This window comes from Macaca mulatta, chromosome 5 (assembly GCF_049350105.2).
Source record: "Macaca mulatta isolate MMU2019108-1 chromosome 5, T2T-MMU8v2.0, whole genome shotgun sequence".
Classification (NCBI taxonomy): domain Eukaryota; kingdom Metazoa; phylum Chordata; class Mammalia; order Primates; family Cercopithecidae; genus Macaca; species Macaca mulatta.
The window spans coordinates 64,961,823-65,106,001 of record NC_133410.1 but is presented as its reverse complement, the minus strand read 5'-3'; the positions used below and the strand labels follow the sequence as shown (position 1 = coordinate 65,106,001).

The 144,179-nt window shown below is 37.6% G+C and overlaps 1 protein-coding gene and 1 pseudogene across 3 annotated transcripts; both read left to right on the top strand.

Annotated features, from left to right (window-relative positions):
- The first annotated feature begins 38,576 nt into the window (after nucleotides 1–38,576).
- On the top strand, nucleotides 38,577–38,971 carry LOC710583 (small ribosomal subunit protein eS28 pseudogene; annotated as a pseudogene). The gene has a single exon (XR_001444826.3). The product of XR_001444826.3 is annotated as a small ribosomal subunit protein eS28 pseudogene (transcript).
- A 1,657-nt stretch (nucleotides 38,972–40,628) lies between these two features.
- Nucleotides 40,629–93,651, top strand: TMPRSS11E (transmembrane serine protease 11E). Of its 2 annotated transcripts, none has more exons than XM_028848167.2 (10): nucleotides 40,629–40,722; nucleotides 54,711–54,835; nucleotides 59,787–59,908; nucleotides 62,009–62,076; nucleotides 63,756–63,919; nucleotides 67,014–67,052; nucleotides 68,502–68,679; nucleotides 69,613–69,872; nucleotides 71,070–71,212; nucleotides 89,742–90,714. In XM_028848167.2, the coding sequence occupies exons 1-10, from the start codon at nucleotides 40,715–40,717 to the stop codon at nucleotides 89,901–89,903; spliced, it is 1,269 nt and encodes a 422-aa protein (XP_028704000.2). In that variant the 5' UTR covers nucleotides 40,629–40,714; the 3' UTR covers nucleotides 89,904–90,714. The 2 variants fall into 2 exon arrangements, with proteins under 2 accessions (XP_028704000.2, XP_077859643.1); XM_078003517.1 differs by lacking the exon at nucleotides 40,629–40,722 and adding an exon at nucleotides 52,364–52,488 and having other exon boundaries at nucleotides 89,742–93,651.
- The last annotated feature ends 50,528 nt before the right edge of the window (nucleotides 93,652–144,179 follow it).

The following is a 144,179-nucleotide window of genomic DNA, read 5'->3' as shown; positions in this document are numbered from 1 at the left end:
TTTGGTGTCAGCTTGAGCTATCTTTATGGCTCAGGCTAATAAGATAATTTGCTGAGGTCTGGAAGCACCCTCACCAGAGAATCCCTGATCTTCAAAAATTTGGTTGAGATCTATCGTTTATTTTGGTACATAACTCCTTTTTTTTTTTTTTTTAAATTTTACTTGCTTCCAATACAAGGAAGGCAAGTTTTCCCTGCTTCCATAATGATGGAAGGCAGGTAACTCCTTTATGGAGTTCGAGCTCACTTCCATCAGGGAAGATGAGTTGTTTTTTTTTTTTTTTTTGAGACAGAGTCTCACTCTTTCACCCAGGCTGGAGTGCAGTGGCATGATCTCAGCTCACTGCAATCTCTGCCTCCTGGGTTCAAGTGATTCTCTTACTTCAGCCTCCTGAGTAGCTGGGATTACAGGCTTTCATCACCATGCCCAGCTAATTTTTGTATTTTTAGTAGAGACAGGGTTTCAACATGTTGATTAGGCTGGTCTTGAACTCCTAACCTCGAGTGATCTGCCTGCCCTGCCCTCTCAAAATGCTGGGATTACAGGTGTGAGCCACTGCACCCAGCCAGATGAGTTCCCCCGTGCTGCCCCCTACTTCCAGGATGGTAGAGAGCAGCCTTCAGCCTGAAACCCATTCCTAGGCAAGTAAATGAAGTGGGGTTTGTCTTGGTTAAAGTTAAGATTTTGAACTGGCTGGTCTTAATTTCTCCTCATCATTAGAGTGCTTGGTAATTATATAAGCTGAGGAATTATCTGTTTTGCTTAACTTTTGTTTTGTTGCTTTTTGCTTCTGTTTTTGTTGTTGTTTCAGTCCTTTTCCCATTGGGTTTGATAAACTCTATCCAACTAGATCAAATCCAAGGGATGTTCCAAATTATGGAACAAGGCCTCTGACATGGCTAAATTCCCAGAAAAACAACAACAACCACAACAAAACAAAAACAGCAAAAACGGTGGTGTGGTAGCAGAGAAATACACCAACAAAAAGAAAAAAAGAAGAAAGCCTTTGATTTTGACTACTAATAGGCTTTATTTACAGAGCAAGGTGGCCATTTTGCTAATCAGGCCAAACTGAAAGAGCAATGGCTGTACTTTTTGTTAGGCAGGAATCTAGACCCAACATGGTGGCGTTACCCAGCATAGCAGGCCTTTTATTAAAGACTTCCTTCACCCTTGTACACACCCACAGACTCACATGCGTCAGAGTTCCGGCTGGGCAACCACACTCCCCCATGACCTACAGCTCACCTGCATTCCACAAGTTCGTAAACAGCAGTTTCAGTTGACAGTTTCCAAAGACCCCTTCCTCATGACCCTTACTCAACTCCTGCCCTAGTAGTTTCAAGACCCCCCAGGCCCTGTTTGCACAACCAGCTTCCCTACCTCTTGGGCTATAAAAAGCCCCTACCCTCTTCCCTCAGCGCGACTTCCTCGGCCCGCACCCTTGGACCGAGGAACCTCGCCCGCGAGTCCTAATAAAGGCTATTCTCACTGCCATTTGCCTTGTGTCTTTGTTCCCGGTTCGGCTCCAGCCTCAGTTTACCTTTACATTTGGTGCCCTGGCGGCTGCCACAGAACTTACCCAAGAGGCCCTCAAACTTACCCTAGGGCATCCTCTCACAGTCTACTTTTCTCACTGACTGTCAGATCTCATCACACACAAGGGTCTCAGCCATCTCACCCCGTCCCAGCTTCAATAGTTCCACCTGCTATTCATTGAAAACCCTCACATCACTCTCACCACCTCACCCCCTCTGAATCCTGCTACCCTCTTGCCCACTCCAGGATATGATTCTGCCCCTGCACATTCCTGCCCGGAAGTTCTCGTCACCTTGCCACCCGCCCGCCTCGGTCTTTCTGAACAGCTATTAGAACACCCAGACCGTATCCTGTTCGTAGATGGGAGCTCTGTCTTAACCCCCAATGGCCACAGACAAGCAGCATACGCTGTCATAACAGCAACCCAAACGGTTGAAACCAGGCCCTTGCCTTTAGGCACCGCCTCTCAGAAGGCTGAACTCACTGCCCTTACTCGTGCCTTACTTCTCTCCGAGGGGCAGAGGGTTAATATCTATACAGACTCTAAATATGCTTACCTTATTGCACATACTCACTCTATTCTCTGGCAAGAGTGTGGGTTTCTTACCACCAAAGGGATGCCAGTAGTCAATGGATCACATATAAAGAGGTTCCTTGATGCTCTCCAGGCCCCCAAAGAGGTAGCCATCATCCACTGCAAAAGCCACCAGCATTCTAAGGACCCTGTGTCACAAGGTAACAGCCTCCACCGCACAGGCCACTGCCCTCACTTCCCCCCATCCCCGAGCACCTTTACTCTTTCTTTCCCCCGCATATTCCCCCGACTACTCTTCTCAAGAACTTCAAACCCTGATGGCCCACCCCAGTGTTACCTGGAACAAAGATGGGTGGGTGTTCATTGACAGCCAAATAGCACTCCCTCAGACTCAGGCAGTACATATACTGACCGACATACACCGCTCTCTCCACATAGGACCCAAGGCTATGTATAACTTCCTAGAACCCATCTTTCACCTTCCCTCACTGCAGGCCCAAATTAAGAAAGTGCACCAACAATGTGCCACCTGTTCAGCCACTAACCCCCAAGGTAGGCTCAGACACCCAGGGCCTACTCATCAGCTAAGAGGCCACCAGCCAGGAGAAGATTGGCAACTTGATTTTACTCACATGCCCCAACATAAAAAATTTTGCTACCTGCTGACCTTAGTTGACACCTTCTCAGGATGGATTGAGGCTTTCCCCACCACTCAAGAGACTGCAGAAGTCGCGGTAACTATTCTCCTAGAGCACGTCGTCCCCAGGTTCGGTCTCCCCCAAACCATCCAATCAGACAATGGTCCGGCTTTCATTTCCAAACTCACCCAGCAGGTGGCAGCTGCACTCCAGATTACCTGGAAGCTCCACATTCTCTACCATCCACAGTCATCTGGTAAGTTAGAACTTGCAAACGGCCTCCTTAAACTGCATCTAACCAAGCTCACTCTAGAAACCCGCCTCTCATGGATAACTCTCCTTCCCTTGGCTCTTACTCGTCTCAGGGCAGCTCCTTGGGCCCCCACAGGGCTCAGCCCTTTTGAGCTACTGTACAGATGCCCGTTCCTTTTCCAGGAGCTGCCAGCCCTCTCCCCTCCCTTAGGCTCCTACCTCCCTTACTTAACCCTCCTACGTGAGCTTCTAAGAAAACACGCAGACTGGTGTCTCCCCACACCCGCTTCCCCAAACCCTAAAAATCCCACCGTTGTAACACCAGGAGACCTGGTACTGGTCAAGCAGCTGCAGCCCCGAGCCTTATCTCCCTGGTGGGAAGGACCATATACTGTAATCCTTACCATGCCCACTGCTGCCAAGCTCCTTGGCCTTCCCTCCTGGTATCATCTGTCCCAGCTGAAAAAAGCACCCACCCAGCATGATTCCAGGTGGACGGCTCAGGCTGTTGCCCCTACTAAACTACGATTTATGCATGCCGGTAATGACCCTCTGCCTAACCTTCTTTAGCTATCCAGTACTCCTGAGTCTAGGTAAGACTCCTACCCAAACTCCCCCCATCAACCCATTCCGCTGGAGATTCTATCTGTCAGAGACCTGGACCCAAAACAATCACATAAGTTCCCACATCTTAGCCACAGTTGACTGCCGGCCCCAAGGGTGCCAGAGTCAAATTACCTTTAACTTCTCTGCCTTTAACAGTTGCCCCGACTGGTGGAACCCAGTCATATGCTTTCTCTATGATCAGGTAGAATATAACTGTCTCAATAACTGGGTAGAAACCAACGGCAGGTGTCCATACCATTATTGTAACATGCATTTTATTTACCTTGACATGTCATACACCAAGTGGCAGCAATCGGCATCAACAGTTTGGTTAGTCAGATCATACGGACGAGGAGAAGTGCCTACATTCTTCCTTACCATTCCTGACCCATGGGACCCTCGGTGGGCATCAGGTATAGAGGCTCGCCTTTACTGGCACGGCTAGGAATCTTATCCCATAGCCCGACTCAAGATTTATAGAGCCTACGTCAGGGTCACAAGCAGCCTCGTCAGCCTGGCCTCCGACATCAAACAACAAGAAAAAGTCATCTCAGCCCTAGCCAACCCAGAAAACACAGCCAACTCAGACAACAAGCCTCAGGGCAGTGGTAACCCTTTTTCTTGGCTAACCCTAGTCAGAGAAGGGGCCCAGGTAGTACATATGGTCGGAGTGCACAACATCTCCTGTTTTTTCTTGTGTGTGGCATTAAATAAGCCCCCACTGGTTGTGGTACCTTTACCTAGCCCTTTTAACTCCTCTAACCTAACCCCCTCCTTTCGCCTTCCCGGTCAAACCCTGGGGGAAGTTCCTTTGTTCCAAGACCTGCTTAGACAACAACTCCCCTTTTGCTACTCCACCCCTAATACTTCCTGGTGCCACCGGACAGGATCGGCGCTTCCAAATCTCACTGCCCTCCCAGGCGGGTATTTTTGGTGTAACTCCACCCTGTCAAAAACTCTCAAGGCTTCCAACACTACCCTATGCATTCCCATCTCTCTAGTCCCCAGCCTCACCCTGTACAGTGAAGCTGAGCTATCCTCTAGTCTGTCCATTGCCCGCCCCTGCCACCACGCAAGAGCAGTATTCCTTCCACTAATGATTGGAGTCTCTTTAGCCGCATCCCTCATGGCCTCTGGCCTTGGAACTGGAGCCTTAACTCATTCTGTCCGATCCTCTCAAGACCTTTCAGCCCGATTACAGGTAGCAATCAAAGCTTTGGCAGAATCCCTGTCTTCCCTCCAATGACAGATCACCTCAGTGGCCCAGGTGGCAGCCCAGAATCGCAGAGCACTCGACCTCCTTATGGCTGACAAAGGTGGGACCTGTATGTTCCTTAATGAAGAATGCTGCTACTACATCAATGAGTCAGGACTAGTAGAAACCAACCTCCTCACTCTAGAAAAAGTCCAGACTCCACAAAAAAACCCTCAGGATTAGAGTCCCCATTCGGGTGGTGGCAGTCGTCCATGGTTGGCTGGGTCCTACCCTTCCTAAGCCCCTTACTAATTATTGGCTTCTTACTGCTCATAGCTCCCTGTATCCTCTGCTTCATCCAGAACCGCATAAAAGAAGTCTCCTGGGTCACTTTCAATCAGATGTTGCTCCACCCCTATACCCGAGTTCCGACCTCCGAAGAACCCCATGATGATCCATACCAGCAGGAAGCAGCCAGATGAACATGTCACCCCATTTTCTTATTAGAAAGAGGTCACAATGTTAGGCAAGAATCTAGACCCAAAATGGTGGCATTACCCAGTGTCGCAGGCCTTTTGTTAAAGACTCGCTTCACCCTTGTACACACCTGCAGACTTACATGTGTCAGAATTCTGGCTGGGCAACCACACTCCCCCATGACCTACAGCTCACCTGCATTCCACAAGTTCATAAACAGCAGTTTCAGTTGACAGTTTCCAAAGACCCCTTCCTCATGACCCTTACTCAACTCCTGCCCTAGTAGTTTTAAGACCCCCCAGGCCCTGTTTGCACAACCAGCTTCCCTACCACTCAGGCTATAAAAAGCCCCTACCCTCCTCCTTCAGCGGCGACTTCCTTGGCCCGCACCCTTGGACCGAGGAACCTCGCCCATGAGTCCTAATAAAGGCTATTCTCACTGCCATTTGCCTTGTGTCTTTGTTCCCGATTCAGCCCCAGCCTCAGTTTACCTTTACACTTTTGAAATAGCAGCAATTTGTCCTAGCTGAAATATGGTAATGATATTTAAAAAAAAATTTTTTTAAAGGAACTCAATGGCTAAAAGTCAGCTTAATTAAAAGCTAACATCCAAGATGTGTGTGTGTGTATGTGTGCATATGTGTGTGTTTGTATTTAAAAGACCCTCATGCTTTTGTTTTTGCTTTTCTCCTAGGACTTTTTCTTTTTTTGAGCAAAAGTTGTTTTCTTCTCAGTTGACTGAATTCTGTTTTCTTCACTTGTTTGTTTCTGCTCTCTCTCCTTTCTCTGCACCCTCTGCTGCATGGGGAACCTAAAATAGTTCATAATAGCCTGGGGTTCCTTAAGGAAAACAGAGAAGACACCAGACTCCCTTTGAGTGAGAAACAAGAATGCAAACAGACAAGGTCCTCTCAGCTCTTAAACTGCTTACTTTTGTATTGTGTTACCTGGTTTTTTGTTCTTGTTTTTGGCTAACATGGTTATTGCAACAGAGTTTGCTCTTGGGTTTTTAAGGAAGAGTGTGTTTTAGACACTTAGAAATGTCTTTGCTTAAAAAAATTTTTTTTAAGTGCAGTGTAAAAGCATCATGTGGTCTAACCTTATAATAATTCTCCCATTTTGGAGACCCAGGAATCAGTGTGGACTCTGCCCACAGCTCAGAGATCCAGTTAAAAGATAGGTAGCTCCTATCTAAATAAAACTGGTCTCCTTACCCAATCTTATGATAGATTTCTGTAATTTTATGTTTGATTTGGCATCTATCTTTAATCTCCCTCGGGCACCATCAGACTTTTTCTCTCTGTACCTTATGATGTAAATTTTGCTATTTGCTTTTCACCTGAGTCGTTTCCTTTAATTTGCAAATTTGAGGCTGTTTACCTGACAGCTGCTTGAGGTTGTGAAACAGATTATCCTAAAAATTTGGAAGTCTAAGGGGAAAAAAAGGCTTTTGTAAATCTAACACATATGCTTTTATCAGCATGCCTAATATGTCTATGTATTTATATGTTATGTACACCATGTTTCACTACTGAAAATAGGTAAAAGAGCTCTAATTAATTGGCTTAAGAAAATAAAAGTGCTTGAATCAAATATTTTATTGGGAAAAAAAAGACTAGTCAAATCCTTATTCAAGTTTATGTAACTTAAGTAAAATCTTTAATAAATAAGCTAGCTTTAAAATTATTTGTAAAGTAATATTAGAAATGTCTTAAGAATTGTCAGCATACATTTTTGTTTTGTACTTATTTTTATTTATTTATTTATTTATTTTATTTTTTATTTTTTTATTTTTTTAAATTTATTTATTATTATTATACTTTAAGTTGTAGGGTACATGTGCATAACGTGCAGGTTTGTTACATATGTATACTTGTGCCATGTTGGTGTGCTGCACCCATCAACTCGTCATTTACATCAGGTATAACTCCCAATGCAATCCCTCCCCCCTACCCCCTCCCCATGATAGGCCCCGGTGTGTGATGTTCCCCTTCCTGAGTCCAAGTGATCTCATTGTTCAGTTCCCACCTATGAGTGAGAACATGCGGTGTTTGGTTTTCTGTTCTTGTGATAGTTTGCCAAGAATGATGGTTTCCAGCTGCATCCATGTCCCTACAAAGGACACAAACTCATCCTTTTTGATGGCTGCATAGTATTCCATGGTGTATATGTGCCACATTTTCTTAATCCAATCTGTCACTGATGAACATTTGGGTTGATTCCAAGTCTTTGCTATTGTGAATAGTGCTGCAATAACCATACGTGTGCATGTGTCTTTATAGCAGCATAATTTATAATCCTTTGGGTATATCCCCAGTAATGGGATGGCTGGGTCATATGGTACATCTAGTTCTAGATCCTTGAGGAATCGCCATACTGTTTTCCATAATGGTTGAACTAGTTGACAATCCCACCAACAGTGTAAAAGTGTTCCTATTTCTCCACATCCTCTCCAGCACCTGTTGTTTCCTGACTTTTTAATGATCGCCATTCTAACTGGTGTGAGATGGTATCTCATTGTGGTTTTGATTTGCATTTCTCTGATGGCCAGTGATGATGAGCATTTTTTCATGTGTCTGTTGGCTGTATGAATGTCTTCTTTTGAGAAATGTCTGTTCATATCCTTTGCCCACTTTTTGATGGGGTTGTTTGTTTTTTTTTCTTGTAAATTTGTTTGAGTTCTTTGTCTGGATATTAGCCCTTCGTCAGATGAGTAGATTGCAAAAATTTGTTTTGTACTTATTAATCAAGCAATTTCATACTTATCCCTGTCAAATACTACAAGGTGTCAAAATTTGGCATAGGGGTTACAAAACTCTAAAACCAGCCCAAGACAGAATGATCTTTGCTTGTGTAATCTTTAATAATTAAGAGATTGATATTGGTGTAATAAGTTACATCTTTTTATTTTATGTATGTATATATGTATGTATGTATGTATGTACTTATGTATGTTGTTTTGAGACGGAGTCTTGCTCTGTCACCCAGGCTGGAGTGCAGTGGCATGATCTCGGCTCACTGCAACCTCCACCTCCCAAGTTCAAGTGATTCTCCTGCCTCAGCCTCCCAAGTAGCTGGGACTACAGGCGCATGCCACCACACCCAGCTAATTTTTTGTGTTTTTAGTAGAGACAGAGTTTCACCTTATTAGCCAGGGTGATCTCGATATCCTTACCTTGTGATCCGCCCACCTCAGCCTCCCAAAGTGCTGAGATTACAGGTATGAGCCACCATACTCTGCCTTTATTTATTTTTTTTTTGAGACTGAGTCTCACTTTGTCACCCAGGCTGTAGTGCAGTGGCATGATCTTAGCTCACTGCAACCTCTGCCTCTTGGGTTCAAGTGATTCTCATGCCTCTGCCTCCCAAATTGCTGGGATTACAGGCATGTGCCACTGTTCCCAGCTAATTTTTGTATTTTTTGTATAGATGGAGTCTTGTCATGTTGGCCAGGCTGGCCTCGAACTCCTGGGCTCATGTAATTTGCCCACTTCAGCCTCCCAAAGTGCTGGGATTATAAGCATGAGCCACCAAGCCCTGCCAACATCTTGAATTTAGTAAGATTACCATGACTTCTAATCTTGTGGCTTTCAGACGTCTAGTCCACAGGCAGTAAGGTTTGTTTTGGGAAAGGACTGTTATCATCTTTCTTTCAAAGCGAAACTATAAACTAAGTTCTTCCCAAAGTTAGTTCAGCCTACACCCAGGAATGAACAAGGACAGCTTGGTGGTTAGAAGCAAGGTGGAGTCAGTTAGGTCAAATCTTTTTCATTGTCTTAGTTATAATTTTGCAATGGTAATTCCATAACTTTAAATGATGACAACCACACTTTTATAAATAATCTAGATAAATGATTAAAATAAAATAATTAGGTAAATGCAATGGGATAAATACTTATAGACAAACTCATAATTTAGAATCTAAAGTTATATTAAATTAAATAATAGATTTAGCAGGACATGATGTTCTTTTTAGACCCAGGAGTCAAAGCCCTGTAACTCAATGTCACAAAGACTTTAAAAGCACATATAGGACTGGGCACAGTGGTTCACGCCTTTAATCCCAGCACTTTGGGAGGCCAAGGCGGGCGGATCACTTGGGGTCAGCAGTTCGAGACCAGCCTGGCCAACATGGTGAAACCCCATCTCTACTAAAAATACAGAAACTAGCCAGGCATGGTGGGGTATGCCTGTAATCCCAGTTACTAGGAAGACTGAGGCAGATGAGTCACTGTAACCTAGATTGCAGTGAGCTGAGATTATGCCACTGCACTCCAGCCTGGGTAACACAGTGAGACTCCATCTCTCAAAAAAAACAAAACAAACAAACAAAAAAACCAAAAAAACACATACAGGCACATATAGGAGGATACAAGGATGTAGTAACCTTAATTAATTTTTTTAAATCTCAGTTTTTCCTAAGCAAACTAGACTTAATAATAATAATAATAAGGGAGGAGACCACCCCTCATATCATCTTATGCCCAATTTCTGCCTTCAAAGAAAGAAGAAGTAAAAACTAAATGCAGAAATGAAATCCACAGGCAGACAGCCTGGTGCTGCACCCTGGGCCTGGTAATTAAAGATCGACCCCTGACCTAATTTGTTATGTTATCTATAGATTACAGACATTGTATAGAAATGCACTGTGAAAATCTCTATCTTGTTTTGTTCTGATCTAATTACTGGTGCATGCAGCCCCCAGTCACGTACCCTCTGCTTGCTCAATCAATCACGACCCTCTCACATGCACCCCCTTAGAGTTGTGAGCCCTTAAAAGAGACAGGAAGTGCTCACTTGGGGAGCTAGGCTTTTGAGACAGGAGTCTTGCCAATGCTCCCGGCTGAATAAACTCCTTCCTTCTTTAACTTGGTGTCTGAGGAGTTTTGTCTGTGGCTTGCCCTGCTACAATAACATAGGAACTATTTCAATAAAACGTAAAATCTGTTAGGCCAGTTACCAAAAGACAAAAGAAAAGACCTTCTACGGTACACAAAATATAATGTTGGAAGAAAACATTGTTAGCATCAGGCCACAAAAAAACAGAACCTCAGGAGGAAAAAAAAATTATATGAGCTAAAATGAGTTGATGGGAAGTGTTAATGTTTTGCGCCTCAAGAGGACAGGAAATCCCCCAGCTCACAGGTATTTGATGGTACAAATCTATGGCTATGCTCAGCTTAAAAAAAGTCTTATCTGAGATTCCTTCCATGGAACAAACTTCTACCAAAGCCAATTTAAAAGCCTATGTAAAAAAATAATTATCCTTGCTGAACTGTATACAAATAATTTGGCCAAGTATCATAAAGCAAACCAATTCTATCACGATTTGTCTTTAGTAAAAATTGAAAACTGGAGAGAGAATAATTGTGTTTCAAAACCTATACTACATCTGTTGTTAGATTCCAGGTCTTGCCTAATGTTTTTCAATTTTTATTATTGCCTACAGTTTGGACCAAATTCTAATTTTTCTTGACTACAAGTCTTCAAAATAATGTTCTCAATTTTTTTCTTCTTTTTATCTCCCATTTTTCCTAATTTGAAGTCACTGAAAACTAAGCTGTGCTTTCTTAAAGCCCTGTGGACTGAAGCTAGACAACTCAAACTTCAGAAGAAAATAACAACAACCTATTTACATACATAAGCCACTTTTCTACCTGCCTCCAGTGTAAGGATTTCAGAGTAATGTGACCTGCATCAATTTTCCAGGATTGTTCTTTTGTTTATTGTTGTTTTTCTCCATTCCTCCCCCTATTTTATCTTCAAAGGATATGAAGCTTCACAACCCTCTAAAAAATGAGCTTTCCTAATAACTCAGGACCTGTCTGCCTAGGAATAACCCATCGTAGCCATGAGAAATTAGATGAAACCTGAGATCAGAGACTCATTTTCTTCTAATATGTTTTCTCCAAAAGATTTTATAAAAGAAAAGGGGGGAAATGTGAAAGAAAAATATCTTGGTCCACCCCAGATTACTAAGCTAAAGGGAAAAGTCAAGCTGGGAACTACTTAGGGCAAACTTACCTCCCATTCTATTCAGTCACCCCTCTGCTCATTGAGATAAATGCAAATCTGATTGTTTCCTTTGGAGAGGCTAATCAGAAACTCAAAAGAAGGAAGTACTCAGAGATCTTGGCTTTAAAAGCAGCAAATGCAGCAGGAAGAAAGTTCCAAAAGAAGAAATTTCACAATTAAGATTTACCAAGCAAATTGCAACATTTTACATTGCCCCTTTATTTACTTATTAAAGACGTTTTGAAAACTGAAGGAAAAAAAAAAAAAAAAAAAGAAACTCAAAAGAATGCAACCATTTGTCTCTTATCTACGCATGACCTGGAAGTCCCCTCCAAGATTCCAGTTGTTCCACATTTCCAGAATGAAACAATGTTCATCTTATGTATGTTGATTCATGTTTCATGTCTCCCTGAAATGTATAAAGCCAAACTGTGCTCTGACCACCTTGGGTACATGTCATCAGGACCTCCTGAGACTGTATCATGGGTGCACATCCTCAACGCTGGCAAAATAAACTTTCTAAATTAACTGAGACCTGTCTTAGATTTTTGGAGTTCACAACATTCATTGGCGATTGGGGATCTAGAACTGAAATTTAAAGGCATAGATGAAGTCTGACAGATCAAATCTGATGTTAACTCTGGGATTTTCTTTAGCTTCCACTCAGTGCCACAGTCCTCCTTACAATACTTTACACCTCCATGTGTCTTTCCTTTCATAAAAGCCAATTGCTTCTCTAACACTAGGTCTCTGCCTTGCTGTTACCTGCCTTCAGAACCTGGGGTCTTCCCCTCATAGTTAGGGTTCCCATCAGTTAAGAATTCAGGGCCTGGATCTCTGCATATTGCCTATGGTCAGATTGCTTTGCTGCCATGTCCCACCTGTCCTGTCACACTTTTCTCACCTGGAGTTTGACTGTTTCCTTGTCACTATTCCTTGTAGTGTGCTCTACTTTGCGTCTCTGAGCAGACCCTTGCATAATCCTGGATCTGCCCCATATGCCTCTAGTAGGAGTTGATGCTGGACTTGTATTTTGGACAGTCCCAATGGTAAATTAACCCTGACTGTTGTTCCTTCATTCATCTATGAAATATCATTATGCTCTATGTGTATTAAGCATTATGCTAGGCACTTGAGATATAATGAGAGAAATAACCATGGAGGAACACAGGAACTCTCATACATTGCAGGAATTTGGTAGTATTTTGTAAAGTTGAACATGTACATGCCCTACTCTCCAGCTAATTAATGTCTTGGTACGTACCTATAAAGACTCTTGTTTCTTCTCATTCACTTCACTTGCTTGTCTTTCATTTACAACATATTATGTAGGACATATTTCTTTTTGTTTGTTTGTTTGTTTTTTGTTTTTTGTTTTTTTGAGATGGAGTCTCTCTCCCTCAGGCTGGAGTGCAGTGGCGCAATCTGGGCTTACTGTAACTACCACCTCCTGAGCTCAAGCATGGTGGAGGTTGTAGTGAACCCAGATCCTCCTGCCTCAGCCTTCTGAGTAGCTGGGATTATAGGCACATGCCATCAAGACCGGCTTGGGTACAGGACTTCAGGTGATCCTGACCTTAGATGATCCACCCACCTCAGCCTCCCAAAGTACTGGGATTACAGGCATGAGTCACCATGCCTGGCTGAGTAGGCCAAATGTATAATCTGTCATACGCGTCTGTGTGAAGAGACCACCAAACAGGCTTTGTGTGAACAACATGGCTGTTTATTTCACCTGGGTGCAGGTGGGCTGAGTCCAAAAAGGGTCAGCGAAGGGAGATAAGGGTGGGGTCGTTTTATAGGATTTGGGTAGGTAAACGAAAATTACAAAGGGGGGTTGTTCTCTGGTGGGCAGGAGTGGGGGTCACAAGGTACTCAGTGGGGAAGCTTTTTGATCCAGGATGAGCCAGGAAAAGGAATTTCACAAGATAATATCATCGCTTAAGGCAAGGACCGGCCATTTTCACTTCTTTTGTGATGGAATGTCATCGGTTAAGGCGAGGCAGGGCATTTGCACTTCTTTTGTGATTCATCGGTTACTTCAGGCCATCTGGGAGTATATGGGCAAGTCACAGGGGATGATGGCTTGGTTTGGGCTCAGAGGCCTGACACAATAGGTAGACATTATTTATAGGCATAGTTCAAAATAATAAAATGAATTAAAAATCAGTCACATAAATATATGGGTATTTTCAAAATAACCCAACATGAAAACCTTGATATCTTTCCCTAGTTCTATGGCAGACTTTGTCGTCTCCATGACATTACATAGCTTGGGTTCAGAAACGACTCTCTAGAAAAACTGAAACACCACATCTCGGTAGATAATGATGTACAGCTGGGGCTCAGCCACTTGTGTTAATGAAATTCCTTTCAAACCAAAGATACTCACTTCACTTCCATATTATATCCAATCGCAGTATTTCAACTTTTGTCAAAATTCCCAGTCTTGAACTATGGCGCAGCAGATCCTTTCAAATGTAAATACAATAACACAAATGACTTATATATTGTCAATTATGTAATATACAGAATTTCATTCTGTATGATTCTATTCAATAGAGTTTCAAAATACTCATATGGATGACAACAAAAGAAAGTAAGGTTAAAGATGTGCTCTTTGTGAAAAAGTGTAACCCACATTTCAATCAGGGATACTTTATAACCTTTAAAAAGCACACCACCGGCCAGGTGCGGTGACTCATGCCTATAATCCCAGCACTTTTGGAGGCTGAGGCGGGTGGATCACCTGAGGTCAGGAGTTTGAGACCAGCCTGGCCAACATGGTGAAACCCCAACTCTACTAAAAATACAAAAATGCTACCCAGGCATGGTGGCAGGTGCCTGTAATTCCAGCTACTAGGGAGGCTGAGGCAGGAGAATCACTTGAACCTGGGAGGTGGAGGCTGCAGTGAGCCAAGATTGCATCACTGCACTCCACCCTGGGTGACAGAGTGAGACTCCGTCTCAAAACAAACAAACAAACAAACAAGCAATCAAACAACCACACCATGGGCCAGGCACAGTGGCTCATACCTGTAATCCCAGCACTTTGGAGGTTGAGGTGGGCAGATCCCTTGAGGCCAGGAGTTTGAGATCAGCCTGGCCAACATGGTGAAATCCAGTCTCTACTGAAAATACAACAATTAGCTGGGCATGATGGTGCATGCCTGTAATCCCAGCTACTAGGCAGGCTGAGCACAAGAATCACTTGAACCTGGGAAGTGGAGGTTGCACTGAGCCGAACTCGCGCCACTGCACAACAGCCTGGGTAACAGAGACAGACTCTGTCTCAAAACAAAAAACAAAAAACAAAAAACCACCATTATTTTTATTTTTATTTTTTCCCTATTTACTACTTCCACAGGTAAATTGTTTGATTTTTGCTCTAAGCCAAACTTCATATGCAGGGTAAGGTTGAGGGAAAACAAGTGAGAAAGTGGTTGTAGATAGATGTACACGAATGACCATGAGATGATCCTTTCAGGACTTGTGCAACACGTATGTCACCAGCGCCATTAGCCTGTGTTAGGAATAACGCTCAAAATTCTAAGGAAATTGAACACTCGAAAAAAGGATTCTTAGCAAAGCAAATTTACTTCTGCGCAGAGGGGTGCCTCCTTAACCAGTTGCCATGAGAGCACACCTGGACAAAGGGACACAAGAATCTTTACTTCTGAGGCAAAGTCCTGCCCCGTACCCTTTTTTTATTGGCCAGGGTCGGGTAGTGCAATCTACATCAATCCTAGTTGGCTAAGCATTTGATTTTTTTTTAGACAGGGTGGGCACGTAGAAGAAAGCAGAGAGGAAGGCCGGGCACAGTGGCTCACGCCTGTAATCCCAGCACTTTGGGAGGCCGAGGCGGGTGGATCATGAGGTCAGGAGATTGAGACCATCTTGTCTAACATGGTGAAACCCTGTCCCTACTAAAAATACAAAAAAATTAGCCGGGCATGGTGGCAGATGCCTTCAATCCCAGCTACTCGGGAGGCTGAGGCAGGAGAATGGCGTGAACCTGGGAAATAAGGAAAGGAATGTGAGGTGGTACTGATAATGCCTGGTACTGTGGCATGCCCGGGCATTTAACAAAGGAAAAAAGGAGAAAAAGGAGATAAAAAGCGGAGGTATTATGAATTAAAGAATAAAAGATTGATCAGATTATTTGAAGAGAAACCTCATCATATCCCATACCTGTCACTACATAATGAGGTTATGCATCACTTTTATATCTATATAATTATGAAAAAAGACCCTATTTGCTTACTAGATGTTAGCATGTATGCATTTTTCTTTTTCTTTCTTTTTTTTTTTTTGAGACGTAGTCTCACTTTGTCGCCCAGGCTGGAGTGCAGTGACATGATCTTGGCTCACCGCAAGCTCCACCTCCCAGGTTCAAGCCATTCTCCTGCCTCAGCCTCCCGAGTAGCTGGGACTACAGGCGCCCGCCACTACCCCCGGCTAATTTTTTGTATTTTTTAGTAGAGACAGGGTTTCACTGTGTTAGCCAGGATGGTCTTAATCTCCTGACCTCGTGATCCGCCCGCCTGGGCCTCCCAGAGTGCTGGGATTACAGGCCTGAGTCACTGCGCCCGGCCTAGCATGTATTTTTCTACCACATTGTTTGGAGTGTTTCCCAGGGTACTGGTTGGCTTTTGTTCAGGAGCCTTGCTGCAGCTGGGTCCTTCCTTGCAGCCTTCCCATCCTGCTGACTGACAGGATGTTACCTTTATTGCTGCTGATATTTAACATACTGATACTCTGCCTCTAATTGCAACTGGCATTGCTTCTCCAGCTCACAGTAGGGGAAACTGTTCTTGTAATTCTTCATAATATAGTTGAGGCCTAGCTAGGACCTTGGCCAGGCTTGGGAGTCAGGGTTTGCAAACTCAAATGTCACCAGAAGCCTGGCTAGTAATGGAAGCATGAAGGCTGTATAGTTTAAGAAATGTGGCCATGCCATTTGGCTTTAATGTTAAGAAATAACAGTCAGTATGAGTGAACTGATGACCACGTGATGCATTTAAAGGAAGAAGCTGCTATACAAAGCCAAATGATTGTTGATATAGGGAAACAAGGGCTTAATTTTTCCAGTTATGATTTTGCAAAAGAACTCTGCAATTTATATTTTTTAAGTGAAATATTCTTATTTTTCAATACTGGTAACTAATTCTATCTTTTTTTTAAAAGAAACTGCTGTGGCCAAACCAAATATTTCTGTGGACCTCAATGGAACTATGAAACACTAATCTATGACCATTGACTAACAACTGCTACCAGAAGTAGCTACTTGCTACTCCTAGAACTCATAGTCCAACTATCTTTTAGATTCCCTGCATAGCAACCGGCAGGCCTCCACTTGGCATGAGCCAACGCAGACAGACATACTCACATACACATGCACATGCACATTTACAGAGTGAGTGTGAATGAAAATCCCATTTATATCAGGAGAAAAACCCACATCCTCCCCAATATTGGTGCTGGGCTCCAAAGACTATTCAAAGCCATCACTGTGGTTTGCCCATTTAGTCTCAAATAACACTTTATGTGGAAGAAGAATGTTACATTACAGTCCATATGCCACTGCATCAAATCCAGTGCACTTTGCATTCAATCTTGTCTTCAGGATGAGATAAAGAAAAGTTGCTACTATATGTATGGCATAATCTCATCTCCTATCCTCCTGGAAGCAAATGGTTGAACAAAAATTATAAACACGACTTCCAAGAACACAATAGTAATTTTCAGTAACAAGTAGGCTGAATTCAGATTTAAGATAAACTATCTCTAACTCTGTGGAGGTTCAGCCTGACTAATAAATCAAATTTACGTTAAGGTCAGGGCTCTGGTGGGACTATTCCCTGATATTCAGGAGTGTCGTCAAGAGTAATGGAAAGCTACTTGAGTGCAAGAGTAAAAGGGCTCACTCAATTTCCACATCAGAATGCAGGAAAACCACATGCCAACTTCTCATTGGAAACTTCTCCTGCTTCAAAATTTAAAGTTCATCCTGCACTAGATAATCCATTTGATTAAAAGAAAATAACTAACTTCTGAGGGCTAACCTGTTAAATAAGCCCATATCCAAAGTCATCTTAGAGGTGACTCTCAGAGCAATAAAATGAAACAGTAACCCTGTTGGAAGGCAAAACAAATTTGAAGAACAATTCAGCCAGAAGGCTGACTGGCCAGCCACAAAGCTGACACAAGTAGAGTCTTGAAGTCTAACACCGGCCGTAAGAAGTGAACACTATGCTGAAGAAGAGGTGAGAGATCAGACTACCTTGTTTTTGAGTAACCTAGCATGCAGATATCCATTGCTCAGGAAGATGTATCAGGTACCTTGGAATTGCATAACTGATGTCTATGGTGCTGAATTTATGCTAATAAATATTCTGATAATTTGATTTTCCCATTAAGAAAAAGTTTGCTGGTCAACCTGAAAAATATGGTCCACTTGACCAGATTGACAATGTTTCTCACTATAAATTAACAAATAAGTTTTCTGGTTATATACTTTAGTTACACAAATATATTGTATAATTGTATGATATGATTGCATTGAGAGGGTCTAAATATTTTATATACTTAAGAAATATTAGGTAATTTGATTTTAAATAGGCATTTTTTAGATGGCAACATGGGTAAATTAAAATATCACCTTATACAGTCAACTCATTTTTAACTTTTCTTTATTCATGCACTGGAAATATGCATTTTTATTTTTATTTCTCAAATTTTTTTTAAGATAAAATGAACTCATTTTTCTCTACCTGCAGAACTTGCCCTGTCATTAAGAAGGAGGAAGAAGAGAACATTCATATTTATTGACAGCATTGTTTGGCCTCTTATATATATATTATGTCATTTGTTTTGCACAATAACCCTGGGGAAAAAAAGCTATTCTCCCTATGTAATAAAAATAGGTTTAGGCATGTTTTACTAAACATGCCTTACATCACACAGCTAGTAAATTGTGTGCTTTTATTCTTTATGATTTTTTATTGGCACATTGTAGCCTGAAATTCTAAAAGAACATATAATCTTGTATGCTACTAAAAATTTAAACTGCCCTAACCAAGGTTTAAGTAGTGTTTGAATGAACCACATTGGGAGAGGCCATGACTCAGTCAGAGTCAGACTGTCAGACTTGCCATGTTGTTTGGAAAGATGGGTTTTCGAGATGGGCATTAGGCCAGACACATGAGGCTTCAAGTAAATCTAAAATCTAGGAGATTATTCTTTGTAGGGTAGAGAAGGGGCAAAGAACGTAGGTCTAAAATAAGCATACTACCCTTTCAACTGAGTGAAGCTTCGAAAGAATCTCTTTACTAACAGAGAAAATAATGAATATATTCTTACATAGTAGGCCATTGACAGAAGACCCAGGAGTAAGATCTGCCATATATTATATCAGAAATATGGCTAAAATGTAATTAAATATTTAATATTAAACTAAACTCATATAGAACTGGGAAACAAGACCATCAAATTCTCAGTTATTGTTATCTCTGAAAGTGGCTTTGTTTAGTTGCTAATTTGACTAGGGACAGAATTCTAGGTTCAAATATATATGTATATATGTGTGTGTGTATATATATGTGTGTGTATGTATATATATATATATTTTCCAACTCAATATTTTGCTCAAGTGTTTAATTGCAAGTAGTATGCTGATGAAAAGTCTGATATCAATCTTGTTCTTATTTTCCTGTAAGGAATCTTTCTTTTCTCTCTAGTAGTGTCAGGAATTTCCTTTTTATACTTGTTATTCTAAGATTTCACCATCTTATACCTGTGGTTTTAATTTTGCATGGCATTCACTGACCCATTGTGTAGTTTCATGTCTTTATGAAGTTCTGGAAAATTTTAGGCTATTACCTCCTGAAATAGTTTTTCCCTACATTCTGTCTAACTCTATTGAAGAGTGTTATGAGTGGTGGAGTAACTTGGTGACTGGTCTCTCGGTATAAGTGCATCTCATTCCTTTTGGTGTCACCAGCTCTCTAATACACTGCCCTATTTCTCTGCAATAAGTGCTGTATTCATCTTTCCTTTGTGGAGATAGATATTGCTATTTGTCTTATAGGAGGGAGAGGAGAGAGATACTCAGGGACTGACCTGTCTGGGTTCTCCCTTTGTGGGACTCCAACTAATCATCCTGCCAATGGATCTTGGGTACCCCTCCTGCTCCTGGATTTCATTCCTTCCAGGCATGGAGCATTTGTCTTGTTGGTCTCACCTCCTGAGTTAGAACTTTCCTGAGGGAATCATGGGCTGTGACCTCTTTCTTTCTGGTCATATTTTTCAAAGACTAATTATTATTTCTGTAGTTTTCACCATAGATATTTTTATTTATTTAAACAATAAATTTTCCTTAATTTTTATGAATTTAGTATAAGAGGAGGGATTATATTAAATGTTCAACATTTTAAAATTAGAAGTCTGCCTTCTTTCTTTCACTAATATGTGTGTTTTGTACTTAGTCATATGGTCAGATATTTGTACATAAAATTATCCGAAAAAGCAAACAAAAAATTAACTAGATTTTCCTCTCCTATTTACATGTACTCCTTACAAACTTACTTCAGTCTTCATTTTTTTCCTGCCCTGTCCATTTTCATCCAAAACATACACATACACATCATACACTCAAGATAAGCATGCATATATCACAGGTATCTTTAACACAGTTTGAAGATATAATCCTTCATTAAATGATGATGGAGAAAAAATAAAGGTAAACTTAGAGGGTGTAGTTGAGAGATAGTATCAAAACAATTGACTTTTAACCTTATTGGTGTTGATTATGGAACAGAGATGGGTGAATCATTCATTTAGATTTATTTATTTATTTATTTTTTGAGATGGAGCTTCACTCTTGTCCTCCAGACTATAGTGCAGCGGCGTGATCCCAACTCACTGCAACCTCCGCCTCCCTGGTTCAAGTGATTATCCTACCTTAGCCTCCCAAGTAGCTGGGATTACAGGCACATGCCACCATGCCCAGCTAATTTTTATATTTTTAGTAGAGACGGGGTATCACCACGTTGGCCACCACGATCTCTTGACCTCATGATCTGCCTGCCTGGGCCTCCCAAAGTGCTGAGATTACAGGCATGAGCCACCATGCCCGGCCTTATTTAGATTTTATGTTATTTATTTATAGCTTGATAATATTTTCTCTTTTAATTTTTATTATTATCTAAATATTCAGATTTAGAGGAAATATTATTTTCTTCAGGCAAAATATCAGTGCTGAGAGGCAAAGTTTTTTTTGCTTTTTGTTTTGAGATGGAGTTTCACTCTTGTCCAGTCTGGAGAGCAACAGCATGATCTCGGCTCACTGCAACCTCCACCTCCTGGGTTCAAGCGATTCTCCTGCCTCAGGCTCCCAAGTAGCTGGGACTACAGGCATGCACCACCATGCTTGGCTAATGTTTTTTTTTTTTTTGGTAGAGATGAGGTTTCACCATGTTGGCCAGGCTGGTCTTGAACTCCTGACCTCAGGTGATCCACCCGCCTTGGTGTCCCAAAGTGCTGGGATTAGGTGTGAGCCACCGCACCCAGCCTTCTTTTAAAAATATTATTTCTTAAGTTATTAGTAGAGTGGACTTATTGAAATATATATATATATATATTAACTGAAGGTACTTGGCATAGTGAGTTTAACTGTGTTTAGCTCTGTTGATTTGCTTTTACATTTTGTGCAATCATAAGTGTCCTTCAGTTCTTAAATATCCACAGCAAATCAAATATTAACTCTGTGCATGTTTTTGAGTTTTTATTGAGTAGTGTTTGTATCATTGTACCTATTCTCATAGCTATTGCCTACATCCAAGTAGGCATTTTGTTTAGTTCCTTTTCTTTATTATCTCAAAATAATGAAAAGTGAAAACATCTATCATTTGATTGACTGTTTTAAGTCTTTAAGTATATTATACTTTGGGCAAAATGCCTATTAAAGACATATATATATATATAGACATATATATATATATAGAGAGAGAGAGAGAGAGAGAGAGAGACAGCAAAGTGTTTCAGATGTATAATTAAAACCTGACAATGCTGTATAATGGAGAATACGGAGAAAGTTCCCTTTGTAGTAGTGAAAAGCTTGGCATGCATAGAGGTGGGAACTTCAATATAGTAGTGTGGAGGGAGTGGTGTGGAGGTGGTATGTGGTAAGTGTGGAACGGTAGGTAGGAACCGGATCTTTCCTGACCTTACAGATTATAATAAGGATATTAGATCTTTTTCTCAAGCCAATAAGGAATTTTAAAATAACTTTAAGGAGAGAAATGGCATGATTAGTCTATAGTTTTAAAAAGTCACTCTGCCTTCATTATGGGAAATACACTGGGGGCAGAGGGTGCACAAATGCACATAGGGAGGAGGATGTGCACTGAAACATGTACATTTGTTTGTACAATATTTGTACAAAAGAAATATTTTGGGATATTGGCAGATTGGCTAACGCTATTTTCTTCAGACTTCTTTTCTATATTTTCTGAAATTGTCAACATGCACAAATATAATTCTTAATAATAAAAATCAATAAAACAGTATTAAAAACTCTAATATAATACAACGCAATATAATATATAATACAATAAAACATAATACGTGCAATGGCTAAGGAAAGTTCAGATTAGGAAGGACACCTAATTTAGACTAAAAGAGAACAGCTTCCTAGAGAAGGTGAAAGATAAGTTAAGTGCTGGTAGCTGGATAGTTCAGTCTGACCAAGAAAGAGAATGGATTTTCTGAATCAAGGAAAAATATTTGTGTTCATATCCTGATAAAACAGAAAACAGATCAGAGTACAACGTATACCATTACCAGGGATGTGGCTGAAGAGATAGGCAGACAAGGTATTAGATATTATGCTAAAATCCAGAATTTATCCTGAAATGGTAAGTGGTAATTGAAAGATTTTTAGCAAGACAGTGACATGATGAAGCTGGTATTTTGAAATGAACATGCTAGCAAGAGGTGGGATAATGTACTGGATGAGAATAAGACGGGAAGCAGAAAATCCATTAGGAATTTGATTCATTTATTCACTAATAGTGATACCAAATGCTTAGCATATAACAACTTTTGAGCCAGGTGTTGGGGACACAATGGTCAGCAAAAAAGAGGTCCACTGCTTTCCTTCAAAGGTTTAATATCTAGCACATCAATAAAACAATCCAGGGAGGTAATCCAGTATTTGACCATTCTTTCCTTTTAAAAATTATATGTGTGTTACTTTATTATAATTTAAAAATATAGATGAATAAGAAGAGTATGAACAAAATCAGACATCCTCTCAACCTCTAGGGAATGTTAACATTTTATTGTATGTACATACTTCTAGATTTAAAAAAATATAGTATGTGTATATATTGTATATCATGCAATTATATGAATAAATCAGACTGTTCTCAATAGGTGTCTGATCTACTTTCCTCTTAAAACACATGGTGATCTTTCCATAACCATAAATCAATTTATCCATATTATTTTTTATGAGGAAGTGAAGTTCTATTGCATTTTCGGACATTTTGGGTAGGACTATTCAAAACAATGTTAGAATGAATATACTTATAGGCAAGTTTTACATTAATTTTATTAAATTCTTAGAAGTGGAATAAAAGAAAACACACATTTTAAAGGCCTTTGATAATGCCCCAAGTCCTCCTTTATAATCTTTTCTTCTGGCTTCCATACCATACATACTTCGCTAGTTTTTTTTTTTTTTTTTTTTTTAACCACATCAGCAACTCATACACAGTCGTCTTCCATTAGTTCATTGCCGCACATTGAAATCATCTGGGGATCTTTAAGAATTACTGATGCCTGGCTCCCACCCTTAGACATATCAATTCATTGGTATGCCCACAATTCACTGGCTCCCACCCTCAGACATAACAGTTTCATTGGTATGTGGTACAATCTGGGAAGTAGAATTTGTAGAAGTGCCTCAAGTGATTCTTACTTGCAGCAAAAGATAGAAACCACTGTATTCTTTTATTTTCCCTGTTTATAGAAATTTAAGTTCCATCCTAGATCTGCATCTTACCTTTTTTCACATGCTCTTCATATGTAATCATAATTTTACCTCTTCCACTCTAAACTCTATGAATATAATTAAAAACTCATATTTTGCACTTTTCTTGAGGTCCAGTTTCACTTTGTTCATTGTCTATAGGAAAGTATGCACTAATGCTGAACACAGAATTAGCTCTCAAACTTGGTGTATCTCAAACTGAGTTAAGAGATCTCCCTTACTCTTGATAAAGAGAAAACTAAACACATGTTTAAAAAAACAGCAACACCCGTGGGGAAAGATATTTTCTACCTTTCAGTTGGTTGCAAACCTATTCTTTTGATTCTTTCTCAAAAACATATTTTAAATCAGTTTCCCCTACCCTTTCTATTACCATTACCACAGCCTGTACCCTCAGAGTAGTACCACTGTGGCAATACTCATCTGAATATCTGTCTTGGGAGCACTGGCCTGTCAGAGTCGTTTGCATCTCACTTGCATGGAGAAAGTACCTAGTGAATACCAGTACATATGACATTAGGGACTGAAATCAAGGTAGAATTAAAATTTTCAATACATGTAAGTAAGTGTGTGTGTGTAGGAGGAAGTGGGATAATGCAGGAGAAGGGACAGTGATCCTTTCAAATTACTTGAAGATGGCCACTCTTGGGCCAGGAACTCGGCCCAGGGTTGGAGAATGCTGAGATACCTAAGGCCCATCCCAATTGATTTCAGGCTGCAAAGTTCACTTTGAGAATTAATTAACCCAATAATGGAGGAACAACTATAACGTTCCAGGAGAAAGAAGGCTAAAAAGCAAAACTATTTTGTTTGTGTTATAAGTATCTGAAATGTTAGAAAAATTTGAACTCCTTACCCAGGCAACTCTGCCATAATTTCAACCAAGGAGTACTGACAAATATAGAAATTGAGAGATTTATAAGCTACTGAATCTAAAATATGGAAGCAGCTAAGATGACTGGGAGAGTGAGGATCCTTTAATCTCTGACTGTGAGGGTGACTGTCCTTGACATGCTGTGAAGAGTAGCTATAAACCATCATTTCTTGTTTCTCAGTTCTCAAACTATTGATCCACTCAGCTAAATAAAAGCTCCATTGAGCAGAGGCCTTGATTGTACAATTAATTATTCTCCAGCAGCTCTGAGAGTGTGAGATATATGGTAGCCATACAAAAAATATTGAGTTAACAATTTCTCATACTAGCGCCAAAAACCTTGTGACCACAGTAGCAAAGTATTAGGGTGTTCAAGTGTGTTACTTCTTTAGAATTTTAGAAATGGAATTAAAATTTTTTTTTTTTTGAGACCGAGTCTCACTCTGTTTCCCAGGCTGGAGTGCAGTGGCTCGATTTTGGCTCACTGCAACCTCCACCTCCTGGGTTCAAGTGATTTGCCTGCCTTAGCCTCCCGAGTAACTGGGATTACAGGCGTGCACCACCATGCCCAGTTAATTTTGTATATTTAGTAGTGTCTATTCACATGTTAGCCAGACTGATCTCTAATTCCTGACCTCTGGTGATCTGCCTGCCTCAGCCTCCCAAAGTACTATGATTACAGGGGTGAGCCACCACTCCTGGCCTAAGATATTTTTAATGAGATTTAAGAGATGCTAGTTTCTGTCTTTCAAGAGAGATACAAATTTCCATCTAAGCAGGTCCACCAGAAAGTAGATATAGAAAAACAGGACAAGCATATACATTTGTAAAGCAAAGCATTTTATTTCTAGAACAAGATTTGAAATCCATGAAAGTTAGGAGATAACACAGTTTTTTTTAGTTATTTGTCACACTTTAAAGACGTTGTAGCAGTTAGGAAATAGTGAGATCTTCGCAAACAAAATGTGGACATCTAGGAGAAGCCAAAGATTTGGGAACACTTTTTAAGCATCTCTGACAGCTGCTGTCTAGTTGGACTAAAGGAATACTATATCCTATCATAAATCACATTTCCCTGGAATTCAGCTTAAAGGGCAAACTTTAGAAGGAAGACCTCCATCATCCTCATTCAATACTTCAGCTACTGTTTCTCATCTGAGTCTAAACAAAGGTCATTAGAGTTACAGGGAAAAGCAGAGCTGCCAGGAATGATGCAGAGATGGCCTATCTTTTTCTTTAGCAAACCAAAAGCTTAAATGGGCATGACTCCAAAAGATTTTTTTGTTTTAGTAATTAGCAAATAGAGTTTCAAATTCAAATTGACTTGAAGAAAGCAGAGGTTTTAAATTAATTAAATTTTCTAGGAAAGGGAAGCCTAGACCTAGGAACAGAGATTACTCAACTTGTAATGCATTCCTCAGGCCTAAGTATCCCCACCTATAAAGAATGATTTGGACTTGCAAAGGTAATACAGCTACTCAAGAAGAATCTCTCCAATATCAGAGAAATCTTTCCAGGGAACAGAACTCAAGGTGCTGATTGGCTTTTAAAGGACATTTCTGAGCCAGGTGTGTTGGCTCATGACTGTAATGCTAGCACTTTGGGAGGTTAAAGCTGGTGGATAACTTGAGTCCAGTGCTTTGAGACCAGACTGGTGAACATGGCAAAACCCCATCTCTACAAAAAGTACGAAAATTAGCTGGGTGTGGTGGCACACACCTGTAGTCCTAGCTACTTGGGGGCTGAGGCTGGAGGATCGCTTGATCCTAGGAGGTTGAGGGTGCAGTGACCTGAGGTTGTGCCACTGCACTTCAGCCTTGGCAGTAGAGTGTCACCTTGTCTAAACAAAACAAAACAAAACAAAACAAAACAAAACAAAACAAAACAAAACAGCAAAGACACTTCCTCTATTTCCAAGGAAGCAAGTCAAGAACATTTTATACTGCCTGCTCCTAACAAATGATTATTCCCAAGCCTCTTTCTTTTCCCTAAATGAGATATTTTATTATGGTAATTATGTCTGTCATGCACCTTTTATTTGCCCCTCTGAATCCTTTTCCATGCTCCACATTCCTCTACCTACAATGCTATCCTGGGAGGCTGACCTGCATGAACAACCTTAAATGATTTTTACCTCCTCTGGCTTCCAGTTGGGTTAAGCCAATGGGGAGGCACAGCAGTAGATAAGAAGGAAGTGGGGCCGGGCGCAGTGGTTCAAGCCTGTAATCCCAGCACTTTGGGAGGCCGAGGCAGGCGGATCACGAGGTCAGGAGATGGAGACCATCCTGGCCAACACGGTGAAACCCTGTCTCTACTAAAAATACAAAAAAAAATTAGCCAGGCATGGTGGCGGGCACCTGTAGTCCCAGCTGCTTGGGAGGCTGAGGCAGGAGAATGGCGTGAACCAGGGAGGCGGAGCTTGCAGTGAGCCAAGATCAGGCCACTGTACTTCAGCCTGGGTGACAGAACAAGACTCCATCTCAAAAAAAAAAAAAAAAAAAAAAAAAAAAAAGAGGTGGGAGGCTAGGATAAGGGTACTTATCTTAAGCCTCCCTTCCTGTGTCCCTCAGCTGAAGGTCACTGCTCATTTCAGGCCAAATGGCTTTATGGGACCCTCCCTCCTTTAGTAACTGTTGGCCTAGGGACAATAGCTCAGCTATTACAAAACCCTGGGTTCTTGAGTTATAAATCAGAATTTCTCTACGTCCACACTTAATTTCCTTCTTGAAATCTACTCTCTACATAGAAAAGTGAATTTTCTCCTCCCTGACCAAATCAGGTCTCCAAGTATAAGCTTTTGTAGCTTCCTTAAATTCTTGATTAATTTTTACGATTAATTAAATGATTAGTTTGAATTCTCCCTTCCTCTCACAGAATGTAAGTTTCACAAGAGCAGAAAGTGCATCAGTGTTGTTCTCAGCTGTTTGCTCAAGGTTTCAATAAAAATTTAAACATAGAAACAAAAATTTTTCTTTTTAGTTGTACTTTCTACTTTTGCTTGGGACCCTGATGGATAGAGCAGTGAAATTCATCATCCAGCTGAAGATTGCAGTTTTTCGGAACTTGACATTAACGCCTCACTCAATTACACTGAAGGAGGTTATACATCTCACAGAAATCTTGGACTTGAGCACTGATCTCCGGACACTACCTGAGAAGGTCTAGTAGATATGATTTTATGTAATTTTCCATTGGAGAGGAGGTGGGTGTTTTTGACGGCATGTAGATTATGACCGGCAGGGGCATTTTTGGAATGTAAGCATGTCTTTGAGTATGTGCTAGGTAAAATTGAAGGGTAGATTGTAGTGAGCGTCCACTGTGGTTCTGTTTTATGCCAATAATTTTTCTTTTAATTTTCTATTCATAAAATAATCTGCATTAGGACTTTTACCAATTCAGCAGAATTATGCCATTATGACAAAGGAGTGTAATAGGACATAAATTGGTTTGCCTGTGCATGAAATCCAAAATAATATGAGTGTTCACAATTTTGACAAAGCATTCACCTTAAGAAGAGGCAAACAAGCAGGGAAATAATACAGATACAGTTAGGTTTAGTAGAACACTGATACTTGTGATATTTATGACATAATCATGGTTCTTTTTGTCAAAATATGGTATTTTATATGGTTATTTACTTAAGTGACTATATGCATATGAACTACTAACATTTTTTACATTTTCTCTGCCCATATTTGGGCTCCTCAATAACAGATAGAGATGTTACAGTTAAAAAGAAAATTATTGGCTGGGTGCGGTGACTCACACCTGTAATCCCAGCACTTTGGGAGGCTAAGGCGGGAGGATCACAAGGTCAGGAGATTGAGAGCATCCTGGCTAACACGGTGAAACCCCGTCTTACTAAAAATCCAAAAAATTAGCCAGGTGTGGCAGCACGTGCCTGTAATACCAGCTACTTGGGAGGCTAAGGCAGGAGAATCACTTGAACCCGGGAGGCAGAGGTTGCAGTGAGCCAAGATTGCACCACTGTACTCCAGCCTGGACGACAGAGTGAGACTCCATCTCAAATAAAGAAAAAAAAAAAAAGAAAGAAAATTATTATCTGGCCAGGCACAGTGGCTCACACCTCCAATCCCAGCACTTTGGGAGGCGGAAGGCGGGAGGATCACCTGAGGTCAGGTGTTTGAGACAAGCCTGACCAACATGGTGAAACCCTGTCTCTACTAAAAATACAAAAAAATTACTGGATGTGGTGGCAGGCACCTGTAATCCCACTGACTCGGGCGGCTGAGGCAGGAGAATCGCTTGAACCTGGGAGGCAGGGGTTACCATAAGCTGAGATTGCGCCATTGCACTCCAGCCTGGGTGACGAGAGCAAAACTGCGTCTCAACAACAACAACAATTAAAAAAAAAAAAAAAAGAGAGAGAAAGAATAAAGAAAATTATTCCCTATTCTCCTTAGATAACCCTAATCTTAATCTAGTAATATTGTATCCTTTTTTGAGAAGATTTCAGCTAAGATGAATTGGTTAACAAGACATATTACACTTAAAAATCCCTAAATGAGTCATTTTAAAAACCTGTCTTTCCATCTAATAGCCAGAGTTTCTCTGTGCATCATTACCTTCTGATTCATCTGAGTGATACTTGATAATGCCAGGAAAACAATAACAACATTTCTTGCTACTGAGCCCTACCTTTGCCTGGAACTCAGCGAGCATCCTCCAGGAGGTGGCAAAATTGTTCTGGTATTAGTTTGTAGTAAACTTTTCCTGAATTAGCAATGCAAAGGAAGACAATATTATGTAAGACTTTCTATGGGTTCACAAAAATGAAGTGTTATCTTGTGTTCAGATCCCAGACTTAGATGCAATGGTTGTGTTTTCTTTTCTTTCTTTCTTTCTTTCTTTTTTTTTTTTTTTTGAGATGGAGTTTCGTTCTTGTTACCCAGGCTGGAGTGCAATGGTGCAATCTCGGCTCACCGCAACCTCTGCCTCCCAGGCAGCTGGTTCCCCAAATAATTGTAATATAGATTCCAGGTGCAATTGGATATTACTACTTGCTTTCTCATTCGTATGCTGAAGAAAGAGAGAATGGCTTGCTTTCTGTAAAGACCAAACAGGAAATTTTTAGAAGTCTGTAGCCACCATCTCTTCATTTATCATTGGCTAGAACTGCTGACTTATAAACTGATAGCTGGTGGAAAGAATGTGATTATCTTTAGACCAGTCAGGCTCACACATTGAGTTAAAAGTAATTTCTAAAATCAGAGTACTGCCATTTCATGGACAATAGAGTGGAATGCATTTGGGGATTTGCACACAGTGAAAAAAATCTCTATCTAATCTCTCTCTATGGATATTCTAGAAAATTAATATTGTCATATGATAGTATCTGGACAATGAATTAAATTTCTTTTTAATTTTCTTCCTTTCACTTACATGTATATAATATTCTTCTGTAAATAAGCATACATTGCTTTTTGTCTCTTTAACCTTTTAGTATGGAAAATTTCAAATAAACCCAAAAACAAAAATAGTAATATAATGAAACCTCAAGTATCCATCACCCAACTTCAACAATTATCAACTTGTGGAAAATCTTGTTTTATGCATTGTTTGTAATAAGAAAAAAACGTTGATGTTAGTTAAAAAATAAGATATGTTTAACATTTTCTCTTGTCTATAGAATATACCTTAAAACAAAGCAGTAAAGTTTAGCTAAGGATAGCCCAATATTTTTCCTGTCAATTGCCCAAGATCTCTCTTAAATTATACCCCAAGTATTTTTTTGCAAATTTGGTTTTCTCAGTTTCTTATCCTACATATGCATCTCAAAAATTTGTACTACAGTACCCCAACATCAGGAGAAAAGCACAAAACTCTAGGAGCTTGTGTGTATGAAACAAAGTGGCTCACTAAAAGCATAATTATTTTGAAATCTCATTTTTATTTTTAAAGTCTGTAATTTTTTTTTTGTTTTACTCTATCTACCAATGTTTAATAGAAATAAAATATTTCAAATTACTCACCATTGAATAAACTTGACACTGTTGGAAGATGGTCCATGTTGGTCTTATGGCTTCTTGTCCTCTGAGGCATCCTGACAAATACCCCCGTGAACACAAGGTCCTCAATTTAAGAGTCATAGATTACAGTTTTCTTCCCTTTCAAGACTCCCCTTTTGACCTTTGACCATATTTCCTTGACTTTCAAACTTCGTTCTCTTTGAGGACTTTGCTTTGAATTCAGTCCTCTGGCTTTTTCCATTTTAGACTTCCTCAGCCTGTATACCCTATCTTAGGACTAATACTCACTTTCCAGTGCTGTAGACTCATGTCCTGGCCAGGCCTGGCCCAGTACGCTGCAAGAGGATCTTAGACCCGTAAGTCAAAAATATCAAGGTACTCATTCATTTACTAAATCTTTATTGAGTACCAACCATGTTTCTGGCACTTAGCTAGCCCTTGGGGATACTGTGGTTAAAAAGATAAAATCTCAGCGTTTAAGAAGACTAAAGACATCAGGAACAAAAAAAATATTTAGGCAATTATAAAATGGGCAAATAAGTGCTACATTGGATGAAGTACTGCATTCTATAAAGCACAAAGCAGTCTCTTAAGTGGATGAGGGAAGTCTTCCAGGAATGAGACGCAGTATAACAATAAGAGGGAAAAGTAAGTGGTGGTAATTTTCTATATTTGAATGAAAACTTACTCTTGCTTAACGACGAAGGATAGTTTCTTAGAAATAAAGGGATTGTCAAAAACAGCATTCAGTATGGGAGCTTACAGTGATGCATCTAGAGGGGACAAGCATGAAGAGTTTGATTACTTGGGAGTGTAGTTTAGAAAATAACTATGTTTCCTTCACAGAAAAGAAGTGTTCTGCCAGGCGGAGTCATTGCTTCCTTTTCTCTCTTCCCTTAGTTCTTTGTTTTCTTTTTTCTTTTCTACTTTTTTCTTACTCTTTTTCTTTTTCTTCTTCTTTTTCTTTTTTTTTTTTTTTTGAGACAGAGTCTGGCTCTGTCGCCCAGGCTGGAGTGCAGTGGCGCGATCTCAGCTCACTGCAAGCTCCGCCTCCCGGGTTCACACCATTCTCCTGCCTCAGTCCCTCAGCCTCCCGAGTAGCTGGGAGGACAGGTGCCCAGCACCACACCCGGCTAATTTTTTTTGTATTTTTAGTAGAGACGGGGTTTCACAGTGTTAGCCAGGATGGTCTCCCCCTCTCCTGACGTTGTGATCTGCCCGCCTTGGCCTCCCAAATCCTCGCGCTGGGATTACAATGGCAACAAAAGCCAAAATTGACAAATGGGATCTAATTAAACTAAAGGGCTTCTTACAGCAAAAGAAACTACCATCAGAGTGAACAGGCAACCTACAGAATGGGAGAAAATTTTTACAATCTATTCATCTGACATAGGGCTAATATCCAGAATCTACAAAGAACTTAAACAAACTTACAAGAAAAAAATCAAACAACCCCATCAAAAAGTGGGCAAAAGATATGAACAGACACTTCTCAAAAAAAGACATTTATGCAGCCAACAGACACATGAAAAAGTGCTCATCATCATTGGCCATCAGAGAAATGCAAATCAAAACCACAATGAGACCATCTCACACCAGTTAGAATGGCAATCATTAAAAAGTCAGGAAACAATAGGTGCTGGAGAGGATGTGGAGAAATACAAACGCTTTTACACTGTTGGTGAGAGTGTAAACTAGTTCAACCATTGTGGAAGACAGTGTGGCGATTCCTCAAGGACCTAGAAGTAGAAATACCATTTGACCCAGCAATCCCATTACTGGGTATATACCCAAAGGAGTATAAATCATGCTGCTATAAAGACACATGCAAACGTATGTTTCTTGTGTCACTATTCACAATAGCAAAGACTTGGAACCCACCCAAATGTCCATCAATGATAGACTGGATTAAGAAAATGTGGCACATATACTATGCAGCCATAAACAAGGATAAGTTTAGGTCCTTTGTGTGGACATGAATGAAGTTGGAAACCATCATTCTGAGCACACTATCACAAGGACAGAAAACCAAACACCACATGTTCTCACTCATAGGTGGGAATTGAATAATGAGAACACTTGGACACGGAGTGGGGAACATAACACACCTGGGCCTGTCGTGAGGTGGCAGAAGGGATAGCATTAGGAGATATACCTAGTGTAAATGACGAGTTAATGGGTGCAGCACACCAACATGGCACATGTATACATAGGTAACAAACCTGCACATTGTGCGCATGTACCCTAGAACTTAAAGTATAATTAAAAAAAAAAAAAAAGAGAGAGAAAGAGACTCACCCAACCATTATTGCAGTCCTCTAAGGTGGGGATAGAGGACACACAGTTCTTCAGGGTTGAGGAATGGAAAAGAATGGGAAAACAGGTGAGGAAAGGCCTGTGCTGACCTTTTTGATGCCCTCCCATGGACGTGTTTTTCCTGCACGTGAAGTTATTTAAGCAAAAGATTGTCTTTGTTTGGATTTCTTTTCTTTTCCAACGTCAGCCATTTCTTTTCTTCTTTTTAGGCATGAAAACATTAAATAAGGTGATTCTTAAAGCCTTAAGCCTTAAGGGATATTCTCCCTTAAGGCTTTTTAGATGATAAGGAAACAGCATGTCCATTCTAACAGCCTGTTTAAGAGTTCTACTTTTAATAATTTGTGTCTCATACTTCCAGATATTCCACACATAGGGCAGGTCTTATTATTTCTTGTGTATTTTTAGGCCCAAACAAAATAAGAGTCACGAATAGGCAAGAAAACTTATGACTGTAGTAAACTAGGTGTTGAACAGGAAATTGTGGCTTCCAGGGTTAAAATAGTTTTGTTTGTGATCTTAGAGGAAGCCAAAAGGTGTTCACTTAGGTCCGGTTTTAAACAGGCAGAACAACATATTTTAAAGTAATATTTCTGTTAATGCTGCAACTACTTTGTAGTGCCTCTGCCGTACTAGGCATTGTGCTAGATCGTATGAAGAATTAAAGATGAATAAGAACAAAGTTTCTTTCTTAGGAGGAAATACATTCTAAGTTAGCTTTTCTCTTTATTGTAACCAAAATCATTTGATGACTTCCAAACAAGGTAACATATGTGTCAAAACCAATCATATTTAAATAAACATGCCAAGGTTCTGCAGTTCAAGTTCAATTAACTTCATTTAATTTGGACACTTCTAGTATTAGAAAAATATCTTTTTTTGCTATCATCCATTAAATCATTAATATTTTTAAAGATTCACTTCCATCTCTCTTTTTAAGAATGAGGTGTTACATAAAACTATAGGTAAATACATTTGAAAAAGAAAGCAAGTAAGGCTGAGTGCAGTGGCTTATGCCTGTAATCTCAGCACTTTGGGAGGCCGAGGCAGGTGGATCACTTGAGGTCAGGAGTTCGAGACCAGCCTGGTCAACATGGTGAAAACCAAGTCTACTAAAAATACAGACAATTGGGTGTGTTGCCATGCACCAGCAATCCCAATTACTTGGGAGGCTGAAGCAGGAGAATTGCTTGAACTCAGGAGGTGGAGGTAGCAGTGAGCTGAGATTGTGCCACTGCACTGTGCCAATGCACTCCAGCCTGGGTGACAGAGCAAGACTTCACACCCCCGGCCCCCCCAAAAAAAGCAAGCAAGCAAGTGCAAGTAAGACTTTGTATCTTTCATTAGATGTCGAACAGTGAATGTCTCTTCCCAGACAGTTTAGATAATTTACATATATTCTTTTTCTGGTTAGCCTTACAGATTAAAAAATGGTGGCCTTTTAAGTTTTAAGTTGAGTGACTTATCAAAAATACTTTAAGACTTGAAGAGCACCAGTCTAGAAGTTAGAGATAAAATATTAGAATACGGCAGTAAACAGTCCAGCCTATGAACTAGAACTAGATTGACTGTGTTCAAATCTCAGCTTAGCCACCTACTAGTATGAGACTTTGGTTAAGATATATAAGTCCTTGTATCTCATTTCTCTTATTTTTAAAATGGTGATAACAATAATGTTTATAAGATGTTGTGGGGATTAAGTCAATAAATATATGTGAAGTGCTTAAAAAAAAGTATGGCACAGGCAAACACTCCATAGAGTGTTACCTATCATCATTTTTACGTGAGTGCGGGACCTGCTATCCAATGACATCAGTAGTCTCCCACTGTGACATAAAAAGATCACATACGAAGAAATGCTTAATAAATAATTCATTCATTCAATCAAGTATTTTTGAGAGCCTAAATTCTAGATTCTAGGGATACAGCCAAGGAGGACAAGATGAATTTCTCAGTTTTAAGGGACTTTCATCTGAATGAAGTAAACTGGCAATAAACAAGAGCAGCATACACATATATACATATGTTAAGCATTAATACCTACTTTGAAGAAAAAGCAGGCTAAAGGGATAGAGACTAATAAGGAATAATAATGGGCAAGCTGCTATAGATGGGGGGGATTTATACTCTTTTGAGGAGGTGATATTTGAGCAGTGATATGAATGAAATGAGAGTGAATGCTGGGAAAATTAACAGGAAAAGAATTCTAGAAAGTGGGAACAGCAGAATAAAGGCCAGGAGGCAGAACTGAATTCAGGGGTTCAAGAGTAAACAGAAGGCCCATCGTGGCATGAAGTAAGATCTAGTATTTGAAGCTGAGGTAGAAGTAGTCAAATAATTTTGGATTAATAATAGACACATTTAATGACTCAACCAAAATGATGAGACGTCTGTAAACAAGATTATAAGATGTTGAGTGGGACTTTTTTTGTTGCCCATAATTGAAAATAAGACGAGCTAAGCAACCCCTTTTCTATGAGAAACTCGAAATAGATGCCAAATATTGAGGCCAGACACTGTCCCCATCTACCAAAGGGTATGCTATGAGGTGAAAAAAAATGCTCTCCTACCAGCAACTAGCACCCAGCTCTGAATATGCATAAAGAGAATAACTAGAGAGTGAATCAGTGCAAGTCAGCAGACAGTGCTCACAGGGAAAGGTTACTCCTCTTCCCAAGCGGAACAGAAGGATTATTATTTTTTTCTTTCTGAAGCCAAATAATGTTAGTCCATCAGAGATTGTGTGCGAGTTTGTGGGAAGGAAGATTAGCAATTCATTTCTCATCTGGCTGGATGGTAATTTACTAAACACACCGGCCCATCTAGAGCTACTATGGCAGAGCAGGGGCGAATGTCTCCGTGGAGTTGTGTATTTGGTATCTGAAGGTTAGGAGCCACCCATGAATCCAAAACAGCTGTTAGTCTTAAGATTTCTGAAGGAGAGGAAATTGCTGCAGTAGCTTATGGTAACAGAGTTAGAAGGAACTGTGGTTTAGAGTTTGTTCCTGATAGGGGTTAAATTCCCTCCTTTATCCCCATCCTGGTCTTCTGTGGCCCTTGGAGCATTTAGAAGATGGTGTCAGAGGTTATTGTGGTTCAATGCAAAGCAGCATGGTGGTAAGGAAGGGAGCAGAATAACTGGTAGTGAGGAGACACTCCACCTGGGGAAGCAGTTAGGGGCATGGTCTAGTGTCAGGGTCCAGGCTTTTCTTTGAGGGATTCCTCAATGAGTGAGAGGGCAAAGCAAAGATGAAGAGTCTATAGAAAACCAAGCACACCACCAGCACAGATTTCTCAATACCACCATCTGTTAGCAATAGACAAAACTGGATTGAACCAGAGAAAAACCTAGGACACTTTCTCATACAGACATATAACTGATTATGTAAGATCTCTACCACCCTTGTCTTCTCTCTTTGACCCCAAAACTAGAGTAGCTCAGCAGCGGGGAGTGAGGATGGTTGTCTCAGAGTCAGACCTCCTTCCAACTTCTCTACTCCAAACAGACAGCCTCACAGTTTGTGTTGAGGGGAAAGAAAGGTAATCATATTTATGTCAGTTTCACAATCCAAGTTTTAAATTGGACAAATAAACTTCAAATAACTGAAACTGGTAGAAAGTTAGAAGACATGCTAGGGTTTCATTAAAGGACATGAGAACAAGATTTGACAATCATGAATGGAAGCCTTGACAAGAATACAAAATATAACTATTTTGTGTTTATGCTCTTGTTGAGACACATTACATGAGTAACCAAACAATAAAACATAACACTATAAGCCACAGCAAATCTATGGAGGAATGAAAATGCACTAATCTAAAATTATAATTTCATGGGACATTTTTCTTTAATGTAAAATTTCATCTGGCTTCTCAGTTTTGATAAAGTAGAGGTTCTATCAATTGCTTCTTTGTTATAATAAAGTGAGTCAATCTTCCTTCCATCAGCAACATATAATACAAATTCTTCAGGCCCTTGCCAGGAATAGAAACTCATATCATCTCCTTTCTGTTCTAAAAAGTTCTTCTGAGAGAAGTAATATTTAAGAAAGTTTATCTAAGGAACATTGTATCCTTTTTTAAGTATTTTGAATTCTGCCTTTGGATCAAGCTAGACCACTGGAATTATATGCACCTGACCAAAAAAATATATCTCCTTTAAAAATCTGTCACCAACTTTAACTTCAAAGTTTTATTCTCAGGCTTCTTTGATTATCATAAGAAAGTTTATAAAATTCTCTTCTATTTGTTGGTAAAAATATTGCTGATATTATTTAATGCATTGCTCAGTGTCATCTCCATATGAGAAATTTCTCCAACTTAGTGGCAGGAAAAATTCTCTCTTGATTTGTTTCTTTCTTTTAAATAATGAGAATTGTGAAACTTCCTAAGTTTTCCTTGTTATTCTTGCTATCAGCAAGTTCAAAGCCAAATTTGCAGCTCCATCAGAGCGAGTATCTTAAACAATATGTACAATGTATTGCACTTGTGGTTTTTTTTGAATTTGATTCTTATTTTATCAGTATATTTTATATTTTAGGGGAGTGTCTATTTGTAAAGAAATGGAGTATGGGTAAATAAATTTGGTTCATGTGCTAGGAAAAGTTGGTTCAGATGACTGAAACTTGATCTCCTAACATGAAATTGATTAATCTTTGAGGTGTTTTTCAAAGACTACTTGGAAAAAAAAAAAGAGACTTAAAATGTTCCCCAAAATGTTAAGTGTTATCTTTATTCATTAGTTTAATAACATTAACCAGGCTATACTGTATATTCCAATAAATTGAACAATAATAGGTTTATTTTAACATTATTACTGTCAGTTAATTCTAAAAATCTTATCTCTGGTTTTTATTATATGGACCATTATATATTGAAAAGCTTAGCAGATCCTCACATCAATTCCCAGAAAAATTATTTCCAGCATTGTGAAGACACTTATATCAGTTGTAGAACATCTTACAGAAGAATAGGGAAGAGAGGTAATATTTTGGGTAAGAATGTAGCACAAGGAAAAGGAGAGTCAGTGACAAAGTAGTTACAGCTTGTCTCTAAATGCGAATTAATTATATTGATCCTCTTTGTTTTCTCAGCTTAAACAAAATAAAGTGCATGGGTACCTTCAAAACAACACATGATAGAAGGGAATGGATTCACCAATGACAATAGCTGTGTTTACCTAGACACCTAGTTAATTCATTAATTTAACAATATTGGCCGGTCTGTAATGTACATCCCAATAAACTGACCAATAAAAGGATTGCCTTAGCATTATGGAAATATAACCAAAGTATAGGTTTAAGGGCTTTCATAAATCAATCAGATTATTTTTATACATAGGCATTTATTCAGGTATAAAAGAAATTTGTACGAGCTAGCAGATATTCAAACAATGATAAAAATCATCTATGACTAGCCACCTGGGAACTATACTTCTGTAGTTTAAGGCCATAAAATGCCTCATGGCTTTGACTTTGCTAAGTGTAAAAAGGGCTGTAGAATAATTTGTTGACTGATAAAAATGTTTGTGGTCACATTGCTATTTTACTTATTATGCAATGTAAGATATCTACTGTGGATTTCTAAGAGACTAAAGTCCACAAATGTATTTCTCCTGACTATTGCTGACATTGCACAAAATGGCACAGGCAACACAGACCAACACACAAAAAGAAGAGTAACTCTTTGAAAACATTTTCTTCAAACTGTAGTTTAGGACAAAAGTATTGCAGAATAAAATTTACGGTTTTAGAAAAAACAGCAAAAAAAAATTTGAATGAAAGACAAACTTTTGCTTTTTCGAACTTTTGGAAGACAAAATTATGACTCCAATGTTTCATTCCTTCTTTCCTTGCCATTCAAATTTCTACTAAAGTGTAAGATATATCACAAAATTTGATGACATATACTCCAATGCCCATTGAGCAGACTGAACAAAGGCCATTAATATAGCAAGGAAGACGTATTTTTAATATCTTTAGTCTGACATTCACTTATCATTTATTTACCTATGCTTAACATCTTAATTTTCTACAAATTGTAACTTATACTCACAGAGTTTTAAAAAAATTCATGAGAGCTCTCCGCCAGACCGCCGCCGCGCCGCCATCATGGACACCAGCCGCGTGCAGCCTATCAAGCTGGCCAGGGTCACTAAGGTCCTGGGCAGGACCGGCTCTCAGGGACAGTGCACGCAAGTGCGCGTGGAATTCATGGACTACACGAGCCGCTCCATCATCCGCAATGTAAAAGGCCCTGTGCACGAGGGCGACGTGCTCACCCTCTTGGAGTCAGAGCGAGAAGCCCGGAGGTTGCGCTGAGCTTGCCTGCTCGCTGGGTCTTGGATGTTGGGTTCGACCACTTGGCGGATGGGATTGGTGTGTCACAATCTGCTCCTTTATTTTTTGCCCGCCACGCAGAATTGAGATGCTCCTTTAAATAAAGCGTTTGTGTTTCAAGTTAAAAAAAAAAAAAATTCATGAGAGCCCTCTCATTTTCTGCATCTACAATTCTAGGTTATACACAAACCTAAGTGTACAGGTCCATAGGGCTATATAAAGAATTTATTTGAATTTGAAATTTTGATTTTGTGAAAGACAAAAACGTCTTGAGATTTTGTTAAAATAAGTCTGGTAAATCTTGGCCCAAAGTTACACTAAGAAGGAATCTGTTTTCCTTTGAAAACAAGAGTATAATCAGTATTTTCATAAAATGGAAGTATAAAATAGAATATAGTATTATTAAACCATATTAACCTTTCATTGGCAGAGATTTCACTTTGATAAAGGCTGTATAAGTACAGCTTAATCTCATAACCCAGAAGTTTTTACTGTAATTTTTGCCTCTTTATTTTTGGCTAAATTGTAATTTTTAAATGAGTATACCGAAACCCAATACTATATATTGAATGACTTTAAGTGAATAAATATCCATGCTATTCTCAGGGTAAGTGATCTAGTGATCAGGATAAAAAGGATATATGTTGTTAGACCCTAGCATAGTATGCCCCAGGACAGAGGTTTCTTGGGTTACTGCTGGTGAGTGATTCCAATTGTTAGCAGTCTGATCCCACACATTACATAAATTCCAACTCCTGCATCTTGTTTAGGTGAGCTGCTGGCTAAATGGATGTGTAGTGAAATTAAACAATATTTATTTATTTTTTAAGGTGATTTTTAGAATGGGTTATACCCCCTCTTTTTCTCCTCCTTTCTTTGCACCGCGCCCTCTACTCATCCTTTCTATGCATATTTTTGAGAGCCTGAATATGCTAGGAACAGGGTTTCAGTCTGTTAAGAATTCCCAACCTTGTGGAGCTGAGATACAATTAATAAAAAATTCTAGTATAATGAGGTAAATATTACGATACCATGAAAGCAGAGAGGAGAAACATCTACTCTGTTTTATGAGGATTAGAGAAGGCAATTTAGAGATTATGCCTAACACAGACATGCAGATATTTTCATAGTATGTGAGCACACATTAAAAAAAAATGTTATTTAAGTCCCAGAAATAAGACAGTAGGGACTCAGTGTGAGCTGATATGTCTGTCTCCACTATAATAAAAGAAATAGAATGTCTCAAGTGTGGGTTGACATTTGCAAACTAACTACTTTTTCTAGAAGAATGATGCCACATAATTTAAAAATATTAATGCTTTTCTAATCTCTAATGCATTTTCAATGGCTAACATAGTTAAAACCAAAGGGAAACTTTTATTATGTACATAATCAAATTCAAAATGTGTCAGGCTAGTTTAAAAAATATGAATGTCAGTCCTGGCTTGGCAGTTTAATAACTTTGGTTTTTGACCAAGTCATTTAACTTAATTAAACCTCAGTTTATTCTCTGGAAACAAGACAAGGTCAAGCAAGATAGTTTTAAAATTTCTTTCCAAATTTATACATCTGACTTTTCTTAAAAATATGGTTTACACTAATACTTAAAAGAAATTATCTTAAGACAATAGTTTTTAAGTTCCCACTCCTAGGAAGTGCTTATAAATTATTTTTTGCTCTTGCTCCCTGTAAAATTTGTCCTTGTTCTGCTAGTCACATATAGTCCCCACTATACCAGCCAAGACTCGTCAGACTGGTTCTGTTGAGATCATCAGTGACTTACTTCCTCACTTCAATTCAGCCCACAAAGTCATTGATAGAGCTGGATGCACACACTTGGATATAGACCTCAGTCTTCACAGGAGTCTTCATTGCTGGTCAGCAATGTATCGGTGAGTTCCCTTTTTCTTTCTAGAAGTCTTAAGGTAACTTTTAGTTTAAAACGGCATGAGCCACACCAAGGAATGTGTAGATCTACAATTTATTATTTTTTTAAATGTAGAAACATATTTTTGAGATTTTACATAAAATTATGTCAAGAAAAAGATTTCTGTTCTTTCTGTATTATTGTTTCCTGTCCTCTTGTTTTGTATCCCACAGTGTTTTTCTGTATACTTTTAGAAGGGTTTTACACAATGTAAAGGTACATGGTGTTTGACAACTGTCTTTTAGTTAGTTTGCCTATATGTTTCAAGGAAGATATAACATATTTTTAGCTTGGGCTTTGTTTGTCTTATTGAGAAATACTTGTATTTTAGAAGGTGTACATGAAAAAAAGTCTAAAATAATGCAGATAAAAACGTTTATTTTGTAAGTAGTTAAAAATTTAAAAATTCCAGATATTTTGAAAGAATCAGAAACAACTGAAGAAAATAATATGACTAAATTGTTATAGCCTGATTTAAAAAATAAATCCACTGATATGCCTGGCCATAGTCAACTTCTCCAAAGATAAGTCTTGATCATTTTGAGGTTTTCTTTCAAAGTTAGAAACTAATCAGTAACAAGGTTTTGGGGGTACTAGTTTTGTCTTTGAAAATAATTTTATCTTCTGATTAAAACTTATTTACCTGATTCACATATTGGCATATCAGTTTTTATTAGTTTTTACTTTGAGAAGAGTTTGAACATGTTAAACTGTGAATGAAATCTGTGGTCTTCATTTAACATGGAAAAACAGGTTCTGTCATCAGTTGAAAGTTCTACATACTTTCAACTTATTAGAAGTTATTAGAAGCTAGAAGCTTAATACTCTTCTGTACATGTCCGTGAAGCAACTAAAAGCTACAGATACTAAAACTTTTGTCGAGCTTATCAAGGCTCCTGCCTTTTGCAAGTATTTGTTTACAACCAATGATGGTTTTGTGTTTTATTCTCTTTTTCTCATTAACTTTACTATAAAAAAAAATGCTTCAAGAAAGCTTCCAATAAACTTAACATATTAAATAGATTCCAAACGTTATCTATGGTATATGTCAGTGATTTGGAATTTGGTTATAAATGTGTAGAGGAGGTATAATGTGGGAATACTGGAGTGAATTTTTCTGAGTGTAGTCTCTAATTTGAAGCAAAAGATGTACCTATTTTTAAAAATCCTGCTGCAGAATAGATGCAAGTAATCTCTCAAGGAAAAAACCAAAAAGCAAAACCAACCAACCAACAAACGAAAACATCTTCCTGATCTGAAGACTGTATAAAAGATGAAGCACATCTATGTTTGAGTGGGTCTAGATGAGATAAAAAGTTAAGAGCATGTACTAGAGCAAAAAAGGATTAAGTCTATCATTCACGTTTGCTGTCGTAAATGTGCCAACAGGAGTGTTGTCGAGAAAGATGGATAATTGAAATCCTAGGACATTAGTAGACAATTTCTTTTAAAGGTCATTGGTTTTAACTCAGAAAGAATGTAAGAAACAGGTGGGAAATTTTATTAAATAGCATGCTCCTTCCTTTTCAGTCGGATTTCGGATAGCCTCCTTGACTCTACCTGAATAATAATCAGGGTTTTTTTTTTGTTTGTTTTTTTATTTTTTTAGAATTTAAAGGTAGGAAAATATTTAAACTGGGTAAACATTATTCTTCTTGTACTTCCATTTTCTCCAAACTCTTATTTTGGACTATTCTTTGAGCATGAAGAGATAAACATGGGAATTTTATAAACACACAACAGAAAGTTAAAGAACATTTTATCAGGCATAAGTTTATAGAAAAGAGATTTGGGAAGAGAAGAAAGTATCCATTAAATATACTTATTGTTGATAGGGGTGTATGCTAACTATATTTATCAGCAACCACTGAGAAGAATTAAAAATAGGCTGAATTTATAGGCATCGACATCCACACATATTGAGATGGATGAAGGTGAAATGAGTAATATTCAAATGAGGCAAAATGGACAACTTTAATTTTTACTTAATAGGGTAAGCACTGTCTCTCAAAGTCTGGTCCATAGAGCCCTGCCTTACAGTGCTTATTAAAAATAGGAAAGTCCAACTCTCATCCCAGAAATTCTAATGAATCTCTGGTTGAGACATGGAAATCATATTTAAAATATTTACACAATATAATTCTTATTTACCCTAAAGTTTGACAAGCACTAATAGTATAAAGACATAGAAAAAGAAAAAGAAACCTGTAAGCCTGAAAGAAATTAAACCATACATGAAATAGTCCAGTTGTTAAAAGTAGTTCTTTGTTTTATTTAAATTGGTGTAATTACATCTTAATGGGAGGTGCTTTCTCCCAGTCACCTTTCCCTTCAAGGGAGACGAGTACTCATTTATGCAACATGGTGATGATTAAGAAAGAGAGGATAATTTCAGCAAGGATGGGAAACTGAGTGGGGAGAACATAGACATTTTGGTTAGTTTGTGTCTAATAAGGAGGATGACTTTATTTGGATCATAAAAATCTATTTGTTTACAGGAAAAAACCTTGGTATAAAATTAATCTAGCAGTATCATCCTGTGACATTAGTCAGTAGGGATACTGAAGGGATGGACACTCCTTTGAGGCTTAGGCCCAGAGTTGCTATATGATTGTGTTATGAGTATTTAACATGTGCTCATACTTCTCCTTCAACTAGAATCAGCCCTGATCTATATAACAAATTCTAGTAAGTTCTCATTGCATACTAAGTCCTGTGTGGAAGAAAATTATCTGTTCAGCACCTGCTATATATTGTATATTTTATAAAATGCGATTTCATTAAATTTTGGTAATGTTTTGAGAAGTGGTTATTGCTTTCATTCCTTTTAAAAGATGAAGTACCTGTGATTGTCTAGGCTGTTAGTAAGTAACCCTGATCTTTCTGATTTTAAAATCTATACTTTTTCCCTATAACATAGTGTCTACCATGTGTAGGAAGCTAAAAGTAGAATCTTTGGAAAGTTTACAGAGAAAATAGATGGCAACAGAGGAATAGAAAATAAACCCACACATATCCACACATGGAGAAAATGTTGGTGCATAGATTTAAAAAACCAGAAGATGTAAAGACTAATATGAAATCATGCACATTTATGCTGAGGGAAGAAGTGTGGAGGTATAATTTTACTTTCATTTATAAGTTTTAAAAACATTTTAAAAAATATGCTGCCTGCCCTTATACAACCGACTTTGTATTTAAACTAAATAAGGAGTGACCTAAGTTTTCTGCACTGTTTCAAAGGTGATCAGAGTATAGCACTTTAACTACATCATCCCTGTTTTCTAAAAAGGATTACATTTGCTATATTGTGAAAATCAAGTTTATCTTAGAGCAGCATTTCATAGAACTAATTCACTGGTCTGCAGTAGCTGTCTGCTAAATGGATCTTTGTTATTCTGTCATTGTTTTCTGCTTTCCTCCAAAAATATGTCATTGCTTCAACATAAAGAGAAAATAGAAACAATCCAGAAAAATATGAAAAATAGCAGTATCATGTGTTTCCGTATTAGCGCTGAGATTTATAAGCATGCCTGATGGTTTTAGTGCTTGTGAATGAGGTAGATTGAACAGTCGTGAAGCAGGTCTTCTGCAAGGGTAGGAGGTGAAATGGGTTCTCTGGCTTGTTTTATGGCTCTATCAGGGTTAGAGTTTAGAGAAACTGCACAGAGAAGTTCTTCAAGTGCACTCATTTGGATCTGTTCTCATTGAAGATAATAGATAAGAATTGTGAAGAATACTTTCACGTTTTCAGGTTTTAATAGGTTCTAAATGACTGGACTTGAGAGAAGGAAGGTTTTAAGAGGCTGAGAAAGAAAAATGGGCTGCAGAAACACCGAGTCATGCCAGAACCTGTAAGCCCAACCTTCTCCCGGGTACACACATGGCCTGTGTGGTTGGGCAATTTCTGATATTTTTAGAATTGTAATTCTAAGATGATAGAACTAATCTTAGGGGGATCCAAAGTACCATACAGACATATTTAAATTATATCTTGCAACCTTTCATCTGAAGATGTCAGATGATATCTCTGTTTTGAAACTGCAAAAGCAGACACAGAGAGATTTAGCACTTTTTTAAAAGTTGAACTGTGAGTCAGTGCAGGACAAAATAATAATTGCTATCTTTAGTTTCACATGTACTATCTGCCAACTACTGTCCTAAAACATCATATGCATTTAAACTTTATATCAACCTATGGTTATATTATTATACTCATTTTACAGATGAGAAAAATGAGACTGAGACAGGTAATATTTTTTTTTTTTTTTGCCCAGGGGTAATAATAAAAGGCAGAACTGATAGTTAACCTGGGTCTATCTGACTTCAAAGCCTATCTCTTAATCACAATGCTATACCACCCTCACAATGCCTCCTTCATCTGCCTAAGTGATACTTTTACTTCTTTGATTTAACTGACTTACTGTCTTAAAAGATGAATAATTTACATTTTCAAGAAACATTGTTATGGATGATCTTTGAAGCAGACGTCTAAGGCCAGTGAATAGGAAGCATTGCTCTATGCATTCTCTAAAAGAAGGGAATAAAATGCTCAAAGATAAGATAATTTGCAGGTGGCCACAGGAATGAATTAGTCAGTCAAGACAGAGATAGTCTGTCCTCCCACTTCACCTGTATACTGATGTCAATACAATCAAATAGAAGAGTTAAATTAACACCGGTGACTACATGACCCAAGACATATTATTGTTATTTTTATTACTATTACCATTTAAGCTTGTACGAAAATATATGGCCTATTTAAAATTAGTTACTTCACATCAAATCTTGTCAGGTCACAGTTAGTAAAATTTAGGGAGGATACATATAGTAAAAATAAAAATATTATTTAACATAAATATGCTACATATATAATTTCAACATATGTTTTCTCATTTGGTACTTTACAACCCTGAGAATCAGATAATTTTAATATTACCATGACTTTACAGCTAGGGAAACCAAAAATTAGGAAGACTGAGACTTCCAAATCTCTGCGTAAGTGACTGGTAGAGCTGGAATCTGAGCACATCTGTTCTCACATCAGCCCTGTTCTTTCTAGCCCTGGCTTCTGCCAGGTCATGATTCTGGGATCAGAAGTGCTTCCTTGGTGAAGCGCAGATAACTTACCTCGGCTTTCAAAAAATTACTTTATTTTAGGATTTCAACTTTCCTAATTAAGAAAATATCAAACATAATAAATGAACACTTTAAAAATATTTCAAACTAATCTTTTAATTATATAGTACATTCAAGTCATTATTAGGCATTTGGGGATACATTATTTGATTCAACAATAAAGCTACATTTAGCCTTTTAAAAACAGGGTAATGAATTCTTGTACTAAACTATAGGACAATTGGCAGCTGCCTGACTCAAATCTCTGCACTGGATGGGTTTGAAGATGAATGCTTTTTAAAGTTTTCTTTACTAGTTGAATCCCTTTTTGCACTGGAATCTTAATGCAGACCCTTGATGTTTGGAGCAGAATTGCTGTGGGTAAAGTGGGATAGAGGCTAGAAGCTTCCTCTACCTTTCCGTCTTTTATTCCCTTAGGCATATGTGAGGCAACTGGGTGGATTTTTCAACCCACCTTAAAACTAATTTTTCATTATGAAAGAGGAAATAATGGCAATGGCCAACTTTTGTAGGGTATTTACTGTGTGCCTGGCATGGTGTCATCTGCCTTGTGTTACTTTATTTAATCTTCAGAAGAATCTTCTGAGTTAGGTCCTATCAGTATCTCCATTTGTGAGTGGGGAAATGTAGATTTAGAGAGGATGAGTAACTTTCCTAGAGTCACTTAGCTAGTAAGAGGCAGTTAGGAATAACCCCAAGCTATTTGATGCCTAAGCGCAAGTCTTTATCCACGAACAAGAAAATGGAAGTCATTTGCTTAAAGTCATAGAGCTTGTTACAAGGAGGCTCTTGACCAGAACCTTGGTCTTCTGGTATATTAGTATTATAATTATGAATTGTATCTCAAAATGATGCTGCTAGAGAAAATTAAGTCAAAATAATTTACCATCTTTCACATATGCAGAATTTGCCAGAGAATTAGTAAATATGTGTCTTCATGTCATCTTTTTCCCAAAGATGATTATGTGAAAATGGCAATTTACCTTGATTGCAACAATCTGTTTTGCATATTATAATAGTATCGGATTTAGTTATGAGTAACAGGAAACCCAGAGTAACAGGGGATTACATAAAATGGAATTTTATTCTGTTTAATGTGAAACAATTCTGGAGGTAGGCAGGTAAGAGCTAATAGGGAGGTTCACAAATAATTGGGAATTTAGGCTCCTATTATCATGCTTGATTATGTGTCATCCAAATCCTGGTCTACTGTGGCAGTCTGTGCTTCAACTAGCACATATGTATTCTAACTATGAAATGCATATTAGGATTCTAGCCAACAAAGTAGATACTCCATTGGAAAGAAAGTATTCATATGCTGACTCTTATGGACAAGGGGCACTATTTGATTTTTCTGGCGGCTGTGTGCCTAACCAAAGATCAAAGTTTCTGTTATTAGGAAAAAAAGAATAAATATTTGGGATAGGTGTCTAGGAGTTTCTAGTATAACTGTATTAAGTTTGAATAGTAAGAGGTATAGCCCATTGTGGTGAACACAGATAGGCTGGTGGATATATAGTTCTGAAGTGTAGGCAACTGAGCTGAGCTGCAGTTATAGATTTGGTAGTCATCACTATATAAATATGAATTAAACCCATGGACATTGGTAACTAAAAGTATTTATTCTTTTGGGTAAAATAATGCTTTTCTTATAATTTTTATGGCATTAATTTGTACAGAAATCCCACTTTATTCTAATATGAATCTGAGCTTATTTCACTATGTTATTATTAAATGCCAATATATTAGAACATAATTGTTAAAGTAAGTATATAATAAAAAATTTCATAAATTTTGTGTACCATCCAAAAATTAAAACTGAATTCTTACATGTATTTTAGGTCAGTAACTGGGGAAGAAAATTCTTTAATGAAGAAAACTCACTTTTCATTTTGGAAGAATTATTTAAACATTGACAGGGTCTATACATTTTTCAATTTCTCTTCATTGCTGAATTAATTCAGAATTTTGTTACGTGTAGAAATTTCTAGATTGTCTAAATAATTGTTGGTGTATGGTTTAGAGTGCTTTCTAAAGAAACAGCAAGCCGGAGGACACAACAGGGTGTTAACATGTGGCCCAACTGTCACATTCAGGCACATTTTAATCAGGGTCTAGAGATTTTAAAAAAATTGATGTTTAATAGTTATACATATTTTGGGGGTATCTGTGATATTTTGATGCTTGTATGCAATGTGTAATGATCAAATCAAGGTAACCGGGATGTCTATCACCTGAAACATTTATCTTTTCTTGTGTTGGAAATATTGCAGTTCTCTTCTAGCTATTTTGAAATACACAACAAGTTATTGTTAACTAAAATTTCCCTACTGTACTGAATAGTAGAACTTATTCCTTCTATCTATACTTTTGTACTCCTTAACCAACTTCTCAATGCAAGTAGTAAAGTATGATTTTCAAAGTCTGACTTTCTCAGCTATGGTACTTAGATCGTTTCAAATAACTTGTAGTCTCTAGTTTGACTGCAGATTATTTCAAACTATCTGACATTGTAGTCAACAGAAAAATGAGGCATTTGAAAAATTACCTGAAGTCTGATTGTTTAATAAATGCTGAATTTTAATTAGGGTATTTAACATTTTTGTGTTATGTGAGGCATGGAACAATAGCTTGGAAGGAAATTGAAGAACATTTAGATCAATTTAAATTTCCACTGATTTTTTCACATGTGAAGAAAAGGAGAGCACTCAACATCATAAAAGTTGGGGCTCAGGGGATGCTGGAACTCGTGTGATGTGGAATATGCTCTCAGATTTCTCATCTGTCTGAACTAACACTAAGACATAGGTTACTGGTTTTCCAGTTTAGAGCTACTTCCATTGTATCATGCAAACTTTCTTGGAGTCATCTAGACAATGTCAAAAGGAAGATTTGGTAGGAAGACAGCTAAAATTTAAAAATGTTTCTGAAAGTCTCAAGCTATTAGCAGCCACAAGAGTGTCTCTAGCTCAGGTTCCTCAATCGTTTTTCTTCTGATACACTTGCCATGGTATCAGCACACTGTTTGTTAATTCTTATTTTTCTTTCACACTTTGAAGTGCATAGAATTCCCTATGATTGGCTGCAATGGCATCCCGCGTTAACTTTGCTGTAGGATATTGTTGTGTATAAAGTTGCTGACTCAGATAATGCCAATTTATTATCTTGAACTAAAAAGAGTTTGAGGAAAGAAAGCAAATATATTAGTAGAATTCAAACTTCAGTAGCTTAGTTTAAGTCTATAAACCCATAACTAATTAGTTAATAATATCTTTAATTTTTTTGCAACTCAGTTATCTGTATGTAGTTGCAAACTTCCAGAGATCAGGTCAAGTGTCAACTTAAATCAGTTTGTAGTCACCTGTGCTGTACCATATCTAGTTGGAAACTTAATAAAGACCTTGATGACAACCATAGTGGAGGTCAGAGACAGTCCTTACTGTTGAGTTGCCACTAATATTTATGTAGTACATCTATCTAACAAAGTCTGTTGATATCATATGCAATCTTCACAACCTCCTTTTAAAGGCAGGAGAAATATACTGTCACTTAAGTTTCATGGTTGGTTAAACAGAAATAGTTAAACTTTGGGTTTTGTAACTTCTCTATGAGAACTAGGCATAATTATTATGGTAGGGAATGCAAACATTGCAATTCAGCCCAAGGGCCTAGCTGATGCTATTATATACCTATAGATATGTTTTATCTATCAGTGGATAGGACAGAAATATATTATTTGTAATTTTATATAGAGTAATTTGCTTGTATTTCTTCTTTAAAAAAACAGCAATGAAAATATACAATCCATGCACATATATATACAATATTCTGTTTTATTTCTACTGTGGATATTTTTATCATCTTGTTCTAGAAAGTGTGAGAAGGATTAATGATGTCACTAATGCTTGCTGGTATGGGTTTTTCACAATGTAAAACACATCTCAAATACTTTTATTGATAGGATAAGCAGGCACAATCCTATGAGCTAAGCTACAGTCAAATATGTAACATATGCCAAAACAGATACATAGACCAGTGGAACAGAACAGAGGCCTCCCAAATAATGCCACACATCTACAACCATCTGATCTTTGACAAACCTGACAAAAAGAAGCAATGAGGAAAGTATTCCCTATTTAATAAATTGTGTTGAGAAAACCGGCTAGTCACACGCAGAAAACTGAAAGTGAACCTCTTCCTTATACCTTATACAAAAATTAACTCAAGATGGATTAAACTTAAATGTAAGACCTAAAACCATAAAAACTCTAGAAGAAAACCTAGGCAATACCATTCAGGACATAGGCATGGGCAAAGACTTCTTGACTAAAACACCAAAAGCAATGGAAACAAAATCCAAAATTGGCAAACGGGATCTAATTAAACTAAAGAGCCTCTGCACAACAACAAAAAAAAACTATCATCAGAGTGAATAAGCAACCTACAGAATGGGAGAAAAATTTTGCAATCTATCTGACAAAGGGCTAATATGCAGAATCTACAAAGAACTTAAATTTACAAGAAAAAAAAATCCCATAGAAAAGTAGGCAAAGGATATGAACAGATGCTTCTCAAAAGAAGACATTTATGCAGCCAACAAACATATGAAAAAAAGGTCATCATCACTGACCATTAAAGAAATGCAAATCAAAAGCACAATGAGATACCATCTCATGCCAGTGAGGACGGCGATCATTAAAAAGTCAGGAAACAACAGATGCTGGAGAGGAGAAAATAGGAATGCTTTTACACTGTTGGTGGGAGTGTAAATTAGTTCAACCATTGTGGAAGACAGTGTGGCAATTCTTCAAGGATCTAAAACCAGAAATACCATTTGACCCAGCGATCCCATTACTGGATATATACCCAAAGGATTATAAATCATGGTACTATAAAGATACATGCACAAGTATGTTTATTGTGGCACTGTTCACAATAGCAAAGACATGGAACCAACCCAGATGCCCATCTATGATGTCTGTTATACATATCTCCTTTCTTTTTCAATGATAGACTGGATAAAGAAAACATGGCCCATATATACCATGGAAAACTATGCAGCCATAAAATGGATGAGTTCATGTCTTTTTCAGGGACATGGATGAAGCTGGAAACCATCATTCTTAGTAAACTAACACAAGAACAGAAAACCATACACCGCATGTTCTCACTCATAAGTGGGAGTTAAACAATGAGAACACATGGACACAGGGAGGGAGATATCATACACTGGGGCCTGTCAGTGGGTGGGGGACTAGGGGAGGGATAACATTAGGAGAAATACCTAATATAGACGACGGGTTGATGGGTGCAGCAATCCACCATAGCACGTGCATACCTATGTAACAAACCTGTACGTTCTGCACATGTACCCCAGATCTTAAAGTACAATTTCTTTTTTAAAAAAGACCTACTATTGATGGGTGGTGTTGCTGTGAAGAGGCTTGTTCTGGTAAATTTTTCTTTGAAACACTGAGCCTTGACTTGTCATTTTCCAATGCTTGCGCATTAGTACCTTTTTCCCCTTGTCTTTTTGCTGTTGCTGCTGCTGCTTTTCCTTTTTAGCACTATTCTAAAAATGACACATTAATAAGTGATAATAATAATGCAGATCTAAACATATTGCTTGTTTTCTGGCAATTTGGGGCTAAAAAAAGCATAAGCATACTTTAACTGTTATATTCACTTGACTTGTCACTAATTATACATGTCCCTAGATTGAAAAGAAAATCATATAAAGAAAGCGATTTTATATTACTAAAGCTATTAGAATTCAATTAGTCTATCTGAAGGTGATTTTACATGAATATGTGCACATAAGTTTTGATAGATGAAAATAATGACTGGACAAATGTTTATGTATGTTCAGGAGGAGGTTAATTATACAAATGTCTGTTGATATGTAAAATAAATTTATTCGTTCACTTTACTATTTTTTTGAGCACATTTTCTTTCACATGTAATTTGGAGGAATTCAGTATTGAATCACTTACTGAGAAAATAAAAAAGTAAGTAAGAAATAGGGTCAATTATATCTCAAAAAAGCTAAACAAATATGGCGAATCAGTTTGAAAAACAATGCTATACAGACTGGGAAAAGAACAAAGTTTCAAATGACAAACATCTTAGTAATGTGGTCATTACCACTATTACTAATAATTAAAATAATGATGATAATGATTATCATCCTTGTTATTTGTACAATGATTTTTCCACTTGGGAGCTCAAAGTACCAAACCGCCTTATCATTTTTATCTCTACCTAGCTCATTAGGTTAGGAGGAGTCTGGACTTATTATCCTTGTTTTTCGTATGGAGAAATTAAGACAGATAATTGAATCTGTGGGTACAAGACTATGTAATAAATGAGTTGGTGGCAGGACTCAGAAATATAATCTCTTAATTGTTTATTCAAAGTATTTTTGATGGATTCTCTTTTTTCTTTGTCCCATGTTATCCCTTTTGTCTTCTAGCCACCCAGGAGAGCATGTCACTAAAATAGTCGTGAGTAATGTGGGAAGGTGGGGGTCAGAAAAGGAATCACAGTGGCACCTTGGACACTGCAGTGATGTGAATTCCATGAAAATACATATGTAATCTTCCTTATTTTTTTTCATATTTTAAGAATGTCCTATGTCTCTCTCTCTCGCTTTCTTTTAATTCAAAAGTCATAATGTTTGTTCTTAAAAAATCCACCATAAAACAAACAAAACCACGAATTAAAATTAAAGTTTCTCACTTATTTGTTATTCTGCTTCTTACTGAAAAAAAATTGTTGTGTCTTCTGTATATTTTGTTACGCACAGATATATATATATATAGTTTTATTATTTAGAAAGACTGAAACATGGAATGCATATTGTTCTATAACTTTTTTAAATTAAAACTTATCATTAACCTTTTTAACGTTAATACATGAAACCTACCTCATCAATAGAATGGCTGCATTGTTTACATTTTTATCTTGATTAAAACTTACTGTAGAACAAATAGAAAGTGTCTAATATTTCACAATTCTACATAGTAATCATGTATTTTGATAATTTCATGTTTTCTACAAGCACAAATTCATATTCTTCATCTGACATGTTTTGATATTAGTTGAGAAACCTCTGCCCGTATTCCCCTCAACAGTTTTGCTTATGTCTGTTATACTCATCTCCTTTTTTCTGCAATAGATGAATAGCAAGCATTCAGGGATGAAGGAATAGGAGTCAGTTTTGGGGGTTTCTTAGGCACAGTTGTACATAAAAAGTAATCTCATTGTGGAGAAGTCTTTTTATATTGCAGTAATTGCCATTCTAGGAACAGATGTTTGGAATTCTACTCAAGGGAAAACTGGAGATGGGAAAGGTTGGGGAGAGTAAGATAAAGCTTCCCTGGTTACAGACCCATGGAAAAATCACAGGAACAAGGCAGGAGAACAAGCAGAGTCCCTGGAGCCTTCCACCACATCTCAGTGCCTTCCCCAGGGACAGTGTTGTGTAGCGATGGTAATACCACTGACTTCTGTGCCAATGCTCTTTATTTTGTGCCCAGCCAGAGCCAGGATGTAATGATGGTGTGACAGGGGCCAACATGATAATATCATCACTTCCTGATCCTATGTCATCAGGAAACAGAGTGTTCTTGATTTCTGTAAACAAAAAGTATTTATTGTGAAATGCTTTGCTGTTTACACATTCATGATCTAATTCTAGGTCCCAAAGCACTTTAGACGCAATGGTTATCCTGCTCCTTACTGATATATGGAAAAATTGAGCTCAGAGTTTAAATGATTTGTCCAAGTCGCAGACCTGTTAATGAAAGGGCTGCACTTAGAATTCTCCTTATTCTGATTCAACACCCAGTACTCCTTCAGGAGAATACCATGTTTTCCTCAAGTCCTCATATAGCAGACAGCGCTCTAGAAAAAAAAAAGTATAGCATACACTGGCATGATAAATACCTCAAGAAATCTAAAATAACAGTATCATATTCAAACTCCTTAGTCATCTCTGACTTATTATTTCACATTTCTAGCTTTAGAGTTTGCTTACCAAATATTATAACCCAATGGGACAATTTTACCAATCAAACAAAAAATCATGTGGATCAATGTTTTCCAGTTACATGTATTTTTGAAGGCAGAATAAATAGAAGAAGTTGAGGGAATCTCAAGCAAAAAGAATTTCCTGTAGCATCATTAAAGCTTAGAGGTAAATATTAGCTCAAAACCTCAGGTTCTTTAGGAAGGGGCCTCTGGTTGTCTCTTCTAGGTATCCTCAAAGTTTGGTTTGGAAATAGATCGGAAAATTAGAAGCATAGGATTAGCAACTCTATCTGAAACCTGGTATGCTTCAAGCTGTAACACATTTAAAAAGGATATTTAAGATTCTAAAGTGCTAGAGAAAAGGCTTAAAATATTTTTGTAGCTCCTGCAGTGTCTAACTCTATATCAAGTATGTGGCTGGCTCAACAAGTGATAGCTAACATTTAATATTGCACTTTCTACATGTCAGGCATTGTTACAAGCACTTTATATATAGTACTTCATTTAATTCTCACAATAATCATATGAAATAGGTACTATCATTATCATCTTCCTTTTATGGATGAGAAAAACTGAAGCACAGAAAAGTCAAACTACTTGCCTAACAACAGGAGTCAGAGTCAGGATTGGCCTCAGCAGCCCGGAACCAGGGTGTGCTCTAAACCCAGACAGTACACGACCCTCCAAATGAATGTCCTTTATTCCACAAAAATATCTGTTTTGTCTAAGGAGTGGATGTGTTGCATGCTCTGAAATAATCTATCTATTTACTTTCTTCCTTAGGCCAGATGTGGTGAGGGCTAGGAAAAGAGTTTGTTGGGAGCCCTGGGTTATCGGCCTCGTCATCTTCATATCCTTGATCGTCCTGGCAGTGTGCATTGGACTCACTGTTCATTATGTGAGATACAGTAAGTATAACCTGCCTTGGCATCATGTAATTTACCCCAAATATTTCCTCATACCTTGCTGTTTTGATTTGCCTCAGGCTTATTCATTCATTACTAAGATTCATTTGCATAACCTGTACAAAGGAATCTTTACCTGCTTTGTCTCTTATTTAGTGCTCATAAGTCAAGGAGGATTATGTTTTCTATCTTTGATGTGTGATGCTTTCTGCTGGGAACAGCATGCTCATTTGCATCTTCCTTAATAAGCAATAAGTGAATATTAATCAAGGGAAAACTACAGCATAGCTAGAACCAAGGTCTTGAGTTGTTTGAGGTCATAGGGCAAGCACTTTGATTTAAAATAATTCTGACCGGGTGCAGCGGCTCACGCCTGTAATCTCAGCACTTTGGGAGGCTGAGGCGAGTGGATCACTTGAGGTCAGGAGTTTGAGGCCAGGCTGGCCAACATGGTGAAACCCTGTCTCTACTAAAAAAAAGGAAAAAAAAAAAAAAAAACCCAGATGTGATGGTGTACCCCTGTAGTCCCAGCTCCTAGGGGGGCTGAGGCAGGAGAATCACTTGAACCCAGGAGGCGGAGGTTTCAGTGAGCCGAGATCATGCTACTGCACTCCAGCCTTGGCAACAGAGAAAGACTTGGTCTCAAAAAGAAAAAAAAAAAAAAATCCAACTCGTTGAAGTCCTGACATGCCAATAAATCAATGACACAATCTGGAGTCATAAAAAAGTAGGCTCTATTCTATACCAGGAAGTTAGAAAAATAGTCATAGTGATGCATTGTTGAATAAGTGCCTATTTCTGTTATTAAAATCTCATCTTAGGATATATTGTAGGTGATTAAAGAGGATAGGGTATGCTGAGAAAGCTCATTATAAAGAAGTTCACCCTGCGGTTATCAGGTACCTCATTGCTAGATGAACTGTTAGTTGCTATGTTATTAGAAAGGTCTCCAGGGTACTTCAGAACTGTTCTCCAGGAGGTAACAACCCTTCTGAAGTTTCCTCCTACTTTGCTTCGGGTTTTAATTACTTGACTTAACCGTGACCTGTTAGTTTAATACCTCCCTCTGTTACTAGATTATACTTGGATGTTCAAGGCACTGTAACCATAGAAGCTAATCACTTGATTCTAATTTAATTGGGACCTTGTTGAAGTTGCTTTCCAATAACGAGAAAGAGTACTCTGCAATCTGGTTGTCTTCCTCTACTGTCCCTGCAAGTGTAATCTCAATTTCCAAAGCAAGATGGATCATTTCTGGATAGTTTAAAAAAATTTTTAAAACAAAGATTTTTTTTTGGTAGAATTTGCATACAGACAGGTCTTTAAATTTGGAGTGTCTGCATATTATTAATAGATTTTTCTGTAGCATACTTTTTTTAAAAATTTTTTGAGACAGAGTCTTGATCTGTTCCCAGGCTGTAGTGCAGTGGCTTGATCTCGGCTCACTGTAACCCCTGCCTCCTGGGTTCAAGTGATTTTTGTGCCCCAGCCTCCTGAGTACCTGAGATTACAGGCGTGCACCACCACACCCAGCTATTTTTTTCTATTTTTAGCAGAGACAGGGTATCATCATGTTCGTCAGGCTGGTCTTGAACTTCTGACCTCAAATGATCTGCCTGCTTTGGCCTCCCAAAGTGTTGGGATTACAGGCATAAGCCACTGTGCCAGGCCTGGAGCATACTTGAAATAAAAATGAATTGCTAAAATAACTTTATAGCTCTACAATTCTGCTGAGTATACTGAGTCCCACTTTGTTGTAAGCATCATTATTTGTCCCCATGGATGCCTAGGACTGTTTTACACACTTTTGTGTGTCTAGAATTTATCAGAGTCTTGGCACATGTTAGGTGGATTAAATACTGAATGATAATATCGAATGAATCGTACTTATGATATGTTCCTGGGCCATACTGTGGCTTGTCTGACTTCACAAGGAATTCCTAGTAATACTAGGGGCTAATGACCTCAGTGAGAGAAAATGTCCCTTACTACTTCTCATTTGCCTCTTCCCAAGCCAAGTTTTATAAGATTCATAAATCTTACTCATATGTATACAGTGAAAACTTGGCAAGAATTTTTTCAGTAACCTGTTTCTGAATCCTGTTGTTTGGATGATCAATTGAGTAATATTGAACACACAGCTTCCACTGCCCACACAGTACACCTGAATAAACAGTGATTGTTGTGATGTGTGTTACTGTCTTCTGTTTGTGACCTGCTTTCTGTTTTGGGGTATAAACTAACAGAGTGGTTTTGGAGAAGCTGACATGCCAAAATAACGAAACCAAACCAAAAAAATCTGTTACAGAAATAGACAGATACAGATAAAGGTAATCATATTTGGAAAAACATCATTTTGGTTCTTATTTCATAAAGCCCAGGACAACATAGAATTCTGTATACAGTTCGTGTCTGGAGCCTTTGGGCGTGCATTTCTGCCCCTGTGTGATTTGGATGTCAGAAGATGAATCTGTTATAAGCCAACACCATTGCAGATTATAGAATCACAAACCTGCTGGAAAAGTACTCATGTTTATCCTTATTTTAAACTTTTCTGTTAATATTCCTAACATGTTTTAGTAACTACTCATACCATATATTTATGGCAGCTGGTAATATGTTTTAACAGTGGCATGCTTAAGTCTACAGAGTAAAGTAAAATTTTTTTTTTTTTTTTTTTTTGAGACGGAGTCTCGCTCTGTCACCCAGGCTGGAGTGCAGTGGCCGGATCTCAGCTGACTGCAAGCTCCGCCTCCCGGGTTCACGCCATTCTCCTGCCTCAGCCTCCGGAGTAGCTGGGACTACAGGCGCCCGCCACCTCGCCCGGCTAGTTTTTTTGTATTTTTTTTAGTAGAGACGGGGTTTCACCGGGTTAGCCAGGATGGTCTCAATCTCCTGACCTCGTGATCCGCCCGTCTCGGCCTCCCAAAGTGCTGGGATTACAGGCGTGAGCCACCGCGCCCGGCCGTAAAGTAAAATATTGAGCACAGATAATAAGTTGTTAACTTGGTTAAACCATATGCAATTGCCAATATTTGACTATTTTTGACCTGTACTAATGACGATTTTAAATAATTCAATCTAGTAAGTCAAAAAACTACATTTAAGGATATAGAGGGGTCTGTTACCATTCTGTCTAGAACCTTGCTATTTAACATATGATTAGCTACCAGAAGCATCAACATCACTTGGGAGCTTGGTAGAAATGCAAAATCTTGAGTCTAACTTTAGACCTCATGTACCAGAATCAGCATTTTAACACGCTCCCTAGGCGGTTCACTTTTACTTTAAAATTTGAAGCAGAATTCTAGAAGAATGGATACAACTCCACATAAAGTTGTAGCTAACCATGAGGCAGATGTTTACAAATACAAATGTAATAGAACAGTAGTTTACAGAGATAGTTATGAGTTATTTCCCAGTATTGCAATACATTTGAAACCGTACTTGAAGTTAGGTTTGAAACTTCCATTCAGAGAAAGGGAGGTGAGGAAGGATGGAGGAAGAGTAAAACCTCCCGGGTCCTTCACTTAGGTCTCTAGTACTCTGGCGACTCAACTTTCAGTGTCTTCCGCCTGCCATTCATCTCTTTTATTCATCACCAACCCCTCCCCAGCCCTTGTCAGAGTCTGATAGTGCTTCTCTCTCTGTCCCATCAAATCCTCTGGATGGCCAGGGTGTTTTTTTTTTTGAAATATGCTAGTAGTTTTTTGAATAACTTTTATACAACAAAAGACTTGTCCCGTAGCTTCAATAAGTGACTTTTTTTTTTTTTTTCTCTAAGAAGCAGCTTGTGAAATAAGTCTGTATTCTGGAAGTTAGTCTTGGCTATGCCCTGCTGGGCTTGGGCAAGTTATTTACATTTCCAAGACTGTAATCTGTTAAATGTGGATAATATTGCCTTTTTGTGGAGTTATTATAAATTAAATGAGATATGTGACTGTACCAGGGACATTGGTGTTCAGTGTTATTTTATTTTTCTTCTGCAGTTTAAGTGAAGAGGGAAAGAATAGGAAGGAAGAGAGAGGAGGAGAGAGACTGTGACTGGATGAGCCACACTCTGCTTTCCTATAGTAACTACATACAACTGTCTTGATCACCTGTGTATTTCTAATGCTTGACACAGTGTCTCTCGCTGAAAAGTGGCTGGCATTAATATTTGTTGAATGAATACATTAATTTTCTGAGGGCTGTGTGCTTTCCTCATGCACTGGAGGGTAGAGGAAAAGTTATGTGACATTAACTTTTCAGCAGGTCAAAAATGTGGGTTGCTTAAATTGGATGCAGAAGGTAGAGACAGTGGCTAAGGAGCAGACAAGCCAACCCCTGTGGTTGGTGGGAAAAACATACATGCAGTGACAAGGGAGCAGGGTGAAAGTAAATAGTGTCCCTGGAAGATTATGCCAGGTGGCAACTTTAGCTCCCTGAACTTCTATTTACTGAATCCCTTGCATTTTAATTTCTAACCTCATCTTCCTTTTCAGCCAAAATAAATTTTCTCACACTAGAGTTTTTATGGACAGAATTGATGTATAGTTGACGGAAGGGAAAAGAAAATCTACATTTGGAATATACAAATACAGTGACCCTTGGGAGGCTTCTGAATCCATCCCTGTTTGTATGCTCAGATGGCATGACCTGCTCTCTCTTGTGGCTTACTGAGGAATGAATAACAGATGAATAATCAGCCCACTCTTCTGATGAGCTACTTGTACAGTACTCCAGGAACACCAGGCATTTCTTACAGCTTTGATACTCTAAATCACATGATGATAAATGTTGTTTTATATCCTGAGATAACTATGAGGCCTGGAGCAGGATGATGATGATGATGATCTGTGCTAAGAGCATTCCTTCCTGTTTCAGTCTTCTAGCAACAACCAAGTGGGGAAATAATGATGCTTTACACCCATCTGATAAAAATTAAGATAGGGTTTTGCTTCTTTCCTTGTAGATCAAAGGAAGACCTACAATTACTATAGCACATTGTCATTTACAACTGACAAACTATATGCTGAGTTCGGCAGAGAGGCTTCTAACAATTTTACAGAAATGAGCCAGAGACTTGAATCAATGGTAAGCAATTTGTCATCCACTTCTGGTGCATTTGCTGTCACTCTTTACCATATTTTTAGCGTCCTAGCTTCTAAAAGATCCGTTCAACTAACAGATCCCTGTGTATTTGCAAAATGAAAAGAGGCCCTAACCCAAGGAATATGAAACAAAACAGACAATACATCACTTAGCGCAGTATCACTCGCAGGGCTGAACCAAAGAAACTTGAGCCATTCAGTCAGGTCCTTCTTACTTACCTTTCCTTAGCTAGTGCTATACTGTTGATCAGCAGAGTCCAGAGATTCTGGAAATGTTTGAGTGTGGCCTAAAATATATTTGCTGTATCCTACACTTCCTAAAAAGGAGACTCTGAGCAGAAGATTGCCAAGATTGAAACTATTTATGCACATACCTAAACAGTCTTTTAGTTTATAAAAGTATCTAACCTTCAACCAGCTTTTGGTACAAAAATATGTAGTAAATCCACAGATATGCAACTCTACCCAGTTTTAAAAAATATTTAACATTCAACTAGCTTTTGGTACGTAAATCCACAGATATGCAACTCTACCCTTAATGCATCAGTATTCATCTCGAGGGATCAATTAAATACTTAAGAAACTGGAAAAATTAGCATGGGCCAAAAAACAAGGGACTAAGTGGTAACTTCTTATCGTTATCAGATTAATTAAAGAATAATTTAACTTTTTCTGGCAGTCTGTGAGGTAATTCATGGTATAATGTGATGGAAAGAACCCTGAGCTAGGAGCTGGGAGGCACATGTAGCTTCAGTGGCACCCACTAGCTAATGATACATCACTTGACATATCAGTTTATCATTCTGGACAAAATTCCTTATGTGAAAATTAAGGTATTAGGTTAGATAATTTCCAAATTGTCTTCCAGTTCCAATAAACTGAACAAGAATGGAAGTGAGACCCTGGAAACTGCCCAGTAGACAACAGCCTTGGGATTTGGCCAGCTTGCTGAGACAGAGGTTGAATCCTGGTTACATCTGCCCTTGCAAACACCAAATCAGGGAAATATTTGATCAGGCTCTTCTCTAAGGCTAAATACATTTGCAAAATGAAGAAAGTGAAATTGAACTAAAAAGGTCAAGAAGAGATGGCACTATTGCCCTTGTTCTTTGTGCCATTCAAGTACATTTTATTTAAGTAAATAAAATCCAGACAGATTTAAATCTAAAGGAATATACATAGAACTCTTTAATGCCTTCAAAATTAATAATAGTTTTGAAGTTACTTGACAAAAATTAACCCTTCAATAAAAATTTTCTTGTGAATACTGTCATCCTATTCAGAGCTTTGTCTCATAATTCCAAGAACTGTCCTTAGGGAAAACAATTTGAATTAATAAAATGTAAGAAAGAATTAAAAGTCTCATTGCTTCTGTTAATCACCAGCATGTAGTAAGTAAACACTTACTACATGCTATATATACACATACTGGAAACAAGACCCCTTGAAGTGTTTCCTTACATAAACTCCTAATTAAAAAATTAAGTTGCCTAGAATTCTTATTTAGAATAATAACTAACATCTCTACAAAAATAGATTCTTTCACTTTAGTAGAGTAAAACTTAGGCTAAGTATCCCAGTTCACCTGGGTCTTTCTATGAGCATTTGGAGTGCTGAACTGGGTATACATTATGCCAGGATACTTGACAACTTTGTCACTAGGTTTGGGAAGCATTTGACATGGACATGCACTCATTTCTATAATCCAATTATTATGTGGCAGAATTATTTCATTTCCTTTGTCTATGGGCAGTAAAAGTCCTTATCTCCAGGTAAAATTGCTCACTCTTAATTTTCAAGAAACAGGATGTTCATTTTCTTTTGTCTCTTTCTGAGCATTAGTACAGCAGATGTCACTTCTGTCCCCACTGCGGTTCCCTACTCCTATCATTCCTAAGACAGAGTTCAGCTGAAATCACTGAGAATATCGCAGTAGATTCCTCAAGCTTCCTCAAGTTCAGCTCACTGCGAAATGTCAATGCCTTTTGCTCTGTTTTGTTTTTTAATTTTCTAAAAAGCTTTGAATTAATTTGTGGAATTTCATAAAGTTCTTGCTGACATATTTTGAATATTTTTCAAACAGGTGAAAAATGCATTTTATGAATCTCCATTCAGGGAAGAATTTGTCAAGTCTCAGGTTATCAAGTTCAGGTTTGTAAATCTGAATTGCCAACTTCTGAATTTAAAGTTGAAGCTGTTAATCTGCTCAGCAATAAATATGTTTTGAAGTGTTAAATATATAATTCAATTCAACAAACATTTGACACTTGTTCTGTGTAAGTCATGGGTTACAAAGTCCCTTATTGATTCCTTAAATCCCAAAGTAAGCATTTGCAAGGTGATTGCTGGGGACAGAGGTATAATTGGTGCCTATGCTATAAAACTGTTTTCTGAGAAACTTACTAAGTACAGATAGTGCTAAGTACAGATAGACCTTACACATATCCTTGGTTTAATGGCAAGTAGTGCCCCACGTAAGACAGTGTAGTAGATCAGGTTTGTCTTTAGCTCTTCTTCCTCCTGTTAGTCAATCTTGTTTACCTTCTTCTATTCCATCCCTCTATTCTCAAAATATGTAGCTGAGAAGATCTCATCTGTCAACTAACCATTCATATATAGGTTTAGAACATAATAGTAAGGAAAATATTATAAGAATTTTCAATATGATATTACCATAATACAAATTATTATGACAAATAATCCTGACTGAATATAATAAATACTGAAAAGAATCCACTGGTTTTGTTAACTAGGATACTTGGGTTGTTATTTATTTTCCTGTCTTGAAAATAGTGTTACAATTAACATGTATATAGGTCTGTCCTTGCACAAATGCATGAGTGCATTTGAATATTTAATTTCTGGAAGTGGAAATGCTGTGTCAGAGAAGACAGATATTCAAACTTATAATAGATAAAACTGCTATCCAAAAATAAGACTCTAATTTGTATTCCCACTTCCAGTTTATGAGAGTAGTGGTTGATGCAATATATAGTGAAGAGTTAGATTCTTTCAGAAGTGACTATGAAAAGGAGTGGATAAAGTAGCTGGCAGGATGATTCCAAAGTAGTAATTCATACAAATAGTATTAAGACTAATTAATACTCTGTGTTGAAAAGACAGTTACATGAAGTCAGTACAATTTGGTAAAGCATTCTGATATCTTTAGGATTGGGAGTTGTTTAGGATAGCCTGAAGATTGTTGAGGGGAGGTAAGTAGACTTGAGACACAAGAATAAAACCTGAAATTCAAAACCACAGTTGATTTTATATTTAAGACACATTGTATTTGATAATTTTGAATGGTTTTTGAAAGGTGTGTTTTTATGTTAATAACCATATACTTAACTAGACTTTTTGAAGGTAAGGGATACCATGAACAGACTAGCTCACTATATGAGAGACTGAATTTGTGGTTCTTCACATACTAAACAGTAGCAATATAGAAGGAAACATTTATGGATTTATGTGTGCATTTCATGTAAGTGATAAAGAAAAAAGCAGACTGAGATATTACCCTTCTTTCTTTTTCTTTTCTTTTTTCTTTTCTCTTTTCTTTTCTTTCTCTCTCTCTCCCCTTCCTCCCTTCCCTTCCCTTTGCTTCTCCTTCCTTCCTTCCTTCCTTCCTTCCTTCCTTCCTTCCTTCCTTCCTTCCTTCCTTCCTTCCTTCCTTCCTTCCTTCCTTCCTTCTTTCCTTCCTTCCTTCCTTTTCTTTCTTTCCTCCCTCCCTCCTTTCCTCACTTCCTCCCTCCCTCCCTCCCTCCCTTCCTGCCTTTCTTTCTTCCTTTCTTTTTTTTCTTTCTTTCATTTTCTTCTTTTTTGGCCCACAGTCAACAGAAACTTGGAGTGTTGGCTCATATGCTGTTGATTTGTAGATTTCACTCTACTGAGGATCCTGAAACTATAAATAAAATTGTTCAACGTGTTTTACATGAAAAGCTGCAAGATGCTGTAGGACCCCCTAAAGTAGATCCTCAGTCAGTTAATATTAAAAGTAAGTTAATTTCTCTTATTTTTCTTTCATAGAACAGTTTCATTTTAGGTTTGATCTTGGCATTCATTAAAAAATTTTTTTTGGTATCCTTTAATTCTGGGGTCTTGCCACCAACAGTATATTTCTTTGGAACTAAATTGGTCCTAATGAAGTATTTTAATTTTTGAAACTGCCCTAAACTTAGGCCTCCCATGCAGGCTTTTTATTAACTCCTGAGCAGTTTTCTTTATATTACACTTTATACTTTGGCTATAGAATCCAATTATAAGTGAAGAAAATGGCTTTGTATCTTCTTCTTCTTTTTCTTGTTGCTTTCATTGTATGTTCTGAGGGTATGGTATATGGAAAGGTTCATGCCATTTACACATTTGTTTTCAAATGTCATTAATATACCTTGCTGTACTTTCTTCCCTTAAACTTTTCACCAATGAAACATTTATAATAAACTTATTTTTGGTATGTTTACACCTATAAACGAAAAATTTAGGTAGATTTTTGTTGTTCTTGTTGTTATTGCTTGTAGGGCCACATGGGACAAAACAAATGATGATAGGTCCTCACATTTACAAAATAAGAAATATGAGATCCTCAGTGGAAATTAAGGTCTGGTTAAGGGCTGAGTCATATGTTATAGAACAATGCAGGTCTATAGAAATACTATGTGGGCACAAGTATAATGTTACATTTTCTAGAAGTTACATTAAAAACAAAAATAAGCATGTAAAATTAATTTTCAATAATTTGTATATTCAACCCAATATGTCCAAAGTATTGTCATTTAAACAAATAATGTAAAAATTATTCATCAAATATTTAATTTTTTTTGTAGTAAGGATATGAAATCTAGTAACATTTTATATAGCTAGTACATTTCAATTTAGACTAGCCATACTGCAAGAACTCATTGGCCACATGTGGCTAGTGGATACAGTAGTGGATATGGCAGCACTGAGAACTAGAGAATAGGGGACAAGTAGAGAGAATGAATACAAACTGCTAATATAAAATCTGATAGATCTGAGTAGACGCCTAAATTGATGGCCAGCCAACCCACTTGCTTAGGAAGGAGGCTTCAGTAGTCAGGGACAGATACATAATTTATGCACCCTAGCACAAAATGAAAATGCTAGATCTGTTTTCAAAAAGCAACAAAAAAGTGCTGTTAAAAGTACAAAGATATAAGAGTTTTCTTTCTTCCCTAGTGTCTCTCTCAACTTTTCATGGTGTTTTCATTGGCTGATTATTGTCATTCTAAGAGAAAAAAATTAAATTTGTAGATTACTAATATGAGTTTAATTGTTTATATCGTGAAATATTAATTTAACTGCATATATAAGTACATTTAACTTGTATTTCAAATCATGGAAATTATGCAACTATATTGCATAGCTTATACATATATGTTTTTCATTTTTGCCATCAATGGAAATAGTACAAAAGGTTAATGACTCTTCTTATTTTCCTGGTTAGTATGAGCAAATTCTACCAACACTCTCTACCTTCAGCTTACTGAAGAGTGAGGAAGGACTAGAGGGAAAAGGAGATCTGGGTTTCCCTATCTTTCTCTTTCTAAGTTGTAGTTTTCAGCAAAAGCTGTTGGCTAATACACAGAAGTAACAGAAGCAAGAAGGGATATGACAGGCTCTGTTGTTCATCTGTGTTTATTAGAATGCTATTGTCTTTTCTCTGGGTTTTAAGCAAGTTTTGGTTCAAACAGAAAACATGGCCTCCAAGGCATGTCAGTGCACCTCCACTTACTTAATGGAAGGAATAGCACACTTACCTTGTACTTGCTTTGAGTCTTGCTGAACCCCTGTGCATTGTGGGTTCACTAGAATTCTGATTTCATAGGGAATTGTGAATGATATATGCAAATGAAGTGGGAAGAAACCATGGACACACTTATTGCACATATCTTGTCTGCCAACACTATGATCTATTATCCTATTGAACTTCATTTTCAAAACACAAGTTACAAGATAAAATTATTAAGAATGTCAAGTGAGCAACAGCAGAGCATTGTATCAAGCACAAAGCCATTGTGAATATGAGACCCAGTGCAGATGTATAAGTCACACATGAAGCCAGCCTTGTCAGTACTGTCAATACACAAAGCTTGAAATTTTCGTAGGAAGAGCTTGAGATAGAGAATAAGTTATTTGAAACAAAGAGATCAGAGGTGGTCCTTTTAATATTAACTGAGACTAAATTGTAAATTCTTCCTTATTTTTGCCATTTTCCCCACAAGTAGCCAGAATAAATAAAGTCAGAAAGAAGGTTTTCTAGAATATAGATTTCCACTTCATTCATACTATTAAATACTAAAGAAAACAAAAACACTAATATTTTCGTATTTAGAGCATCCATCTTTCCATGTACAAAGAATAGTTTTGGTCATTAGAACTCTGCTGAGTAAGGAAGTTTGAGCTTAGAGTTTTATACATCTATTGGCTAGGTTAGTGTTTGCATAGGGTTTGAGACTGACTAGTGAGAAGTCAGCAAGCTAAGAAGTCATTGGCTGGAGCTAAATGACAATTTGAGGGCAGAATGTCTTTTCAAATTTGACTTCAAAAGGGGTAACATTGTTTTTAACTGTGAGTGAGTGCACATTTATGGAGATGCTATCAGGTGTGTTATACAAGTGGGACTATGCTCATGAGCTTAATGATATAATCTGAAATAACGGTTAATAAATGTATTATTACATTTGGGGAATCAATACTATGGTTTAGAGCAGTGTTTCCCATGGAGGGGTTGTGGACTCCCTGCATCTTATTTACTGGTATAAAATCCAAATTCTTGGGCTTCAATACAAACTACTGAATTAGAGTTACTGGGAAGGGGAAGAGGAGTTTACATTATAAATATGCTCCCTATGTGACTCTTACCCACATTAACATTTAACACACCATTCACATTCTCTGCAATGTGACGATCATACTATGTCTATGACAAACTATGTCGCTTTCTTTATAATCCAGAAATACTGTTTTATAATAAAATTAAGCAGCCTTTTAGTATTTAAAATACTCAGAGGCATAGTGTAATTCTGATGTGCTGACCCTATTCTATTTACTGTTTCTATGTGTTTCAGAAATCAACAAGACAGAAATAGACAACTATCTGAACCATTGTAAGTTTCATATATTTATTAACATAGCATTACCTGAAGGTAAAAAGCTAACACTATATAGGTCATTTAGGTTTACTTAGTGTTGATATCATGGGACAGAACAGATAAAGTTTGATTAATTTGTGTACAGTTCATTGTGCCTTATCATATCTCGGAGACACATTTTATTAGTAAAGAATAGCAAAATTGAGATAACTTTGGAGTGGATGTATGGGTGCCTGGGGCAGATGTGTAGTGGAAGTGAGTTGTACAGCTGTTAAAGAAGAGGCAAGAAATGTTTACTTATCACTGTTCTGTTTGTAGATATCTATAAGATAAAACAAATCTATACATTGTGTTTTTCAGCTAGAGTCAGAAACTTATTATCACTATATCCTAGATAAAATCTTCTTGATGTTATTAATCCTATGTCATGGAAAGTGCAGGAAATTATGGGGTATATTTTAATAAAATTACTTTAGACACATAGATAATATCTTCACCTATATTTTAAAAGTGCTGACTCTAGGCCCAGCACTTTTCTTCTCCTGTAGCCAAGTACCCCACCGTGATTTACAGTATACATTCAATAGTTATGGGGTTGTTGCACATTACATTTCTCTTAAAAGGTGGAAGAATATGTGCTACTCACCAGCTCATATAGTTGGTTAATTTCTAAAATTAACTAAATACAAAACCAAAAGATAATCTCATTACCTAAATAGCATATACTCTCGCCACCAATATTTATTGGGAACATACCATGTGCTAGCACTGTGTTAGACAACAGGGATACAAAATGGATAAGATATAATCTCTACCTAAAGCACCTCATACTCTAATGGGACTAGATGCATGAGGCTAATTCATGAACACATCATTCTTAAACAACACTTCTCAACCAAGGGAAATATTGTTGGCCAAGCTATCATGCCCCACCCACTGTGGCATTTTTGTCATAAATATAGGGGGAGGGTTACTGGCATCTAGTATATATAGGCCAAGATCTTATGATGCACAGGGCAGCCCCCTACAACAAAGAATTAAACAGTTCAATATGTTAGTGGTGCCAAGGTTGAAGAACCCTGTCATAAACAATGTCAATATGTATACATACACATAAGCACACATAGAGAGGGTATCTGTTATACACATAAACACACACACAGAGTGTGTTTGTTACTATTATTATTTTGGAAGCACCAAGAAAGTAATAACTAATCCAGATTGGAGACAGGGTAGTTAGAGAAAGCATCCTAGAGAGGTAACAACTGCTTTAAATTTTACAAAATGAACAGGAGTTAGCTGAATAAAACATTACAGTTTACAGAAAGGTAAGAGCATGAGAAAATATTTGATACTATTGGAGCACAAAGTAGAAGAAATTTGGAACACAGTAACACAATTTGATGCTTAAAACAATTGCTAATTAATGCACCCACCAATGCACCCACCCTCTCTCTTTTGCAGGCTGTGGAACACGAAGAAGTAAATCTCTAGGTCAGAGTCTCAGGATCGTTGGTGGAACAGAAGTAGAAGAGGGTGAATGGCCCTGGCAAGCTAGCCTGCAGTGGGATGGGAGCCATCGCTGTGGAGCAACCTTAATTAATGCCACATGGCTTGTGAGTGCTGCTCACTGTTTTACAACGTAAGTTTCGAAACTTGAGGATGATTGGGAGTGAACAAAGTGCACTGGGTTTTGGCAAGAAAATATCTCATGAATTTTGGGAGATTTGAGTTTATCATAAATTAAAAATAATGCATAGATCACAAAAGACTGGAATATTTGTAAACATTAGTAAGAGGTTTTAAAGTCTGGAAATGGAAATGGAGTCAAAGTATATGTAAATAAATAATCTTTTGATAAATACACAATCATTTCTCAAAGAAAGCAGGAATTTTAAAATCATTTTTGAACTTTGAATTTGCTGTCAAACAGGAGTGCTTTATCTCTCTGCTGAGTATCTCAATCAGAGATGGAGTCTGGATAGGTTGTAGGTTGGATCCTAAGGTGGAAATTTCACATGGTAAGAAAAAGAATTAAATATGAAGAATTATATAACGAAGATATGAAGAATTTGGAAGTAGCAAGTTGTACAAACGAATAGATTGACTTATTATATTGCAAAAAATGGAGGACCCTTCAATCTATTGTCAAAATGTCTATAGTATATAAAATAGTAATACTTTGTTAAATTATTGTGTGGACTTTTTGGTTTTCAGAGAAATGTGTATATTTCTGGGTGGGGTACATAAGGCACATAGAATATATTAATTTTTCTTATTCTGTTCAGGGTACTTTCCATAGGTCCCTTGGAGTCATTAATATTCAGAAATATCAAAAAGCCCTAGCATTTGGAGTGGATGACTTGGCATATGGAGTGGCATGTATATAATAGGAAATGGTGGCTTTTTCACCTGGTCAGACCCCTGAGCCTTATTCTCAAATTGGAAAGAGTTCTGTACATCAAAACTATAAAAAGAAAAATAAATCTACACCTGTAGACTAAATTATTCAATATAAATTATTAGACTGGTAGCATGGTAAAAGGAAATTTATTCTTCATTTTCTTCTTCCCAGATATAAGAACCCTGCCAGATGGACTGCTTCCTTTGGAGTAACAATAACACCTTCGAAAATGAAACGTGGTCTCCGGAGAATAATTGTCCATGAAAAATACAAATACCCATCACATGACTATGATATTTCACTTGCAGAGCTTTCTAGCCCTGTTCCCTACACAAATGCAGTACATAGAGTTTGTCTCCCTGATGCATCCTATGAGTTTCACCCAGGTGATGTGATGTTTGTGACAGGATTTGGAGCACTGAAAAATGATGGTGAGCATCTGAAGAGAAACTCAAATCAAAGTTATATTGGTATTTTATGGCATTTAAAGAATGAAATGCTATTATGCCAAAATATGTTAATTGTGTGGTCATATGACCTGGACCAAGGCAGGCCCTAAAAGTGAAGTAAATAACTTGGAAGACACACACAAATTCCTTCCTGCCTAAGTTAATATCAAGTAAATTGCTACTACTATATGATACAGTCATAGTACTGCTAAGATGTCTGAAAAAGCAAATATGTCTCCTAGCCATGAACTTTTCTTTAGAGAATTAACCACTTTAGAGATTAGCAATCAATAATATACCCAATTCTGAAGATTGGAGAATCATAAAGCCACCATTGTCCCCTACTGAAATTTCCTTCTAATCTTAACAATGGAGTGGACATTATTTAGATAACTTGTGGTTCTTTCCTAGGCACCCAACTTTTTACTGAAAGTAGTTAGGAACAAATTATCTTCCCAAATATTACTGTTCTAAACATGTGTATTCTAAGATTCTGTATCACTATCTTTTCTTTTTTTTTTGAGACAGAGTCTCATTGTTGTCATCCAGGCTGAAGTGCAATGGTGTGATCTTGGCTCACTGCAACCTCCGCCTCCCAAGTTCAAGTGATTCTTCTGCCTCAGCCTCCTGAATGGTTGGGACTACAGGCGCCCGGCTAATTTTTGTATTTTTAGTAGAGACAGGGTTTCACCATGTTGGCCAGGCTGGTCTCAAACTTTGAGCTCAGGTGATCCACCCTCCTCGGCCTCCGAAAGTGCTGGGATTACAGGCATAAGCCACCGCTCCTGGTACCCCCCTTTTTTTTTGGGACGGGGTTTCTCTCTGTCCCCTAGGCTGGAGTTCAGTGGTGCGATCTTGGCTCACAGCAACCTCTGCCTCCCAGGTTCGAGAGATTCACCTGCTCAGCCTCCTGAGTAGCTGGGATTACAGGTGCATGCCACCACAGCCCGACTGATTTTTGTATTTTTAGTAGAGATGGGATTTCACCATGTTGGCCAGGCTGGTCTTGAACTCCTGGCCTCAAGCGATCCTCTAACCTTGACCTCTCAAAGTGCTGGGATTACTGGCATTAGTCACCGTGCCCGGCCTGTATCACTATCTTATTTTTAATCATGAAACATTTTCTTCTGGTTTATAAAATATATATATATGTCTACAAAGCCTTTTTTTTTCTTTTAGGTAGCAGTCAAAATCATCTTCGACAAGCACAGGTGACTCTCATAGACACTACAACTTGCAATGAACCTCAAGCTTACAATGGCGCCATAACTCCTAGAATGTTATGTGCTGGCTCCTTAAAAGGAAAAAGAGATGCATGCCAGGTAAACAGTTTTGCCCATTAGTATGTTGCATAATTTTTTGTTTACTTTTCTTTGAAATAATTACATATTTGCAGGAAGTTGCAAAGATAGTACAGAGGAGTCACAACGTCTCACCCAGTTTTCTTCAACGATTACATCTCACATAACTATAGTTCAGTATAAGATCTGCGAAACTGACAGTGGTACAAAGTATGTGTCTAATTCTATGGCATTTTATCGTATCTGTAGATTTGTGTAACCACCACTAGAGTTAAGATGAAGAACTATTCTATCACCACAAAGATCTACCTCTTTCCCTCCTCCTACTATTGCTAACATCTGGCAATCACTAATTTATTCTCCATCTCTATAATTTTTCAGTTTTCAAAATGTTATATAAATAGAGTTACAGTAGCTTTTTAAACAGAATTTAATTTTGGATCATCTATTGGTATTTTCTGCTCTTTTTTGTAGAAAAATTTTAGTGGTTCCTCTAAGTTTTTTATATATATATAAAAATGTGTATTTATTTATTATATATTTATTATTTATTATATATGTGTATTTATTTATTATATAAATACATATATAAATATGTATTTATTTATATATACATATATAACATCACTGTCTACGTGTATTGAAAATTTACTAGTTTTGCTGAAGTATAGAATGGAAAACTTACTTCCCCTTAAATCCCTTTGCTTTTCCCTCATTAATATTAAATATTAATAAATATAAACATTAAATATTAATAAATATAAATATTAAATATTTGCTTTATATTTTGAGAACCACAGAAGACAATGTTTTGCTTCGACTGTCCAATGTAATTTAGAAAACATAAGAGGAAAAGGAAAGGCTATTTACCTATAGATTTGTTCTTTCCTCTTTCCTGATTCCTTTTTTTAAAAAAAGTCATTTCTGTTTTAGGAACTTCCTTTAGCCACTCTTTCAGTATAGGTATGCTGATGAAAAATTCTCTTAGATTTTCTTTGTCTCTAAAAGTCTTTATTTCTTCTTCATTACTGAAGCATAATTTGGCACTGACAGTTCTTTTCTTTCAGCATTGAAATCATTGCCTCTGTGATTTCTGCAAGGAATGTGCTGCTATTAGAATTATTTTCTTCCAATAGATGAGGTGTCATTTCTCTCTTTCTGTGTTCAAGAGTTTTTCTTTGTCTTTAGTTTTCAGAAGTTTGATTATGTATCTTGGCATGGATTTCTTTGAGCTTATCCTGTTTGAGGTTTGCTCAGCTTTTTGAATATGTAGATTTATATCCTTTGTCAAGTTTGATAAATTTTCAGTCATTATTTCTTGAAATACTCTTTCAGCCCCACCTTCTTTCTTCTTTCCTTCTGGAACTCTAACCATAGCAATGTTTACTCTTTTATTATAGTCCCAGAGTTTCCTAAGCTTCTGTTTATTTTTTTTTCCACCCTAGTTTCTCTCTGTTGTTCAGATTGGGTAATTTCTATCAATTTATCTTCAAGTTTACTGATCCTTTTATCTGTGTTCTCTATTCTTATGTTAAGTCTGTTCAGTGAGTTTTGAATTATGCTTATCATATTTTTTAGTTCCAGGGTTTTTCTTTGATTCTTCTTTTTATATTTACTATTTCTTTGTTGACACTTCCTATTTCTTTTCCTTTGTTTTAAACATGATGGCAATTGCTCATGGAGATGCATTTATGATGGCTGCTTTAAAATCTTTGTCAAATAATTTCAACATTTGTGTTATCTCAGTGTTGGTACCTGCTAATTGCCTTTGCTCATTCAAGTTAAAACTTTTTCTATTTCTTTGTATGATGATTTATATTCAGATATATCCTGGGCATCTAATTCTTATTTATTCTTTTCTGTTATTGTTGTTATATCATGCTTTTAAATTTATATTATTTTATTTAATTAATTACTTGTTTCTTCCAACTTTTATTTTAGGTTCAGAGGTTATATCTGCAGGATTGTTACATGGGTAAATTGTGTGTTGCTGGGGTTTGGTGTACAAATTATTTCATCATGCAGGTAGTAAGCATAATAATCAATAGGTAGTTTTTGGTTCTCACACTCCTCCCACCCTCAACCCTCAAGTAAGCCCCAGTATGTATTGTTCCTCTCTTTGTGTCCATATGTACTCAGTGTTTAGCTCCCACTTATAAGTGAGAACATGAGGTATTTGGTTTTCTGTTCCTGCGTTCATTTGCTTAGTATAATGGCCTGTGGCTGCATGGCTGCATCCATATTGCTGCAAAAACCATGGTTTCATTTTGTTTTCTGGCTCCATAGCATTCCATGGTGTATATTTACCACATTTTCTATATCCAGTCCACTGTTGATGGACATCTAGGTTGATTCCATGACTATTGTGAAAATTGCTGCAAGGAACATATGCATGCGTGTGTCTTTATGGCAGAACGATTTGTATTCCTTTGGGTATAATATACCCAGTAATGGGATTGCTGGGTCATATGGTAGTTCTGTCTTAATTTTTTTGAGAAATCTCAAAACTGCTTTCCACAGTGGCTGAACTAATTTACATTCCCACCAGCAGTGTATAAGCATCCCTTTTCTCCACAACCTCAACAACATCTGCTGTTTTTTGACTTTTTAATAATAGCCATTCTGACTGGTTTGAGATGATATCTTATTGTGGTTTTTCATTTCCCATTTCCCTGATTAGTGATGTTGAGCATTTGTCCATATGTTTGTTGGTTGCTTGTATGTCTTCTTTTGAGAAATGTCTGTTCCTGTCTGTATTAGGCTGTTCTTACACTGCTATAAAAAATACCTGAGCCTGGCATGGTGGCTCACATCGGTAACCTCAGCACTTTGGGAGGTCAAGGGAGGTGGATCAGTAGAGCTCAGAAGTTCAAGACCAGCTTGGGCAACATAGTGAAATCCTGTCTCTGCCAGAAATATACACATTAGCCGGTGTGGTGGTGTGCGCCTGCAGTCCCAGCTACTTGGAAGCTGTAAGGCAGGAGGATTGCTTGAACCCAGGACGTTGAGGCTGCAGTGCACCTCCTGCACTCCAGCTTGAGTGAAAGAGCAAAACCCTGTCTCCAAAAACAAACAAACAAACCAAGCAAACAAAAAGCCAGTATTAGATAATGTATAAAGAAAAAAGGTTAATTGGCTCACGATTCTGCCGGCTTTATGGGCAGCGTGGTGCTTACAATCATGGCAGAAGCTTACAATCATGGCAGAAGGTGAAGTATGAAATGGGAGGGAGCAGGTACATCACATGGTGAAAGCAGGAGCAAGAGGGGTAGAGTGGTAGGAGAGGTGCCATACACTTTCAAACAATCAGATCTCACAAGAGCTCACTCACTATTGCAAAGATAGCTCCAAGCCATGAGTGATCGGCTCCCCTGACCAGCTCCCATGATCTGAACACCTCCTACCAGGTCCTGCCTTCAGCATTGGGGATGGCAACACAACATGAGATTTGGGTGGGGACAAATAGCCAAATTATATCACTCTGCTCCTGGCCACTCCCAAATCTCATGTCTTCTCACATTGCAAAATACAACTATGCCTTCCTAACAGTCCTCCAAAGTCTTAACTAATTCCAGCTTTAACTCAAAAGTTCAAAGTTGGCCAGATGCAGTGGCTCACACCTATAATCCCAGCATTTGGAAGGTCAAGGTGGGTGGATTTCTCGACCCCAGGAGTTTGAGACCAGTCTGGGTAATGTGGCAAAACTGCATCTCTACAAAAAAATTTAAAAAAATTACCTAGGCTTTGTGGCATATGCCTATAGTTCCAACTATTTGGGAGGTTGAGGTGGGAAGATTGATTGAGCTTGGGAGGTTGAGGTTGCAGTGAGCCATGATTGCACCACTGCACTCCAGTCTGTGTGACACAGAAAGATTTCATCTAGGGAAAAAAAAAAAGTCTGAAGTCCATAGTCTCATTTGAGATAAGACTTTCCACTTCATCAACCTGGATTTCACTGTCGATATAACTCTCAGCATTTTGGTCACAACCATTTAACCAGTCTCTAAGAAATTTCAGACTTGATCTTATCTTTCTGTCTTCTGAGCCTTCCAAATTCTTGCATCCTTTACCTGTTACTCAGTTGCCAAGTCGCTAGCACATTTTCCGATATCTTTATAGCAATGCCCCACTCATAGTTACCAATTTTCTGTGTAAGGCTGTTCTTGCATCGTTATTAAGAAATATCTGAGGCTGGGTAATTTATTAGAGAAGACGAGGCCGGGCGCGGTGGCTCAAGCCTGTAATCCCAGCACTTTGGGAGGCCGAGGCGGGTGGATCACGAGGTCAGGAGATCGAGACCATCCTGGCTAACACGGTGAAACCCCGTCTCTACTAAAAATACAAAAAACTAGCTGGGCGTGGTGGCGGGCGCCTGTAGTCCCAGCTACTCCGAGGCTGAGGCAGGAGAATGGCGTGAACCCGGGAGGCGGAGCTTGCAGTGAGCCGAGATCGCGCCACTGCACTCCAGCCTGGGCGACACAGCGAGACTCCGTCTCAAAAAAAAAAAAAAAAAAAAAGAGAAGACGTTTAATTGGTTCATGACTTTTCAGACTTTATAGTAAGCATGATGCCAGCATTAACTTGGCTCCTAGGGAGGCATCAGGAAGTTAATAATCATGGTGGGAGGTGAAAGGGGAGGAGGAACATCATGTGGTGAAAACAAGAGCAAGAGAGAGAGTGGAAGGAGGTACCACACGCTTTTAAACAACCAGATACTGTGACAGCTCACTCGCTATTGCAAAGACAACACTACACCATCAGGGATCCGTTACCCAAACAACTCCCACCAGCCTCACCTCTAGCAATGGAGATTAAACTTCAACATGAGATTTGAGAGGGGACAAATATTCAAACTATATCTATGTTATTTTTCCCCATTTTTAAATGGAGTTGTTTGTTTTTTGCTTGTTGATTTAAGATTTCTTATAGATTCTTATAGATATTAGAACTCTGTTAGATGCATAGTTTGCTAATATTTTTTCCTATTCTGTAGATTGTCTATTTATTCTGTTAATAGTTTATTTTGCTGTGCAGAAGCTCTTTAGTTTAAAAGGTCCCAGTTGTCAATTTTTGTTTTAGTTGCAATTGCTTTTAGGGTCTTTGTTACAAAATCTTTGCTAAGACTGATGTCCAGAATGGTAGTTCCTAGGTTTTCTTCTATAGTTTTTATAATTTTAGGTTTTACACTTAAGTATTTCAACCATCTCAAGTTGATTTTTGTATACGGTGAAAGAAACGGGTTCAGTTTTAATTTTCTGCATATGGCTAGCCAGTTATCCCCAGCATCATTAATTGAGTAGGAGTCCTTTCCCCATTTCTTGTTATTGTCATCTTTGTCAAAGGTGAGATGATTGTAGACATGCACCTTTACTCCTGGCTTCTCTATTTGATTCCATTAGTCTATGTGTCTATTTTTTGTACTAGCACCATGATCTTTTGGTTACTGTAGCTTTGTGGTATAGTTTGAAGTCTGGTAGTGTGATGCCACCAGCTTTGTTTTTTGTTTAGGATAACTTTGGCTACTCAGGCTGTTTTTTGGCTCCATATAAATATTACAATAGTTTTTACTAATTCTGTGAAAAATGACATTGGTAGTTTTGTAGGAATAACATTTAATCTGTAAATTTCTTTGAGCAGTGTGGCCATTTTAACCATACTGATTCTTTCTATTCATGAGCACAAACTGTTTTTCCATTTGTTTGTGCCAACTATGATTTCTTTCTTTCTTTTCTTTTTTTTTTTTAATTGAGACAAGGTCTTACCCTGTTGACCAGGCTGGAGTGCAGTGCCACAGTTGTAGTTCACTGTAATCTTGAACTCCTGGGCTTAAGTGACCCTCCCACCTGTCTCCTGAGTAGCTAGGACTATAGGCATGCACCACCACACATGGCTAATTTTTTAGATTTTTGGTCGAGATATAGTCTTGCCATGTTGCTCATGCTGGCCTTGGACTCCTGAGCTCAAGCAATCCTCCTGCCTCTGCCTCCTAAAGTGCTGGGATTATGGGCATCAGCCACTGTACCTGGCCTTCAACTACGATTTCTTTCAGCAGTGTTTTTAATTCTCATTGTAGAGGTCCTTCACCTTCCTAGTTAGCTGTATGTCTATGTATTTCATTCTTTTTGTGGCAATTGTGAATGGGATTGCACTCTTGATTTGGCTGTCAGCTAAGATGTTATTGTTGTATAGAAGTGCTCCTCATTTTAGTACATTGATTTTGTATTCAGAAACTTTACTGAAGTTGTTTATCAGTTCTAGGAGCCTTTGGGCAGAGACTATGGAGTTTTCTGGGTATAGAATCCTGTCATTTGTGAAGAGAGATAGTTTGACTTCCTCTCTTCTATTTGGATGCTTTTTATGTCTTTCTCTTGCCTGATTGCTTTGGTTAAAACTTCCAGTACTATGTTGAATAACAATGGTGAGTGTGTACATCCTTGTCTTTTCTGGTTCACAGGGGAATGTTTCTAGCTTTTGCCCATTCATTATGATGTTGGTTATGGGGTTGCCATAGAAGACTTTTATTATTTTGAAGTGTGTTCCTCTGATGCCTAGTTTGTTCAAGGTGTTTTTTTTTTTTTTCTTTTTGAGACAGAGTCTCGCTTTGTCACCCAGGCTGGAGTACAGTGGTACGATCTCAGCTCACTGCAACTTCTGTCCCCCAGGTTCAAGTGATTCTCCTGCCTTAGCCTCCTGAGTTGCTGGGATTACAGCTGCTCACCACCATGCCTGGCTAACTTTTGTATTTTTAGTAGAGATGGGGTTTCGCCATGTTGGTCAGGCTGGTCTTGAACACTTGACCTCAGGTGATCCACATGTCTGGGCCTCCCAAAGTGCTGGGATTACACGCGTGAGCCACCGTGCCTGGCCATATTTATATATTTTCATATGTTGTACCAGCCTTGCATCCTAGAAAATAAGCCTACGTTACTGTGGTGGATTAGCTTTTTGATGTGCTGCTGGATTTGGTTTGCAAATATTTTGTTTGCAAATATTTTGTTGAGGATTTTTGCATCAATGTTCATCAAGGATATTGTCCTGAAGTTTTCTATTTTTGTTGTGTCTATTCTAGGTTTTGGTATCAGAATAACACTGCCTTTGTAAAATGAGTTAGGGAAGCATCTCTTTTTCTAGAATTTTGGGAGTATTTTCAATATAATTGGTACCAGCTCTTCTTTATATATCTGGTAGAATTTGGCTGTGAATCTCTCTGTTCCAGACCTTCCTTGTTGGTTGTTTTTTTTGTAAATTACTGGTTCAATTTTGGAACTCTTTATTGGTCTTCTCAGGTATTCAATTTCTTCCTGGTTCAATATTGGGAGTTTGTGTTTCGAAGAATTTATCCATTCCTTCTAGATTTTCTAGTTTGTGTGCATAGAGGTGTTTACAATCATCTTTGAATTTTTTGTAAAAAATATTTCTCTTCCCTTTGGCATTTCTGATTGTGTTTATTTGAAAGTTCTTTTTTTTTTTTCTTTGTTAGTCTTGTTAGCAGTGTATCAATCTTATTTATTCTTTCAAAGAACAAGTTTTTGTTTTCATTGACCTTTTATATGGATTTTTGTGTCTCTATTTCATTCAGTTCAGCTCTAATTTTGGTTATTTTTTGTCTTGTGCTAGTTTGGGGATTCACTTACTCTTATTTTTCTAGTACTTCGAGGTGTGATGCTGTTAATTTAAGATATTTATATCTTTTTTTAGTTCTTCGAGGGGTGATGTTAACTTAAAATATTTGTATCTTTTTGATATCGACATTTTGCCCTATAAACTTTCCTCTTAACACTGCTTTACCTGTGTCTCAGAAATTCTGGTATGTTGTATCTTTATTTTCATTAGTTTCAAAGAATTTCTTGCTTTCTGTCTTAATTTCATTCTTTACTCAAAAGTCATTCAGGAGCAGGCTGTTTAATTTCCATGTAATTGTATAATTTTGAGAGATCTTGGTATTGATTTCTATTTTTATTGCACTGTGGTCTAAGAGTGTGATTGGTACGATTTTTAAAAATTTGTTTAGAATTGCTTTATGGCCAAGTGCATGGTTGATCTTAGAGTGTGTGCCATACATATGCAGATGAAAAGAATGTATATTTTCTTGTTGTTAGGTGGAGCATTCTATAGATATCTGTTAGGTTCATTTGGTCAAGTGTTGAGTTTAGTTTCAGAATATCTTTGTTAGTTTTCTGCCTTTATAACACCTTTAATGGGGTGTTGAAATCTCCACTATAATTTTGTATTTCTCTAAGTCTTTGTTTTGTAGGCTCTAAGAACTTATTTTCTGAGTCTGGATGCTCCAGTGTTGGATGCATACACATTTAGAATAGTTAATCTTCTTGTTGAATTGAACACTTTATCACTTTGTCACACCCTTTTTTGTCCTTTTTAATTATTGTTGTTTTAAAGTCTGTTTTGTCTGAAATAAGAATAGCAACCCCTGTTCTTTTTTGTTTTTCATTTGCTTGGTAGATCTTTCCTTATGCCTTTCCTTTGAGACTATGAGTGTCATTGCATTTGAGATGGGTCACTTGATGATAGCATACAGTTGGGTCTTGCTTCTTTATCCAATGTGCTACTCTGTCCCTCATAAATGGGGCGTTAAGCCTGTTTATATTCAAGTTATAATATTGATATGTGAAGATTTGATGCTGCCATTGTGTTGTTAGCTGGTTATTCTATAGGCTTGATTGTATAGTTGCTTATAGTGTCAGTGGGCTATGTAATTTCTTTTTTATGGTGTCAGGTAATGGCTTTTTTTTTGGGGGACAGACTTTTGCTCTTGTTGCTCAGACTGGAGTGCAAAGGCTCAATCTTAGCTCACTACAACCTCCACCTCCCAGGTTCAAGTGATTCTTCTGCCTTAGCATCCTGAGTAGCTGGGATTATAAGCACATGCCATCACACCTGGCTAATTTTGTATTTTTAGTAGAGATGGGGTTTCGCCATGTTGGCCAGGCTGGTTTTGAACTCCTGACCTCGGGTGATCTGCCTACCTCGGCCTTCCAAAGTGCTGGGATTACAGGCGTGAGCCACCGTGCTTGGCCAGGTAATGGTCTTTTGTTGCCATGTTTAGCACTCTTTTATTATTATTATTATTTTTGTTTGTTTTTTTTTGAGACGGAGTCTCGCTCTGTCGCCCAGGCTGGAGTGCAGTGGCACGATCTTGGCTCACTGCAAGCTCCGCCTCCTGGGTTTACGCCATTCTCCTGCCTCAGCCTCCTGAGTAGCTGGGACTACAGGCGCCCGCCACCGCGCCCGGCTAATTTTTTGTATTTTTAGTAGAGACGGGGTTTCACCGTGGTCTCGATCTCCTGACCTTGTGATCCGCCCGCCTCGGCCTCCCAAAGTGCTGGGATTACAGGCGTGAGCCACCGCGTCCGGCTGTTTAGCACTCTTTTAAGGACTTCTTGCAAGGCAAGTCTGGTGGTAATAAATTCCCTTAACATTTGCTTGTCTGAAAATGATTTTATTTCTTCTTCCCTTATGAAGCTTAGCTTAGTTGGATATGAAATTCTTGATTATAATTGTTTTCTTTAAGAATGCCAAATATAACAGCCTGGTCAACATGGTGAAACCCCATTTCTACTAAAAATACAAAAATTAGCCACCTGTGGTAATGGGCGACAGTAATCCCAGCTATTTGGGAGGCTGAGGCAGCAGAATTGCTTGAACCTGGGAGGCAGAGGTTGCAGAGAGCTGAGATCGTGTCATTGCACTCCAACCTGGGTGACAAGGGCGAGACTCCGTCTCAAAAAAAAAAAAAAAAAAAGAATGCTAGCTGAGTATAGGTCCCCAATCTCTTTTGGCTTATAACGTTTCTGCTGAAGGTTCTGCTGTTATCCTGATAGCACCCCGTTTGTACGTGACCTGTCCCTTCTCTCTACTGCTTTTAAGATTTTTTTCTTTCATGTTGACCTTTGAGAATCTGATTGACTACGTGTCTGGAGTATGGGTGTGTTGTATGTTATATCTCTGGGGTTCTTTGAATTTCTTGAATTTGGATGTTGACCTCTGCAGCAAGGTTGGGGAAGTTTTCAAGAGCAATATTCATAAATGAGTTTTCCAAGTTGCTTGCTCTCTCTCTCCCCCCGGTTTTTGGGGATGCCACTGAGTTGTATATTTGGCATATTTATATAATTCCATATTTCTTGGAGATTTTCTTCATTTAAAAAAAATTCTTTTTCTTTGTCAGAGTTGATTTGAAGAACTGGCCTTCAAGTTCTAAAATTGTTTTCCAGTTTGATCTATTCTGCTGTTAATACTGCCCATTGTATTATGAAATTTTTGTAGTGAGTTTTTCAGCTCTAGATCAGTTTGATTCCTTCCTTCCCTCTCCCTCCCTCCCTCCCTCCCTCCCTCCCTCCCTCCTTCCTTCCTTCCTTCCTTCCTTCCTTCCTTCCTTCCTTCCTTCCTTCCTTCCTTCCTTCCTTCCTTCCTACCCTCCTTCCTTCCTTCCAGCTCTAGATCAGTTTGATTCCTTCCTTCCCTCCTTGCTTGCTTTCTTTGACAGACTCTCTGTCGCCCGGACTGGAGTGCAGTGGCGCGATCTCGGCTCACTGTAAGCTCCCCCTCCCAGGTTCACGCCATTCTCCTGCCTCAGCCTCCCGGGTAGCCGGGACTACAGGCGCCCACCACCACGCCCGGCTAATCTTTTTGTATTTTTAGTAGAGACGGGGTTTCACCGTGTTAGCCAGGATGGTCTCCATCTCCTGACCTCGTGATCCGCCCATCTCGGCCTCCCAAAGTGCTGGGATTACAGGCGTGAGCCACCGCGCCCGGCCCTGATTCTTTCTTAAAATGGCAATTTCATCTTTCAGCTCTTGTATTATTTTATTGATTCCGTGAATTCCTTAGATTGTGTTTCGACTTTCTCCTGAATCTCGATGATCTTCATTGACGTCCGTGTTCTGAATTCCACGTCTGCCGTTTTAGTTTGGTTAAGAACCATTGCTGGGGAGCTAGTTCAGTCATTTGGAGGTAAGAAGATACTCGTGCTTTTAGAGTTACCACAGTTCTTGCATTGGTTCTTTCTCTTCTGTGTGTTTGAAGTTGTTGTCTTTTGTATGGAGCTTTTTACTTTAATATTCTTTAATGCCTTTTGTGGTTTGATTGTGGTATTAGTTGTGCTTAGTTAATTTCATTCACTTTTGGATGATTTCAGGGGTCCGAGGTTTAGCTCCGCACTCCTGGGCTGCATGCTATACCAGGCTGTAACCTTGGGAAATTGGGACCAGGTCTGAGGCTATTTTCTTTAGCCCCTAGAGGTTAACTACCTCCTGTGTTGGAGGGAATGAGGTGTTCCTGGTCCACTGGCAACAAAACTGTGGTGGCAAAGGCACTTTGTCGGGGTGGCAGTAGGTCAGTGAGGGTCCTTATGCACACATATGTGCTGGCGGTGGGTTAGTGGCAAGTCCTGCACAGACATGTGTGCTGGTGGTGGGGTGGTGATGGGGTCAGTGTGCATGCATGCACCAGTGCTGGAGGCTGCAGGCAAATGCATGATAGCAAAGCAGCATGTGGAGGCTGCCAGTGAGTGCATGCTGGTGGGTGCTCACTGACAGGGATCTGCCTTTAGTAGCTCTCCAGCTGTTAGGCAGAGTCTGCCACCAAAATAGCAATGGTTGAGGCTTTCAAAAAATGCCTTGGCTGGGCAACTGAGGCAGTGATGCAAATTTGTGTGGCCAGGCAGGGCCTCTGGCATAGGCCAGCCAACAAGCGAGGGCTCACATCAGGCTGTTCCCATCCCACAAGCAAGAGAGCCCTGTGATGTCCAGGTCTGTCCATCAACAAAGACTAAATCCACCTAGAGATGTATGATGAGCTTTGGGGGATGGGCACCCATGGCCATGCTCTGCTGTAGCCATTCTCATGCCAAACCCTGTGGATTCCGTGCAGGCCAGAATTCAGTCTCTTTCAACTCTCCAGGCCATTCTCCCTGCCACCTCAAAAGTCCATGGGGGATGAGGGGTCTCTGGCAGCTAAGATTCTGGAGGTCTGTGGTATGAGTTGACCACTCCATGATCATTTAACTCATCCCTTCCCCAGGAGCCTCTCCAGGCCAGGAACAAGTTCTGGTGCTTGGCAACCCTGTGCAGGGTTACCAGCTGCCTCCCCTTTCAGCCTGGGGTCCGCATTCTCCTTCCATCCACTCTCAATGCCTTCTTTCTGAAAATTTGTTCAGAGTGTGCCAATCTTCTTGATGGTCTGGTCCTTCATTGGGAGAAGGTCTTCTTGTCTGTATCTAGTCGGCCATCTTGTTTTAGTATTGATTAAATAATGAAATAATAATTTGAAAAAATTAAATTATTATTATTTAAAACTCTAGACCTTATTTAAATTTTCTGTTTAACCATGCCTCAGCAGACATTGCGATGCAGAGGGAGGGGGATGTATGAAGGAATTGCCTCATTTCCCACTCAGCTTCCTTTGATACTCAGGTGAGGGACTAATGCCTCATTACTACTGCATGGAGGTTAGGCCTCTTCTGATAACACTCTGGCTGAAGGTACTTTGTTACTGCTCCCCTTTTGCCTCCACTGACATCATGGGGTAGTGATTTCATTACTGCTTGGCAGTGGTGAGACTTGACTTCCCACTACATCCCCTCAGAGATGGTTCTAGTAGATGGGGAGAGTTATTCCTCTTACTGGTTGGTAGTTCATGCTTCCCACTCAGCATATATATATATATTTTTAAGTATCCTCCTTTTTTTTTTTTTTTTTTTTGAGGTGGAGTCTCTCTCTGTTGCCCAGGCTGTAGTGCAGTGGTGTGATCTCGGCTCACTGCAACTCACTGCAACCTCTGCCTCCTGGGTTCAGGTGATTCTGCTGCCTCAGCCGAGTAGCTGACATTAAAGGCGAGCACCACGACGCCTGGCTAATTTTTGTATTTTTAGTAGAGACGGGGTTTCGCTATGTTTGCTAGACTGGTCTCAAACTCCTGATTTCAGGTCATCTTCCTGCTTCAGCCTTCCAAAGTGCTGGGATTACAAGCGTGAGCCACTGCACCTGGTCCCTATTCAGCATATGCTGACATCAATCTCGTAGGGAATTGGGCCTTGTTACAGCCTGGTAAGCGTGGAAGCCTCTTCAGTTGGGATTTATTGTCTTCCCGGATTTGCGGTTTTCCCAAGTTGTCTTCTTATTGGTTGTTTTACTAAGGAGAGCAGGATTTTCTTGGAGCCTTTTAAAAAACCTGCACTTGTTGGCAGGTTGCCAGTTTGCTGACTTCTTCAGTTTCAAGTCCATGCTATATGAAGAAAAAAAAAATTCAGAGCGCTCACTGTTGTATCATTCCTTTTGTCCTGTATTTCTGAACCTACCTGTCTTCTTCTCTCTAATTTTCAGTCTTTTTATGTTTGTTTTATTTGTAATGTCTGGGTATTTTTTGGTTTGTTTTAGTTGTGTTTAGCTGGGGAAAAAAGAATAAGTAAGTCTATTCCATATTGGTCTGGAGCATTTGCATATTTTTGAAGCCAGGTTTTGTTTTCCAATGTTTGGGTAGTGCCACCAATTTTGTACCTTTGGTGGATACAAAAATTTTGACCTCTATGTCTTCGTGTGCATCACTGACAAAATCATGGAGGGGGCCAATAACTGGTTCCTTGTATGTGTCACTAAATGCTCTTATAATTTTCATTTTGTGATTTGACAGAATTTTTGTTTAATGTGCTTTCAAAGCCTTATATTTCTCTTTAGAATTCCATGTTATTCTGTGTGCTTTCTAATCTGTATTCACAAAATGGTACCATTAATTTCTAACCTTTTTTTTTCAATTTTTTATGTTATTCCTTTCATGCTTTCACATGAACACTGTATGTGTATTGCCTTCATTTGCTCCACCTCATTTAATTCACTGTTGGCATCACTATAGTTCTTTACCAACTTTTACCTTTGGGTTAGTCGTTTTAGCAATGTTCAGTTTGCTACACTAAATTATTTTATTCAATTGACCTTTGTTTATACTCTGACAAATTCTCAAGTTTAGACTCACTTCATTGTGTTTCTTTTTCTGCTCTGAGGCCCTAATTGCTCCTAGAGGAACACACGGAACAAAGTAGATTGGTCCCATTACCACACTCTATTAAAAATTCCTTTCTAAAAATTGAAATTGATTCTGTAGTTCAATCTCCTGAAATGAATTCAACTTAAAAGATGCACTTGAAAATATACTTGATCCTTGTTATTTGCAGATTTCATATTTTCAAATTCACCTACTCACTAATATTTATTTGTAACCCCCAAATCAATACTCAAGGCACTTTTATGATCATTCACAAGCATGCACAGAGTGGCAAAATATCTTATTACTCAATGAGTATATTCTTACCTGAGGTTGAAAAATATGATACCGTGCCTTTTTGTTTCAGTTCTCATACTGTAAACAAGTGTCCTTTTCTTGGTCTACATAGTACTACATTTTTCACATTTTTATTACTTTGCTGGTGATTTTGCTGTTTAAAATAGTCCCCAAGTGTTGTGTCAAAGCATAGTGCAAGAAGGTTGTGATGTGCCATATGGAGAAAATATGTATATTTGGTAAGCTTTGTTTAGTTATAAGTTATAGCAGTGTTTACTGTGAGTTTAATGTTAATGAATCAACAGTGCATATTAAATAGAATGTCTTTAAACAGAAACACGCATGAAATCTGTTTATGTATTGAGCAGTTGACAAAAATGTGACCAGAGTCTCCTGGAAAACCAACCCTGTATTTCTCCTAAGAACAAGGACTCAATAATCATTAATTCAGTGTTTGTGGTGACTTCATAGAACACAACTACTATGAATAATGAGAATAACCTGTATTTTATTTGTCTTCTTGATGGTCATAGAATCATTGGTGGTTTAGATATTACGCTAGACCTTCTTTTGTCCTAATCATCATCATCCTACTTGCCTCCAACTTTCCTGAAACTGTTGAAAACGTCATGCACTTTTACTTTTACATTTATGATCATCCGTTATGTTCTTTATTCAACTATCTCGCTTTCTATAGTCTCCATAGTAATGTCCTTCCTAAAAATTTCAGAGGAACAGATGTATGCCCTCTTAATCTTTTATTTTATAATTTTTATTATAAAAATTTCAATAGTATTCAAAAATAGGGAGGATAAAATAAGGAACTTTCATGTACTCATCACCTAGTTCAAAAATTTACAACTCATGGCCAACCTTACATTATCTGTACATACCCTGACACAATCCCCTCATCCCCTTCCCCCACCAAAATATTAAATCTATTTTGAAGTTAATCCCAGATGTTATATACTTTCATCTGAAAATGTCCCCATTCAAAAATACCATTTTGATGGTGATATTAGAGGTATACTCTTTACAAACTTTGTGAGCTACAAAAGAGAAGCCAAATTTGCCCTGTGATTACAATATTCTACTTTCTTATCTCTGGAAAGACATGGCACCCATTTTTTGGGGACAGGGATGGAGTTTCATGCTTGTCACACAGGCTGGAGTGCAGTGGTGCGATCTCTGCTCACTACAGCCTCCACCTTCCGTGTTTAAGCTATTCTCTCACTTCAGCCTCCCGAGTAGCTGAGATTACAGGCAATCACCACCATGCCAAGCTAATTTTTGTATTTTTAGTAGAGACAAGGTTTAACCATGTTGGTGAAAAATTCCTTCCTAGCTTCCAGGCTGGTCTCAAACTCCTGACCTCAGGTGATCCACTTGCCTCAGCCTCCCAAGGTGCTGGGATTTTAGGTGTAAGCCATCGTGCCCAGCCTCCGTTTAAAAAATGTTCATGTCTAGCATCCACAATTTTTCCCACTTGCCTTGCTCTTTATATTTTAATATCACAAAAACCATTAATAACCTCATATGTAAAAATTTTTCCTTGAATCTCCTACTGTTTCTCATCTCAGTGGTATTTGGCGACCTTGTCTTTCTAAAACATATCCCTTGTTTGAATTTCGTAATTCTGAAATTTGCTGATTTCTTTCCTCCTCCTCCATCTACTCATTGCTGGCTCTATCCTTTGATTAATCTTTCTCTCTCTCTCTCTCCACCTGGCTATTTTCAAGATTCAGATCTCAGATAAAATTTTTATCTGCTGTCTATATTCTCACTTGAAGAAGCCATCTTTTCTTTGAACTCAGCTATCACCTTAATGAGTGCCAAATCTATGTCTCCAGAATTCAACTCTTGCCCATATTTAGTCTTACATTTCTACCTACTTCAAAGTGATCTCTATTTATATATTTTAAGTTCTAAATACGAAATGAAAAATTGTATATGTGCCATTTGAAACTTAACAGGTATCATGAAATGTTGCCTGGGTTTTTAAGTTTCTCGCTCATATTATTAGGGTTCGCTATTCTTAGAGTTTTTTTTTTTTTTTTTTAACTCTTATGTTTCCTCCACATGTATTCAGCTAAGTCCTAGACTATTTTCCCACTTTACCATATCTTTCATGTTTATTTCTTATGCCTCTATTATTTCTATTAACACTCTAATCTGTTCTCTCATTTCTTTGTGTCTTAATACTTCCACGGCTTCCTGTTTGGCTTCCTACTTCCAATTTTAGAAGTTTCTGTTGTGATATGCACATTCCTGAATACACTTCCTGTTCTGTTTCTCACTAAACCATTCACTGAAAATAACAGGATTAATGAGACAAATGGGGTTAGAGACAGACTGGTCCCTCCAAAGCTATGCAACTTTTTAACTGAAGAATTAACAAATATAATAATTTGTACCTTTAAAAGTAGCTTGCACAGTGTAGGTAGGCAGAATGCCCAAGGTCTGGTGGCTTACTGGGGGTATGTTAGAATGCACAGAAACAATAATGTGGAAACATAGGTTTGCTGGTGCTAAGGCAACATACACAGGAAAGTGTAGTCCTGAGCAGAGAGAAACACAACCTAAAACTGATACAAAGCTGGGATACATCTCTCTGGGGAGGGAGTTTTGGGAACAGGAACTCAGGCGTTTTCTTAAACCAGTGCCCTAGAGTTGTCTGCCTGTGCAATAGCTGAGTTGAAAGGATTTTCCTTTTCTTCTGCAGTTTATAATTCTACTGCCATTATTCTGGCTCCCTTGCCTAAAAAAAAGCACATATAAACGATCATAATTTCCATCTTCTGACATAACTCTGCCATTCACTAATCAAATGTGTGCTAATTCGTGCTGGTAGAATAGACTCTATTTTTTTTTTATATTTGATGCTTACTGGACATCACCTTACTTTCAGCTTGTAATGCTGTTAGATACACTGCTATCTCTTTAAAAGAATTATTTATTCTCAGACTCATTTGTTCCTGTCTCTTATGCTGATTTAAGCTTTCTTGTCTCCTGTATCTTCTATTTCTCTATCCTGATTTTCTCTGCCTGCATATAGACTTGGGATTTTATTATCAAAATTATTTATTTTCGAATAGCTTTATGTGGCATATCTTATTTCTATAAGCAGACTGCGGGTTCCTAGAGGACAAGATCCACGTGTTTATAATACTCTTTTTATATCTCCTCCTATCTACGAGGGTGTCAGTAAATGCTTATTGGTTAGATTTCAAATCACAAATGTATTATTTCAAATTTACTATGATGTTAATTTTTTAAATGGACAAAAGAAAATTCACAAGGAAGTTAGCATAATGTAGGGAAAAAAGCATGGCCTTCTGAATTAGATCACTCTGGATTCAAATTCAAGGTCTGCCACTGATTAGCACGTGATCTCAAGCAAATTACTTAATGTTTCTGAGTTTCAGGTTTCTTAATAACCTGGAAAAAATTAACCTAGTTCTATGTTTTTATTAAACAAGAATTATACGAATTAATGCAATAATATTTTAATCAATTAAGAACTTCATAGAGTGTGAATACTTAATGGGTGGCCAATAATTAGAGGTTCCAGGATCTTGAGGGATAATCAGCCAGTACCTTGTTATTAGAAGCCATATAAAGAAGCAAAATTCCAGAGTTTGCAGGATATAATTAGAATTTGTGATTTTATATATGCATTTCCTAAGTTCTGCCTTTTGCTAGACTAAGCACTTTACATTCACTGTCTTACATCATCTTCATAGTACTCATCACAGGGAGGTATTATTAGGAGCATTTACAGATAAATAAATTAAAGGTTTTAGCCAGCTTGGAAAGGCCAAACTTGAGAGAGAAACCCTGGTGTCTGACTCTAATGTCTTTTTTTTTTTTTTAAGTTTTATTTTATTATTATTATTTTTTAATCAGTAATAGACTCTTCACTCCCTTTTTGGGGGTTATGTTACACTAATAAAGAATATAGACAAAATAACTGGGGAGTTATTTTGTCAGATGTATCACGTGAGTTAAGAGTACAGTTCTTCAAAGAGATGGAGCTTTCAATCTCATTGTTTTGAACCTTGAGGCTACATCAGTTTTCAAGGTATTGGAGTTCCTCTTTTAGGTGGATAACTGACATAAATGGAGAAAATCACTTATGCATGCGAACACACTGAATACTTTTGAAAATTACCCCTTTCATTATGTTCTTAAGTTAGAAAAATAGCCAATTCCTCTGTAATGAACTGAATTATGAATTACTAATTTCTGTCTTCTCCTTTAGGGTGACTCTGGAGGACCACTGGTTAGTTCAGATGCTAGAGATATCTGGTACCTTGCTGGAATAGTGAGCTGGGGAGATGAATGTGCGAAACCCAATAAGCCTGGTGTTTATACTAGAGTTACGGCCTTACGGGACTGGATTACTTCCAAAACTGGTATCTAAGAGAGAAAAGCCTAATGGAACAGATCACATTTTTTTGGGGGGTGTGTATAGGCCATTTTTAGAGATACAGAATTGGAGAAGAAGACTTGCAAAACAGCTAGATTTGACTGATCTCACTAAACTGTTTGCTTGATGCATATATTTTCTTCCCAGCTCTGTTCCACACATAAGCATCCTGCTTCTGCCAGATCAGCTCTGTCATCTGTGAGCAATAGTTCAAACTTTATGTACATAGAGAAGTAGATAATACAATATTACATTACAGCCTGCATTCATTTGTTCTCTAGAAGTTTTGTCGTCAGAATTTTGACTTGTCGACACAAATTTGTAACGCATATATACAATTTGAAGAACTCCTTTTCTTCAGTTCCTGAGCTCCTCTCATTTCAGCAAATATCCATTTTCAAGGTGCAGAACAAGGAGTGAAAGAAAATATAAGAAGAAAAACATCCCCTACATTTTATTGGCACAGAAAAGTATTCGGTGTTTTTCTTTTTCTTAGTGGAATATGGGAAATGATCATATTCATTATGAAAGATCAAGCAAAGACAGCTGAATACCAATCACTTCATCATTTAGGAAGTATGGGAACTAAGTTAAGGAAATCCAGAAAGAAGCCAAGATATATCTTTCTTTTCATTTCCAGACAACTTACTATGATAAATGTGAAGAAGATTCTGTTTTCTTGTGACCTATAATAATTATACAAACATCATGCAATGTACTTGTTCTAAGTGAATTAAAGCAAATATTTATTTAACATTGTGTTACTGAGGATGTCAATATATAACAATAAAATATAAATCACCCAGTTGCTTGACATTATGGTATGATAATCCACAAAGAAGGGGAAGATGGGAAAAATGTTACTAGTCAATTTATTATAAATTATTTTAAAACTTGAGCCTAGGATGAAAATTAATTTAATAACAATCAGCATGCCTATGTAGTAAAATAATTGTGCTGTGGAATGGGAGGGAATGAAGAGTTCAAACAATTGGCAGAAAAGGTTTTATTCATCTAAGACTTTCCCAAATAGCAAATCCTTGAAGGGAATGAGATCCAGGTGTTAGTGTATAGTCTAGTGATGCAACTAAACTGGGGTTCAGACCTCTATTTTGAGACGATTGCAGATATTTTTCTCCCCTTGCTGTTGTGTTTACAGTTCATGCATGGCTAATCGTCCTGTTAGACTCATTTGGGCTGAGATGGAAAGATATAGAGAAAATATCCTGGAAAGTGCCTCACTGCTGCATCTAGTGTGATACTGAATTGCTAACTGCCTGGATAACAAAACTGAAGAGTAAAAGCGTAATATTGGCCACCTTCATGATTTTAGTTGTGGTAAATTATTACTGAGCTGTTAAGAGACACAGCTTTTAAGTAATCTAGACCATAATGAAGTTAGGACTGGTACCATGACGTACGGCGTGTTAATGGTGAGATTTCACCAAGTCTTTCTTCATTGTATATAGCTTCTCATATAAATTCTATATTGTACAATAATTACCTTGAAAACCGGTATTGCGAGGAAAAATTTGACTTTATTGATCTGAATAACATTGGAGTATGAACTGATAAAATTTAGGCTCTTGGCAAAAATATGAAAACTGACGTGAATTGATAGTGTTAAGTATTTTACGAAAGCTATTTTTGTTTCATTTAACAAAATGCTCTGGGAAAAAACAAAATTGAGGAAAACCTTGAATTTTAAGCAAGGATATAAGTACGTTTAAAACTACTCTCAGGGTTGTGTTAAAAATGGATTCCCCTTGTTTCAGTGTATTCTGTAGTTAGGCCGCTAGGTGGCACCCACACGCTGTAGGAAGCTATCGGGAAGCCTGACATCAAGAAGGATGTCTAGATATGTAATAATGGGAACTGAAATTAGACTCTTGCAAAACCAAAAGAATACAATTTATCCTTGCAAATGGCTTTTAAAAATTAATTCGTGTTGATTTACATCATTATTAGTATTTTTCAAATTTCTGGAGATTGTATTCCAAACTAAACAAAATTTATGATGCATGATTTGAGGAATGCCCTCTGCAAACGCACCTGGAGCAATTTAAATTAAGAAGAAATTTTAAAAGCTTAATTTTACAATGACATCTTATTCCTAAGAGAAATACTTTTGATATTTCCTTCTACAAAGGATTTGAGGATTGGAAGTTTGGGTCAAAGTGAAAATATGAGCAATAGTTCAAACTTCATGTACGTAGAGAAATAGATAATACAATATTACATTTCTAAAATGATAACTTCTTTTGAAAAGTAATTTCCAAAGGGTTTTATCATTCTTGGGCATGTCTGTGTTAACTGTTTCATTGGATAAAGGTAAGAAGATGCGATTATAATATTTATTATTTTTTTAAAGAGGGCAGGCAATTTCTCTTCTATATCTTCTTTCTTCCTACAGCACCTAGTAAAGTACTTTGTATACAACAGTCCTTCAATAAATGTTGTTGAATGATTCTTTTATTTTTACATTATGCAGAAAACATAGCTTTATTATTATTTACACATTAATTTTTAGAAGTAATCCCAGATTTTACACTTACTGAGTGAATTAAACCAGTTACTATTTATCTAAGCCTATAATCTCACCCATAAGATAGAGATGATATTTGCTCAAATGATTGTTGTAGAAATAAAGCTGTGAATGTTTAAAAAGTGCTTAGCACAGTTCTTGGAACATTAGTAGGTGTTCAAGAAAAGATAGTAATAATAACTGTTACTATAATGAAACTACATTCTTTCTAAAAATATGGTATTTGATTATAATAGGCTGAATACCTTTTTTTTTTTTTTTGAAATGACAAAATTAGACCAACAGAATGTGCTTGTTTAAAAAATTTCTGATTCTACAAAAAGTTTTATTGGAGTAATTCTGAAACATATTTATCAAAGTAGTCTGTCACTGTGAGGGTTTATTCTAACTTTTCACTTCAATTTTAAAAAATGATAAACCTTATTAACCACTGAGTGGCTGGATTATATCAAGATCTATCATGTAACTCAAATGTCGTCTCTCCATGAAGCCTTTTTTTACTTCCTCAAGTGGATGTACTATCTTTTTTTTTCTGAACTTCCTTACCATTAATATTTTTATTTTCAGATAGTCATTGATTCAGATACGGTTAAGATATAACTGTAGGATATAATTCACAGAGATTCTGTGTACCCTTTACTCAGTTTACCTCAATAGTAAGATCTTGCTTAGGTGTAGTATAATGTTACAATGAAGAAGTTGACATTGAGACAATCCATTAACTTTATTAGGATGCGATCAATTATATATGTGTGTGTAGGTGTAGGTGTGTGTGTAATTAGTTCTATGTAATTTAATTACATATGTAGATTCTTGTGATTACCAAGATACAGACAGATTGTTCGCAAGGCTACATCATGCTACCGACAGCCATCCAGCTCCCTCCCTACCCCTGTGTCTAGTCTCTAATCCCTGGCAACCACTAATCTGCTCTCCATCTTTATAATTCTTATTGTTTCAAGAATGGTATATAAATGTATTATACAATATGTAGTTTTTTCAGGTTGGCTTTTTCGCTCAGCATAATTTTCTTGAGATCTATCCAAGTTGTTGTGTTTGTCAGTAGTTAGTTCTTTTTTTATTACTGAGTAGTATTATATGATATGAATGTACCACAGTTGGTTAACTGTATACCCATTGAAGAGCATTTGGGTTGTTCTCAGGTTTTGGCTATTACAAATAAAACTGCTATGAAGATTTGTGTGTAAGCTTTTTGTGTGGACATAAGTTTTTATTTTTCTGAGGTTTATGGCCTAGAGTACAATTGCTAGGTCATACGGTAAGTACATGTTTAGATTTTTAAGAAACGGCCATATTCTTTTCACATGCTCCTTACTACTTGTAAAACTTTGTACTTAGAATCTTTACCTGTGGATTTCAGATGTGTAGATAGATGTGATTTCAACAACTAGACTGTAAACTCCATTAGGGTGGGACAGTAACTGATTCATTTTTATATCCTTCACAGTTCATAGGAAACTATAATATTATTTATGGCAGTTGTTCTATAAAGATTTATTAAATAAAAGTAAAGACCGTAATAAAAGCAAACAAATAAATACATGTAAAATGAAAAAGAAGAAATGACTTTGGGTAGAAAAGAATGAACACTATTTTATTTCCTTCATGAAGGTATTACTGCCCAATTTCTGTAATTCTGCATGAACTTTACCATGGCACCTCCATGTGTCTTATGTTGGTTGATATAAAATCTTGTTTTTCACTTTTCCACGGGATACACAATCAATCACAGACTACAAACATGGTTGATATGGAGAATCTGTCCATATACCTGAATTTATTTTCTGATGCATGTTATATTTAATAGTTTTCTGATACATCTGTGTCAACTTCTACTGTACTTGTGGAATGGATTCCAGTTTAAGGATACACTCAATAAATATTTGTTGCTCTTACTTTTTATAACCATGACTGTAGAATTTGTCCTAATGTAATTTTTATTATATAACTCTTAAGGTGGAGTGAAAGACAGAGACCTGTGAAATGTAATCAGAAGGTCTCCCTTAGTTGTCCCTAATGCATTAATCAGTACCTCTTTGGCATAGATGTAGTCAGCTTAAATATTACAATCACTGTACTCACTGCCTTGCATATACCCCTCACCTGCTTGTTCTCTTGCTCCACCACTCTGTGACACTTGCTTTTTACTATGATCCTGGTAAAATTTAACTCTCCACTTACTGCTTTTAAAAACGAATTAATTTCTCCCATTTTTGTTAAAGTGTAATTGGCTAATAAAAATTGTATATAGTTACAGTGTACAATTTGATGTTTTGATATATGTTTACATTGTGAAATTATTAAATCAAGCTAATTAATATATCTATTACATCAATACTTACTATTTTTTATGAGAACATTTAATATCTACTCAGCAATATCTACTTTTAACATTTTAAAAATACTCAGTCCATTATTAACTGTAGTCCCCATTCTGTAAATAGGCCTCCAGAACTTATTTCTTCTATGTAACTGAAACTTTGCACCTTTTAACCAATATCTTCTCATTTCCACCACACTCCAGGCTCTAGCAACCACCATTCTACTCTCTGCTTCTATTATTTCAGCTTTTTTAGATTCCACATATAAGTGAGATCATGTAGTAATTAACACTCTCTGCTTGGTTTATTTCACTTAACGTAATATCCACCAGGTTCTTCTATGTTGTCACAAATGACAAGATTCCCTCCTTTTTTAATGCCGAATTGTATACCAATGTGTGTATTTCTTTATTCTTCCACCAATGGACATGTAGGTTGATTCTATATTTTGGCTATTGTGAATAATACTACAATAAACATGAGAATGCAAGTATTTCCTTACTGAAAGTGAAAAACAGAATGGTTGTATGGTACTTAAAGTATGGTTTCTACTGAATATTTCTATTGCTACTGAGATAACCAAAATAGAGTGTAAAAAACAATAAAGCAAATAAGCAACACCAAAATTGCACTTTTTCAAAATGTCAAATAAATGACTAAACTTTTAACTAGACTGAACTCCCATAAAAGAGATGATTCACATTTTAATAATAAAGTCAGATATAGTAGTAAAGACATTATTACCAATCATACAGAAATAAAATTATAATTGTATATTAGGAGCACTTGTATGTCAACAAATTGTAATAACTCAGATGAAATGAACAAATCTCTAAAAAGACACAATCATGCAGACTCAAGAGTTCTAATACAATTCCATTATGTTCAAAGGACACATTTTGTATGATTTCAGTACTTTTATTGAGAGCTTTGCTAGCAATGGACTGTCTTAGAAAATGTTAATGTACTTGAGAATATTATATACAGTCATGCATCGCTTAACAATGGGGATACATTAACTGCATTGTTATATGATTTTGTTGTGTGAATATCATACAGTGTACTTACATAAATTTACATGGTGTAGCCTACCACACACCTAGGCTGTATGGCATAATCTATTGCTCCTAACCTACAACCTATACAGCATGTCACTGTACTGAATACTATAGAGAACTGTAACACAATGGGAAGCATTTGTGTATTTATATATAACTAAACATAGAAAAGTTACTGTACAAATACAATATAAAAAATTATAAAACGGTATACTTGTATGAAATTCTTATCATGAATGGAGTTTGCAGGGCCAGAAGTTGCTCTGGGTGAGTCAGGGAGTGAGTGGTGAATGAATGTGAAGGCATAGGACATTATGATAACTACTGTAGACTTTATAAACACTACACACTTAGGCTACACTAAATTTGTAAACAATTTTCCTTCTTCAATGAAAAATTAACTGTAGCTTACTGTAACGCTTTTAATTTACAAACTTTAAATTTCTTTCACTTTTTGACTCTTTTATAATAGCACTTAGCTTAAAAACAAACATTTTTCAGTCATACAAAAATATTTTTTCTTTATACCCTTATTCTATAAGCTTTTAAAAATATTTTAATAATTTATTATTTTTTACCTTTAAACATTTTGGTTAAAAACTAAGAGCCCACCACAACTCAGCAAGGCCGCTGTGGCCAGACTGACTCCTTAGAGTCCCTCCTCTCTGGGCAGAACATCTCTAAAAAAAAGGCAGCATCCCCAGTCAGAGACTTATAGATAAAACCCCCACCTCCTGGGACAGAGCAGCTGGGGGAAGGGGCAGTTCTGGGCACAGCTTCAGCAGACTTAAATGTTCCTACCTGGCAGCTCTGAAGAGAGCAGTGGATCTCCCAGCACAGCATTTGAGCTCTGATAAGGCACAGCCTGCCTCCTCAAGTGGGTCTCTGACCCCCGTGTATCCTGACTGGGAGACACCTCCCAGTAGGGGCCAACAAACACCTTACACAGGAGAGCTCTGACTGACATCAGGTGGGGGCCCTTCTGGGATGAAGCTTCCAGAGGAAGGAATAGGCAGCAATTTTTGCTGTTCTGCAGCCTCCACCAGTGATATCCAGGCAAGCAGGTTCTGAAGTGGACCTCCAGCAAACTCCAGCAGACCTGCAGCAGAGGGGTCTGACTGTTAGAAGGAAAACTAACAAACAGAAAGGAACAGTATCAACATTAACAAAAAGAATGTCCACTCAGAGATCCCATCTTAAAGTCACTGACTTCAAAGACCAAAAGTAGATAAATCCACAAAGATGGGGAGAAACCAGTGCAAAAAGGCTGAAAATTAAAAAAAACCAGAATGCCTCTTCTCCTCCAAAGGATCACAACTCCTCACCAGCAAGGGAACAAAATCGGATGGAGAATGAGTTTGATGAGTTGACAGAAGTAAGCTTCAGAAGGTGGGTAATAAACTCCTCCAAGTTAAAAATGCATGTTCTAACTCAATGCAAGGAAACTAAGAACCTTCAATAAAAGGTTAGACAAATTGCTAACTAGAATAACCAGTTTAGAAAAGAGCATAAATGACCTGATAGAACTGAAAAACACAGCACGAGAACTTCATGAAGCCTACACAAGTATCAGTAGCTGAATTGATCAAGGATAAGAAAGGATATCAGAGATTAAAGATCAACTCAATGAAATAAAGTGAGAAGACAAGATTAGAGCAAAAAGAGTGAAAAAAAAAAGAATAAAGCTTCCAAGAAATATAGGATTATGTGAAAAGACCAAATCTATGTGTGATTGGTGTACCTGAAAGTGACAGAGAGAATGGAACCAAGTTGGGAAACACTCTTCAGGATACTATCCAGGAGAACTTCCCCAACTTAGCAAGGCAGGCCAACATTCAAATTCAGGAAATACAGAGATCACCACAAAGATACTCCTTGAGAAGAACAATCCCAAGACACACAATCATCAGATTTGCCAAGGTTGAAATGTAGGAAAAAATGTTAAGGGCAGCCAGAGAGAAAGGTTGGGTTACCCACAAAGAGAAGCCATTTAGACTAACAGAAGATCTCTCTGTAGAACTCCTACAAGCCAGAAGAGAGTGGAGACCAATATTCAACATTCTTAAAGAAAAAATTTTCCACCCAGAATTTCATATCCAGACAAACTACGTTTTATAAGCAAAGGAGAAATAAAATCATTTACAGAAAAGGAAATGCTGAGAGATTTTGTCACCACCAGGCCTGCCCTACAAGAGCTCCTGAAGGAAGCACTAAACATGGAAAGGAACAACTGGTACCAGCCACTGCAAAAACATACCAGATTGTAAAGTCCATTGACACTATGAAGAAACTGCATCAACTAATGGGCAAAATAAACAGCTAGCATCATAATGGCAGGATCAAATTCACACATAACACATTAACCTTAAATGTAAATGGGCTAAATGCCCCAATTAAAAGACCAAAACTGGCAAATTGGATAAAGAGTCAAGACCCATCAGTGTGCTGTATTCAGGAGACCCATCTCATGTGCAAAGACACACATAGGCTCAAAATAAATAAAGAGATGGAGGAATATTTACCAAGCAAATGGAAAGCAGAAAAAAATAAAATAAAATAAAAGCAGAGGTTGCAAATCTAGTCTCCGATAAAAACAGACTTTAAACCAACAAAAATCAAAAGACACAAAGAAGGGCATTACATAATGGTAAAGGAGTCAATGCAACAAGAAGAGCTAACTATCCTAAATATGTACGCACCCAATACAGGAGCACCAAGATTCATAAAGCAAGTTCTTAGAGACCTACAAAGAGACTTAGACTTCCACACATAACAGTGGGAAAATTTAATACCCCACTGTCAATATTAGACAGATTGAGACAGAAAATTAACAAGGATATTCAGGATTTGAACTCAGCTCTGGACCAAGCAGACCTAATAGACATCTACAGAATGCTCCATCCAAAGTAAACAGAATATACTTTCTTCTCAGCACACATTGCATTTATTTTAAAATTGACCACATAATTGAAAGTAAAACACTTCTCAGCAAATGCAAAAGAATAGAAATCATAACAGTCTCTCAGACCACAATGTAATCAAATTAGAACTCAGGATTAAGAAACTCACTCAAAACCACACAACCACATGGAAACTGAACAACCTGCTCCTGCATGACTACTGGGTAAATAACAAAATGAAGGTAGAAATAAGGATGTTCTTTGAAACCAATGAGAACAAAGACACAATGTACCAGAATCTCTGGGACATATTTAAAGCAGTGTGTAGAGGAAAATTTATAGGACTAAATGCCCACAAGAGAAAGCAAGAAAGATCTAAAATTGACATCCTAACAGCACTATGAAAAGAACCAGAGAAGCAAGAGCAAACAAATTCAAAAGCTAGCAGGACAAGAAATAACTAAGATGACAGCAGAACTGAAGGAGATAGAGACACGAAAAACCCTTAAAAAAATGAATCCAGGAGCTGGTTTTTTGAAAAGATGAACTAAATAGATAGATCACTAGCCAGAGTAATAAAAAATAATAAAATAGACTCAATAAAAATGATATAAGGGATAACACCAATGATCCCACAGAAATTCAAACTACCATCAAAGAATAATATAAAACCCTCTATGCAAATAAACCAGAAAATCTAGAATAAATGGATAAATTCCTAGACACATACACCCTCCCAAGACTAAACCAAGAAGAAGTCAAATTCCTGAATAGACTAATAACAAGCTCTGAAATTGAGACAATAATTAATAGTTTACCAACCAAAAAAGTCTAAGACCAGACAGATACACAGTCGAATTCCACCAGACGTACAAAGAGGAACTGGTACCATTCATTCTGAAATTATTCCAAACAATGGAAAAAGAGGGAATTCTCCCTAACTCATTTTATGAGGCCATAATCATCCTGATACCAAAACCTGGCAGAGACACAACAAAAACAGAAAATGTCAGGCCAATATCCCTGATGAACATTGATGGAAAAATCTTCAATAAAATACTGGCAAATCAAATCCAGCAGCACATCAAAAAGCTTATCCAACACGATCAAGTCCACTTAATCCCTGGGATGCAAGGCTGGTTCAACATATGCAAATCAATAAATATAATCCATCACATAAACAGAACCAATGACAAAAAACCACATAATTATCTCTATGGAGGCAGACAAAATTCAACAGCCTTTAATATTAAAACTCTCAATAAACTAGGCATTGATAGAACATATCACAAAGCAATAAGAACTATTTATGACAAACTCATAGTCAATATTATAATGAATGGTCAAAAACTGGAAGTATTCCCTTTGAAAACCAGCACAAGACAAGGATGACCTCTCTCACCACACCTATTCAACATAGCATTGGAAGTTCTGGCCAGGGCAATCAGGCAAGAGAAAGAAATAAAGGGAACTCAAATAGGAAGATAGGAAGTCAAATTGTCTCTGGTTGCAGATGACATGATTGTATATTTAGAAAACTCCATCGTCTCAGCCCCAAATCTCTTTAAGCTGATAAGCAACTTCAGCAAAGTCTCAGCATGCAAAATCAATGTGCAAAAATCACAAGCATTCCTATACATCAATAACAGATAAACAGAGATCCAAATCATGAGTGAACTCTCATTCACAATTGCCTCAAAGGGAATAAAATACATAGGAATAAAACTTACAAGGGATATGAAGGACCTCTTAAAGGAGAACTACAATGCACTGCTCAAGGAAATAAGAGAGGACACAAATGGAAAAACATTCCAAGCTCATGGATAGGAAGAATAAATATCATGAAAATGGCCATATTACCCAAAGTAGTTTATAGATTCAATGCTATCCCTATCAAGCTACCATTGACTTTCTTCACAGAATTGGAATAAACTACTTTAAATTTCATATAGAACCAAAAAAGAGCCCATATAGCCAAGATAATTCTAAGCAAAAGGAACAAAGCTGGAGACACCAGGCTACCTGGCTTCAAACTATGTTACAAGGCTATGGTAACCAAAACAGCATGGTACTTGTACCAAAAGAGATATAGGCCAATGGAACAGAACAGAACAGAACAACCATCTGATCTTTGACAAACCTGACAAAAACAAGCAATGAGGAAAGGATTCCCTATTTAATCAATGGTGTTGAGAAAACTGGCTAGCCATATGCAGAAAGCTGAAATTGGATCCCTTCCTTACAACTTATAAAAAAATTGACTCAAGATGGGTTAAAGACTTAAACATAAGACCTTAAACCATGAAAACCCTAGAAGAAAACCTAGGAACTACCATTCAGGACATAGGCATGGGCAAAGACTTCATGACTAAAACACCAAAAGCTATGGCAACAAAAGCGAAAATTGACAAATGGGATCTGATTAAACTAAAGAGCTTCTGTACAGCAAAAGAAACTATCATCAGAATAAACAGGCAACCTAAAGAATGGGAGAAAATTTTTGCAATCTATTCATCAGGAAAAGGTCTAATATCCAGAATCTACAAAGAACTTAACAAATTTACAAGAAAAAACAAACAATCCTATCAAAAAGTGGGAGAAGGACATGAACAGACACTTCTCAAAAGAAGACATTTATGCAGTCAACAAACATATGAAAAAAAGCTCATCATCACTGGTCATCAGAGAAATGCAAATCAAAAGCACAATGAGATATCATCTCACACCAGTTAGAATGGTGATCATTAAAAAATCACAAAATAACAGATGCTGGACAGGATGTGGAGAAATTGGAATGCTTTTACACTGTTGGTGGGAGTGTAAATTAGTTCAACCATTGTGGAAGACAGTGTGGAAATTCCTCAAAGATCTAGAACTAGAAATACCATTTGACCCAACAGTCCCATTACTGGATATATACGCAAAAGATCATAAATTGTTGTAGTATAAAGATACATGCACACGTATGTTTATTGCGACACTGTTCACAATAGCAAAGACTTGGAACCAACTCAAATGCTGTTCAATGATACACTGGGTAAAGAAACTGTGGCACATATACACCATGGAATACTATGCAGTCATAAAGAAGGATAAATTCATGTCCTTTGCAGGGACATGGATGACATTGGAACTACCATTTTCTGCAAACTAACAAAAGAACAGAAAACCAAGCACCGCATGTTCTCACTCATTATTGGGAGTTGATCAATGAGAACACATGAACACAGGGAGGTGAGCATCACACACTGGGACCTGTTGGTGAGTGGGGGGCTAGGGGAGGGATAACATTAGGATAAACACCTAATGTACATGATGGGTTGATGGGTACAGCAAACCACCATGGCAGGTGTATATCTATGTAACAAACCTGCACGTTCTGCACATGTACCTCAGAACTTAAAGTATATAAATATAAAAAAAAAGACACAAACACACACATTAGCCTAGGCCTACACATGATCAGTGTCCTCAATATCACTGTGTTCCATCTCCATAATTTGTTCCCATGCATGGAGTTGTCATCTCCCATGATAACAATGCATTCTTTTGGAATGATTCCTGAAGGAGCTGCCTGAGGCTGTTTTAGAGACATTTATTTTTTTTTAAGTAGGAGTATATTCTAAAATAACAATAAAAGGACATGAACAGACACTTCTCAAAAAAAAAAAAAAAAGACATACAAGCAATCAACAAACATATGAAAATATTCTCATTACTAATTATCAGAGAGATACAAACCAAAATCACATGAGATACTATCTCATACAAATCAAATGGCTATTATTGGCCAGGCACAGTGACTCATGACTGTAATCCCATCACTTTGGGAGGCTGAGGCAGGAGGATTGCCTGAAACCAAAAATTTAAGATCAGCCTGGGCAGCATAGTAAGGCCCTGTTTCTACAAGAAAAGAATAGCTGTTATTAAAGAGTTATAAAGTAACGTATTAGTAAGGTTTTGGAGAAAAGAGGATGCATATACACTGTTGGTGGAAATACAAATTAGTCCAACCCCTGTGAGAAGCAGTTTGGAGATTTCTCAAAGAACTAAAAATGGACTTGCCATTCAACCCAGCAATCTCATTACTAGTTAGATACCCAAAGGAAAATAAATTGTTCTGCCAAAAAGACACCTGTACTTATATGTTTATTGTAGCACTGTTCACAACAACAAAGCCATAAAATAACCCTAGGTGCCCATCAATGGCTAACTGGATAAAGAAAATGTGGTACATATACACTATGGAGTTCTCTTCACTAGGCATAAAAAAAGAGTGAAATCATGTTGTTTTCAGTGACATGGATGCAGTTGGAGGCATTATCCTAAGTGAATTAATGTGAAATAGAAAACTGCATATCACATGCTCCCATTTATAAGCAGGAGCTAAACAATGGGTAGACATAGACACAATAATGAAAACAATAAACAATGGGGATTTCAAAAGAGAGGAGGTAGGGAGGGTAAAACGTTGAAAAGCTACCTATTGGTTACTATGCTCACTACTTGGGCAACACGATCATTAAAAGTCCAAGCCTTACCATCCCTCAATGTACTCATGTAACAAACCTGAATATGTACCCCCTGAATCTAAAATAAATCTTTAAAAAATAAAAATAAAAACAATAAAATAAATTAGTAACATATTGATTGCCATTATCAAGCATTATATACTGTATATAATCTTATGTTTTCTACTTTTATATGACTGGCAGTGCAACAGGTTTATTTATACCATCGTTACCACCAACACAAGTAATGCATGGCACTATGAGGTTAGAACAGCCATGACACCACAAGGTGCAGGGATTTTTCAGCCTACTATAATTTTATGGGACCACCATGGTATATGTGGTCAATCATTGATTGAAACATTGTTACATGGCACATAACTATATTTTGCTGTTTTGGAGTAGAATGCTGTATAGATCTCTGTTAGAACTAGTCAGATTTTAACTCTTCAATACTTTTATTTGCTTGTTGGTCTTTCGCCTGTTTTTTTCTGTCTATTGTCAAAAGTATAGTAATAAAGTGTCTAATACTATTGTTGGGTTACTTCTCTCTGTATTTCTTTTTTTTTTTTTTTTTGAGATGGAGTCTCACACTGTCACTCAGGCAAGTATAGCAATAAAGTGCCTGATACTATTGTTGGATTCCTTCCTTCCTTCCTTCCTTCCTTCCTTCCTTCCTTCCTTCCTTCCTTCCTTCCTTCCTTCCTTCCTTCCTTCCTTCTTTCCTTCCTTCCTTCCTTCCTTCCTTCCTTCCTTCCTTCCTTCCTTCCTTCCTTTTTTTTTGAGACACAGTCTCCACTGTCACCAAGGTTGGAGTGCCGTGGCACAATCTCTGCTCACTGTAACCTCCCAGGTTCAAGCAATTCTCCTGCCTCAACCTCCCGAGTAGCTGGGATCACAGGCATCAACCACCATGCCCAGCCAATTTTTTGTATTTTAATAGAGACAGGGTTTCACCATGTTGACCGGATTGATCTTGAACTCCTGACCTCGTGATCCACCTGCCTCAGCCTTCCAAAGTGCTGTGACTGCAGTCATGAGCCACCATGCCAGCTGCCTCTCTATTTCTGCTTTTTGTTTCATATATTTTGGGCTCTGCTGTTGGATGCATATGTGCTTATAAATATTACATATTCATGAGAGATTGACACTTTTATCCTGAAAAAATATCCCTCTCCATATTTACTAACATTTTGGCTTTAAGTCTACTTTTTTGCTTATTAGTATAGTTACTCCAGCTGTCTGGAGTGATTGGTTGCTGATTGCATAATACATCTTCTTTATAATCCTCTTATTTCAACCAATTTGTATCTTTAAATGTATACTGTATCTCGTTAGGTGGCATAAGGTGTCCTGAGCAGTCTAACTGGGAGACATCCCCCACTAAGTGCAGACCGACACTTCACACCTCACAAGGCTCTATGGACACATGGCTGGGTACACCCCTGAAACGAAGCTTCCAGAGCAAGAATCAGACAGCAGCACCTGCTGTTCAGCAATATTCTATCTTCTGCACCCTCTGCTGCTGATACCCAGGTAAACACGGTGTGGAGTAGACCTCAAGTAAACTCCAACAGACCTACAGCTGAGGGTCCTGACTGTTAGAAGGAAAACTAACAAACAGAAAGGACACCCACACCAAAACCCCATCAGTATGTCACTATCATCAAAGACCAAAGGCAGATGAAACCACAAAGATGGGGAAAAAGCAGTGCAGAAAAGCTGGAAATTCAAAAACTCAGAGTGCATCTCCCCCTCCAAAGGAATGCAGCTCATAACCCGCAATGGAACAAAGCTGGACGGAGAATGACTTTGAAGGGTTGAGAAAGAAGGTTTCAGTTGATCAAACTTCTCAGAGCTAAAGGAGGAACTACATAACCAGCACAAAGAAACTAAAAACCTTGAAAAAATATTTGATGAATGGCTAACTATAATAACCAAATGTAGAGAAGTCCTTAAAAGAACTGATAGAAATGAAAACCATCACACAAGAACTATGTGACAAGTGCACAAGCTTCAATAACTGACTCGATCAACTGGAAGAAAGAGTATCAGAGATTGATGATCAAATGAATGAAATGAAGCGAGAAGAGAAGTATAGAGAAAAAAGAGTAAAAAGAAAGGAGCAAAGCCTCCAAGAAATATGGGATTATGTGAAAAGACCAAATCTACGTCTGATTGGTGTGCCTGAAAGTGATGGGGAAAATGGAACCAAATTGGAAAACATTCTGCAGGATACCACCCAGGAGAACTTCCCCAACCTAGTAAGGCAGGCCAACATTCAAATTCAGGAAATATAGAGAATGTCACAAAGATACTCCTCAAGAAGAGCAACTGCAAGACATAATTGTCAGATTCACCAAAGTGGAAATGAAGGAAAAAATGTTAAGGGCAGCCAGAGAGAAAGGTCGGGTTACACACAAAGGGAAGCCCATCAGATTAACAGTAGATCTCTCAGCAGAAACTCTACAAGCCAGAAGAGAGTGTGGGCCAATATTCAACATTCTCAAAGAAAAGAATTTTCAACCTGGAATTTCATATCCAGCCAAACTAAATTTCATAAGTGAAGGACAAATAAAATCCTTACAGACCAGCAAATGCTTAGAGATTTTGTCACCACCAGGCCTGCCCTACAAGAGATCCTGAAGGAAGCACTAAACATGGAAAGGAACAACCGGTACCAGCCATTAAAAAAACATGCCAAAATGTAAAGTCCATTGATGCTAGGAAGAAAGTGCATCAACTAACGAGCAAAATGTCCAGCTAATATCATAATTACAGGGTCAAGTTCACACACAACAATGTTAAGCTTAAATGTAAATGGACTAAATGGTCCAATTAAAAGACACAGAGTGGCAAATTGGACAAAGAGTCAAGACCCATCAGTTTGCTGTATTCAGGAGACCCATCTCACATGCAGAGACACACATAGGCTCAAAATATAGGGATGGAGGAAGATCTACCAAGCAAATGGAAAACAGAAAAGCAGGGATTGCAATCCTAGTCTCTGATAAAACAGATTTTAAACCATCAAAGATCAAAAGAGACAAAGAAGGCCATTACATAATGGTAAAGGGATGAATTCATCAGGAAAAGCTGACTATCCTAAATATATATGCACCCAATACAGAAGCACCCAGATTCATAAAGCAAGTCCTTAGAGACTTACAAAGAGACTTAGACTCCCATAGAATAATAATGGGAGATTTTAACACCTCACTGTCAACATTAGACAGATCAACGAGACAGAAAGTTAACAAGGATATACAGGAATTGAGCTCAACTCTGCACCAAGAGGACCTAATAGACATCTACAGAACTCTCCACCCCAAAGCAACAGAATATACATTCTTCTCAGCACCACATCATATTTATTCCAAAATTGACCACATAGTAGGAAGTAAAGCACTCCTCAGCACATGTGAAAGAACAGAACCTATAACAAACTGTCTCTCAAACCACAGTGCAATCAAACTAAAACTCAGGACTAAGAAACTCTCAAAACCACTGAAATACATGGAACCTGAACAACCTGCTCCTGAATGACTACCGGGTACATAACGAAATGAAGGCCGAAATAAAGACGTTCTTCGAAACCAATGAGACAAAGATACAACATACCAGAATCTATGGGACACATTTAAAGCAGTTTGTAGAGGGAAATTTATAGCACTAAATGCCCACAAGAGAAAGCAGGAAAGATCTAAAATTGACACTCTAACATCACAATTAAAATAACTAGACAAGCAAGAGCAAACATGTTGGGGTCCACGTGTTTTCTAAACAAAGGAATGAACACACAAGACAACACAAGACAAGACAAACATGGTAGCCGCCTCGAATGGGGTGCTCTGCTTTATTTTATACAGTCATTTGTGGAATGTTGCCAAGTCACAAGACACATTGTTGTTTTTCTGACCTTTCCCTGACTTTCTGGATTTTCAAGATGTTTACACATAAACAAGCCCCCAGGGTCTGCTGTTAGCAGCTGGCTCCTTTGTCCTCTCTGTTTGCAGGGAAGGAACACCCTGCTTCGTTTGCAAGAGCAGGACTTATCGGGAATGCCCTGCTTCATTTGCAAAAGCAGGACTTATCGGGAATGTCTCGTTTGAGAGCCTGTAGTCCTCTACATTTCCCCTTTCCTTATTTACAAGTTTGATTTTTTTTTAAAACTATCATTACATGTTGGACTCGCTTGGATTTGGTGTTTGCCCTTTGGTACCATCTCCAGCAGACTGTGAAAATGACAAAGGCAAGAACAACAATCAATACATTACTAGAAACAGAGGTCAGCAAAGTTTTTACAGGGCCCATAGGGTTTAATGACATCAACCTTTGTGCAATACCAGTCATCAAATCTGCACCAATCAGCAACGGTAACTGATTGCAAAATGTTTCAGAAATGTTCTGTGTTAATTCTTGTATTTCTAGGGAAAGATTATTATGACCAATTAAAAGTCTCTTTATCTCAGTCCAATTATGTACAGTGCTGTTAAAAGGAACAGGAGTAATACAAAATTGGGTAGTATTCCAATCACATTTCAACAAAGCTCGGGTATTCAACACTGTTAGCTGATCTCCCAACCAAGAAACCACTTGTTCCAGATTATCCACTCATTCAGTCAAATGAGCATCTATGTCTCGTTGCTGCTGCCACAACAAATGTGATTGTTCATGTCATTGTTGCACAAATTCTGCATTTTGTATACTCTGGTGTAGAGCTAATCCAGCAACAGCGGTGGTGGAAGCAATTGCTACAAGTCCTATCACCGCGGTCACGACGATTCCAACCATACTCCGGCTGCGGTGGACAAGATCTTGCATAACCTTGTAAATTTGAGTAACCCCAGCAGATTCACTCCAAGTACGTGTTAAGCTTGCAGGTAGCCAGGTTTCTTTTCTGGCTCTTAGTATATGTAAATCGGAATGAGACTCATTCCAATTATTATTCCACCAAGTAGTATTTATACAACTTAAGAATGTACAATTGTTTGTACAGTTAACTACCCCTGTATTATTATCCCATTTAAAAATTCCTGTCAACAATAAGTAAGGCTTTCTTACACATGCAATAACATATCTAGAACTATTTTGATGCAAAGATATATGGAAAGGGTTAGTAATATTAGTAAGATTTAAGGACATGTTTCCCGTGAAAGTGAACATTGGTTTACCAGCAGCTAGTAACTTCCAAATATGACCTTGTATTTGTGAGGTATTAGCCAAATGTGGCATAGGGGGTGATAGACCACCATCATGCCAAATACTAGTTTCATTGCCATCTGCAAAATGCTGTGATTACCTTTATGCCAACGCAGGTTGACATGGCTGAATTTAGTCTGAAAATCTCCATGTACACTCCAAACTGTAACAAGATATTTATGACTCTTCCCTTTTACTTCTAACAACAATCGTGGCCCACTACCTCTACATCTAGTCCACTCTAGTTGGGAAACACCTCCGGACACATCGAGGATAGGGTATAAAGATAATGCACTTGGCAGAGTTTCATTAAGTACTACAGTATGATTATACTTAAAACTTTGAGTCACAATAATCATAGTAAAGGTAGAGATACGACTATGGTTGTAGCGAATAGCCCAAGCCTCATGAGAAAGATGCAGACAATGTGGACCACCCCCAAGATATATAGGTAACCCTTCAACCCCAAATTGATATGAACTATTTACTGTGCCAGTGTCTAATTCAGGATCCTGGTTTAAAAAAGGCAATGGCATCCAAGCAATATTATTAGTAAATACTGGGACTTCTCTGTCTCCCCAGGCCACACCTTGATATAAGAGTGGAAAAGGAATATAAGCCCAGTATGTAAATTTTCCAGCTGTTAACTGACAATTTACTACAGCCAGCATAGCCAGGAATAAAGTCAGTGGGGTTTTGGGCTGCCCAGCTTGTTGAACAACCCCTTCAGCTTCTTGAGTGAACTTTTTCAGTTGTCTCCATGTCGGGGGCTCTGCACGTTGAGTTCCGAAGGTGAATGTTCTCTGAGCACTCAGATTTAGCTCCTGGAATTCCTTCAGGAACTCTTCGGATCGGCTCCTCTTTGCCATGGCACTGCTTCAACCATCGAGATGGAAACCACTCGTCTCCAGCACCTGTACGGACAAGAGCATAGCCTCGGTCCCATTGTAAAACTTTTCCTTTTAAATATTTCCCTTGTAATGCCAAAGTAGCAGAAGGGAAGGTAACAGGGAAGGCTCATGGCGGAGAGATAGGAGAAACAGGAGCAGCGGTACCTTGCAATTTTAACAACTGTTGTAACATCTCTAAAATGCGCTGCAAATCAGAATTTCCTTCAGATGAAGGAGGTATTAGCTCTTTTTCCAATTCCTTGTCCTCAACAGCCGGGGCATAAATATGTTCCTCTCTAGGATCATTCCTCTCTAAAGCTTCAGATGCCTCACCTCCTATGGCAGTATCGCCATGCTCTGAGTCAGTTTCAAGTAACTCTAATTCCTGAGTAGTGGAACTACACAAAGTCCATAAAGTCAGAGGCATCGTTTGCCCTCACTGATGAGCTCGATGCAGGACTTTAACCACTTGTAACCATTCCTTTCAATTTAACTGCACTTTGGTTTGATATTGAAACCAATAACAATGTTGTTCAACATGGGCAAACAATCGCCTCAAAGTCTTTTCTTTTACTTCTACTCCTATAGACATCAACAGTCCCTGGAGTAACCGCAAATATTCAGAGGCCAGAGAGGTGGAAATCCCCATAATTTTCCTGTGGGTTCCCCTTCATTTATTTACTTGCCTGGGGTGTTCCCCCTCCAGTTCCTTGCTCTCATGGAGCCACAGACCCTACTTGTTGTGCCAGATGTTGGGGCCCGTGTGTTTTCTAAACAAAGGAGTGAACACACAAGACAAAACAAACATGGCGGCCACCCCGAATTGCGCACTTTGCTTTATTTTATACAGTCATTTGTGGAATATTACCAAGTCACAAGACACATTGTTGTTTTTCTGACCTTTCCCTGACTTTCTGGATTTTCAAGATGTTTACACATAAACAAGCCCCCAGGGTCTGCTGTTAGCAGCTGGCTCCTTTGTCCTCCCTGTTTGCAGGGAAGGAACGCCCTGCTTCATTTGCAAGAGCAGGACTTATTGGGAACGTCTCATTTGCGAGCACGTAGTCCTCTACACAAACACATTCAAAAGCTAGCAGAAAACAAGAACTAACTAAGATCAGAGCAGAACTGAAGGGGATAGAGACACAAAAGACCCTTCAAAAAATCAATGAATCCAAGAGCTGGTTTTTGAAAAGATGAGCAAAATTGATAGACCACTAGCAAGACTAATAAAGAAGAAAAGAGAGAAGAATCAAATAGACGCAATAAAAAATGACAAAGGGGATATCATCACTGACCCCACAGAAATACAAACTACCATCAGAGAATACTATAAACACCTCTACACAAATAAACTAGAAAACTTAGAAGAAATGGATAATTTCCTGGACACTTGCACTCTCCCAAGACTGAACCAGGAAGAAGTTGAATCTCTGAATAGACCAATAACAGGCTCTGAAATTGAGGCAATAATTAATAGCTTACCAACCAGAAAAAGTACAGGACCAGATGGATTCACAGCTGAATTCTACCAGAGGTAGAAGAAGGAGTTGGTACTATTCCTTCTGAAACTATTCCAATCAATAGAAAAAGAGGGAATCCTCCCTAACTCATTTTATGAGGCCAACATCATCCTGATACCAAAGCCTGGCAGAGACACAAGAAAAAAAGAGAATTTGAGACCAATAATCCTGATGAACATCGATGCAAAAATCCTCAATAAAATACTGGCAAACCAGATCCAGCAGCACATCAAAAAGCGTATCCACCATGATCAAGTGGGCTTCAACCCTGGGATGCAAGACTGGTTCAACATATGCAAACCACTAAACGTAACCCATCATATTAACAGAACCAAAGGCAAAAATCACATGATTATCTCAATAGACACAGAAAAGGCCTTTGACAAAATTCAACAGCTTTTCATGCTAAAAACTCTCAATAAACTAGGTATTGATGGAATATATCTCAAAATAATAAGAGCTATTTATGACAAACCCATAGACAGCATCATACAGAATGGGCAAAAACTGGAAGCATTGCCTTTGAAAACGGGCACAAGACAGGGATGCCCTCTCTTATTGCTCCTATTCAACATAGTGTTGGAAGTTCTGGCTAAGGCAATCAGGCAAGAGAAAGAAATAAAGTGTATTCAGTTAGGAAAAGAAGAAGTCAAATTGTCCCTGTTTTCAGATGACATGACTGTATATTTGGAAAACCCTATTGTCTTGGCTCAAAAACTCCTTAAGCTGCTAACTTCAGCAAAGTCTCAGTATACAAAATCAAAGTGCAAAAATCACAAGCATTGTTATATACCAGTTACAGACAAACAGAGAACCAAATCATGAATGAACTCCCTTTCACAATAGCTTCAAAGAGATTACAATACCTAGTAATCCAACTTACGAGGGATGTAAAGGACCTCTTCAAGGAGAACTACAAACTACTGCTCAGTGAAAAAAAAGAGGACACAAACAAATGGAAGAACATACCATGCTCATGGATAGGAAGAATAAATATTGTGAAAATGGCCACACTGTCCAAGGTAATTTATAGATTCAATGCCATCCCTATTAAGCTACCAATGACTTCCTTCATAGAATTGGAAAAAACTGCTTTAAAGTTCATATGGAACCAAAAAGGACCCTGCATTGCCAAGACAGTCCTAAGCCAAAAGAACAAAGCTGGAGGCATCAAGCTACCTGACTTCAAACTATACTACAAGGCTATAGTAACCAAAACAGCATGGTACTGGTACCAAAACAGAGCTATAGACCAATGGAACAGAACAGAGTCCCCAGAAATAATACCACACATCTACAGCCATCTGATCTTTGACAAACATGACAAAAACAAGAAATGGAGAAAGGATTCCCCATTTAATAAATGGTGCTGAGAAAATTGGCTAGCCATAAGTAGAAAGCTGAAACTGGATCATTTCCTTACTCCTTATGCAAAAATTAATTCAAGATGGATTAGAGACTTAAATGTTACACCTAATAACTTAAAAACCCTAGAAGAAAACCTAGGTAATACCATTCAGGACATAGACATAGGCAAGGACTTTACATCTAAAACACCAAAAGCAATGACAACAAAAACCAAAATTGACAAATGGGATCTAATTAAACTAAAGAACTCCTGCACAGCAAAAGAAACTGCCATCAGAGTGAACAGGCAACCTACAGAATGGGACAAAATGTTTGTCATCTACTCATCTGACAAAGGGCTAATACCCAGAACCTATAAAGAACTCAATCAAATTTACAAGAAAAAAACAAACAACCCCATGAAAATGTGGGCAAAGGATGTGAACAGACATTTCTCAAAAGAAGACATTCATACAGCCAACAGACACATGAAAAATTGCTCATCATCACTCACCATCTGAGAAATACAAATCAAAACCACAATGAGATACCATCTGACACCAGTTAGAATGGCAATCATTAAAAAGTCAGGAAACAACAGGTGCTGGAGAGGATGTGGATAAATAGGAACACTTTTACACTGTTGGTGGGACTGTAAACTAGTTCAACCATTATGGAAAACAGTGTGGCAATTCCTCAAGGATCTAGAACTAGAAACAGCATTTGACCCAACCATCCCATTACTGGGTATATACCCAAAGGATTATAAGTCATGCTGCTATAAAGGTACATGCACAGATATGTTTATTACGGCACTATTCACAATAGCAAAGGCTTGGAATCAACTGAAATGTCCATCAGTGACAGACTGGATTAAGAAAATGTGGCATGTATATGCTGTGGAATGCTATGCAGCCATAAAAAAGGATGAGTTCATGTCCTTTGTAGGGACAAGGATGCAGCTGGAAACCATCATTCTCAGCAAACTATCACAAGAACAGAAAACCAAATACCACATGTTCTCACTTATAGGTGGGAATTGAACAATGAGATCACTTGGACTCCGGAAGGGGAACATCACACACTGGGTCCTATTGTGGGGAGGGGTTGGGGGGATGGGTAGCATTAGGAGATATACCTAATGTAAATGATGAGTTAATGGATGCAGCACACCAACATGGCACATGTATACATATGTAACAAAGCTACACATTGTGCACATGTATCCTAGAACTTAAAGTATAATAAAAATTAAATTAATATTTTGTATATTTATTTATAGATTTTAATATATGAAATAAGTGTCCTAAAGCAAACTCTAAAGGGATCACATAGTATATCAAATTTCTGATCAATTCAAATATTCTGAATGATACAAAAATCTTGTAACTTGTTATTTTGTATCAATATGCTTATTTTATAATTAATTTTGAACCACACATAGTCACTCCAGAATATCTCAGGGGGATTTCTTCCCACTGTCCCTAACAGATACCAAAATCCATGGATGTTGAAGCACGTTATATAAAATGGTGTAGTATTTGTATATAATCTATGCACATCTTTCTATGTACTTTAAATTATCTCTAGATTAAATATAATATCTAATATAGTGTAAATGCTATGTAAATAGTTGTATTGTTTTTAAAAGTTATATATTTTTAATCATTTTAAAAATTATTTTATTTCCAAAGATTTTCCATTCATGTTTGGTTGAATCTGCAAATGCAGAACTCACAGATACTGAGGGCTTACTGTGATTAATACGTGAAAATATTATTGTGAAAGGTTAGTCAATAACATATAGAGTGAAAATGACAATTTCCAGAATTGGAAATTCTGTGACTCTGTATATTCTTTCAGATTATTTTTTCTGTTTACAGAAATCTACATGTATTTTAATTCCAAAGAAGAGTATTATACTTAGTTTTTTCCTGAAACTTGTTTTTTCATTTATTAATGTGACATAAAGAACATTCAATATTGCGTGTAATCTACCCTTTCTTTTATTTTTTCTTCAACTTTTATTTTAAGTGCAGGGGTACATGTGCAGGATGCACAGGCTTATTACACAGGTAAACGTGTGCCATAGTGATTTGCTGCACAGATCATCCCGTCACATAGGTTTTAAGACCAGAATTCATTAGCTATTCTTCCTGATGCTCTCCCTCCTGCCACACCCCACCCTCTGACAGGCCCCCATGTGTGTTGCTCCCCATCACATGTCCATGTGTTCTCATCATTCAGCTCCCACTTATAAGTGAGAACATGCAGTGTTTGGTTTCCTGTTCCTGTGTTTGCAAGGATAATGGCTTCCAGTTCCGTCCATGTTTCCCCAGAGGAAATGATCTCATTCTTTTTTATGGCTGCATAGTGTTCCTTGGTGTATACGTACCACATTTGGTTTATCCAGTCTATCATTGATGGGCATTTAGGCTGTGTCCATGTCTCTGCCATGTGACTAGTGCTGCATTGAACATATGCACTCATGTATCATGTAAATAAAATGATTTATTTTCCTTTGGATCTACCCTTTCTTTGTAGTGGCTCTATACCTCCTACCTTTTATTCAAGTTAAGTGTTCGCTGATTGATAGCCACTTAAGTACTGGAGGGAACATATCGTACATACATATCGTCATGTGCAAATATTTCTGTGTGACAGATTCCTAGATTTAGAATTTCAGGGTTAAATAATATATTCATAATTAAAAAATTTAGAATGTATATTTTTTGTTAATGTTAATTTCAGCAATCATAATTGCATTACATTTATGTAGTACAATGTAATATTTTTGAATATATATATAATGTGGAATGATTAAATTCAACTAATTATAATATCTTTCATCTCACTTAACATTTTTTGTGGTGATACATTTGAAATTTACTCTGTTACTTATTTTGAAATATCAATACATTATTATTGACTATAGCCATCTTGTTGTGCAATAGATCTCAAAGCTTATTTTTCCTTTCTAGCTGAAACTTTATACCCTTTGATCATTCCTTCACTCTCCTCATCCCCACGCCTAGAATATTGTAACCATAGTTCTGCTCTCTACTTTTACAAATTCAATTATTTTTTTTCATTTTCCCTGTATAGAAGATCATATGGTGTTTTTCTTTCTGTGCCTGGCTTATTTTAGCTAACATAATCTCTTCTGGGTTCATCCAGACTGTCTCAGTTTACACATAATACAAGAATGAGATGGGGAAAAAGGATGAATATAAAAACAACCATTTTGACGTTCTTGAAATTAGAAACTCATTTACTAATTATGCCAAATGTAACTGATTATATGAGATAAAATGAAACACAATGGATGAATGACAGAATGAAAAAGATGAGCAGTGGAGAGAATGAATGGATTTTCTGTTTCTCTGACTGAACCTCTGACTGAGCCCCTAATATGGATCACCTAACCCTCTAGGAAATGCAATAAGCTGATTAAAATGTATTATTTGTTAACACCTTACATTAGAGCCCTACTGGTTGCTTGGTTTACTTTTAATCCTCTCTTGTTTCTCTGTCTTTACCTCCCTCCCTCCTCTCTTTCTTTCTTTCTTTCTTTCTTTCTTTCTTTCTTTCTTTCTTTCTTTCTTTCTTTCTTTCTTTCTTTCTTTCTTTCTTTCTTTTCTTTCTTTCTTTCTTTTTCTTTCTTTCTTCTTTCTTTCTTTTTTCTTTTTCTTTCTTTCTCTCTTTCTTTTCTTTCTTTCTTTTCTTTCTCTCTCTCTTTCTTTTCTCTATTTCTCTATTTCCCCTCTCTCTCTCTCTTTCTTTCTTTCTCTCTAGACAGAGTTTTGCTCTTGTCACCCAGACTGGAGTGCAGTGGTGCCATCTTGGCTCACTGCAACCTCCACCTCTGGGGTTCAAGCAATTCTCCTGCCTCAGCCTCCTGAGTAGTTGGGATTACAGGCACAAAGTGCCACCATGCCTGGCTAATTTTTGTATTTTAGTAGAGATGGGGTTTCACTATGTTGGTCAGACTGGTCTTGAACTCCTGACCTCATGATCCGCCCGCCTTGGCTTCCCAAAGTGCTGTGATTACAGGTGTGAGACATCACACCCAGCCACTGTCTTGTTTTTAATTGTATTCCTGGTCTTAATCACTCATCCTATTTTTCATTATGTTTTTGTCTACTATTAAAAGTGGAGTAATGAGGTATCTGCTTACTATTGTTGGAATGTCTATTTCTCCTTCCATTTTTGTCTGTTATTACTTTATGTATTTTGGGTTTTGATTATGTGTGCATATATATTTATAAATGTTACATATTTATGATAGATACTTTTATAATATACAATGTCCCTCTTTATTTTTAATAACATTTAAAAAATATTCTGTAATGTCTGGTATTAGTATTGCCACTTTACCTTTCTTATTGTTACTGTTTGCATTGTATATCTTTTTATGACTTTTTATTTCAACCTATTTGTGTCTTTAAATTTAAAATGTGCCCCTTTAGGTAGCATACAGTTCAGATTTAAAAAAAATCTATCTGTAATTTGATCTTTGATGGTTTAAAGTCTGTTTTATCAGAGACTAGGAGTGCAACCCCTGCTTTTTTTGTTTTCCATTTGCTTGGTAGATTTTCCTCCATTCCTTTATTTTGAGCCTGTGTGTGCCTCTGCAAGTGAGATGGGTCTCCTGAATACAGCAAACTGATGGGTCTTGACTCTTTATCCAATTTGCCTGTCTGTGTCTTTTAATTGGACCATTTAGTCCATTTACGTTTAAGGTTAATATTGTTATGTGTGAACTTGATCCTGTAATTATGATATTAGCTGGACATTTTGCTCGTTAGTTGATGCACTTTCTTCCTAGCATCGATGGACTTTACATTTAGTCATGTTTTTTCAATGGCTGGTACCTGTTGTTCCTTTCCATGTTTAGTGCTTCCTTCAGGATCTCTTGTAGGGCAGGCCTGGTGGTGACAAAATCTCTAAGCATTTGCTGGTCTGTAAGGATTTTATTTGTCCTTCACTTATGAAACTTAGTTTGGCTGGATATGAAATTCTGGGTTGAAAATTCTTTTCTTTGAGAATGTTGAATATTAGCCCCCACTCTCTTCTGGCTTGTAGAGTTTCTGCTGAGAGATCTACTGTTAATCTGAAGGGCTTCCCTTTGTGTGTAACCCGACCTTTCTCTCTAGCTGCCCTTAACATTTTTTCCTTCATTTCCACTTTGGTGAATCTAACAATTATGTGTCTTGGAGTTGCTCTTCTCGAGGAGTATCTTTGTGGCATTCTCTGTATTTCCTGAATTTGAATGTTGGCCTACCTTACTAGGTTGGGGAAGTTCTCCTGGTTGGTATCCTGCAGAGTGTTTTCCAATTTGGTTCCATTTTCCCCATCACTTTCAGGCACACCAATCAGACGTAGATTTGGTCTTTTCACATAATCCCATATTTCTTGGAGGCTTTGTTCATTTCTTTTTACTCTTTTTTCTCTAAACTTCTCTTCTCGCTTCATTTCATTCATTTGATCATCAATGTCTGATACTCTTTCTTCCAGTTGATTGTGTCAGTTATTGAAGCTTGTGCATTTGTCATATAGTTCTCGTGTGATGGTTTTCATTTCTGTCAGTTCTTTTAAGGTCTTCTCTACATTGGTTATTATAGTTAGCCCTTCATCAAACCTTTTTTCAAGGTTTTTAGTTTCTTTGTGCTGGTTAAATAGTTCCTCCTTTAGCTCTGAGAAGTTTGATCGACTGAAGCCTTCTCTCAACTCATCAAAGTCATTCTCTGTCCAGCCTTGTTCCATTGCTGGTGATGAGCTGCATTCCTTTGAAGGGGGAGATGCACTCTGATTTTTTGTATTTCCAGCTTTTCTGCACTGCTTTTTCCCCATCTTTGTGGTTTTATCTGCCTTTGGTCTTCAATGATAGTGACGTACTGATGGAGTTTTGGTGTGGGTGTCCTTTCTGTTTGTTAGTTTTCCTTCTAACAGTCAGGACCCTCAGCTGCAGGTCTGTTGGAGTTTGCTTGAGGTCTACTCCAGACTGTGTTTACCTGGGTATCTGCAGTGGAGGGTGCAAAAGATAGAATATTGCTGAACAGCGGGTGTTGCTGTCTGATTCTTGCTCTGGAAGCTTTGTCTCAGGGGTGTACACCGCTGTGTGAGGTGTGAGGTGTTGGTCTGCACTTAGTGGGGGATGTCTCCCAGTTAGGCTGCTCAGGGGTCAGGGACCCACTTGAGCAGACAGTCTGCCCATTCTCAGATGTCAATCTCCATGCTGGGAGATCCACTGCCCTCTTCAAAGCTGTCAGATAGGGACATTTACCTCTGCCGAGGTTTCTGCTTTTTTTTGTTTAGCTATGCCCTGTCCCTAGAGGTGGAGTCTACAAAGGAATGCAGGCCTCCTTGAGTTGTGGTGGGCTCCACCCAATTCAAGCCTCCCAGTGGCTTTGTTTGCCTACTTAAGCCTCAGCAATGGCTGGCGCCCCTCCCCCAGCTTCACTGCCACCTTGCAGTTAGATCTAAGACTTCTGTGCTAGCAATGAGGGAGGCTCCATGGGCGTGGGACCCTCCAGGCCAGGTGTGGGATATAATCTCCCAGTGTGCCATTTGCTAAGACCCTTGGTAAAGTACAGTATTAGGGTGGGAGTTACCCTATTTTCCAGGTGTTGTGTGTCTCAATTTCCCTTGGCTAGGAAAAGGAATTCCCTTCCCTTTGCACTTCCCAGGTGAGGTGATGCCTCACCCTGCTTCAGGTCTCACTGATCGCGCTACATCCATGGACCAGCGCTGACTGTCTGATATGCCCCAGTGAGATGAACCCGGTATCTCAGTTGAAAATGCAGAAACCACCTATCTAATGTGTTGCTTATGCTGGGAACTGGAGGCTGGAGCTGTTCTTATTTGGACATCTTGGGCACTCCCTCTGGAATGTTTTTCCATTTGTTTCTGTTCTCTTTTATTTCATTGAGAAGTGGTTTGTAGTTCTCCTCGAAGAGGTCCTTCACATTCCTTGTAAGTTGGATTCCTAGGTATTTTATTCTGTTTGTAATAGTTGTGAATGGGAGTTCACTCATGAAATGGCCTCCATTTGTCTGTTCTTGGTGAATAGGAATGCTTGTGATTTTTGCACATTGATTTTTTATGTTGGGACTTTGCTGAAGTTGCTTATCAGGTTAAGGAGATTTTGGGTTGAGACATTGGGGTTTTCTTTTTCTTTCTTTTTTTTTTTTTTGAGACGGAGTCTTGCTCTGTCACTCAGGCTGGAGTGCAGTGGCCAGATCTCAGCTCACTGCAAGCTCCGCCTCCCAGGTTTACACCATTCTCCTGCCTCAGCCTCCCAAGTAGCTGGGACAATAGGCGCCTGCCACCTCGCCCAGCTAGTTTTTTGTATTTTTTAGTAGAGACGGGGTTTCACTGTGTTAGCCAAGATGGTCTTGATCTCCTGACCTCGTGATCTGCCTGTCTCGGCCTCCCAAAGTGCTGGGATTACAGGCTTGAGCCACCGCACCTGGCCTAGGTTTTGTAAATATACAGTCATGTCATCTGAAAACAGGGACAATTTGACTTCCTCTTTGCCTAATTGAATACAATTTATTTCTTTGTCCTTCCTGATTGCCCTGGCCAGAACTTCCAACACTATGTTGAATAGGAGCGGTGAGAGATGGCATTCCTGTCTTGTGCCAGTTTTCAAAGGGAATGCTTCCAGTTTATGCCCATTCTGTATGATGTTGTCTATGGGTTTGTCATAAATAGCTCTTATTATTTTGAGATATATTCCATCAATACCTAGTTTATTGAGAGTTTTTAGCATGAAAAGCTGTTGAATTTTGTCAAAGGTCTTTTCTGTGTCTATTGAGATAATCATGTGATTTTTGCCTTTGGTTCTGTTAATGTGATGGGTTACGTTTAGTGGTTTGCGTATGTTGAACCAACCTTGCATCCCAGGGATGAAGCTGACTTGATCTTATTGGATAAGCTTTTTGATGTGCTACTGGATTCGGTTTGCCAATATTTTATAGAGGAGTTTTGTATCGATATTCTACAGGAATACTGTTCTAAAATTCTCTTTTTTCGTTGTGTCTCTGCCAGGCTTTGGTATCAGGATGATGCTGGCCTCATAAAATGAGTTAGGGAAGTTTTCCTCTTTTTCTATTGATTGGAATAGTTTCAGAAGGAATGGTACTAGTTCCTCTTTTTACCTCTGGTAGAATTCGGCTGTGAATCCATCTGGTCCTGGACTTTTTTTGGTTGGTAGGCTATTAATTTTTTGCCTCAATTTCAGAGCCTGCTATTGGTCTCTTCAGGGATTCAACAACTTCCTGGTTTAGTCTTGGGAGGGTGTATGTGTCCAGGAATTTATCTGTGTCTTTTACATTTTCTAGTTTATTTGCATACAGGTGTTTATAGTATTCTCTGAGGGTAGATTGTTTTTCTGTGGGATTGGTGATGATATCTCCTTTATCATTTTTTATTAGCAGCTATTTGATTCTTCTATTTTTTCTTCTTTATTATTCTGGTTAGTGGTCTATCTATTTTATTGATCTTTTCAAAAAACCAGCTCTTGGATTCATTGATTTTTTGAAGGACTTTTTGTGTCTCTCTCTTTCAGTTCTGCTCTGATCTTAGTTATTTCTTGCCTTCTGCTAGCTTTTGAATTTGTTTACCTTGCTTCTCTAGTTCTTTTGACTGTGATGTTAGGGTGTTTATTTTAGATGTTTCCTGCTTTCTCTTGTGGGCATTTAGTGCTATAAATTTCCCTCTACACTCTGCTTTGAATGCATCCCAGAGATTCTGCTACATTGTGTCTTTGTTCTCATTGGTGTCAAAGAACATCTTTATTTCTGCTTGCATTTTCTTACTTACACAGTAGTCATGCAGGAGCAGGTTGTTCAGCTTCCATGTAGTTGTGCAGTTTTGAGTGAATTTCTTAATCCTGAGTTCTAATTTGGTTGCACTGTGGTCTGAGAGACAGTTTGTTGTGATTTCTGTTGTTTTCCATTTGCTGTGGGGGCTTTACTTCCAACTATGTGATTAGTTTGGGAATAAGTGTCATGCGGTGCTGAGAAGAATGCGTATTCTGTTGATTTTCGGGTGGAGAGTTCTGTAGATGTCTATTTGGTCTGCTTGGTGCAGAACTGAGTTCAAGTCCTGAATATCCTTGCTAATCTTTTGTTTGATTGATGTGTCTAATATCAACAGTGTGTGTTAAAGTCTCCCATTACTATTGTGTGGGAGTCTAAATATCTTTGTAGGTCTCTAAGGACTTGCTTTATGAATCTGGGTGCTCCTGAATTGGGTGCATATATATTTAGGATAGTTAGCTCTTCTTGTTGAATTGATCCCTTTACCATTATATAATGGCCTCTTAGTCTCTTTCGATCTTTGTTTGTTTAAAGTCTGGTTTTTCAGAGACTAGGATTGCAACCCCTGCTTTTTTTGTTTTCCATTTGCTTGGTAGATCTTCCTCCATCCCTTTATTTTGAACCTATGTGTGTCTCTGCACATGAGATGGAGCTCCTGAATACAGCACACTGGTGGATCATGACTCTTTATCCAATTTGTCAGCCTGTGCCTTTAATTGGAGCATTTAGCCCATTTACATTTAAGGTTAATATTGTTATGTATGAATTTGACCATGTCATTATGATGTTAGCTGGTTATTTTGCACGTTAGTTGATGCAGTTTCTTCCTAGCATTGATGGTCTTTACAATTTGGTATTATTATTATTATTTTTTTTTTTGCAGGGGCTCGTACCAGTTGTTCCTTTCCTTGTTTAGTGCTTCCTTTAGGAGCTCTTGTAAGGCAGGCCTAGTGGTAACACAATCTCTCAGCATTTGCTTTTCTGAAAGGATTTTACTTCTCCTTCACTTATGAAGCTTAATTTGGCTGGGTATGAAATAATGGGTTGAAAATTCTTTTCTTTAAGAATGTTGAATATTGGCCCCCACTCTCTTCTGGCTTGTAGAGTTTCTGCTGAGAGATCTGTTGTTAGTCTGATGGGCTTCCCTTTGTGTGTAACCCGACCTTTCTCTCTGGCTGCCCTTAACATTTTTTCCTACATTTCAACCTTGGTGAATGTGACAATTATGTGTCTTGGGGTTGCTCTTCTTGAGGAGTATCTTTGTGGTGTTCTCTGTATTTCCTGAATTTGAATGTTGGTCTGCCTTGCTCGGTTGCGGAAGTTCTCCTAGATAATATCCTGAAGAGTGTTTTCCAGCTTGGTTCCATTCTCCCCATCACTTTCAATTACTCCAATCAAACGGAGATTTGGTCTTTTCATTCACATAGTCCCATATTTCTTGGAGGCTTTGTCCATTTCTTTTTACTCCTTTCTCTCTAAACTTCTCTTCTCACTTCATTTCATTCATTTTATCTTCAATCACTGATACCCTTTCTTCCACTTGATCAAATTGGCTACTGAAGCTTTTGCATGCCTCCTGTTGTTTTCATGCCATGGTTTTCAGGTGTATCAGGTCATTTAAGGTCTTGCTTACACTGTTTATTCTAGTTAGCCATTAGTCTAATCTTTTTTCAAGGTTTTTAGCTTCCTTGGTATGGATTCAAACATCCTCCTTTAGCTTGGAGAAGTTTGTTATTACTGACCTTCTGAAGCCTACTTCTGTCAATTTGTCAAAGTCATTCTCTGTCCAGCTTTGTTGCATTGCTGGTGAGTAGCTGCAATCCTTTGGAATAGAAGAGGCACTCTGGTTTTCAGAATTTTCAGATTTTCTGCTGTGGTTTCTCCCTATCTTTGTGGTTTTATCTACGTTTGGCCTTTGATGGTGGTGACCTACAGTTGGGGTTTTGGTGTCGGTGTCCTTTTTGTTGATGTTGATGCTATTTCTTTCTGTTTGCTACTTTTCCTTCTAACAGGCAGGTCCCTCACCTGCAGGTTTGTTGGAGTTTCTTAGAGTTCCATTCCAAACCCTGTTTCCCTGGGTATCACCAGTGGAGGCTGCAGAACTGCAAATATTATAAAGCAGCAAACATTGCTGTCTGATCCTTCCTCTGGAAGCTTCTTCCCAGAGTGGCACCTGGCTGTATGAGGTGTCAGTGGGCCCCTACTCAGAGGTGTCTCCCAGTTAGGCTACTCGGGGGTCAGGGACCCACTTGAGGAGGCAGTCTGTCCATCTCAGAGCTCAAACACTGTGCTGGGGAATCACTGCTCTCTTCAGAGCTATCAGACAGGGATGTTTAAGTCTTCAGAAGTTTCTGCTGCCTTTTGTTCAGCTGTGCCCTGCCACCAGAGGTGGAGTCTACCAAGGTGGGCAGACCTCCTTGATCTGTGGTAGGCTCCACCCAGTTTGAGCTTCCTGGCCACTTTGTTTACCTACTAAAGCCTCAGCAATGGCGAACACCGCTCCTCCAGCCAGTCTGCCCCCTCGCAGTTCAGTCTCAGACTGCTGTGCTAGCAGTGAGCAAGGCTCTGTGGGTATGGGACTGGCTGAACCAGGCACGGGATATAATCTCCTGGTATGCCATTTGCTAAGACCATTGGAAAAGTGCAGTATTAAGGCAGGAGTGTCCTGATTTTCCTAGTACAGTCAGTCATGGCTTCCCTTGAGTAGGAAAGGGAAATCCCCCTGTCCCTTACACTTCTGGGGTGAGGTGATGCCCCGCCCTGCTTTGACTCACCCTCTGTGGGCTGCACCCACTGTCCAACCAGTCCCAGTGAGGTGAACCTCGTTCCTCAGTTGAAAATGCAGAAATCACCTGTCTTCTGCATCAATCATGCTGGGAGCTGCAGACCAGAGCTGTTCTTATTTGGCCACCTGGTTCATCACTATAGACACATTTCTAAAGAAGATATAGAAGCAGCCAACAAGTATATGAACAAAAAGGTAAATATCACTGATCATTTGGGAAATGCAAATCAAAACCACAGTGAGATATCACTGAGCATTAGATAAATGCAAATCAAAACCACAGTGAGATACCATCTCACACTAGTTAGAATGGGTATAATTACAAAGTCAAAAAACAACAGATGCTGGTGAGGTTGCAGAGAAAAGGGAACACTTATATACTGTTGGTGGGAATGTAAATTAGTTCAACTATTGTGGAAAGAGGTGTGGTGATTACTCAAAAAACTAAAAGTAGAACTACCAGTTGACCCAGCAATCCTATTACTGGATATAGGCCCAAACGAATATAAATCATTCTACCATAAAGACACATGTACATTTATGTTCATTGTAGCACTGTTCACAATAGCAGAGACAAGGAACCAACCTAAATGCTCGTCAGTGGTAGATTGGATAAAGAATATGTGGTACATATACACCATGGAATTCTATGCAGCCATAAAAAAGAATGAGATCATGTCCTTTGCAGGAACATGGATGGAGCTGGAGACCGTCATCCTTAGCAAACTAACACAGGAACAGAGAGCCAAATCCCGCAAGTACTCACTTATGAGGGGGAGCTAACTGATGATAACACATGGATGCAAAGAGACAATAGACACTAGGGTCTACTTCAGGGTGGAGGGTTGGTGGGAGGAATAGGATCAGAAAAGAATAACTATTGGGTCCTAGACTTTGTACTTGGGTAATGAAATAATCTGTTCAACAAATTCCCATGACAGGAGATCACCTATATAAGAAGGCTGCACTTTTACCCCTGAACCTAAACTAAAAGTTTTTTTAAAAAAGAATCTTTTGTGTGTGTGTGTGTATGTGTGTGTGTATGAGCAATAAAGCTTTTTAATCACCTGGATGCAGCCAGGCTGAGTCGGAAAAGAGAGTCAGCGAAGGGAGATAAGGGTGGGGCTGTTTTATAGGATTTGGGTAGGTAAAGGAAAATTACAGTCAAAGGGGGGTTGTTCTCTATTGTGCAGGAGTGGGGGTCACACGGTGCTCAGTGGGGGAGCTTTTTGAGCCAGGATGAGCCAGGAAAAGGAATTTCACAAGATGATATCATTGCTTAAGGCAAGGACCGGCCATTTTCACTTCTTTTGTGGTGTAATGCCATCAGTTAAGGAGAGGCAGGGCATTTGCACTTCTTTTGTGATTCTTCAGTTACTTCAGGCCATCTGGGGGTATTCGTGCAAGTCTCAGGGGATGTGATAGCTTTGTTTGGGCTCAGAGGCCTGACATTCCTGCCTTCTTATATTAATAAGAAAAATAAAACAAAATAGTGTTGAAGTGTTGGGGCGGGGAAAATTTTTTTGGGGAGTGGTATTGAGAGAGAATGGGCAATGTTTCTCAGGGCTGCTTCAAATGGGATTAGGCGTGGTGTGGGAACCTACAGTGGGAGAGATTAAGCTGAAGGAAGATTTTGTGGTAAGTAGTGATATTGTGGGGTCGTTAGAAGAAACATTTGTCATATTGAATGATTGATGATGGCCTGGATGTGGTTTTGTGTGAATTGAAAAACTAAATAGAAGACACAAGGTAAGAGAAGTAGAAAAAACAAGGTAGGAGAAAAAAAAAATGAAGGACTAAGAATTGGGAGGACCTAGGACATCTAATTAGAGAGTGCCCAAGGAGTTTCAGCATAGCCTTGCCAGCAAAGATTAGTTATTTACTTTAAGAGGGAATTTAGAATGGCGGTTTGGGATAGCACTAGGAGATATCAGCTGTGATGGCTTGGAGAAACAGTGTAAACTGGCAGTGTAAACATGAGCAGGGCATTTATGAGTAGTTGAGAACAGTGAATAGGAATATGACTAGACAGAAGACAGTAGGGATGAAAGTCTTTTGGGGTGCAGTCTAAGTTGGTCTGGTGTCTGGAATGAGACTGGGACTTAATAAAAGGAGTGTTCATATAGGAACTCAAATGGGCTAGAACCTGTAGCATTCCGAGGATAGGCCTGAATTCTGAGAAGGGAAAGTGGTAAAAGTATTGTCTAGTCCTTTTTAAGTTGGTGGCTGAGCTTGGTGAGGTGTGTTTTTAAAAGACCATTAGTCCGTTCTACCTTTCCTGAAGATTGAGGACGGTAAAGGATATAAAGGTTTCACTGAATACCAAGAGTCTGAAAAACTGCTTAGGTGATTTGATTAGTAAAGTTTGGTCCGTTATCAGACTGTATAGAGTTAGGAAGGCCAAACCGAGGAATTATGTCTGACAGAAGGGAAGAAATGACCGTGGTGGCCTTCTCAGACCCTGTGGGAAAGGCCTCTACTTATCCAGTGAAAGTGTCTACTTAGATCAAGAGGTATTTTATTTTCCTGACTGGAGGCATGTGAGTAAAGTCAATTTGCCTGTCCTGGGTGGGGGCAAAACCTCCAGCTTGATGTGTCGGGAAGGAAGGGGGCCTGAACAATCCCTGAGGGGTAGTAGAATAGCAGATGGAACACTGAGAAGTGATCTTCTTGAGGATAGATTTCCATGATGGAAAGGAAATGAGAAGTTCTAAGAGGTGGACTAGCAGCTTGTAACCTACATGGAAGAGGTTATGAAATGACAACAGAATAGAATGGGCCTGTGAGGCTGGAAGGAGATATTTTCCTTGGTTTAAGAAACATTTGCCTTGTGTGGGAAGAGATTGATAGGTGGAAGTTTCAGCGGGGGAGTAGGTGGGAGTGGCCGATATGAAGGAGAAAAACTGCCATGAGAGATAGAAGTTGGAACGCTAGCTGCTTTTTTATCTAACTTGTCAGCATAAGCATGGTCCTGAGCAATGGTTGGGGGCAGAAAATAGATTTTGGAAGTTATGAGAACTGTAGAGAATTGAGCATAGTTTGTGATTTTTAGGGCCTCTAACAGTATTAAAGCAGTGGCAGTCGCTGCATGCTGACATGAGGGCTAGGCTAAAACAGTAAGGTCAAGTTGTTTGGACAGAAAGGCTACAGGATGCAGTCCCAGCTCTTGTGTAAGAATTCTGTCCTCATTAATCATGCTTAGGAAGGAAAGGAGTTGTTTTGTAGAAGGGATTCGGGTTTGGGAGATTAGCCGGACACAATCAGCAGGGAGAGTAAAGGTGTATTTATGATAATTATGTCAAGATAGATAACAAATGAGGAAGAAATTTGGGCTTGACCGAAGAATGGGGGCTGCCTGTGAGGCCTTGCAGCAGCACAGCCTAGGTAATTTGCTGACCCTGATGGGTGTCACAGTCAGTCCAAGTGAAAGTGAAGAGAGGCTGGGATGAAGGGTGTAAAGGAATAGTAAAGAAAGCATGTTTGAGATCCAGAAGAGAATAATGGGTTGTGGAGGAAGGTTTTGAGGATAGAAGAGTATATGGGTTTGGCACTATGGGGTGGATAGGCAAGACAATTTGGTTGATAAGGTGCAGATCTTGAACTAACCTGTAAGCCTTGTCTGGTTTTAGGACAGGTAAAATGGAGGAATTGTAATGGGAGTTTACAGGCTTTAAAAGCCCATGCTGTAGCAGGCGAGTGATAACAGTCCTTAATCCTTTTAAAGCGTCCTGCGGGATGGCATATTGGCGTTGAGTGGGGTAAGGGTGATTAGGTTTTAATGAGATGGTAAAGGGTGCATGATCGGTCACCAAGGAGGAAGTAGAGGTATCCTATACTTGTGAGTTAAGGTGGGGGGACACGAGGGGAGGATGTGAAGGAGGCTTTCAACTGGGGGAAAAGACAGCAATGAGGTGTGGCTGTAGCCTAGTCAGGGAAGCAGGTAATTTGGTTAAAATGTCTTGACCTAATAAGGGAGCTGGGCAGGTGGGGATAACTAAAAAAGAATGTCCAAATTGGCACCAGAGTTGGAGAGTTTTAAGAGGTTTAGAAGCCTGGCCATTAACACCCACAACAGTTATGGAGGCAAGGGAAACAGGCCCTTGAAAAGAAGGTAATGTGCAGTGGGTAGCCTCCATATTGATTAAGAAGGGGACGGACTTACCCTCTACTGTAAGAGTTACCCAAAGCGTCTGTGATGGTCCAGGAGGCTTCTGAGGAGATAGGGCAGCGTTGATCTTCAGTTGCTAAGTTGAGAAGGTCTGGAAAGAAGTCAGTCAGAGAGCCTTGGGCCAGAGCAAAAAAAAAAAAAAAAAAAAAAAAAAAAATCTTAGAAACTTAAAGTCAAAAGTTTTGTGAATATTATGTCAAAATTACATGCTCACCTTTTAGTTGCTGTTCCTGTTTTAAAAAATGCATTTTTTCTTTCTCTCTGTAAAATAATGGTGTTCCCTTTCCATTGGAAACATACTTTCAGATCCTAATCATTGGGGTAAACATTCTTTTTAAAACTATTGTTTACAATAATAAAAATCTACTTTGTCCACATAGATCATATATTGCCAGGTATTTTTTAAAAACTTAATTTTAACCTTATGACATCAGTTTTAATAGCAGTCATTATACTATTATTCCAGGAGATTCATGGGGCACCCAGGTACTCTGTGTAATTGCATTGATCTGTAGCCACATTTAATATGACATGTTCAATGTTTTGTCTCACAGCCTCACTGCTCAAAGTCTTCTTCATCCACCCAATACTGAGGTAATGAAATGGCAATTAATAGATCCATCACTGATCTCATTCTGTGACATCTTTATCAGAATAATATAAAATCAATGTAAAAAATTATGTGAAATTATGAAAATTTAGAAAAAAATAAATTTCATTTATAAAATCTGTTTTCATTATGGTTTTATTCTATTTCTATAACCCAATGTACATATATTACATTTATATAAATTTTTTTATCTCATTGTATATGCCTTTTCTTCCAACACAAAAATTGTGATATTGTTCTGTTCATCATTTTGTTCTGTAGTATTCAATAATACCTGTACTATGGCTGACAGTGTAATTTAATATTTTTTGATAAAATAATTGTGATGGCATGGTAGACATATTGTATTCATTTTTAATCATTTCTCAATGTAAGATATTTGAATTACCACCAGTGTTTATTTTATGACTGTCTGCCACAAATATTGAATCTGACCACCGTGATTTAGTTGTTCTCTGTATAATTTCTTCTGAGTATATTTTTAAGCCAATGGCTATATGCATTTTATAACACTTAATACTTTTCCCCAAGTGTCTTATTCTTTTAACATATACAAACATTATCTGAGAATCTAATACATAATGGAAAAGCAAGCAAATTTGTGGCAACAATTATTTTATGTAAGAAAGAATTAGAGGACAGACTGCACAACTATTGACTTGGATTCGAACCTACCTTCTGCAAATGAATAACAACAGCTAGCACTAGTATTTATCAGTATTGTACTACTAGTCATTCTTGCCCTTGTCTTCCTTCTCTGCCTACTTTTTCCCCCCTTCTAATGACATCATCACTTTCCTCTAATGTGAATGGGGAAATTTTTTGAGAATAAGGTTAGAGTGCATAGAATTTTCATTGGTCTTACTTCTGCCTTTGTCCTTTGAGAAATTACCACATAGAGCCTATGCAATTTTCATTCAACATAAAAACCGGGATTTAACTCGACTAAGATTTCAGTTTTCTGTTGAATAAGAAGGTAGACAAAAAGATCTCTTAAGAATTATATAATAAAGTAGTGAGGAATGCTTACTTTCTACTTGTGTCTCAAAAGAATGACATTAAAGTAAAATATATGAGGTTCTTTTGTTTCCTCATAAGGAAGATCATCCTATACCCTGATAGAACTCTTTTGTAAATCTAAGGGTAGTATTCAGATGCAAGTGGTATACATTATTTAGAGCTTATTATACATGACTTGTTCATTTTTGTTTTGGTGCTTCTCTGTCAGGCAACTGTGAGGATGAGTCCCAAGTTTCCCAGAGATTTTTACTGAAGTGTCCTATAGAGTTGGCGTAAGGCAGGAAACATTAAAAGGGTAAACTGATCCGTTTATGCTCTAAGATATAAACCTCTGGGATCTCACTGATGAATGTTTTAAATGCTAGAGTGAAAACAAGTAAATATTGGCTCTGTCTCCTAATATTCTGGTGTGATACATTTATGTCATTGAGGAATAGTGTACCTTGAAAAGCCTTAACCCTTACACCGTTAGCATTTCATCTTGTTCATCTGACTGCCCAAACATCTATATGTATACAAGTCCACAGGGGATCTGTTCTCTAGGACTTTGCTGGAGGGTCTTGCTGTGTTGGGAAACCTGTTCCTATTAATAGAGGAATTATATCTCAGGTGGCTGGCATATGTTAACTAATGGATACTATTCATAGTAATAACAAAAATAAAAATCATTACAATATTAATAATATTTGAATCATTATGTACCAGAGACATTTTAAGTGTTTTATCTGTATTAAATATATTTTCAACACAATACAATAGGAAGTAATTACCATTATTATAGAAGTAGGCATAATTATCTCTATCAACATTCTAGTCCACTTTTCTATGATCTGTTGCATAAACTCATGCAAAATCTTCTAAAAGATCTGCAGTTTTCACAATGTGGCCTTTTTGCAATATAATCCATTGACAACATTGGGAGCCTTTTAAAGAAAGAGAATCTGATTATATCTCTCCATTTCTTAACTCTGTGCAGTAGCTCCCCATTGCCCTTAATAGACACTTTGGTCTCCTCACAATTATATTATATTGCTTCAACTTGCCTCTCCAGCGTCATCTGCTACTTTACTCAGCTTTTTCCTGCATACTAATTTGAAATCTTAGGAACTGCCTTTACTTCACTACCTGCTTTTCTTTTTGTGTTTTCCTCTCCCCCTCATGTTTTCACCTATTCCTGCACATTATTGAGGACTCACTTTATCAATGACTTTGAGATCTCTTCTGAATGTTCCCTTAGCATTGTGATCTTATAACACTTTTAGACTTTTCCTTTTTACTTGATTATAGTCTACCTTTAAAGTACAATGTAAATCATGAGGGAGCAGACTTATTAACTATTGATTAGAAACATGACTTACCTAGAACTTCACTGTAAAACTTTTTCCACTTCTTGAATCAAACATTTGAAACTAAAAGTCAAAATAAAGCACATGTATTAGATTTTTAATCCTCTCCATGAATGTCATTTGATCACTTAATTCTGACAGAACAACAGGTATGTGGGAAGTGGGAAATAGAAGTCCTCAACTATACTTCTCAAGTGTGTTGCCAGGAGATTCTCAACAAAGGGCAAGTATTTAACATGACTTTAACATGCTCAGCTAGCAGTTCACCACAGGGACCAAGGGCATCTGCAAGAACAACATCAAACTTTGAACCATAATTTTCTTGTTCAAAACTATATCTTTACAGAGGTTATTAACACAGTCCATCGATTCCCAAAAGAGTTCTTGTGCTTGTGAAAAATATGTCCAAAACGCATCTTTTGGAAGATAATATATCCATCTATTGATCAGTTTCACAAAAAGACCCTCACAATTATTTTTAGTTAGAGATGTTGCATAAACTTCAAATTTAATAGCAGATGATTTACTGGGGTCAATAATAATGGAAGCCAAAGGTGTCAATATGGTCATCTTATGGCCTCTCTAAACAAGTTCATCGAGGATTGTCTTTATGTTCATCCAATGGCTGTATTCTGTGGGCCACACCAGCACCTTTCCGCAACTCCCAGAGCTAAAGTAACAACTGAGTTGTATCAGCAGAATATCTGACATTGATTTCATAGTCCTCCTGGTGCAATGAAATGCTTCTTTTCAAATTGCTGTTTCTTTCTGTCATTTCTCATACTTATATCTGAGGATAAATCAATCAAGTTAAAGTATAACTGCTACAATTCAAAGTAAGTACACAATATTAGTCGTCTGAGTATGTGCTTGCTAAGGAGACAAATAAAAGGTAGTTGACCTCATACTTACTCCAGTGTGTTTAATGTTTCTTTTATGTTTATAACTACTATAATCAAGCTACAACTTATGACCTTGCATATATAAGTTATCAGTCTTATGTAATTATTTTACAATACTGTCGAGAACAGTGGCAAGTGAGAGGCTCCTATGTCTTCAGTCCTCTTGACACAGAGCAGGAGATGAATAATTGTACCACTGAATCAGCACTTTTGCATATCATGGTTCAAGGAATATTTCATAAGACTTTGTTGACATATCATTCCTATACCATATTATTTGCTAATTATTGTGTAAAATTTAATGTTTCATCATATATTAACAGAATTGTGTAGCCACCAAAACAATCAATTTTATCTCCCTCCCAAAATTCTACTCATTAGGCTTTATATCCCCATCCCAAATTTCTGCATCCACCCTTTCCTAGGTAACCACTAATCTAATTTCTGTCTCTATAGATTGTCATTTTCTAGACATTTAATAACATCAATAAAATTATGCAATATGTGATCTTTTGTGATTGGCTTCTAGTACTTAGCATAATGTATTAAAAGTTCATCCATGGAACAGTATATGTAAATGCTTCATTCCTTTTTATTGTCAAATAGTATTCCATAGTATGTATATACACATTTCATATATTCATGTATCAGTTGATGGACATAGATTTTTTTTCCCATTTTTTGGCCACTATGAATAATGTTGATTAACATTCACCTATAAGCTTTCTGTGGACATGTTTTCATTTCCCTTGGGTATATAACTAGAAGTACAATTACTGGATTAAATGGTAACTGTCTGTTACCATATAATCTCTAGATTGTTTCTTTCTGTCATTTCTCATACTTATATCTGAGGATAAATCAATCAAGTTAAAGTATAATTGCTACATTTCAAAGTAGCAGTTACCATATAATTTCTAAATTACCATAGGAATTGTCTGTTAGCATACAATTTCTAAATTACCATTGGAATTTCCAGATTGTTTTTCACAGTGGTTGCATCATTTTCCATTCTCAACAACAATGTATAAGAATTTTAATTTCTTCACAACCTTGTCAACACTTGGGATTATATTTCTTTTGATTATAGCCAGTGTGAATGAAGTAATATCTCATATGTAATCATGTTGAAAATGTTTTACCTAGTTTTGATTGAATTATTTGTCTTCTTATGGACTTGTGTTTTTAATATATTTTTGATATAAGAACCTTACTGCATGTATGATTTCCTTTTTTTTTTTTTTTTAATTCTTTGGGCTATCCTTTTACTTTCTTAATGATGTTCATTGAAGCACAAAAGTATTGATTTTGATGAAGACTAACTTATCAATTTTAATTTGGTTGCTTTTATTTTTGATTTCATATCTCACGAACCATTTCCAAGTTACACAAATTAGTACCTGTTATTTATTATTACAGTTTTACAGTTCTAGTGCTGACATTTAAGTTTTTGATCACCTTTGAATTAGCTTTTGTAAGTGATTTGAGGTAGAGGGTCCCAAATTAATTATTTTGTATATGGATAATCATTTTCCCACTTACATTTGTTGAATAATCTCTTCTTTCCCCCATTAAATTGTTTTGAAACTTTTGTCAAAACTTTAAATGCATGGCTGTATTTCTATATTCCAAAATCCATTCCATTGATCTACATGTCTAGCTGTAGGCCTGTATCACACTCTCTTGATTATCGTATATTTATATTTGTCTTTAAAAGCAGGAAATCTAAATTTTTCAGCTTTGTTTTTTATTTTAAATTGTTTTAGTTTCTTTTTTAAATTTTTTTCTTCTTGCTTTTTTTCTTTAAGAGGTAGATGTCTTACTATGTTGCCCAGGCTAGATTCAAATTTCTGGACTCAAGCAATCCTCCCAACACAGCCTCTTGAGTAGCTGGAATTACAGGTGTGTTTCACCACACATAGCTTCTTTTGGCTATTAGTATGTCTCTTGAATATGTACATACATTTTAGAATCAGCTTGTCTGTTTTTGCAAAGAAATGATCTGGGATTTTGATAGGGATTGCATTGATTTTGTTTATCAATTTGGGGAGCAGAGTATGGTCAGTATCACAATATTAGGTTTTTCAATAAATGAAAATGAGATGCTTTTCTATTTATTTATATGTTCTTATTTCCACAGTGTTTTGTAGATTTTGTTACAGTGGCTAGCTAGTCATACATAAACAGGGCAGAAGAGGGCTCCCACACCCTACCAGGAAAGTTAGGTGACCATCAGTTAATGGTCAGGCAGTTGTCACAGTGTCTCTCTAAAATAATAATTGATTGCAGCCAGCCAGGGAAAGGCAGCTTTCCTATAGATAGAAAAAATCAAATCTGGTAATAAGCAGCTTCCTGATAAGATCTCAGGAGTTGGGCGAGTGAGCTCACACATGCACATTAAGGGGCCAAATGGTGGAGTACGACATTCCGGGGGCACCAGAAAGGAAAAGAATGCCTCAGGGGAGCATGCATACGACTCCAGTAAACATACTGTGTTTGCTTATGTCCCAAGTGCTAGCAGGCCATCATGCATGCCAGCAAGTCACCCTAAGGAAAGAATCAAGGAAAAGGGAAGCAGGACCCTGGAAGTACGCCAACATATAAAACCCTAAATCAAAGGTCAAACATGGCACTTTACCTTCAAAATGGCCACTTGGATCTATCCCAAGTGTACTTTCCTTTCTTTCCTGCTGTAACTTTTTAATGAATCTTCACTTCTGTTCTGAAACTTGTCCTGGTCTCCTTTTCTGTCTTATGCCCCTCAGTCAAATTCATTCTTCTGAGGAGGCAATAATTCAAGTTGCTGCAGAACCATAAAGATTTGCTGTCAGTAACTTGGGTAACCACCACTGGTAATAATTTCACAGTGAGAGTTGTACAATTTTTTGTTAAACTTATTGCTAAGAATTATATTTTTTCACGGTATTATAAGGGTGACTGTTTTATCTTTATTTTAGTTTAAATTTCCGTTGCAATTGTGTAGGATTTTTTGTTTGTTTGTTTATTGACCTCGTATCTCCAAAACTTGTTTTATTGGTTTACTTGAATATTTTTTAGTGGAGTTGTAAAAATTTTCTATTATAAGATCATGATATATGCCAATAGAGATAGTTTAACTTCTTTCTTTCTAATGTGGATTCCATTTATTTCATTTTTTTTTTTTTTCCTATTTGTTGGCTGAAAGTTCTACTGCAATATTGAGTGGAAGTGAGAAGAGTCAATTTAGTGTGATGTTAGCCTTGTATTTTTTTTATAGATACTATTTATCAGCTTTAGGATGTTCCCCTTTACTTCTAGTTTAAGTGTTCTTATGATGAAGAGTATTGAATTTCATTAAATATGTTTTTCTGCAGTTATTGAAGTGATTATACAGTTTTTTCCTTTGTTCTAATGATATGATATATTAGTTGATTCTTTTGGATATTGCCATAATTTTGCATTCCTGGAATAAAATTCATTTGTTTATGGCATTTAAGCTCTTTGTGTGTTCCTGAATTGTGTTTGCTAGTGTGAAAGGAAAGTAAAAATCTTGAGACGTTAAACTCACTATGTCAAAGTAAAAAGTTAATCTTGGGAAATGAAGCATGTAAAACTGGCTCCCATTTTGTTCCTAAATAGATAGCTGCAAAGATAGAAGGTCACATACCTCCCCAGAGGGCCTCCTTCCCAATTTACTCACAAGGAAATTCACAAGGTCCTAAAACAGAGTTCTCTTGAATTTTACCCTGACAGTGTAAATTAACATTTTATATTCGCAGGTATATAAAAGACAAGACTTGAAGCCATTGTGTCATTTTTAGCATAAGGGCTTAACTGAATGTTGGTTATGTTTTCTCCTCTTTTACTTTTTGGAGGATTAATTATTTTAAATAATTGATAGAAGGATAGAGCTTTGATATTTTCTACTCTACCATTTCCAGTTGTTACCCCACTATGTTTTACTGAATAATATTTCATTGGAAGCCATCAGACATTGGGATTTTCTTTTATGGAAACTTTTTATTACAGCTTCAATCTTGTTACTTGTTATTAGTTTGTTCAGGTTTTTTATTTCTTCATGGGTCTATCTTGGTCGGTTGTATGTGTCTAGGAATTTGTTAATATCGTCTAGGTTTTCCAATTTGTTGGTATATAGTTGTTCATAATATTCTGTAATAATTTGTGTTTCTGTAACCTCAGTCAGTTTTTATGTCTCCTCTTTCACTTCAGATTTTATTGACTGGGTCTGTTCTCACTTTTTCTTACTTAGTCTAGCTAACAGTTTGTTGGATTTTGTTTACTTTTATGGAGTTTACCTTATTGTCTATGGCTGCTTTTGTACTACAACAGAAGAGTCGAGTAGGCACAAGAGTCCAAAGGGCTTGCAAATTCCAAAAATATTTACCATCTGAGGCTTTACAGAACCTATTCTGATCTCCGGTCTATACTAAGCAGGTTCATTTTTTCCTTTAACCTTTCTATATATTCAATGCAAATTTAATAAAACAATATAGATTTTTAATGAGTGAGCCAGATGTTTATGTTTAATTATGTTAATAATGAGTTAACAAATTAATCTATTTGTATTTCCGTTCTATTTAGAATTGGTGAATTTGTTTGTTATATGGAAGGGGCTTCTGTTTTACCTGTTTTGAGAAATCTTTAAACTGCTTTCCACAGTAGTTCAACTAATTTGCATTCCACCAACAGTGTGTAAGCATTTCCTTTTCTCTGGATCCTCACCAGCATCTGGTATTTTTTTTTAACTTTTTTTTTTTTTTTAATACTTTAAGTTCTAGGGTACATGTGCATAACGTGCAGGCTTGTTACATACGTATACGTGTGCCATGTATCCTTTTTTTAACTTTTTAATAGTAGCAGTTATGACTAGTGTGATAGTCTCATTGTGGTTTTGATTTGCATTTCTATGATGATTATTGATGTTGAGCATTTTTGTCATATGTTTGTCAGTTCCTTGTATGTTTTCTTTTGAGAAGTACCTGTTCACATCTTTTGTCCAGTTTTTAATGGGGTTACTTGATTTTTGCTTGTTGAATTATTCATGTTCCTTATAGATTCTAGATATTAGACCTTTAACAGATGGGTAGTTTGCTAATATTTTCTTCCATTCAATAAGTTTTTTTTCACTCTCCATAGTTTGCTGTGCAGAAGCTCTTCAGTTTACATCTCACTTGGGAATTTTGAGTTTTGTTGCAATTGCTATCAAGGACTTAGTTATAAATTCTTTGCCAAGACTGATGTCCAGAATGATATTTCCTAGATTTTCTTCAATAATTCTTACAGCTTTAGGTCTTATATTAAAACATTTAATTCATTTTAGGTTAATTTTTGCATGGTGAAAGGTAGAGGTTCCGTTTCGTTATTTTTCTTACGTCCCACCATCATTTATTGAATAGGGATTCCTTTTCTCCACTGCTTATTTTTGTTGACTTAGTGAAAGATTAGATGACTATAGGTCTGTTGCTGTATTTCTGGACTCTGTATTCTGTTTCATTGATTCATGTGTCTGTTTTTGTAACACAACTATGCTGTTTTGATGTCTGCAGCTTTATAACTTAGTTAGAGGTTGGGTAATGTTATGCCTCTGGCTTTGTTCTCTTTGCTCAGGAATGCTTCAGCTATTTGGACTAATTTTTGATTTTATGTAAATTTTTGAATATTTTTTCTAATTCTGTGAATAATGACATTGCCATTTTAATAGGAATAGCATTTAATGTGTAGATGGCTTTGGTTAGGATGGCCATTTTAATGATATTCATTCTTCTAACCCTGAGCACAAAATGTTCTACCATTTGTTTGAGTCATCTATGATTTATTTCAGCAGTTCTTTGTGGTTCTTGTAGAAATCTTTTGTTTCCTTAGTTAGAGGTATTTTTAAGTATATTTTGTTTGTATGACTGGTGTAAATGTGATTGTGCTCTTGATTTGACTTTCAGCCTGAATTCTTATTGGTATATAGAAATGGTATTAATTTTCTACATTGATTTTGTATCTTGAAACCTTACTGAAGTAATTTCTCAGTTCTAGCAGGCTTTAGGCTGTCTTTAGATTTTCTAAGTATAGAATCATATCATCAACAAAGAGTGGTACCTGGAATTCTTTTCCTATTTGGATGCCTTTTATAGCTTTCTCTTTTCTAAGTGCTCTATTAGTACATTATTGAAATAGAAAGTGTTGTTATTTTAATCATTCATATTTGAAACATAAAATTTAAAAATGTATTAGCTTGCGTTAAGTCCAAATTCACTGTGGAAATGTACTTACCAATTTAATAATAATAATAATAGTTATAGCAAATTGAATTTTGCTATATACAGCAGTTATATACAGCAATTCTTTCAGCTTCAACAACGCTATTAAGTAGGTAGTGCCATTGCCTCATCTCCATTTCAATGGAGGAGAATGTACAGCATAGACCTGATAAGTAACGTGCTTAACCATATGTGATTCTGTAATGGTTTTGCAAAGATTATATATGTTATCCGGATTCAGAGTGCAAGCTCTTACTCACCATCCTATGCTAACTCCTTTCTGGGCTACAGGTAGTTACAAAATGTAACATAGATTCACATTTTTTTCATAGGTATACATTAATCATAATATTATTACAGGTGCATAATTCAAACATGTAAAAATATTTTTTCTGGTTGTCTATCACTGCGTAACCAACTGCTCTCAAATGAATGTGCTTAGAACAGCAATATTTTATCATCATCTGTTTTAATTCTAGGTTGTTGGCCAGGCTCAACTAGGTGTTTATGGCACAGCATTTCTCAATCGGTTACTGTCCTAAGGTGTCTTGGGCTAATTATCTGAAGGTTAATCACTCACATATTTGGTGATTAGTATTAAAAATCTCAAGCTACTGGAGTGATGGACCAATTGTGACTTCTTAGGCATACATATGTAGTTCTACACCAAATGGTATATTTCTCCTGGGGACTGGGGATATGGCGCAGGGCTCCAGAGTGAGTGGAGAAACAGAGAGAAAGGCAAAAAGAATGACAGAAATAAACACAGAGAAAAGGACAGAGAGACAGACAGAAAATGTATTAACAAATCTTTCTGAGATTTGGAAGTTAAGATCCTCACTTCCACTGTATTTTCTTTTTTGACACAGCCACGAAGTCTGCTAAATTTCACAGGAAGGGTATATGACTTGACGAGAGGATTGCCAATACATTTATAATCACATCTCAAAATTACCACAAATATAACCTTAAAAATTAGAAGAAATCACTAAACTACTGTAAAATTAATAAAATGTTGATATAAGGCATTCACATTTTAAAAATTGGTGCATTTAAATTTTAACCATGATTAAAAATTTTAATTAACATTCTAATATATTTATTCATAAATATTTAAAATATCAAGTAAGTGTCCCAAAACAGACTGTAAATTTATCAGATAGAGAGTACCAGATTCCTGGTCAATTTACGTTTTCTAAATGGCACTAATAGATTGGTAATATTATATTAAAAAAAGAGAACATGCTATCTTAAATCAATATGTTTATTTCACTAATTAATTTTTAAAACTATATAATTAATATATAAAAACAAATTTGTGAAAGGATAGTGAATGAAATATATAGAATCAAAATTAAACGTAGAGTCCTCTATGTTTATACAGATTTACAGATTCTTAATTTTATTTCAAAGAAGAATATTATGCTTATTTTTTTTCTGGAACTTGTTTTTCATTTAGCAAAGTGACGTGGGGAGCATTCCATGATATTGTCTGTAATATGCCTGTTCTCTGTAACTGCTGCATACCTTCTACCTTTTGTGGGAGATATGTGTGTTCATTGACTGATAGCCATGTAAGTGATGGAGGGAACATCCTGTGCGTACATGCACTCAGGTGCAGGTATATCTGGATGGCAGATGACTAGATGTAGAATTGCAGAGTCAAAGTGTATGTTTAATTTTTTTGAAAGGGTTATTTCACATTATACTCTCTCACAAACTCTTCTCAGATTCTTATGTTTGATCAATCTTCTGTGGGAAAATAATTCATTGACTTTTTATAGCTACATAGTAATCCATGGTGTAGTCATACTGCACTTTCCTTATTCAGTCTATTATTGATGGACGTTTAGGTTCATGCCACGTCTTTGCTATTGTGAATAGTGTTGCAATGAACATATATGTGCATGTGTCTTTTTAATAGAATGATTATATTCCTTTGGGTATATAGCCGGTAATGGGATTGCTGGGTCAAATGGTATTTCTGTCATTAGATCTTGGAACAGACAAACAAATGCCACATGTTCTCATTTACAGGTGGAAGCTAAATGATGAGAACACATGGATACACAGAAAGCTAAATGTTGAGAACACATGAACAACACACACTGGGGCCTATTGGAGGGTGGAAGGCAGGCAGGGGGAGAGGATCAGGAAAAATGAGTAGTGGATACTGGGATTAATACCTGGGTGATGACACATATTTACCTATGTAACAAACTTGCACATGTATCCCTGAGCTTAATAAAAGTTAAAAAAAATTCATTGACTTAACATTATTGACTTAATAAATTATAGTGTCCAATTTTCTAGTACAAGTAACTTTTGCCATCTTTTTTTATGTGATTGACCACGTTTCACTTCTGTGAATTGTCAATTCATATCCTTCATCTATTTTCATATTGGTCTGTTTGTCTTTTTGGTTGATGATATATAATAGCTCTCACTATACAAGGGATACCAGTCCTTTGTCTATGTGTAGCAGGATAGGCTTGATGTAAATTACTTTAGGTTTGTATGCATGATTTAACAATATTATTTACTATGACACTATATTCATTCAATTTTTCTTAAAAATGTTACATTTATCTAGATATATTTTATAAAAAAAATCTGCTGCAATCTCTTCCAATAATTTCCTTAGCATCAAAGTTTTAATTTATTTTTAAAGTACATTCATGCCATAGGTCATAGAGTGGTTGTTGTGAGACTTGGATGATGGTCTTCTTACCAATAAAGACATATAGGTTTTTGTTAACCCATATTACTTTGATCATAAAGTGTTTCCTTGATGTGTAGCTTTTAGGAGGGCCTTGACAATTTCTGAGATTTTATTATTTGTCACTTTTTTGGTAATTTTGGTGTTATTTTTATTATTACTGATTATGATTAGTTGCAGTGTGCTTACATTTTTAAAAATGATTATCTTATTTTTAGTCATGCTAAATGACTTATGTTTTCATATTAGTGTTATGGGATGAATAGAGCTACAGGCTTCTGAGGAAAGACAGAAACATGAGATATCCTTATATAAAATAGGGTTATATAGAATAATTATCATTTTTAACTGTCTTCTACAAACACATTCAGTTTCACAAACATCTGTAAGGTAACTCAATAATTCTGTGCCTTGGTTTGGAAGAAGGACACATGTACATTTGTGATAATCAAAATCGGTAAGTCCCCTTAAAGTGCTGGTTCTATATTATCACAGCCTACAATTCAGACATTTTATCCATTATTGAAGTTTAAAACTAACCCTGAAAGCAACCAGTTGACGCTTTATAAAAGTTCATGGGGACAAGAGAATTAGCTTGTGAACAAAGGTTTTCCCAAACAAATTTTGTAGTATTTGTCAGGTAGGAGTCATTTGATCTCTAATTTCTCATATATTATGCTTTTGATCCTTGAACAACACGGAGGTTTGAACTGAATGTCTGGTTATATGCAGATTTTCTTCTGCCACCCTGAGATAACAAGGCCAACTTCTTTTTCTCTTCCTCCTTTGACTACTTAACGTGAATACGTGAAGAAGAAAACCTTTACAATGATCCACTTCCACTTAATAAATAGTAAACATATTTAACCTTCCTTGTGATTTTCTTAGTAACATTTTCTTTTGTCTAGCTTACTTTATTGTAAAAATATAGTATGCAATACACACAGCACGCACAATATGTGTTAATTTACTGTTCATGTTATTGGTAAGGCTTCTGGTCAACAGTAAACTATCCATAGTTAAATTTTGTGGAGTCAAAACTTATAAATGGATTTTTGGCTGTGTGATAGGAGAGATTTGCCCCTAGGTCTGCTGCTGTGCAAGGGTCAACTTTACTGCAAAATGATCTAAGTTGGAAGAAGCCAAATGCACTGCCATATTTTTTTAGAAAAGAGTTGATGTCATAGCCAGATGCACATTAAGGATTAGCAGCACTACTTATCTCCCAACCCACAGAGGAATACGGTGGTCCCAGATTTTCAGTTTTGTTCCCCAACTCCAAGTCTCTGAGTCCCATTATTTTGCTCTTCAGGCCATGAATTTGGCATAAAGTGTAGTAGAGGCAGAGAGTGTTGTCTCCTGTGCATCACTGTAGTTTGGCGATGAAATTCTCAATGTGGTCAGCTGCTGCTGCTGCAGAAGTCGAGACTCTTTAAACACTGCCAAGAACATCTGGCTTACATAGCATATTTGGATTTGCTATTTATTCAAACTGACCCTACCTTTTTTCTTTTTACAAGCTCTCTAAAACTGTTAAAAGTCTTCAATTTATAAACTGTGTATTTACCATGATCTTTATACTGTTGATAAAGCAATGATTCACTTTCTCCTTGTCTTTCACCTCAATTCTTCTCTCTCCTGTGTGAATTGTATCCATTTTGATCAACGTAATTTTACTGAATACCAAGAGTTATCACCTCTCAAGTGTAATTGGCAATGAGATTGTTTTTGCCAGTTATCAATGAGTTATTAAATTCCAAAGTCCCATTTTGTGGGTTTGCTTTTTAGTGCCACTTGCCCAAGTTGCAATAGTCTGTTTCTCTCAGAAAGCAAAGCCTGAGATAAGAATGAGGGCACAATAACTTAATTTGAGAAATGTTCTTAGGGTACAGGAGTAGGGGACAGGAAAGGGTGAAACAAGAAGGGAGAAAAGTCAGTACAAGAATGTGTTACCAAGCTAATCATCACTGTGAACTGTTGGGACCCCCGTATGCGGACCCCATAGAAAGCTGTGTGGATGTAAAGCATGATCATTAACCATCACTTTCTATTGTTCACACTGCCAGGTTATGCATATGTGAGTGAGTGCTAGCTGAGTTTCTTTGATGGTTCCATGAAGAGATGTTAAAAGAAGCCTGGTGCAGAAAATGAGAGACCTGTCCTATCAGAATATGACTGTACAAAGCTCCTGGACACAGCTAAAGCTAGAAAAAATAATTGGCTGAAAAAATACGACGTGCAGCCTAATTTGATCAAATGTATTAGAGCCTTCTTTTTCTCTTTTGTTTCATTTTCACAGTATATTACTTTTTATATGATTAAATACTGTACGTTTTCTCAGGTTTCTGATAAAGCTATGCCTGTGATACAGGAGATAGAAAGAAATTATTTAGGCAGATAGTGAGGGTGAGAGTCCTCAGTAAGGTTTCCTTTTAATAAAAAGCAACCCCCCAAATCATTTCCTTGTTAACAAAAAGCAGCCTGAAAAATCAAGCTTCAAACATAGATAAACAAGCTTAAAGCTTGCGTAGGTAAATGCTGGCAACTGTGCCAACAATTCCTCAAGGATCTAGAACCAGAAATACCATTTGACCCAGCAATCCCATTACTGGGTGTATACCCAAAGAATTCTAAATCATTCTACTATAAAGACACAGGCACACGTATGTTTATTGCAGCACTATTCACAGTAACAAAGACTTGGAACCAACCCAAATGTCCATCAATGATAGACTGGATAAAGAAAATGTGACACATATATACCATGGAATACTATGCAGACCTAAAAAAGATGAATTCATGTCCTTTGCAGGGACATGGATAAAGCTGGAAACCATCATTTTCTTTTTTTTTATTATTATTATTATACTTTAAGTTCTAGGGTACATGTGCGTAATGTGCAGGTTTGTTACATATGTATACTTGTGCCATGTTGGTGTGCTGCACCCATCAACTCCTCAGCACACATCAACTCGTCATTTACATCAGGTATAACTCCCAATGCAATCTCTCTCCCCTCCCCCCTCCCTGTGATAGGCCCCGGTGTGTGATGTTCCCCTTCCTGAGTCCAAGTGATCTCATTGTTCAGTTCCCACCTATGAGTGAGAACATGCGGTGTTTGGTTTTCTATTCTTGTGATAGTTTACTAAGAATGATGGTTTCCAGCTGCATCCATGTCCCTACAAAGGACATGAACTCATCCTTTTTTATGGCTGCATAGTATTCCATGGTGTATATGTGCCACATTTTCTTAATCCAGTCTGTCACTGATGGACATTTGGGTTGATTCCAAGTCTTTGCTATTGTGAATAGTGCCGCAATAAACA

Coding starts and splice junctions, on each gene's coding strand:
- TMPRSS11E (XM_078003517.1), top strand. Junction 68,680..69,612: donor GCTGCTCACTGTTTTACAAC/GTAAGTTTCGAA, acceptor TCTTCTTCCCAG/ATATAAGAACCCTGCCAGAT. Junction 71,213..89,741: donor GAAAAAGAGATGCATGCCAG/GTAAACAGTTTT, acceptor CTTCTCCTTTAG/GGTGACTCTGGAGGACCACT.